Genomic DNA, 144,179 nt, shown 5'->3' on the forward strand with positions numbered 1-144,179 from the left:
CCACAGTGGACTGTGACTTCTACCCAGGGAACCAACCTCTTGGACAACTGCTTTTTTTTTTTTTTGTCTCAGGAAATTAGGTTGTGGTGTTAAAAAATTCCTGAGACCTGGGGTAGATAGAAAGGGCACAGCAGTTGTTTCTTCTGCACCAGAAATTGTCCATACTGCAAACTTCTTACCATGGGAGAAAGGAAAGGAACAAGCCTACTTTAATAACATGCAAATTTAAGTTGTCAAATAGCTCTTTACATTTTTTTTTAGATTTTATTTATTTATTCATGAGAGACACAGAGAGGGGCAGAGGCACAGGCAGAGGGAGAAGCAGGGAAACCGATGCGGGACTCGATCCTGGGACCCCGGGGTCACATCCTGGGCCGAAGGCAGACGCTCAGCCACTGAGCCCCCCCAGGGGCCCCAGCTCTTTACATTTATCTGGCAGTGTTCATCTGAAAGGACACTTTGTCATTTACTCATTCAAGGGCACGTTTTTACTGAGCGCCGCTGTGCCAGACCCTACGTTCGGTGGAGGGCATTCTCGCGTGGTGCCTGCCCTGCTGTAGCACACGATGTGGTGCAGGGAGCAGACAAGTGACGAGCTGTGAGAGGCGCTGAGAAGGATGAATAAGATGTTAGAGGTGGAGGCGGGGGTGCAGAGGGAGGGGATGGGGAGCAGGTATCTGTTCAGTCTTTAACATTCTAGCAGGCGAGAGTTTGGGAAGTGTATTTGAGCGTGTGTGTTTATTCATATCTGTATATGGCTATTTGTTGGGAGTGAAAATATTTTGATCAGCTGATTCCAATTGGTCCTTAAGTATGTTTTTCAGTTAGGGTATGACACTGCAGTAATTTAATTCTTTAAGGATTATTTTTGTTATTTCAAGTGTGGACCGTAAGTGCCTTTACTGTAGACAGCAGCATCCTTTGTTCTGTCAAGTAAAAAGCAGCTGTAATAAGACTGGCTTCTTTGCTTCTGTCTCTATTTTTAGTAAATCAAGGATATGTCCTAGAAAATATTTCCTCTGATCTTCCCCCCCCCCACCCCGCCTTTCCTTCCAGCGCCCAGTGAAAACTAATCATCTTTAGGAAAATTAAAGTCAACATCGTACAACATGTTGGCTCAAATTCTGTGGATTGTGAGCACAGATCTGACTTTTTTTTTAAGATTTTATTTATTTATTCATGAGAGACACAGAGAGAAAGGGAGCAGAGACACAGGCAGAGGGAGAAGCAGGCTCCATGCAGGGAGTCTGATGCGGGACTCGATCCCGGGACTCCAGGATCACACCCTGGGCCAAAGGCAGGCGCTAAACCACTGAGCCACCCGGGGATCCCCAGATCTGACATTTCTAATAGCAAAAACAATTGCCACCAAGATCGCAGGACAGATAAACATTCTATTAGTGAGGCTGCATCGCACCTACACCTCACTCCTGCAGCGCTTCTGTGTTCAGTCAACGTAGGTGGACTGCGGTGATGCTCAGGGAGAGGTTGTAAACCCAAGGGCTGGAAAAAGTTTCTCTTTCTCGCTCTTCTCATTTTTATTTCGTCCTTGTTTATAACCATCTTGTGGCAAGAATTGCTGCTATTCAAAACATCTGCTCTGAAATGACCGTCTTTGCTTATCGATTGGAAGCAGCTGTTCAACCTGAGGGGCTCAAGCGCGTTTCCAGTTTCCATCGGCATTTAGAGATGCCCACGCCGGATCCCACCTGATCAGGATTGTTTTGCATTCTCGGGATAAAAGCTTGTGGGGCTCCTGGGTTCTCCATGGGCCTCGGCGAAGGCTTTGCAATTCCTGTGTGCACTTTTAAAAATACTCAGATACCAAATGAAAACTGAGCGACGAAGAGAAAGCCGGCGCGAGGCGTGGCCCCGAAATGTTTGCAGTCAGTTAAAGCCCTGCTCAAGGTTAGGCTGGCGCTCCTCCAGCTGTGGCGTTCCATGTAGAATAAAATAGTGCCAGCTGTGGTCAATTACTCGATTTCCCCCTGAAACCCGAGAAACGTGTGATCACTGTTAATATGGTAAAAATTGATCAAGTGTGACGTGCTCTGTAATTCACTGATTGCAATAGCCTTGTAGGTAGCGGCTGGGGGCGTGGTGCCCACGGATGAAGTTCCTGGGCCTCTGGAGCTGAAGCGAGAGTTAGGTGAACCTTTTTTTTTTTTTTTTTTAAGATTTATTTATTTATCATAGGCAGAGAGAGAGAGAGGCAGAGACACAGGCAGAGGGAGAAGCAGGCTCCATGCACCGGGAGCCCGACGTGGGATTCGATCCCGGGTCTCCAGGATCGCGCCCTGGGTCAAAGGCAGGCGCCAAACCGCTGAGTCACCCAGGGATCCCCTTTTTTTAATTTGTTTTTTTTTTAAATCTTTTTTTTTTTTAAACTTATTTTTTATTTATTTATGATAGACATAGAGAGAGAGAGAGAGGCAGAGACACAGGCAGAGGAGAGGGAGAAGCAGGCTCCATGCACCGGGAGCCCGACGTGGGATTCGATCCCGGGTCTCCAGGATCGCGCCCTGGGCCAAAGGCAGGCGCTAAACCGCTGCGCCACCCAGGGATCCCCCTTTTTTAATTTTTAATTTTTAATTTTTATTTTTTTAAATTGTTTCTTTAGGTGAAACTTTGACTTCAAATTTAGCCTTTTTTTGGGGGGTCCATCTCTTTATTATTTTTTTAAAAAAGATTTTATTTATTTATTTATGAGAGACACAGAGAGAGAGGCAGAGACACAGGCAGAGGGAGAAGCAGGCTCCATGTAGGGACTCGATCCCAGGACTCCAGGATCACGCCCTGGGCTGAAGGCAGATGTTCAACCACTGAGCCACCAAAGCGCCCTGGGTCCATGTCTTTATTTAGGATTAATTTCTAGAAGTGGAAGCCCTGGGTCCAAACCCAGAATATTGTGAATTTTAATTGATATTGCTAACTTAAACTCTAAAAAGGTTGTATTAATTTACAAGGCAAAAAAAAATCTATTTGGATACCTAACAATCTACATCTTTGCTAACATGATGGGTAAAATGTGTTTTGATTTTCATTTTTTAATTCAGCGAAGTTTAATTTAGTTTCCATCTTCATAATTTTGGTTTCTAGCATTATCCATTTTCAATTCATTACCTTCTTAATTTCTAATTTTAGCCATGTGCTGTTATTACTCTTTTTTATAAGGAACGGCCTATTCTTCTTACATCATAACATCCCATAGAATCTCACTGAAGATCTAAAACAGTTTTTAGAGGTCTCAGACATTTCTTTTTAACCTTTATTTTATTTTTTTTTAAATTTTTATTTATTTATGATAGTCACACAGAGAGAGAGAGGTAGAGACACAGGCAGAGGGAGAAGCAGGCTCCATGCACCGGGAGCCAGACGTGGGATTCGATCCCGGGTCTCCAGGATCGCGCCCTGGGCCAAAGGCAGGCGCTAAACCGCTGCGCCACCCAGGGATCCCTCTTTTTAACCTTTAAAAAGGTAGTGTCCTACCTGCCTTTTTACTATCCCTATGGAATTATTAGAGTTCTCAACTTATTGATTTCCTGAGTGAACAGAACTTTTTCAGAAGTGTGATATAGATAGAGAAATCAAAGTTCCTATTTTGATCTAATTTTCTTTTAATATTTGAGCCCCAGCTTTTCTGTTTTTAACCCATTTCTGAGTTTTGGACAAATCTGTCTAGTCCTATCTTTGTAAGTCCTGGATTCAACTCATGCTATCAGGGATTGTCTCTCTTTGGCTCTTGGTAGATATGCTACCCCAGGCGGGTGCTGGTCCTTGATGGGCAACACACAGTTATAGCAAGAAATGTTTCACAAATGATGTCTGATATGGTCTAGTTAAGATTAATAAAATCACACTGCTTAGAAAGAATTATCCATTGACTTAGAGTCAACAAAAGTTTTTTTTTCTTTTGAATATTAAAATATAGATAGAATTGTTTGGCGGGCGGGGGGGAAACTAACTTGAAATAAATAAAAAAATATCTTCACGTTAATCGTTCTTCCCATATACTTCAAATTTGTACTTAATGCCTTTCTCCTCCTGGATATCAGAAAGAACACCTGGGTATTCTGGCAGAAGTTTATATTTCTCCAAATCAATTTCTGGGAAAAATGTGTCACTTTCAAATTCATGCATAGTCCTTGTCACAAATAGTCTAAGATGGCCTGGTTTGTTCATGGCTTCCTTATAAACAGAACTGCCTCCCACTATCCAAACCATGTCCGCTTTATTTGCTAATTCTGGTTGCTCAGTAAGTTTTAAAGCATCATCCAGACTTTTGGCAAGAAAATGAGCTCCTTGTGGAGGTTCCTTGAGGTCTCTGCTGAGAACTATATTAATTCTGTCCTTTAAAGGTCGATTCTTCTCAGGAATGGAGAACCATGTCTTCCAACCCATAATCTCCAAATCCTGTTTACCTTCCACGGAGGAGTTCGTGGTCATTCTTTGGAAATACTTGAATTCATTCCTGAGCGGGGTCCAGGGCAGGTCCCCGTTCCTGCCGATGCCCATGTTCTGGGACACGGCGATGATGCAGTTCAGCGTGCGCACCCTGGCACCGGGGGACACCAGGCAGCCGCTGCCCGCGCCGCGCCCCCGCCCGCCCGAAGTCAGCCTTAGGACCTTGATGGAGGAGCGGAGTGGCTCAAGACCCATGAGCCATCCACCTGAGAGAATAGAATCAAGTAGCAAACGTTTCTGTGTGCTCAATGCTTGTGCTATAATTTGAATAAAGCGGGACTCAAGGTTGTATATGTGATGATTACAGTCGCATGAAAGAAAAATCTGAGGTTAAAGAAAATCTAGAACATCAAAACATCTTTTTTTTTGTTCTGGTTTCCCTTTCTACTAAGCTAAACGTATTGCCTCAAAACGTGCAAGTGGCAACGTGCATGTGACCTGGGTCAACAGAGCCATGGCCGGGCCACGGTGCGGCCGGGGTGGCTTTCCCCGTCCACAGCGGGTCCCTACCTGGTGGCAGCCCAGCCGGAGGGTCGGGTCGGGGCGTGGGGAGCACCTGGAGCCCAGCCGACAAGCTCTGCATCCCCCGCAGCGGCCGAGCGCCTCGTCCGCTCCCTCATCCACCGCAGAGGGGCTCTTATTTCCTGGGCCTTTGGCCGGGTCCCCGGGTCCTCTGGGAGGACTGTCCCCTGCCAGCTCGGGAGGGTTTGCACCGCTGTGCACGCATCGTGTCTCCTGCTGGCCCAGCTGCTTCCGGGCTCCGGCCACCAGCAGCCCGTGGGGAGAGGTCCGAGGTGAGCGCCCCAGACATCCAGCCCCACGGGGATTCTGGACACCCTCGAAGGTGGATGTCATGTGGGTGTGACACGAGCCCTCGTTCCAGCCACCTCTGTGGCGCTTCCCTCCACGTTTGCGGTCCTGGAGTTGGTGGATGCCTTCCAGGTTCTGGAACCACCGGGTTTATGGGACACTCAGAGGGTCGCTCCTGCCAGGGGTGCCCGTGCCCAGCCCTGTCCCGCCTGGGGCTCACTCCGGGTAGATGCCACCCGCCGCCTGGGGCTCACTCCATGTAGATGCCACCTGCCGCCTGGGGCTCTCCCCGCCGTGGGCCGCCAGGAGCCGGTTGCTGGCCAGCCGTGAGTGGTGTTCTAACCAGGGCCCCGGGCCACCCGGGTGAAAGTCCCGACACCTGAATCCACCGGTGGCCCCGTACTCCGCCCGACAGGGTCCTCCTTCTTCGGTCACCTGCTGTGCAAGGACCGAGGCTGACAGCCCCCGAGTCACAGGGGCTGGTGGGGACCGAGGCAGATGAAGCCCGGGAGGTGGAGGCTTGTGTGACTCTGTCACCCCTGAACGGAGGCTTTACTGCCCGCCCCCCCCCCCAGCAGTGTGTCATCGCCTGGGAGCCTGCGCTGGTGTCCTCCGGCTGGTGTCCTGGGAAGGAGGCGACACCATGACGGCGGCCTGGGGGCTCTGGCCCAGGGGCTGCAGCGCTCGCTGCTGTTAATAAAAGTGGAATAAAATGCCACCTTTGTCGGAAGAGCCCGGCGGAGCTGCAGTGTGCTCCCGGGTGCGGGAGGCCCGGTGCCACCGCAGGCCCTGTTGCCGGCCCCAGCACCGCAGACCCTGTCGCTGGCCCCACCACGTGTGCCCAGAGTCGAAGGACCACGCAGGTCCCATGGGAGCAGCTGCCACCCGTGGGCCGCTCCTGCCCCCCTCACTTGCTTTGCAGCCGAGGTCGCGAGGCCCCGGGGCACAGGGCCCAGCCCAGGGGACAGCGCGGGCACAGCCCACCTGAGGCTGGTCCTGGGGCACTGGGTCCCCTGCTCCCCGGCGGTCCCAGCCGCGCTCGCCCCCGGAGCCCCTCCATCCAGTGCCCGGCCCGGCCGCTGCCCAGGGGCCACCGTGAGAACCGCCCCCCCAGGCACCCCGACTCGATCTGCCGTCCTGTCGGGGGTCGCCCTAGAAAACATCCAGAAGGGCCATGCTGCTGGGGACGGGGCTCTGGGGCGGGGGGGGGGGGCGTTGGTGCCCAGGGCAAGAGGTGGAGGAGGGAGGCCTTGGAGGCGCGAGGACGGCACAAAAATCCAGACGGAGGCTTGAATTCGCAAAGGGTCCTGGGCAGAGCCGGTATGTCAGCGGTGTCTGAGGGGAGAAAACCAGGGGGAGCAGTAGCGGGTGTAGGGGGACCTAGGGGAGGCCGCCGGGGCTCGGCTGGGTAGGGGCTGGGTAGGGGCCGGTGCGCCCAGGGTCGCGGGGTCGAGGCCCGCCTCAGGCTCCTCGCTCCGTGGGGCGTCTGCTTAGAGCCTCTTTCTCCCTCTCTCTCAAAATAAATCAAGTAAATAGTTTTTAAAAAAGGATTTAAAGGAAATTCTTAATAAGGGTGTTGGGGTCTCCCCTTCCTTCTGAATGTCCCAGAAATGTAAGTGCAGGAGGGTTTGTGCGTGTGCCCCTCTCCTCACTGCTGCCCTCTGGGGTGAGCCGGGGCCCACGTTCTTACGACCTCTGCCTCCTCCCAGGAAGCCCCCACCCGCCAGCCTCAACAGCTCCCTAAGAAATGAGGATTAGAAGGACTCAAAGGACTGGACTCTTGGGGCCTTTTGCTGGAGTGTGGGGAGACCGCGGCCCAGGCCACGATGAGGGTGGCGGGAGACCTTGGAGAATTTGCCCAACGGTTCTCATCACCCTTGGTCGGAAGTAACCCTGGGGTGTGAGGTTGGGGTGGCGGGAGGAGGTGGGCCCTACCGGGGGAGGGGCGCCCCAAGCACAGGCAGGCTTCCCCTGGGGAGGGTGGGGTTGACTCAGGGCCGGGCCACATCAGGGCTGGGGGGCTCGGGGCGGGCATGCAGGAGAGGCCTGGGACTTGGTCCGGGGAGACGGGGCATGGCTGCCTGCGGGGTGGGGGGCCCCCAGCACCCCTACCAACTCTCAGTTGCTCCGACAGGAGTCGCCCCTGAAACACCCGCCAAGGCACCGTTCGTTTGCCAGTTCTGGCTGCACTCACCAACTCTGCAGATCCGGCCCCCCGGGGGGGTCCCCCTCTGCCCATAGTGGCGCATGCTCCCTGTTGCAGGAGGCATTAGTGGGCAATTAGAACATGACCCCCCAAGTCCAACTGGGAATCTGGTTCACGACGAGCAGGTTCACTGACTCCCGAATCCGTGAAACAGTGGGTGCTACTGGGGTGGGAAAGAGGTGGAATTTAAGACGTAGACGGGTCAGATGGGGTTCGCTGTACCTTGGTGTCAACGGTTAATTTTTTCATCCACGAATATTCGCAAAATCTTTCGGCAACCCCGTGCCTAGTAGGAAACAAACTGGTTTAACAGGCGGAAAACCTGAGATCTAGTCCTGATTCTGTCGATTGTGTCTTCTTCCAGAATGACCGTCTCTCAGGGCAGCCCTGACGCTCTGTCCTTCGTCGGGACCCCGGGCTTGAGGCGTGAGCTAGGCCTGTCCTGTCCTCCTCGCCGTCTTCAACTAAGAGTCAAATTGGAGAAAACGCCCGTTTGTTTCCTTGGGGTGGGGGTGAGGCCAGCTCGAGGCTTAAGAGCACCAGGAGCTCAGTAGAGCCTTGTCCTCTCGGTGGGAACATGCGGGACAAATGTTATGACGGTTCGTTTTTGGTAAACAAGAAAGTTGGCCCAGTTAGCAGAGCCCCACAGTAGAGCTTAGTCCCTTCAGGGTCCTCCTCTTCTCTGGAGGTGGAGGGAAGGTTACATTCCTCAAAGGACGTTGTTGACCAAAATAGAGGAGACTGAGACTGGAATCTTTTCTTATAACAAACAGCAAACCTTTCTTGGTTTCTTCCGTCACCATCTATCGGTTCTGATCCAGGCAGCCCAAAACAACAAAGACCTTTTTTGAGATTCGGCCCTTGATTTTATGTGACAGTTGAATAATATTATTCAATTATTATTCCCAGTCCTGTTTCTACCTTCAAAGGTAATGCGTTTCGTAGCTACGGTTGAAAGTTCTTCTAAAGAATTAAAATTCCGATGGAACGAGTGTCAACTCTAGGTGGGTCATCGACGATTTAATCAAGAATTTAAAATCTGATATGAAGGTGACTATTTCGTGTAATTGCATTAAATAAGAAAATGATAATATTAAATAATGAAAATCCTTTACAGATCGTTTGTGGCTTGTCAGTGACATTCTACAGTCCTACTAGAACCTAATTTTCATTCATTCATTCATTCATTCATTCATTCATTCATTCATCTATTTCTTTCTTTTCTTTCATCTATCTATCTATCTATCTATCTATCTATCTATCTATCTATCTATATCTATCAGCAACCCAGAGAGAGAGGCAGAGACACAGGCAGAGGGAGAAGCAGGCTTCCCGCGGAAAATAGTCTGATGTGGGACTCGACCCCAGGACCCCGGGTCACACCCTGAGCCAAAGGCAGATGCTCAACAACTGAGCCCCCCAGGTGCCCCTGAAACATAATTTTCATTGGATTATCAATATAAAACTTATCCTTCCACTAGTTCCTGGTCCCTCCTCTCATCTTCTGGCAGAGTTTTCTCTATTTGTGCCCCCCCCCCCAGATATGCTCAGGAGGTTCCCATCCTGAAAACCATTAGCTCCTGTCCACTGCACTGCCGCGTGTTTCCCTGTCCTGCACTCTGTCCTTTCATCCCTTGCTGCCTCCGTTGGTCTCTCTTTCTCCACAGCCGCCTTCCCCGTCCTCCTCCCTTCTCCTCCCGCAACCTCACTCACCTGGTGGGGGTGCTGGTGATGTGTCTGACACTGTGGTGAAAACAGGAATGTGCTGGAAAGACCGGGCTGTGTCCTCATGGGGCCTAATATTTGGCACAGAAGACAAACACTTGATAAACAAGGGGTGGAGTCGTCTCGTCCTCACTTCCTACCTCCGACTTATCCCCACTGGGCTTGATACTCCATCCCAGGCCAGCAACAACCGCTCGGTTCCAAAAGCAGTGGACCTTTTTTGTTCCACTTTTAATGTCTCATCGGAGTTCATCACATCATTCTTCTGGAAACTTCATTCTCCTTTGCTCTGTGTCCCCATTCTTCACTGGGTGTCTTACCCCCTGGGCCCTTCTGGTAACTCTTCTTCTGCTCCTCAGTGAAATAACTGGGTGGCATTTCACAGTGCTCTGATTAGTCCTTTTGTAATTTTTCTTTTTTTGATTTCCTGGGGCAAACCTACCTGATGCCGTGCGTTCTGCTGCGACCCACGTGTTCGATCACACCCATTCTCTGAAGGATGGGCGCCATCCGCTCACCTGCTTGGCAGCATCCTGTCCCGAGCTCAACAGGCTCTAAGCTGAACTCATTATCTTTAAAAAATACGCTTCCTGGCTCATTTTAGAGAATTCCCATGCACGCCATCACCTAAACTGGGTTGTAAAGAAGAGCAGCAAGGTTTTCAGGAACCGGCTTTTACAGGTGGGAGTCAGTGAGATTTCAAAGAGCAGGAGGAGCAAGTGCATAAGGAGCGGGGGGCCCAGGTCCTCTAGGCAGGGGCCGCACGAGCCAAGGCCCAGAAGCAGAGCGCGATCGCGGGGTGCACAGGCTGGAAGGGAGCGTGGCAGGAGGGAGGTGTGTGCGCCTGGGAGGTTGGCGCATGTCACACCAGAGCTGTCGTAGGTCACCAGGAAGCTTGAGCTTTATTCTGGTGACGTGGGACGCTTGGAGGGATTCTTCAGCAGGGAATGGCCTGGGTTACACTTTGTAAAGATTATTTCTACTCAATCAACAACAAACTGTGAGGGGGTTCGAGTAAAGGCGGCGGGAGGCGGGCGGGTAAGGGAGGCAGGAGAGGCTGAAGGCGGAACCAGGGCGCAGGGGAGGCTTTGGCAGTAGCCTCCGTGAGCCTCGCTGATGAGGGGGATGATGCAAGGTAAGTGGAAAAGGGGCATCAGGGGTGACTCGCAGGTTCTGGGGACGAGCTGCTGCGGAGACCTTTCAGGGAGATGGAAAGAACGCGGGAGGAAGTGGTTCTGGGGAGGGGGGCAGGAGGGCCGACCTGCTCCTGTAAGCTTTGGGGTACCTTTAGGATTGCCACCAGGACGTGCCAGATGGCAAGTTGGGCAAATGCCCATGGGGCCTGGACGTGGGTGGGAGGCCTGGCAGGGGAGTGCAGGGGGCCCCCGGGGTCCGGGGTAGGAGGGGAGCAGGGGGCCCGGGAGCAGCTGGCTTGCCCGGAGTGGGCAGTGCGGCCAGCAGGTGCAGCAGATGGGCCGCAGGAAGGGGGCCCGGGGTCGTCGGTGCCCCACCTGGACAAGAGAAGTTTTGGGTTCGAGGTGGTCCCCCTTTGAAAGTGAGCACCTCAGATCGTCGGGTTGTACTTCACTCGCATGATTCTTTCGGTGTTCGGGGGGGCTGCATGGCTGCTGCCCCGGTCCTTGGGGGCAGCTGATGAGGGTCGCCGCCCGACGTTCGGGGCCCTGGGATTGGTTGCATGTGGCCAGAGCTTACGGGGTGTCGGGGAGAATGAAGGTGGAAGAGGACCAAAAAGAGTGAAAGTGAAGTTGGGACAGTAGACAGGACAGATGAAGAAGAGTAAAGTTTTGTAGTTTTGTAGTTTTCCAGAGTTTTGTCGCTTTCCCCAAATAGATCCTACGTATTTTCTTTTTAGATTTGTACCCGAGTATTTCATTTTTAGGGGTGTTAATGTGACTGATATTGTCCTTTATTTGAAATGCCGCTGTTCATCGCTGCTCTGGAGAAAAGGGACGGACTTGTGAGTACTGACCTTGTGTTCTGCAACCTGGTTATAACTTCTTACGTGAGTTTCCTATAAGGAGGTTTGATTTATTGATTCTTTAGGATTTTTCTATGCAGACGATCATGTCATCTGCAAATGAAAGCGGTTTTCTTTCTCCCTTCCCACACTATGTCCCTTAATTTCCATCTCTTCCTGCGTTATCAAGACTTCATTACAGCGTCGAAGAGCAGTGATGAGAGGGGAAGTCTTTGCCTTATTCCCCATCTCAGTAGGAAAGCCTTGAGTTTCTCACCATTAAGTATAACGTCAGGCCATAAGTTGTTTACTTTTTAAAAATGAAGCTGAGGTTTCCCTCTATTCCTAGTTTATCAAGGGTTTTAGAATGAATGGGTGTTGGGGTTGTTTAAAATGTTTTTTTTTTTTTTCTTGAGTGCCTGGGTGGCTCAGTTGGTTAAGCCTCCTATTGATTTTGGCTCCGGTCATGATCTCATGGTCCTGGGATCAAGCCCTGTGTCGGGCTCTGCTCTGGATGGAGTCTGCTTCCACTCATGTGTTGTTTACAAGTGTGTTGTTCAATTTTCATATATTTCGGGATTTCTCTGTTGTCTTTGTTACTGATTTCTAGTTTAATTCTATTGGGGTATGAGAGCAGACATCGTGTGATTTCTGTTGTTTTGATTTATTAAGGTGTGTTTTATGGCCTACAATATGTTCTATCTTGGTGAATGTTCCATGTCAACTTGAAGAATGTGTATTCTGCTATTATTTGATGAAATAGGCTAAAGTATTTATTATATTCAGTTGGTTGATGGTGTTGAGTTCAGGTATTTTTGATTTTCTTCCTGCTGGATCTGTCCATTTCCAATAGGGACGTATTAAACCCTCCAATTATAATAATAAACTCACCTATTTCACCTTGCGGTTCTATCGGATTTTACCACATGTATTTTGATGCTTGGTTGTTCGGTGCATATGTGTGAAAAATTATTTCATCTTCTTAGAGACTTGATCTCTTTGTCATATGATGCCCATCTTTATCTCTGATAACTTTCCTTGCTCTGAAGTCGGCTCTGTCTGAAATTAATATACTACTCCTGCTGTCTTTTGGTGTTAGCATCGTATATTTTTCTTTATCTCTTTACTTTTACTCTATATGGAGCTTTATCTTTAAAGTGCATTTCTTGGGGGCACCTGAGTGGCTTAGTTGGTTGGGCATCTGCCTTCAGCTTGGGTCACAATCCCAGGTCCGGGATCACGTCCCACATTGGACTCCGTACTCAGCAGGAGCCTGCTTCTCCCTCTTCCTCTGCCTGTCACTCCCCTTGCTTGTGCTCTCTCTCCCGCTCTGTCAGATAAATAAATAAAATATTTAAGAAAAATAAAAATAAAGTACATTTCTTGTGTGCTTGGCTGGCTCAGTAAGTAGAGCATGTGACTCTTGATCTCAAGGTTTTAAGTTTGAGCCCCATATTGGGTATAGAGATTACCTAAAAATAAAACCTTGGAAGTGGGTTTCTTGTAAGCCGAGTCATTATGCTGTGCATATTACATTTCTGCAGAGCAATATGTCAAATATATTCCAATACAATGAAGAACCCCTCCCCCCCAAGATAACAAGTGTTGAGGATGTGGAGAAAAAGCAACTCTTATACAGAGCTGGTCAGAATATAAATTGGTTCACAGGCACCTGGGTGGCTCAGTGGGTTAAGCATCCAAATCTTGATTGGAACTCAAGTCATGATCTTGGGCTTGTGGGATCAAGCCCTGAGTCGGGCTCCGCCCACAGCACATAATCTGCTTGTCCCTCTGTCTGCTCCCCCTCCCATCCCCATCATATACTTATGTCTCTCAAATAAATAAATAGAATGTAAATTGGTACAGCCACTGTGGAAAAGCTGTATGGAGGGTTCTACAAAAATTAAAAATAAAACCACCTTATGACCCAGGAATCCTATATATAGGATAGATAGGGTATAGATCCAAAGAGAAAAAAAAAAATCACTATCTCCAAGAGGTGGGGAGGATAATAATTGAGTTTCTTGTAGACAACCTATAGAATACTTAATTATTGCTAGAACTTCATCTTTTACAAATTTAAGTCTCATTTGACATTAAAGAATGTGGTAGGCCCTGGCTACTACTAAAGAAGCCATGGCTCTTTGGCGGGACATAGTATTTCAAAACTGCAGTATGGGGCGCCTTGTGCCTCAGCCTCTGCCTTTGGCTCAGGTCATGATCTCAGGGTCCTGGGGTCGAGATCCTCCCCCCTGCTTGCTCCTTCATGCTCATTCTCTTTCTCATGCTCATTCCCTTTCTCTCTCATGCTCCTTCTCTTTCTCAAATAATCCATCTGTCTTTAAGAAAAGAAACTGCACTATGGTTGCTGGGGACCCCAACTAGGTCTTAAGGGCAGACAAAGTTAGTGAATACCAATTCTCTTTTTATTAAGTAATTTATTATGAGTTCTTCCTGTTACCTTTGAGAGTGGTATTAACAGGATTTCAACTTAAACCCCATCAATCTGACCATCTGTATCTCTTCTCTTTGCTAAAAAATACCAGTTGCCAATTACACCACCATAATTACTAATTTACTTTATTCTGCAATACATTTTAACAACTGCTTCATGATAATACTATTGCTGCCAATAATAGAATTTTTTAGATGCTCTTTATGAGTCTTTGCAGTTCTTTTGTCCTAAGGCTATATCTCACTGAGGGTGTTTACTCCAAACACTGTGTTTTGATGTTAGTTGGTAACATTAACTATACCTACCACCAACTGGTTACGGTTAGACTCATTTGTTTTATCATTGCTCTTTAGGAATTTTTAAAAATAAGTTTTATGATTGTTAATATTCTTTACAGTGTTCCACAATAAAATTTTATGGACTAAAATACATTCAGGGAAATCTTACTTTATACCCATCTTTTCTATTCTGTTTCCAGTCTTGCTTTATCAGTAATCATTAAAAAAAAAAAAAGCTCCATCTTTCCATTGTTCTTTTATGTAAATTACCTGTCCTATCTACTGGCTGACTGATCTACCAAGAGGTCTATCCATCCATAATCATTTCCTCTTCTTAGATGAATGGTAGCATTTCATATGTATTTTTTTCTAACTTGTTCTTTTGCTCTTAACAATATAGCTTCATAACAGTATGCAAAGATCTGTCTTCACGTTTATAGCTGCAGAGAGCTCCATCGCTTGGTTGTAACCTGATTTACTAAACCAGTCCCCTGTTGGGGACTTAATAAATGTTTGAGTTAATGAGTGATGTTATTTAATTATCATTGACATTTTTGAATATGATTTTGAATGAGTGTCATTACTGAATGAGTATTATTAATGAGTGACAAACGTCACTTTAAAATACTGTTTTTTTGTTGTTGTTAAGTAAAAAAAAACGATATTGTGGTTTTGTTAATAAGAAGGAACCCTTACATGAAATACATGTCAAAATATAGTTGATTCATTATTCGTGGATTCATATTTATGAGTTTGCCCACAGACTAAAAGGTTTTTGTAACCCCAGCATCAATACTTATGATGGCTCCATGGTCATTCCCAGTCGTGAGCAGCGCGGCACGATTTGAGGGGCCCAACGTACACGTTTCCGGCTTGGGTTGCCCAGGTGGCTCTCTGCCTTCTTTCAGTTCTCATGTCATGAAGCAGTGTTCTTAGGGTCTGTTTAGTGTCACGCTTTTCACATGGGAAGCTTTATTATTTTGCTATTTAAAGTGGCCTCCAAACGTAGCGTTAAAGCGCCATCTCATGTTTCTAAGTACAAGGATCCTGGGATGTACCTTACAGAGAAAATACTCATAATAAAATTCAGCTGTATGTTCACCAGTTGTCAGAAATGTGACCAGAGGCTTTGGGAACCTCGTCCTATAATCCCGTAGGAGTGGCTCAGTATTTGCTAATAAAATGTTTGTGATGAATTCATGGAGCAAAACCACACCGAAGAGTGAGAATTGACTGTAGTTTCTGACGAAGTGACTAGGGGTTGCATAAAATAATTCAGGAGGGTCCAGGAGAGTGTGTCAGGGCATAGATGAACCATGGCCAAGGAGTCGGAGATTGGTAAGGCCGTGTGATGGACACCTGAGGGCTCATTAGACTATTTTTCTCTCTTTTGGTATATGCTTGGCATTTCCAATCATAAAAAAAAATTGCCTTTAAATCCCATTATAAATATTTGAATACTTGAATTAGAGATATTTTCATGAACGTTTGATGCTTCCAATCAATGTCAGTATTTGACTCAACGTCTTCATGATTTTTTTTTATTGTCCTGTTTCCTTCAGCTCTACCCCTTTCTTCCGTCCTAAGAGAACGTGAGAGGAGGTTAGAATACAATCTGAGGGCTTTAGAAACAGTGTCCTGAACTTGCACAGACCCAGAAAAATTATGTCTTGTGGGGTTTTGTCCAGCTCTCGAGAACAGTCGGCACAGTAAATGAGTATCGTGCTGCTGGGGCTGCTACTTCCATGGCCCTCTTGCCCTCTCAGGGGCTCCGTGCCATCCTGTGCTCGTCTGCTTTTCTGAGAATAAAGATTCTCTGAGGGGAACCTCCTCGTATGTGCTGGCCCTTCGCACCGGGTTGGGCACTGAGGGGCTGAGAGAGTTGGCCTGCCTCAAGCTACACGACCTTCCCTCCCCAGTTCCCCGTGGACCTAGACCCTACTGGATGGGGGATGACCTCAGGGCCCCATCAGGTCAAGAATGTAGAAACTGACCCGGGAGGTTGGCTCACAGCCTCGGAGGGAGAGGCCACCAGCCCTGTTTGTTTGTCTTAATAATTTAAAAAACAACAACAACAACAACTGAAAGGAACAGGAGAGAAATATAGGGGAAAAAACCATAATTGTACCTTGTGCTCTCCTCATGTGTCTCAGACTGTGGGGCTGAAAATATTCTCTAAACGTTACCTCAAACATGAGTCGCTCCAAGGCACAGACAGGGCAAACATTATTAGCTTCATCTGAGACATGAGGTGAAACAGGGCAGGGATTGACGGAGCCAAGATTTAGGGCCCAAAGCTTGGCTGCTGCTCAGCCCCCGCTAAGTTACCCCCAGGACCCCTTCCCCCCTTTCCTGGAGGGGCTCTTCCTCTCCTTGGTGGTAGTCCCACCCCTCACCACAGGCCTCTTGGGATCCCTGTCCTCCCATCAGTGAGGCTTCCCCAACCACCTTGGGTCATGAGTAGCCCTCCCCCCGCCTGGCCACATCTCTCTCTCTCTCCTTCTCTAGCTTTATGACTTCCTTTTGCTCTCATCATCTGACACACCGTCTATTCCTGGCTTCCCGCCATTTTCGCGTGCCCTGAGGGAGTCCTGCACTGGGGCAACTCCAATGCCTGCTGGGCCCCAAGTGGGTGCTGAGTAAATGTTCACCGACTCACTTCTTTTATTAAAACCCGCTTTTAGTTAAAACCCAATAGTTATCTCCGGGGACTTGAGACACCTTGATAGACGACCCCTTCTGGGGGTTGCTTTCGTTATAGCGGGAGAGACCTTGCTGTGAGGTAGCCAGTGGAACACGCCCTAATTCGTAGCAACTAATAGATTCAAGCAAGTCTTTTTGCACAGCAAGGGATCCTTTTGATGATCTCTGAGCTAGGCCCAAGGCTAGCCTTCCCAAGAGCTCTCAACAGAGAGAGGGAAAAAGTGGATGAGAAACAGACTTTGCAGGAGATGTATCAGTAGTGCTGGCGAATCAGAGGGACGCTCCTTCAGAGCCCAGCCCCCCGGTAGTCAGGGGGAAAGCAGAGAAATCCCTTTCCTACTGGCTTGTCTCTTGATGAAGAGTTTGGTGCAGTTTCCTGGTGCCAGCCTTTGACCAGTTAGGTGGTGCAAAGGGTCAGCCTTTGCTCACAGAAACTCACCAGGACAAATCGGAACAGGATCATCCTTCCAGCAGCTTCTGGAAGGTGCAAGAGCCGGGTTAACATCTACTGAGATGATAATCCCTGTTACGCTTGTTGTGTAAATTTATTATGTGTTTCATTTTAATTTTTAGAGAAGGGCATGTGCACATGTGTGAGTGGCGGGGGGGTGTGGAGGGGGAGGGGGTGGAGGGGGAGGGAGAGAGAGAGCATCTCAAGTAGGCCCCGTACCCAGTGTGGAGGCCCCAACGTGGGGCTGGATCTCAGGACCCTGACATCGCCTGAGCCGAAACCAAGAGTCGGACGCTTAACCAACTGAGCCGCCCAGGCATCTTTTACAAGAATTAATATTTTCCTACTGATGACTTGTAACTGACTGTCAAGAGCTGCATATATTTTTGGCATTTTCTTCGCGCGCATTTCTTTTTTTAGCACCCAGCTCTGTTCGAGGAGGCATTTAAGGCGGCTTACCTACGACAAGACTTAAAAATTGGTGAAAGAGGGAATGGATATGGAGGGAAAGCGAATCGGACAGGTGAGACAGGGATGACACTGCCTCAACCCCAGTCGGCTGGGCGCCGAGTGGGGGGCACCCGTCTGAGCCTTGGCCTCGGTGGGCTCCCTGTCCCCGAGCAGGGCCTGCGGGCTCCTTCTCCCTGGCCCAGCGAGGGGCCTGTGGGTGCTGGGTGCCGGGTGCCGGGCTGGGCCCTAGCTCCCCTCTGCAGGCTGTGGCAGCTGACATTGAGGAGGACACACGGCCGGTGGCCTGCCTCCCAGGGCTCAGGAGGTGAGAGCAGGCCAGGCACTCAGGAGCCGGTGATTATTTCTGGTCGGGACCGGGGCGGGGGAGGGGGGGGCTGTCCTGCAAGTTCCCAGGAGCGGCCACCACATGGCGGCAGGCCCGCCTCCGACGACATCCTTCACTGGGTCATGATGTGCGACTGACACCGAGGCCCAATTCAGAAAAAAAAAAAAAAAAAAAAGCCATTCCACTGGGGCGTGGATTCCAGAAGCCCTGGTCAGGTTCGTGGTCTGCGCTGGGCTGACTTAATTTAGGGGAACAGTTTAGCTGTTTCGGAGGAAGAGTGGACTGTGGACTCCACAGGCCCGGGCCGCAATTATTATTTCTCTCAACTGGGCTTTTGTAAAACTGTGAGGGCTGGGGAGCCCCAGGCCCCCGACCAGGCCCGGGGTGCAGCTCTCGGCTGCGGCCTGCGCATGGGGCCTCAGCCGCCAACCCAATGGGCAAGGGAAGGGGCTTTTTGGTAAAAGCTGAAGAAATGCAAGGATACCGCTTGACTACAGGGCCGCCCAGTCCGCACCAGGCCCCCTGTGTGAGGGAACAGGATCCGGGGCCTTGACCACCCCCCAATACTACATGGAGCCAGAGTGACGTTGTGCAGACCGAGACGTTCCTGCACATTCAGTGTTGAATTAGTGTTTGCATTTTCTTCGGATAAATACTTAGACACAGAAGAGCCGGCTTCTATAGTGTCTGCATTTTTCATTTTTAGGGAAACGCCACGCTGTTTTTGCACAGTGACGGCCTCCTGGCCGACAGGGCACGAGGGCGTCCTGCTGCCCGCGTCCTTGCCCACACTCGTCATTGCCTGTCTTCTTGATACTAGCCGTTCTGACAGCTACGAGGTGGTGGCTCGCTGTGGTTTCGAGTCGCGTTGCCCTGACGATCAGTGATGTTGAACAGCTTTTCCTATGTCTGTGGGCCATCTGTACATCTTTGAAAAAATGTCTATTGAGGTCCTCCGCCATTTTCCGAAATTAACTTTTTTAAAGGTTTATTCATTTATTCATTTGTTCATTTATTCACAGAGAGAGGCAGAGACACAGGCAGAGGGAGGAGCAGGCTCCCTGTGGGGAGCCCCATGCGGGACTCCATCCCAGGACTCCAGGGTCATGACCTGAGCCGAAGGCAGACGCTCAACCACTGAGCCACTCAGGAGCCCCTAAAATTAATTTTTTTTAAATGCTGAGTTTTAGGAATTCTTTTTTTTTTTTTAGGAGTTCTTTATATATGTTGGATGTTAACCCTTCATCAGATCTATCATTTGCAAATATTTTTTCCCATTCAGTAGGTTTCCCTTTGATATTTTTTAAAGATTTATTTATTTATTTGAGAGAAAGAGAGTGTGTGTGTGTGCATGTGAGCTGGGGGTAGAAGCAGAGGTGGAGGGAGAGAAGGGATCCTCAAGCAGACTTCCTTGATGCATATGATGCGAGGCTCAATCCCAGGACCCTGAGATCACGACCTGAGCTGAAATCAGGAGCTGGCCGCCTGCCTCACTGAGCCACCCAGGTGCCTTAGGCTGGCTAAATTTTTTTTTTTAAAGATTTTATTTATCTATTTTTTTTAATAGATAATTTTTTTTTAATTTTTTTAAAGATTTTATTTATCTATTCACGAGAGACACACAGAGAGAGACACAGGCAGAGGGAGAAGCAGGCTCCACACAGGGAACCCGACATGGGACTCGATCCCAGGTCTCCAGGATCAGGCCCTGGGCCGAAGGCGACGTTAAACCACTAAGCCACCCGGGCTGCCCCTGCCCTTTGATTTTGATTGATGATTTCCTTCACTAGGCAAAAAGTTTTTACTCTGGTGTAGTTTTATTTGCTTATTCTTACTTTTTTTTTTTTTTTTTTGGTCTTTGTGTAAGGAGACCTCTAAAAAAATATCGCCAAAACGGATGCTTACTGCCTCCGTTTTCTTCCAGGAATTTTACGGTTGCAGATAGTTAAGTCTTTGACCCATTTTGAGTTTACTTTTGTGGATGGCATAGAACAAGTCCAGTTCCCCCTCTTGCAGCCTGCTGTCCCTGTCCAGCTTTTCCAACGCTGCTCATTAAAGAGACAATGTTTAATGCCATGTTCTGGCCCACTCTGTTGTAGATTAATTGACCATATAAGCATGGGTTTATTTCTGGGTTCTCTGTTCCGTTCCATTGACTTATTGTCTGTTTTTGTGCCAGGACCATACTGTTTTGATTACTGGAGCTTTGTCGTATAGTTTGAAATCTGGGAGCATGATACCTTTAGCTTTGTTCTTTCTCAAGATTGCTTTGGCCCTTCGGGGTCTTTTGGGTTCCATACACATGTTAGAATGACCTGTTCTGGTATTGTGAAATATGCCATTGGTACTTTGGTACGGATTGCAATGAATTTGTAGATTGCCGTGGGTAGGAGAGACAGTTTAACAATATCAATTCTCCCCAGCTATACAAGGTATCCCATGTATGTGTGTCTTTTTATCAATCTCACATAATTTCCTGAGTACAGGTCTTTGACTTTCTTGGTTAAATTTATTTTTAGGTATTTTATTCTTTTTGATGCAATTGTAAATGTGATTAGTTTCAGAATTTCTCTTGATAGTTTGTTATTAGTGTATAGAAATACAACAAATTTCTATATATTGATTTTTATATCCGGCAACTTTACTGAATTGATATATTCTAATAGTTTTGGGTTTCTTATATATAATACATCATCTGTGAATAGTGACACTTTTACTTCTTCTTTTCCAATTTGGATGCCTTTTATTTTGATATTTTGCTTAATTGGTGTATCTAGGACTTACTATGTTCAATAAAATTGGGAAGAATGGGCATCCTTGTCTTGTTTGTGATCTTAGAGGAAAAGCTTTCAGCTTTTCACTGTTGAGTACGTTGCCTGTGGGTTTGTCACTCATGGTCTTTACTATGTTGAGGTACATTCTATACCCACTTTGTTGAGAGTTTGTCATGAATGGATGTTGTAGAAAACGTTTGACAAAGTACATCTGTTGAGATGATCATATAATTTATATCCTTTGTTTTGTTAATGTGGTTTATCATGATGAGTTCCAGATATGAAACCATCCTTGCATCCCTGGAATACATTCTGTTTGATCATGGTTTATGATTTTTTAATGTATTGTTGAATTTGATTTACTAATAATTTTTTGAGGATTTTTAGATCTATGTTAGATCTATGTTAATCAAGGATACTGGACTCTAGTTTTCTTTTTCTGTAGTATTTTTATCTAGTTTAGGTATCAGGGTAATTCTGGCCTCCTAGAATGAATTCCCAAGTATTAATTCTTCATCAATATTGTGAAACACTTTGATACAGATAGGTATTGACTATTCTTTAAAAGTTTGGTAGGACCGGCCTGTGAAGACATCTGGTGCTGGAGCCATCTGGTGCTGGACTTTAGTTTCTTGGAAGTTCTTTGATTACTGATTCAATTTCATTACTAGTGATTGTTCACTTTTTCTATTTCTGCTAGATTCATTCTTGGAAAATTATATGTTTCTAGTAATCCATTTCTTCTAGGTTTTTCAATTTGTTGACATGTAATCATTTGTAGTAGTCTTTTACGATCCTTTGTATTTCTGTGGGTCATTTGTTACTTCTTCAATATCTGAGTTTATGTATTTAGGGCCTTTTATTTCCTTGGTGAATCTTGCCAGAGGTTTATCAATTTTATCTTTTCAAAGAATGAGCTTTTTAGTTTCATTGATCTGTTTCATTTATTTCTACTCTTTATTATTTTTATATTTATTATAAATCTTTATTATTTTCTTATACTAACTTTGTGGTTTGTTTTTCTTTTCCTACTTCAGGTGTAATATAAAATTGTTTATTTGCGGTTTTTCTTTTCTTTTGAAATGGGCCTCTTAGAATCACTTTTACTGCATCCCACAAATTTTGGAGGATTGTTTTTTCTATTCTTTCCTTTTTTTTCTCCTCCCCTTCCCTCTCTTCCCCTCCCCTCTCCTCTCTCTAGATTTTATTCATTTGAGAGAGAGGAGACAGAAAGCACAAGTAGGGAGGAGAAGCAGAGGGAGAGGAAGAAGCAGACTCCACGTTGAGCCAGGAGCCTGATGTTGGGCTCCATCCCAGAACCTGAAGATAATGACCTGAGCTGAAAGCAGACACTTAACCATCTGAGCCATGCAGGGGCCCTGGAGGATTGTGTTTTCATTTTCATTTGTCTCAAGGTACTTTCTTTGTTTCTTCTTTGATTTTGTTCGTTGACCCATTGTTTACTTACATGTTGTTTAGTCTGCATGTGTTCATCTTCTTATTCTCCACCTTTTCCCCTATAAATTGATTTCTAGTTTCACACAGTTGTGGTCAGAAAAGATGCTTGATATGATTTCAATCTTATTAAATTAATTAATACGTTTTTGTCCCCTAACATGTGATTATCCTGGAGAATGTTTTGTGTGCACTTGAGAAGAATGTGTATTCTGCTGTTTTCATATGGAATGTTCTAAATATATCTTTTAAGTCCATCGATCTAAAGTGTCATTAAGGTCAATGCTTTCTTATTCACTCTCTGCCTGAAAAATTTATCCATTGATGTAAATAGGGTGTTAAAGTCCTCTGTTATTATATTACTGTCAATTTCTCCCTTTGCATTTGTTAATATTTGCTTTGTATATTTAGGTCTCCTGTGTTGGGTACATAAACATTTACAAGTTTTATCTTCTTGCCAGACTGATCCCTTTTTCATTATGTAATTCTCTTCTTGGTCTTTTGTTATAGCCTTTGTTTTAAAGTCTATTTTTATAATATGAGTATTACTAGTCCAGCTTTCTTTTTTTTCTATTTTTATGGAATCTCTTTTTCCATCTCTTTACTTTCAGTCTATGTGTGTTTTTAAATATGAAGTGAGTCTCTTGAAGGCAATGTATAGACGGGGCTTTTTTTTAAAAGATTATTAGAGAGAGCAAGAGAGAGCACAAGCCTGTGAGATGGGGGAGGGACTGGGGGAGAGAACCATCAAGCAGACGCCCCACTTAGCATGGAGCCCAATTGTGGCTCAGTCCCATGACCCATGAGACTGCCACCTGAGCCAAAACCAATAGTCAGATGCTCAGCCAACTGAGACACTCAGGGCTCAACTGACTGAGCCATCCAGGCATCCCCCTGTCCCTTTTTAAAATCCATCAGCCACACTTTACCTTTTCTTTGGAGAATTTTGTCCATTTACATTTAAGTAATTATTGATAGGTATGTATTTATTGTCCTCTTGTAATTGTGTCCTAACTTTTATATGGTTTTTCTCTGTTCTTTTGCTGTCTTCCCTTGTGATCTGGTGTGTTTCTGTAGTGTTATGTTGGATTCTTTGCATTTTGTTTTTTATGTATCTGCTACAGGTTTTTGATTGTGGTTACTGTAAAGTTGATATATAACAGCCTATGTATATAGAAGTCTATTTTAAGTTGGTAGCTATCTGGTCCAGATGCATTTTAAAAGCATTGCATTTTTTTTTTAAGAACTGCATTTTTTATCCGCTACACATATTTTGTTTTTGAGGTAATATTTTACATATTTTAACTTTGTTTATCTCTAAACTAATTATTGTAGATACAGTTGATTTTACTTTTTTTGTCTTTTTTAACACTCACACTACTCTTATAAGTGTTGATCCATTACTTTTTCATTCAGTATATTTGCCTTTACTAATGAGATTTTTTTCTTTCATGTATTTTCTTATTTTTAGTTGTGACCTTTTCTTTCCTTTTAAAGTTCTTTTAATTTTTTTATAAAGAAGGCTGGTGATAAACTTGTCTACTTTTGCTTGTCAGAAACCCTTTATCTCTCCTTCAATTCTTAATAATAATAACCTCACCAGCTACTGTACTCTAGTTGTAAGTTTCTCCTTTCAGCACTTTAGCTATGTCATGCCACTCTTCTGGTCTGCGAAATTTCTTCTAAAAGCCAACTGATAGTCATATGGAGAAACCACTTATATGTAACAGACTTTTCTCTTGCAGCTTTCAAAATCCTCTCTTTATCTTTACTTTTTGACATTTAAATTTTAATGTCTTGGTGTGGATCTTTTTGGATACATCTTGTTTGGGACTCGCTTTGATTTCTGGACCTGGAAATGTGTTTTCTTCCCCAAATTAGGGAAGTTTCCAGTTATTATTTTTTTCAAACAAGTTTTGTGCCCCATTCTCTTCTCCTTCTGAGATCCTTATAATATTAATGTTAGTGTGCTTGATGTTTTCCCAGAAGTCCCTTATACTAATGTTATTTTAAAAATCCTTTTTTCTTTTTGCTATTCTGTTTAGATTATTTCCATTACCCTGTCTCCCAGACTGTGAATCCATTCTTCTCTATTATTTAATTTGTTGTATATTCCCTCTAGTGTATTTTTCATTTCTGTTGCTATATTCTTCAGTCTGGCTGTTACTTAGTTTCCATTTTCCATCTCTCTTTTTTTTTTTTTTTTTTATAAATTTATTTTTATTGGTGTTCAATTTACAACATAAGAATAACAACCAGTGTCATCCGTCAAGTGTCCCCTCAGTGCCGTCCACCCATTCACCCCCACCCCCGCCCTCTTCCCTCACCCACCTAGTTCATTTCCCAGACGTTTGAAGTCTTTATGTTCTGTTACATTTCTGATATTTCACACACATTTCTTCTCCTTCCTTATATTCCCTGTCACTATATATATTCCCAATGAATGAGAACATTCACTGTCATTTCCGGTCACTTGTGGCCCATGTTCAAAAAAGGGGTTTGTTTGCCTTGAGTTCTCTCTGGGATTTTGATGGAATCTTGGTCTCCATTTAGAATCTTTCATCTATTTTGAGTTTTCTTTTGTATGGTGCAGAAGAGTGGTTCCAGTTTCAAGTCTTCTGCATGGGATGAGTATGTCAATTTTTCCAGCACATTTATTGAGAGGACTGTCTTTCTTCCAGTGGTGTCTTTCATCCCTTTAACAATTATTGTTGACCATAAAGTTCAGGGTCCATTCTGGGTTATCTATATGTTAGTTGATCTATGTGTTGTTTTTGTTGGCAGTACCACACTGTCTTGATGACACAGCTTTGTAGTAAACCTGAAATCTGGCATGTGATGCCCCTGATACGGTTTGCTATTTTAAAAAATTACCTGCTGTTTGGGGTTTTTTTGATTCCACACAAATCCTTAAATTAATTTGTTTAAGTCCTTGAAGAAAGTCCATGGTTATTATGATGAGGGATTGTTTATACGTGTAATTTGCCTGGGTACAATTGTAATTTTCACAATATTAATTCTGCAAATCCATGAGCATGGATTATGTTTTCCATCTCTTTGTTGTTTCCTCAATTTCTTAGAAGTGTTCTATAGTTTTTGTAGGGAATTTTTTGAGGAAAATTTGACTGGTAAAGGTTCTCTAAACCTTTTATTTGCTGGTTTGTAGTGTCCTTCTGTCTAAAATGAGTATCTTGTAGACTAGCAAATAGATGGGTCCTGCTGTATTTTTATCCAGTCTGAAACCTGCGCCTTTTGATGGGGTTCATTAAGCCCATTCAGTTCAGAGTTACTATTGACAGAAATGGTTTAGTGTCATCTTGTTATTATTTAGTCCTTGTGTTGTGGATTGTTCCATGAACTTTTCTAAGGGCATGAGTTTTAAGAGGTCCCCTTAAAATTTTCTTGCAGCGGCTTGGTTTGGAGGTCTATATTCTTTCAGTCCTGCCTGTCTTGAAGCACTTTATCTTCTTCCATTTTGAATGTGAGCCTTGCTGGATAAAGTACTTCATGGTTGAGGTTCTTCATTTTGGAACCTGAATATATCCTGCCAGCCCTTTATGGCTGCCAGGTCTTGTGGAGAGGTTGCTGTTACCTAATTTTTTATTCTCCCCCTGAAAGTGGACTTCTTGTCTCTTGTGCTTTAAGGATCTTCTCTTTATCTTTGCGAATTTGAAAGCTCACTATAGATGTCGAGGTGTTGAATAGGTTTTTATTGTTTTTAGGGGGGGATCTCTCTATTTCTGGATCTGAATGCCAGTTTCCCTTCCAGATTGGAAAAAGTTTCAGCTTAGGATTTGTCAAATAATATTTGGCCCTCTGTCCTTTCGGCGCTCTAGGGAACCAATTAAAGTGAGGTTTTTCTCCTTAGAGTGTCATTTATTTGACGTAATTTCTGTCTTCTGGTTCTTTAATTGTTTATCTCTTTTTCCTCAGTTCCCTCCTTGCCATCAATTGTCTTCTATGTCATCACTCGTTCTTCCCCACTCGTCTAACCTCGTTGTTAGGACTTCTAGTTTGGATTGCATTCATTCATTGATTTTAATTTCTGCTGATTGGATCTTAATTCTGCAGTCTATGAAAGTCTCGTGAGTCCTTATGATTTTTTCTGAGCCACCAGTAGCTGTAGAATTGTGCTTCTGAATTGGGTTTTGACATTGAAGTGTATCAAGATTGTGTAATTCTCTGGGGAGAGAGGGCTGTTTCTGATTCTTTCTTTAGAGGTGAGGTTTTTCCTTCTAGTAATTTTGTCAGTGCAGAGTGGCCAAAAAAAAACAATCGAGTTGTTTATTGGAACACGGGGGTGTATCACAGGCCGTCCAGCTGGTCTTCTGGGGGAGGGGCTGCTTGTGTGAATTTCAGGTGTTTGCTCTGGGGGGAGTGCTTGCCCCTGATGCTGCAGGGCTCATCGGGGGTTGTTCACCCCGTGGGGCCCGGGAGATCAGCGCAGATGTATGTCAATCTGGACAGCCTGGATTCAGCCTCCGCAGGGATAAAACGGGGTCGGGGCTTCTCGGTTCTCCGTTGCAGGGCCTGGAGGCTCCGGGGCGGTAGGCGCTGATCTGTCAGCTTCGAGGGAAGGAGGTCCTCGTGTCCTAGGGCCCTCGGCCTCTGCTGTCAGGGGGGGCGGGGGGTATCCTGGGCTGTGTCCGGCGCCTGTGCTACGGGGCTGCGCTGTGGGATGCGCTCCACGGCCCGCAGCCCCTCGCGGAGCCTCCGCTCGAGCCCTTCAGCCCATCCGAGGGCTACCGTGTCGGTACGACCGTGCTGCGGGCAGACTTAGGGAGTCGGAGATCCCTGCGGATCGCAGGTGCTGTTAGTGTCCGGGAGCCCGCGGGATCCACGCCCTCTGGGTTGCTCCAACTCCATGCGTGCCTTTCCAGCCGCCCGGGGAAGGTTGGTGCAGATCCTGCTCCTCCGGGACGGGGGACTCTCCATGTCTGGGGAAATCGCCGGCTCAGCCGGTCCTCGCGGGGGCCCTCCCCTCGGAGGATTCCTTTGTTCTTTTATCTCTTTTTCCCTGTCTTCCTACCTTGATAGAAAGAGTGGATCTCTCACTTTAGGTTCAGTCTGGTCTCGCTTTAACTTCTAGGCCGAATTCGTAGATTTCAGGATGATCTTGAAGGTATATTAGGTACATTTGGTGGGGACAGGAGTGATTTTGGGACCTGCTCTTCCGCCATCTTTGACCCTCTCATTTTCCATCTTTGTTAATCATTCTGGTTTCATCTATTCTTCTCCTGAGTTCAGTAAACATCTTTATGACCATTTCTTTGAAGTGTTACCTGTACCCTCCTGATGAGGCTGGGTGTAGGTGCTGTGGGCATGCTGGTCAGTTGGGGTGGCACTAGCCTGGCTGGCTGCAGACCCTGCCAGGACTGTTGTAGCATCCTGGTGGGGGGGATTACTGTCTTGTTTGCTGTGAGGCCCAGCCCAGGCACAGTGTTACATGGAGCTTTTAGCAGAACAGACCCCATAGTGTTAGGAGCCTAGGAGGGGGATTCCAAAATGGCATTCTTCAGTGCTGGGATCAGCATGCCTGAGTGAGAAGCAAAAATGGCAGCGACCAGGGTCTCAGTCCCATGGGGAAGCCCAGCTGCCTCCCCCTCCAGGTACACCAAGGTCAGTGAGTTTCCTTCATCTGTGGCCTATCAGATTTTCAACCTGGTGTTTTTGCACTGGTTTCTGGATTGTGCACTTCCTTGAAGAGTGAATTTTCCTTTTCCTGCAATTCTATAGTTTTCCTGGGATCCTGTTGGTTTTCAAAACCAGGTGTTTTGGGGCTCGTTTCACCGGTAAGGATTTAATGGTTAGGGTGCCCAACATAGAGCTCAAACATCTCGATCCACAAGAAAACTTCCCTTCCTGACTGTAGAATGTTGCAGGTGAGGTGTGATTTTTTTTTTTCCTTGATGAGACTATATCTGTACTTTTCTGTCTTGGTCATGTCCCTTGTAAAGGCTCTGCTCTTTGAGTTTCTAGGTCTCCTTCAAAGGGAATTATTCCATATGTAGTTGTATATTTGTTGTGTCTGTGGGAGAAGGTGAGCTCAGGATCTTCCTATGCCACCATCCTGAATGGGAATCCCTCAATCTGGAATTATTAAAAGCGAATGCAATCAAATATTTGCATTGGTGATTTAAAAAAAATGTTGATAAGAAGATACTCTTGAAAAAATTAAAATGAATAAAACCAACTTTCTTAAGCCATTGTTGAACTCCTTGAAGCTACTCTGCTCATTACCAGGACCTCAGTTATGTGTAGCTAAGCTCCTGGAGAGAAAGCAGGCAAACACCCTCGAGGCATACAGCGTGGAAACAGTGACTGAACAATGTCTGGAATAAACAAGGGAGAGATTTTTTTGGGGGGGCGGATTTTTAAAATTTATTTAAATTCAATTTGTACAATGGGGAGATTATTTGCTCTTCTCAAAGTGCTTCCCTGAGAGCAGCAAACATGGAGGCCCCTGTCCAGAGACAGAGCAGTAACTGGCGCCATTTCCCTCCCTTGCCCCTCAGCATAAACACGCAGCAGCCACATGCAGTAAACAGCACAACCCTGACACTAGCTACCTAACCTGCCTGCACCAGGGCCCAAGCCTTGCTCTCTGCCACTCCTGTCCTTTCTGGTCAAGTTTGTCTCAGCCCCCCCCCCCCCCCCCCCCCCCCCCCCCCGCACAGCAGGCCACGCCCCTAGAAGGTCAGTGGAGGCCCCTGCCCACACCATGCCTCCTGACCAGAGTTCTGCAAGGCTTCAGTTTTAGGGGAAGTAGCATCAGGTCTCATTTAACAGATCAGAGCATGCCTCGTTAAGACTTGCCACACTCTGGCCAAGTACCAAACACTGCTTGCATAGGCAAGGAAAGGCTGTGTAGACAACGCCTGGAGGCTAGAGAGGCCAACTGAGGACAGCACCCACCGGAGACGCTCCATGAAGTCCCAGGCCTTGGACACTACAGGCCCTCTTCGAAAAGCCGGTATCTCAGGAGCAGGAAACCTACCGGGCTTTTCTAACACACAGAAGAAGGTGGAGACTCGGCATTTTGCCTAAGATGGAGGAATTAATCCCAATGAAACAAAAAGATCAATTCACAGTTGGAGATCTAAGCAAAAGACATGTAACTAACACGCTTGGTAGAGAGTTTGAAGAAACAATCATAAGGCTACTCATTGGGCTTGAAAAGAGAATCGAAGACTCCAGGGAGGCCCTTACCACAGAGATAAAAGAGTTAAAGAACAATCAGGCAGAAATGAGAAAACAAGAACAGATTTGAAACAGGCTGGATACAATGAACACAAGGAAGAAGCAGAGGAACAAGTAAATGATATAGGAGATAAAAAAATGGAAAATAATAAGACTGAACAGAAGACAGAATGAAGAATTGTGGAACATGAGAATTGACTTAGGGAACTCAGTGACTCATTCAAATGTAATAATATTCATATTATAGGAGTCCCAAAAGAAGAGAGATGAAAGGGGGCAGAAAACATATTTGATGTAATAATAGCTGAAAACTTCTCTAATCTGGGGAAAGAAGCAGGTATCCAGATCCAGGAGGTACAGAGAACTCCCATCAAAATCAACAAAAGCAGACCAATACCCAGACATGATGGAATTAAATTTATAAAATATAGCAATAAAAAATCCTAAAGGCAGCAAGACAAAAGAAATCCCTAATTTATAAGGGAAGAGCCATCAGGGTAGCTGCAGATCTCTCCCAGGAACTTGGCAAGCTGGGGGGCGGGGGGGGGGGGACGGGGGTACATTCAATGTGCTGAATGGGAAAAATCTTCAGCCAATAATACTCTCTCCAGCAAGGCTGTCGTTTAGAAAAGAAATAGTGATAAAGAGGTGCCCAAACAAAAACTAAAGGCATTCGTGACCACTAAATTAGCTCCTCAAGAACTGTTGAAGAGGACTCTTTGAGTGGAAAGGAAGGACCAAAAGTGACAAAGACAAGAAAGGAACAGAGAAAAATCTCCAGAAACAATAACAAAACAAGTAATAAAATGGCACTAAAGACACATCTATGAATAAAGACTCTGAACGTAAATGGACTAAATTGCTCTAACCGAAGTACCGAAGGTATCAGAATGGATTAAAAAAAAAAAACAACCCATCGATATGGTGCCTACAAGTGACTCATTTTAGACCCAAATACGCCTCCAGATTGAAAGTGAGGGGTTGGACATTAACCATGGAAATGGACTACCAAGGAGAGCTGGAGTAGCAGCACTTACATATCAGACAAACTAGATTACAGACCACGGACTGCAGCGAGAGATGAAGGAGGACTTAGTAGGGGAGTAGGGGACTGTCCAACAGCAAGATGGAACAATTGTAAATATTTATGCCCCTAACGTGGGAGCACCCAAATATACAGAACAGTAACAAACATAAAGGAACTCACTGATAGTAATACAATGATAGTAGGGGGCTTTAACACCCCACTCACATTAATGGGCAGCTCATCTAAGCAGAAAATTCAAAGGAAACAATGGATGGATTTATATGTAAATGGGTAAATAAATATATGTAATGGGTAAATAAAACCCATCTACATATAAATCCATCCTGCTTTGTTGAAGATGAATTGACCATAGAGTTGTGGGTCCGTTTCTGGGTTTTATGTTCTGTTCCATTGATCTGTGTGTCTCTTTTTGTGCCAGGACCGTACCGTCTTGACCACAGCCTTGAAGTACAGCTTGAAGTCCAAAATGCAGATGCCTGCAGGTTTGCTTTTCTTTTTCACCATTGTTTGGATTATTCGAGGTCTCTCATGGTTCCATCCAAATTTTAGGATTGTTCCAGTTCTGTGAAAAATGATGATGGTATTTTGATAGGGATTGCATTAGATGCGTAGACTGCTCTGGGCAGCATAGACATTTTAACACTATTTGTCCTTCTGATCCATGAGCCTGGAATGTTTTTTCATTTCTTTGTGTCATTTCTTTCATTGATGTTTTACAGTTAGCAGAGTACAGATCTTCTACATCTTTGATTGGGTTCATTCCTAGGCATCTCAGCGTTTTAGATACAACTGTACATGGAATCAATTCCTTGATTTTTTTTTCTTTCTGCTGCTTCAATATTGGTGTGTAGAAATGCAACATATTTCTGTACATTGATTTGTATCCTGTGACTTTACTGAATTTGCCTGTCAGTTCTAGCAATTTTTTGGTGGAGTCTTTTGGATTTTCTGTATGGAGTGTCATGTCATCTGCAAATAGTCGAAGTGTTGTTACTTCTTTGCTGATTTGGACACTTTTTATTTCTTTCTGTTGTCTGATTTCTGAGACTAGGACTGCTCCCACTTTCCCTCTGATCTCTCTGGCTCTCTCTCTCAATTAAATTGATGGTTGACTGGATAAAGCAGTAGTGTGTGTGTGTGTGTGAGAGAGAGAGAGAGAGAATATATATATTATATTATATATATCATATATAGGGTATGTTTCAGCATAATTATTTTGAGATTCATATATCAGTATTTCATTTTTGTTGTTAAGAAATGTTTCTTTGTGTGGAGAGACCATAGATTGCTTACCCTTTCACCTGTTGATGGACATTTGGGTTGTTTGCTCTTTTTGACAATTACATAAGAAGCTGTGAACATTTATGTACAAGTTTTGTATGGTCTTAAGGAAATTGTATGTAAGGAAATATGTGGATTACACGATAGGTGTATGTTTGACTTCTTAAGAAACGGCCAAACTTTTCCAAAGTGGTTGTACTGTTTCATATTCCGATAGCACCGTAGAAGCGTTCCAGATCCTGCAGCTTCCAGCCAACACTTAAATGATTAGTCTTTTTAACGTTAGTGATTTTAGCCAATGCGTATCATTGTGGTTTTAAGCATTGCCCTAATGACCGAGGATGTTGAGGTCATTTTGTGTGTTTGTCATATATATGTCTTCTCGGTCAAGTGTCTCTTCAGATATTTTCCTTGATACTGAGGTTTTTGAATGTTTCTCTGTTTGGGTTTGTCTGATGTTTCCTTTTTATTTCATTTAGGTTGTGCATATTCAGCTGGAATACCATAAAAATATTTCCCTCTCAGAGCATCCGATCTGGAGCCACACTCTTTCTCCCTCCTCCACGTTGATAACATAATCACTTCATCAACATGTGGCCCTGTCTTCCCACTCCATAGTTCCTCTTTCCCTCCTTGAAACTATAAGTCATCTATGGAGGGAGACTTTGAGACCATGGTAATTGTCCTGCTCCTCATCACACTCCCCTACACTTAGTATCCCTGGATGATTACTTCCCGAGCAGTCCTTAGTAGTATCATTGCAAAGTTTTGATTTCTATGACTTAGCAGTCCTCCTACATTTATTAGTTCACATTCTACTGTGAGAGAGAGCCTGCTACAGCGACTTCTCCCTCCCTCTCCCTCCCTCTCCCCAACTCCTCCTCCATCTCTTTCTTCCCCAGCTTCCTCCTCATACCCTCCTCCTCCCCTCCCTCTCCCTCCCTCCTCCCCCACCCCTTGCACATGCCATCTCTACCTCCCTCCCTTGCCTTTCTACCTATCATTAGTTTTGACTCCTGGATTTCTAATGTATTCAGGGAGTTACAGATCATTGCTGTCCTTATATTGATGCCCCAGATTTGGACAGAGTGTGATGCTTTTTGCTACCTTGTGTGTCCTCATCATTCATTCAGAGCTCTGAATTTAGTCATTTTTCTAAGTGGGGAATGATATTTAGAAACTAAGATCTGAATATTACATGTGCTTATTTCCACTAGCGTATAATTGCTTCTAGACCTTTTAAACAGATGGAGCCAGGAAGCCTATTTATCTATTATTTATTACTGAACTGGAAAAGTTGAACTACAACCTGGTGGGGAGAGACAGGGAGGAGTGGAAAGCTCTGATTTTTAGCATATGCCAATTTCCAAGGTGTAAGTGTTCCCACCATGGATGGTTTCAAGCTACCATTATGAAATCACTAAATGTCTCTCTGGAAATAAATGTACAATTGGCTCTCATAAGTCAGTAGGAATGAACTCTGCTCCACCACCCTAGCTAACCATACTCATCTATCCATCTGCCTATCTATCCTCCCATCTGCCAGATTCCAATCCACCCCCATAGGGTTTTTTCTTGACTTCACTCATTTCACTTTTTAACTTCCCTTCTTCCATAGTAGAATCCTATCTCTCAACAACATCAACATGTTAACTCATTTGCTCATTCCTACAAAATACAAAGAATTGTTTAAGAATGGCCACATCCCTATCACTACTCAAAACAAACCAGTTAAAGATTTATTTGCATTTGCCTAGACTGTAGGCATACAGGTGAATCAATTTTTTAAAGTTCCTCGAATTTGTCCTCCTTTCCCCTTCAATTTGGTTATGTAGTTTATTCGAAATATAGTTGGCTTCACTTATAATTTTTTCAATTAATTTGGGGGGTTTCTCTTAATCTTTGACGATTCTTTGAATATGTGAAACATTAACATGATCCCAAAACTACAAAAATACGTACCTTCAGTAATTTTTCTCTCTCCTCTATCCCTTCTACCCCATTCTACCATATGGGGTCTCCAATTTCCTTAATTTCTCATTCTTGTGTTTCCTTTTGCAAAAACAAACAAACATGTATACTCATTTCCTTGCCTTTCTTAGGCAAAGGTACCTTTCTACAGTTATTCTTTTGAACTTTTCATTGTTCTCTTTATAACATATCCTAGAAACCCCTTCCATAGCAGTTTATATAGATTTTTCTTTAAAAAAAAAAAAAAAAAACTTAAATCAGGGCAGCCTGGGTGGCTCAAATGGTTTAGCACCACCTTCGGCCCAGGCCTGATCCTGGAGACCCAGGATGGAGTCCCATGTCGGGCTCCCTGCATGGAGCCTGCTTCTCCCTCTGCCTGTGTCTCTGCTTCTCTCTCTCTCTCTCTCTTTCTGTCTGTCTTTCATGAATAAATAAATAAAATCTTAAAAAAAAACTTAAATCATCTTACCAGCTACTTAGTGCTCTACTGAGTATAAACTATAGTTTATAAGATCAGTGTCTGATACGTGAGCAGTTAGGTTGTTTATAGTATTTTGAAATTACAACTAATGCTGCAGTGACCAACTTTGTGCATATGTATTTATTTGCATAGTGTTGACATGGAGCCCTCCTGCCGCAGCTATCCTGGCTAGGGGTATGCTCTACCAGCAGACATCCTGTGGCTAGGTTTCTCAGCCCCACCAGTGTCCTCTTCTCCAGGAGACCTACCCTGCCTACCCTGTTGAATACTGCAACTCTCCTGCTGCTGCCACTGCACTCTTGATTCCTCTTACCTTATTCTGCGTTGTCCTTTATGCTGTAACATATCTCTTTCTAACATACTGTAACATTTACTTATATTAGGAGTTTATTGTCTATCTTTCCCTACTAGAATCAAATCCTCCTGAAGTCAAGAACTCTAATTTACTACCTGAAATGCAAGGAACAAAGCCTAGTAGTACCTTTTAAGTGCCCAGTGGATTTTTGTTGAACAATGGGGGTTTGTGTTGAACTCATGTGGCTGGCTCATAGGATTTTTATTCAGGCAGGCTGAAGGGAAGATGACAAAGAGGATCACAGTGTTCCACTAGTGGAAGAGTTGAACCTGGCATCTACTCACATTGAAATTACAGGCTTGCAGTTCACCAAGAGAGAAACTGGGCTGCCTTTTAAATGGACTGCTTAAGCCAATAGTTCTGTAATTTGTGGGATGCAATGAATTGTTCTTTAAAAAAATGAGATAGGTGAGACAATAAATCCATTGGACGGCACATCTGTATATTTTTTAAAATGTTATTGATTTGATGGGAGAAAGAGAAAAAAAGTGAACAAGCAGGAGAGGGGCAGAGGGAGAGGGAGAAGCAGACTCCCCTCTGAGCAAGGAGCCCGATGTAAGGCTGGATCCCAGGACCCTGGGATCATGACCTGAGCTGAAGGCAGACACTCAACCACTGAGCCACCCAGGCGCCCCTCAAAAACACTTTAAACTTTCACTATTGAAATGCACTTTTGACTTTTAAACATGTATTTTATGCCCATGTTGCAATTAATTAAAATGTGATACTAAAAATCCTAACTAGAAATCTTACTGCATAGTATCATGATTACATTCTTTAAATTATCATATACACATGACACTGGAGTGTCTCCAAACCCTATGTACAGTTTGTATGTCTGGATGCTCATTTATTAAGCAGAAAATAAATGGAAAGAAGAGCAAAGTATAGTTGACCCTTGAACAACTGGGCTTGAACTGCATGGATTTTTTTAAAACATGGATTAAACATGGATTTTTTTTTCAGTGAATAAAGTACAGCACTATAAATACATTGTCCTTCTGATTTTCTTAATAACATTTTCTTTTCTCTAGCTTTATTATCAGAATACAGTATATTAATACATATACAAAATCTGTTAATCGACTGTTTTTCTGGTCAACGGTAGGCTACTAATAGTTAAGTTTTTGGGGAAGTCAAAAGTTTTCATAGATTTTTCTGACTGGTGGGGCGGTGGGTGGTGTCCTGAGGCTCCTTCACTGTTCAAGGGTCAGCTGTAGTCATTATCATGCTAGGTTTCCTTTGTCAAGAAAAATTTTTTCGGGGAGGCCAGTTTGAGGAATGTCTTCAATACAAGACATGGAATTAAAGTAGGTGTGGCCAGTATTCTGTTCACAGGTTTATAATCATCATATAATCAAATTTGTTTTCCTCAGCTTGGTGTCAGGATACAGGTTAGCTTCTAGCTGGGCTGAGCATTTGAGATGTGTGTGTTTTTAAAATTTCACTGGATTGCAACCCATTTGATAGCAACTTGGGCAAAATAGTATTGAAAAAATACTGTGTATAAATGGCACCTGAACACCTTTCTCCTTTAAATCCTAAGTCTGGAGGCTGGGACAGGAGTTTTTATGTTGACTTATTCACACCATGGCATGCCAGGTTTTATTGCCAAAGAGTCATGATTCAGAAGGACTGAAAACTAGGCTCTGGAGTTTCTTTAATTGGAGAATTACTGCTTGGATTCAGTTTTTATGGCTTGATCCCATAATGGATGAATTGGCCTACTTCTGAGAGAACACATTTCATGTAGGGTGGATCTGTGGGTGCGTATTTATCCCCTGGATTTATATAGTGTATATTTTATCCCAAGGAATGCTAAAAATATTTACTTGTTTAAGTAATAGAATAATGAACAAAAGTAGAAAGAGAAAGGAGGAAAGAAATAAATACGGCTACTTGGAAGAAGTAAGATAGAAAATAAAGCAAAGGCAATGTCAAAAAACAAATCCTACTAGCAGTCAGTGTAACCGATATATTAAGAAACTAAGGTTATTTGATATTCGGTGCTGGAAAGTGTGATTATTCCTGTTGTAATTTAAGAAAAGGGACAATCGCTTTGTTAGATAATGGATTTTACTTTTGACATTTTATATAGCAGATTTAAATACATCGAAGTATTGTTCAGTTCTATAAGTCCAAATATTTACTTTGCAAACTTCTCAAATTTCACATCCAGAAAGTCATGCAAACTAAGTGAATAAGCTACCCGAAAGCATTTCAGTGGCTCCTGAAGGTTATTAGTATAAAACAAATTTTTAAAAAAAATTTTTTTCTTTTGCTCTTGAAGTCCTAACAATCTACTTGGGAAGACCACATATGGAATATTTGGAGAATAATACAGGGCTGAATAAAAACTAGTGCTTTCTTATAAACAAATACAAAGTTATGTGGTAGAGAGCGAGATATTTTTAGAAATTTAGAAATTGATATGTAATATAGACATCAGTAAAGGCTTCACAAAGGAAGATTGGATTTAAAGGATGAGGTGAAGGATGAAAAAGGCATCAAAATGGGACAATACTATGAAATGGGTATGAAAATATAAGTTAGTCAACTTCCCATAAAATAAATTGGTATGGAAAAAGTAATTAAAAAGCTGCGAATGTGGGGCACTGGGTGGCTCAGGGGTTGAACAACTGCCTTCGGCTCAGGGTGTGAGGTCCTGGGATCCGGTCCCCACAGGGAGCCTGCTTCTCCCTCTGCCTGTGTCTGCCTCTCTCTCTGTATCTCCCATGAATAAATAAATAAAAATTTAAATAACCCACAAAACTGTAAATGTGCAAATCAAAACCACAGGGTATCCCCTCACATTCATTAGGATGCCTACTATGCAACAGAAAAGAGCAAGGGCCGGTGAAGATTTACAGAAATTGGAACGCTTGTGAGCTGTTGGTAGGGATGTAAAATGGTGTGGCTACTGCGGAAAACATTATGGGATCCCTCTGAAAACTAAAAATAGAATTACCACATGATCCAGCACTTCCAACTCTAGGTATATATCCAAAAGAATTGGAATCAGGGTGTCAGAGCTGTTTGTGCGTCCATGTTTACAGCAGCATTGTTGCTGATCGCCAAAAGGTAGAAGCAATCTGAGCGTCCCCTTCATGGATACAAGGAAAAACAAAGTGAGGTATCTACACAGAATTGAATATTATTTAGTCTTCAGAAGGAAACTGACACATGCTGCCATATGGATGGACCTTGAGGACATGACGCCAAGTAAAATAAGCCAGTCATGGAAACACGGATGCCGTATTACTCCATTTATATGAGATACCTACTGCAGCAAGCTTACAGACGCAGAAAGGGACATGGTGCTTGTCGGGGGCTTGGGGCAAGGGACGATGGGGAGCTGTTGTTTAATGGGTGTAGAGTTTTTGGTTTGCGAGAAGAAAAAGTTCTGGAGACTGTATAACCGTGTGAAATAAACTTGGCACTACTGTCATGTGCACCTAAGAATAATTAAGACGGTAAATTTCCTGTTCTGTGTAGCTAGTCACCATTTTAAAAAACTAAAAGGAATCCAGAGTTCTAAGGAACACACTTTATTAACTTGAAACATCCCTCCCTCCAAAGATAAAACCTAGATACGCTTGATATTCTCACAGAGAATCCATAGATACTTCTCCGAGTCTAAATAGTTGACCGTAGTTCTCATCCCTGTGTACAGGGAGAAGAACAATCACTAACTCTAAGTGATCATAAAGGCCCAGAACTTGACAGCCATTCTAGAAGACTTCTAAATGGTCTACATCCCATTGTCCCAGAAGGGAAGTTACCTGGATTTCCCCTGAGATAAGCCGAAGTCCGTTGGGCTGGGCGCAGCTTGCTGACTTCTGTTCTCCAGAACTAAAGGTCACAGATATGACCAATACTTATGGGAGGATTGATTACCGTTAGCTCTTGCTGACATTTCTCATTCTGGGATAGTAGTTCAGGTCTCCATCCTTTCTAAATATTTTTCAACTTTTAATACTTCTTAGTTATCCCTTCTTATTTTTAGTTTTCTTTTTTCTCAAACAGTTGCTCTTTAAAAAAATTTGTTACACTTATTTCTGAGATTTTATTGGAATTGTTTATCCTAGTTTTCTACAAATCATTACTTCAACTGAGAGGCATCTAATTTCTAAAACATTGTTAGCCTATTAAATATATTATGACTACATCTTTATTCCTATGCCTATTTTGACTAAATTGGGTTTTTTTTTCTAGTTGAAGTTGAAACTGCTCATGACCAAGCATGTAAGCTTCAGTGGTGGTCTTGCATAGAAAGGCCTAGACCTAGTCAATGGCTCTGCTGGCATGTTTTTGTGCTGACTCATGGACTGTTCAGTGTTGTTTATAGGTTTCTCTGAACTTCCTGAACAGCAGAACTTGACTATTCAGAAGTCAGATGCCAGGTAGTTTGCAGATAAAGTTGGCCTACGCTATTTCCTTCTACAATTTCTAGAGCCTTATGAAGCAGAGACCCCAGTGACTAGTGGGTGATGAGTCCCTTGCTCAAAAGTGGTGGTAATACCCATAACTTTGAATTCCCCCTAGTGTTCATGTGACCGGTGGGGATGCGCCTGATTTAGAACTAGGACTTGCAGTTGTAGAAATACTGAGGGGTTAGGCTAAGGCTGGTGCTTAGGTGAATATATTCTCTAGCTGGTCCCAGCCAATATTTTTTTCAATGAATAAGAGGGGTTTGTTTTGTTTTTTAGATAATTCTCTTTTAACTTGAACTTGACCATGTACGTCGGCTATCACCCCAGTTTATATATTGTATTGCAAAAGGAGACAGGTGATCCTTATCAAACTACCACTAATATTAATTCTCCCAAACCACTAGTCCCTTTGTGGAGTGGTTACTCATTCTGACCCTTTCGTTCACACATTGGAGCTCTCATCTGATTTGAGTGGCACTTTCTCTTCATAGTCTCTAAAAATAATTATTCATAGACTGCTGTGAAATATGAAAACAGTATTATAGCAAACATTTAGGTGATTGACTCCTTCTCAATTTTCTCCTCTCAAACCAAAGAAATTTCCTTCTTGATAGCTATTAAACTTATTAGGACTGAATTTGTGCCTCCAGCTTGGGGTTCTGTGGCTGACCTAAGAAGGTTTCTGGGCCCAATGTGTATAGGGGCTCATCTATACCTCACGATGGGGTATGGAAGAAATCCTGAGAGTTGCTGCTAGGATTCCTGGAGGATTGAATTCAGGTAACATCAAGAAGAATGATGGGCTCTACTCAATAACGCAGGGAGGGTAAGGAAGACTGTGCCCTCCAAGGATTATGGAAACACATTCAAAGCCAGAAGAAAGTCTGCCTTAGAACGCAGAAGGAAGGAGTTAGAGGGGTAAGGGGGGGATTTACATTCTAGACTAGAACCCATGTGAGTCCACTTAGCTCATTAATGATATGATTATATACTGTTGTATCCATAGTGTCTTAGATATACCATGTTGGTTAAACGGGCGATATTGTTCAATAATCTTCAGAATCATCTGAGATGATGTGCAATGCACAAAACTCTCTTAAAGAACTATTTCAAGGGAAGTCCAGTTTTTTTTTTTTTTTTAGAAACACAAGTTTTCATACAAGAGTACTATTGCACTAAGGACCCTGAGCCGATGAGCTGTAGAGAGAAAGAGATGGATTGATCCGGGGCAAGAAAGAGTGATTCAGGTCAGGAAAAAGCACCCCTGGGAGGAGCAACCGTTGATGGTTGGCTCTTTGAAGCCTTGGCATCTCCATCAGGGGCAAGTGCTAGGTGCTGTGGGCCAAAGGACCGTCCCTTGGGAACAGGAGGAAAGGTGGCATTAGGAAGATGGTGGACCCTGCGCTTTCTGGCAGATTCAGTTAGACGGCCCTTGCAGAAGATGGTGAACCTGTGTCTAACAAGGCTTTAGCTCTGTTAGTCTGGGTCCACCAGACAATCTCTAGTTAATTCTGTTTGGGAATTCAATCTTATGACCTGAGTAGGGAACGGGATCCTAATTTTCAGGCGTTCTGGTAGCTTGAGCCAATTACATAGGCCCTAAATAGTGAAGTGGCTCTTGGGTTCCAAGCTGGGAGGGAGTAATGAAAGGAAAATGAATCGCACATACTCTCTTCCAAAGTAGTCCTACTTCGTGCCAACCGATTCCATTTTTATCCTGTAATTTTCCTACCTCACCTCACACACTGATTTCTCTGGCAGAGAGATGATTATAAATTTGTCATTTGGAGTTCTGCATGAACTTTCAACAGTATCTTAGTTATAAAGACAACATTTTGCCTTTAAAAAATTAAACAGTTATTAAACTTTATTATGGCAATTTTCAAATAGAAAAAATGGAATTGTATAACCAATCCATATTTATCCATTATTCAGCTCCAGTAAGATACAATCAATCTTGTTTCACTTGACAACCACCTCCCGGATTATTATTTTTTTCTCTCCTCTGCTCCATCTTCCTCCAATATTCTGGTCATGGATGATTTTAAAGCAAATTCCAGACACTGTTATTTTGTAAATATTACTAGCACACCTGAACACCATTATTCCCTCTCCCCAAACAATATTTGGTTAATATCAAATGTCCAGCCAAGTGTTCTAAATAGCCTCAAATATTTCATAAATTTTTTGCAGTTTCTTCAAGTTAAAATCCACATAAAGTCTACACATTGCCTTTGGCTGATAGGACTCAAAAGTGTCTCTTTTAAATTTTTCTTTTAATCTATAAGTTCTCTTCCCCTTTTTTTCTTATCATTTTTTTTTCATTAAGAAATCATGTCATTTGTTCTGCAAAATCCTCACATTCTTGATTTTTGCTGCTTGAGTATGTTTTTCTTACAAAACACATTATCTCATTTTATCTACGTGACAACTAGGCAGAAGAGATATTTTTGCTGTTAGCGTATGAATTGATCAGGATGCAGAAGATGAATTAAGCAGTTTGTCCAAACTTAGTAAGTAGCCGAACCACATCTAGAATCTCCATTCGTTGAAAAAACTGTCCTTTTTCCATTGGATATTCTTTTGAAGATTAGTTGACCAAGGAGTTGAGGGTCCATTTCTGGGTTTTCTACTCTGTTCCATTGGACGCTGTGTTTGTTTTTGTGCCAGGACCATGCTGCCTTGATGACTACAGCTTTGTAATATAGTTTAAAGTCTGGAATTGTGATGCTACCAGCTTTGGTTTTCTTTTTCAGCATTCCTGTGCTATTTGGGGTCTTTTCTCGTTCCATACAAATTTTGAGATTCCAGCTCTGGAAGATGTCAATGGTATTTGGATAGGGATTGCATTGAATATGTAAATTGCTCTGCACAGTGTAGACATTTTAATAATATTTGTTCCTCCAATCCATGAGCATGAAATGTTTTTTCATTTCTTTGTGTCTTCCTCAGTTTCTTTCATAAATATGCCATAGTTTTAAGAGTATAGATCCTTTACCTCTTTGGTTAGGTTTATCCTTAGGTATCTTAGGGTTTTGGGTGCAATTGTAAAGGGATCGAGTCTGTGATTTCTCTTTCTTCTGTCACACAGTTAGTGTATAGAAATGCAACTGACTTCTGTGCATTGATTTTCTATCTTGCTACTTTGCTGAATTCCTATATGAATGAGTCCTAGCCCTTTTGGGTGGAGTCTTTGGATTTTCAACATCTGTGAAGAGTGAAAGTTTGACTTCTTTGATAATTTAGATGCCTGTTATTTCTTTTTGTTGTCTGACTGCTGAGGCCAGGACTTCCAGTACTATGTTGAACAACAGCTGTGAGGGTGGACGTCCCTGTCGTGTTCCTGACCTTAGAGGAAATTCTCTTAGTTTTTCCCCATCACGGATGCTATTCAATGTGGGTTTTTTTTGTATTTTGTATATGGCTTTTGCAATGTTGAGTATGTTCCCTCTATCCTTACACTGAAGAGGGTTTTAATCAAGAAAGGATGCTGTGTTATGTCAATGCTGTTTCTGCATCTATTGAGAGGATCATATGGTTCTTGTCCTTTATTAATGTTGTGTCACATTGATTGATTTGCAGATGTTGAACCACCCTTGCAGCCCAGGAAAGGATCATTTGCTCATTTGGTTGTGGTGAGTAATCCTCTTAATGCACTATTGGATCCTATTGACTAGTATCTTGGTAAGAACCTTTGCATCCATGCTCATCAGGGATATTGGGCTGTAATTCTCCTCTTTGGTGGGGTCTTTGGTTTTGGGAACAAGGTAATGCTGGCCTCATAGAATGAGCTTGGAAGTTTTCCTTTCATTTCTATTTTTTGAAACAGCTTCAGCAGAATAGGCATTAATGTTTGGTTAATAGGTATTAAGCGTTTGGTAGAATTCTGCTGGGAGGCCATCTGGCCCTAGAGTCCTGTTTGGGAGATTTTTGATGACTTCTTCAATTTCTTTGCTGGTTATGGGTCTGTTCAGGTTTTCTAGTTCTTCCTGTTTCAGTTTTGGTAGTTTATATGTTTCTAGAAATGCATCCATTTCTTCCAGATTGCCTAATTTGTTGGCATATAGGTGCCCAAAATATGTTCTTATAATTGTATTTCTTCAGTGTTTACTGTGATCTCTCCTCTTTCCCTTATAATTTTGAGTCCTTTTTCTTTTTGATAAATCTGGGTAGAGGTTTATCTTATTAATTCTTTCAAAGGACCAACTCCTGGTTTCATTTATTTGTTTGACTGTTCTTTTGATTTCTATTTCATTGATTTCTGCTCTAATATTTCCTGTTTCTCTTCTCCTTCTGGATTTAGGCTTTATTTGGTGTTCTTTCTCCAGCTCCTTTAGGTGTAAGGTTAGGTTGTGTAGTTGAGACTTTTCTTATTTCTTGAGAAGGCCTGTATTGCTGTATACTTCCCTCTCAGGACCATCTTTGCTGCATCCCAAAGGTTCTGAATTATTTTTTTCATTTCCATGAATTAAAAAAATATTTAAATTTCCTGTTGACCTATTTGCTAGTAGGATGCTCCTCAACCTTCATGTATTTGTGTTCCTTTCAAATTTTCTCTGTGATCGAGTTCAAGCTTTAAGCTTTGTGGGGTGCCTGGGTGGCTCGGTGGTTGAGCATCTGCTTTCAGCTCAGGGTCCCAGGATGGAGTCCCACGTCGGGCTCCCTGCATGGAACCTGCTTCTCCCTCTGCCTGTGTCTCTGCCTCTCTCTGTGTGTCTGTCATGAGTAAATACATAAAATATTTATAAATAAAAATAAATAAAACATCATGGTCTGAAAATATGCAGTGGAATAATGCCAATCTTTTGGTCCTGGTTGAGACTGATTTGTGTCCCAGTATGTGATCTATTCTGGAGAATGTTCCATGTGCACTAGAGAAGAATGTGTGTTTTATTGCTCTAGGATGGAATGCTCTGAATATGTCTGTGAAGCCCGTCCTGTCCAATGTGTCATTAAAGCCCTTGTTTCCTTGTTGATCTCCTGCTTAGATGATTTGCCCATTGCTGTGAGTAGGATGTTAAAGTGCCCTACTATTATTGTATTATTCTCAATGTGTTTCTTTAATTTTGTTATTAATTAGTTTACATAATTGCTGCTCCTATGTTGGCATAAATATTTACAATTGTTATATCTTCTTGTTGGATTTTTTTGTGACGTAGTGTCCTTCATCTCTTATAGTTTTTGGTTTAAAATCCAGTTTGACCACCATTTGCTTCAATGTGGATGGAACTAGAGGGTATTATGCTGAGTGAAATAAGTCAATCAGAGAAGGACAAACATTATATGTTCTCACTAATTTGGGGAATATAACTAATAGTAAAAGGGAATAGAAGGGAAGGGAGAAGAAATGGGTAGGAAATGTCAGAAAGGGAGACAGAACATAAAGACTCCTAGCTCTGGGAAATGAACTAGGGGTGGTGGAAGGGGAGGAGGGCGGGGGGTGGGGGTGAATGGGTGACAGGCACTGAGGGGGGCACTTGATGGGATGAGCACTGGGTGTTATTCTGTATGTTGGCAAATTGAACACCAATAAAAAATAAATTTATTATTAAAAAAATAAAATCCAGTTTGATACAAGGATGGCTACCCCAGCTTTCTCTTGATGTCCATTAGCATGATAAATGCCTCTCCACCCCTTCACTTTCAATCTGGAGGTGTCTTTGGGTCTAAAATGAGTCTCTTATAGACAGCATATTGATGGGTCTTGTTTTATTTTCTAATCTGATACCCTGTGTCTTTTGATTGGAGCATTTAGTCCATTTACATTCAGAGTAATTATTGACAGATAATGAATTTAGCGCAGTTGTATTACCTGTAAGGCTGTTGTTTCTGTAGATTGTTCCTTTCTGGTCATTGTTACTTTTGGGCTCTCTTCACTCAAAAAATCCCCTTTAATATTCTTGCAGGGCTGAGTTAGTGATCACAAACTCTTAGTATCTGTTTGTCCTGGAAGCTCTTTATCTCCCCTTCTATTTTGAATGACAGCTTGGTGGATAGAGTATTCTTGGCTGCATGCATCTCTCATTTAGCACCTGAATATATCATGCCAGCCCTTTCTGGCCTGCCAGGTCTCTGTGGACAGGTCTGCTGGCAGCCTTGCATTTCTACCCTTGTAGGTTAAGGACCTCTTGTCCTGAGCTGCTTTTATGATTTTCTCTTTATCTCTGAAATTTGCAAGCTTCACTATTATATGTCAGATATTGGCCTGCTTTTGTTGATTTTGATGGGAGTTCTCTGTACCTCCTGGACTTGAATACCTGTTTCCTTCCCCAGATTAGGGAAGTTCTCAGCTAGAATTTGTTCAAATATACCTTCATTTTTCCCCCACCCCCATCTCTCCTGTTCCTCAAGGACCCGTATTATTCTAATATTATTTCACTTTCTGGTATCACTGATTTCTCAAATCCTGCCTTCATAATCCAGTAGTTTTTTTTCTTTCTCAGCTTCCTTATTTTCCATCACTTTGTCTTCTATATCACTGAGTCTCTCTTCTACCTCATTTACACTAACAGGTAGAGCCTCCGTATTTTACTATGTCTATTAATAGCCTTTTAAAATTTCAGCTTGATTTGATTTTAGTTCTTTTATTTCTACAGCAGGGATTCTAGTGACTTCTATGCTTTTTTTCAAGCCCAGCTGGTATCTTTATAATCATTGTTTTGAATTCTAGGCCCAACCTCTTACTTATATCCATATTAATCTGATTAAATCCCTCACAGTGAATGCTGCCTCCTGTTCTTTCTTTTGGGGTGAGTTATTCAGTCTCATCATTATGTCCAGAAAAGAATAGATGAGAGAGAAAATACAAAAATAGTAACAACAGCACCAGAAAGATACAAACAAAACAAATCAGAAGAAAACAAATGCCTCCCCCCCCTCCAAAAATGAGGAAAAAAAAAATCAAACAAGAAGTAAAACAGAGCACAACAATAAGCTAAATGATGAATGCATTTTGGTCTGTTTATTAGAAGAAAGGAAACCAAAAGTAGAATTTATATATATCATAAATGAAAAAAAAAAGCAAAAATACTTAAAAAAAGAATTGATAAAATAAGAAAACAGCTGAAAAGGAAGAAAAATAAAATGGAAACACCAATGACTAAACAACCCCACCCATGCTATGTACTGTTTTCCCCAAGGTCTGAAGCCTTACAGTCGTCTGGGTGGTAAACCTGGTATTACCTGATGTTCTGTGGATCTTCCAAGGGAGGGGACTTTGTGTTGGTTCTCAGGTGTCTTTGCCCCGGGGCAGAAATGTTACCCCCCTTGCCAGGGCCCTGGGCTCAGTGTAAGCGGCTCCGGGTTGTACTAGGTGGCACTGTTTTGCTCCCTGAAGGCTTCCAGCACGTCAGAAGGCCTAGCTTCCCATCTGTGGCCTTGGACTCACCTCTCTGCACCTCCTACCTCGCTAAAGGTGGTCGCTTGTCTATTTGTAGGGTGGCAGCAATTCTTTTCTCGGGTCTCAGGTTGATTCCACAGACCTACGTTGCTTTCATCGCCTACATTTCATCGATGAAATGTACCCCAGCCTGTAGCCCCGGAGCTGGACGTCCATGCCCCCACTCTTCTGTGCACCATCACAGAAAAGCAGTCGGTTACTCGTTTCCCCGGTTTCTGTCCCCACTCTGTGTTCGCCCACCTTGTGGCGGAGCATTTGAGTTCAGAAAGGCGCCCCTGTTTTGAGCCTCCACACTTCACGGCGTCCTATGGTGAGGACCCACACCGTCCCTCCCAGGGGAGGGCGAGGGGTCTTGCCCCGCTTCTGCCTTTTGCTGGCCCAGCTCAGAGAGCAATTGGCCCAACACGCAGCCGTCGGCGCTGGTGGCAGCACTGAGTAGGGAGCCTCGACTGGCCCTTGGAGCCTGCTTCCCTGCTCTGCGGGCTCTGGAACTCGGGCACACTCAGGCCCCCCATTCTCCCTGTGACCCCAGGAACCCTGAGGCCATGCCGCCCCCCTGGGACTCTGACCGGCTCCGCCACCGGAGCACCTCTCAGGCGGGGAGGCCTCACCAGGACAGACTGCTGAAGTCCCAGTTTGGCCCTTCGCAGCTTATGCCACCTCCCGGGAGCCAACCCGAGGCTCCCCACCCCAGGGCCTAGCTCCCCATCTGTGGCCTTGGACTCACCTCTCTGCACCTCCTACCTCGCTAAAGGTGGTCGCCTATTTGTAGGGTGGCAGCAATTCTTTTCTCGGGTCTCAGGTTGATTCCACAGACCTATGTCGCTTTAAAATTTCCTATTAGAACTGCTTTTGCTGCATCCCGAAGGTTCAGAATGATCTGATGACTATCTAGCCGAATCCCAGGGACCAGAGGAAATTAGGGTCGTCTACTCCTCAGCCATCTGAACTCCTCCCCAAGACTTTCTTGAATTTATTCTTCTATGTCACTGCTCATTTGATTATTCCTTGGCCTTATTTGCTGTAGATTATAAACTTGATTATAAACTTAGGGATTCAAAATCCAGTGTTAGTTTATTTGCAGTTTTTCAGTTGAAAGCATGTGACTGATATTCAGGATCTTTATAGTGAAAAACAAAGGCCGGGCAGCCTGGGTGGCTCAGCGGTTTAGTGCTCCCTTCAGCCCAGGGCATGATCCTGGGGTCCTAGGATCGAGTCCCACGTCAGGCTCCCTGCATGGAGCCTGCTTCTCCCTCTGCCTGTGTCTCTGCCTTTCCGTGTCTCTCATAAATAAATAAATAAAGTCTTTAAAAAAAAAAAAGAAAGAAAAACAAAGGCAAACAAGGCTGTGTAAATTCTCATCCACCACTGAGGTAGAAATAGCATTTTCTCGGAGTAATGAAATATCTTCTACATCTCTGCTTATTTTTCACTGCCATCTACTGGTGCCTGATTTTTGGACTAAAAATTTGTAAAGGAAATTTGTCAGAAGGACTTAGAAAAATTATGAAGTCATAAAAATTATTAGAAAAATTTCCTTTTGAAGGAATAATTGCTTTCTTGATAGGTAAAGCTACCTTAAATACAATAAAAAATCACTCACTTCTAAAAAAAAAAAGTTACCATTATATCTACTACAATACCCCCTTAAGCACTGTAAGGGCTGCCAACTTACAGACCATTACCTGCAACTTTTATGGCATAAAATAATTATAGCTTCTGTTAATAATTCTTCTTACAGTTGAATTCGTGGAAAATTAATTTTAAACTTAAAAATATAGTACAATATTTCTGGTTGTTAATTAGAGTATACACTTTACATGTGTGAGGTTCTGAAAACCGAGGAGGACATAAGAGAGCCATGGCTTATCCTTAGAGAAGATCATTGTAAATTAATGGGGGGAGGAGGTGGACAAAATTTCTTATTTAGCTTTTTCTAAGTTTAGACATCATACATCCTTCTGCTGACTTTAGGTTTTATTTTTTGTTCTTTTTTTCCAGCTCCTTTAGGCACTAGAATTAGGTTGAGATTTTTCTTGCTTCTCAAAGTAGACCTATATTGCTTTAAAATTTCCTCTTAGAATTGCTTTTGCTGCATCCCACAGGTTTTGAATCATTGTTTCCATTTTTAGTTGTTTTTGTGTACTTTTAAATTTCTTTTTTTTTTTTCTGGTTGATACATTCATTATTTTGTAGCACATTATTTAACCTCCATTTGTTTGTGGTCTTTCCAGATTTTTTCCTGTGGTAGGGTTGTGGTCAGAAAGATGCATGGCAGGACTTTGATCTTTCAGAATTTGTTGAGGCTTGATTTGTGGCCCAATAGGTAATCTGTTCTGGAGAATGTCCCATGGGTGCTTGAAATTAATGTGTATTCTGCTGTTTTAGTACAGGTTTTTGTTTTTTGTGTGTTTTTTTTTTTCTTTTTAAAGTAGGCTCCACATCCAGCAGGGAGCCCAATGTGGGGCTTGAATTCACAACCCTAAGATCAAGACCTGAGCTGAGATCAAGAGTCAAATGCTTAACGAACTAAGCCACTCAGGTGTCCCTAGGATGGAACATTCTGAATATATCAGTTACATCCATCTGGTCCAGTGTGTCATTCAGAGCCATTGTTTCCTTATTAATTTTCTGTTTAGATGATCTGGCAATTGATTTACGTGGAATGTTAAAGTCTCCTACTAGCGTATTATAATTCCTTTATGTTTGTCATTAACTGTTTTATGTATTTGGGTGTTCCCATGTTGGGTGCATAAATATTTACAATTGTGCCTTCTGGTTGGATTGTCCCTTTTATTATTATACAGTGTCCTTCTTTGTTCTAAAGTCTATTTTAAGTACTGCTACTCAGCTTTCTTTTGACATCCATTTGCATGGTACATGTTTTTCCATCCCCTCACTTTTTAATCTGCAGGTGTCATTAGGTCTACAGTCTCCTATAGGCAGCATACACATGGGTCTTTATTTTTTTAATTCATTTTGTCACCCTATGTATTCTGATTATTGCAATGGACTGAAGTCCATTGATATTCGAAGCAACCATTGATAGATATGTATTTATTTATTTTTTAAGATTTTATTTATTTTTTTCATGAGATACACAGAGAGAGGGAGAGAGAGAGGCAGAGACACAGGCAGAGGGAAAAGCAGGCTCCATGCCAGGACCCCGATGTGGGACTCAATCCCGGGTCCCCAGGATCACGCCCTGGGCCAAAGGCAGGCGCTAAACCACCGAGCCACCCAGGGATCCCAAGAGATATGTATTTATTACCATTTTATTACTTGTTTTGTGGTTTCTGAAGATTTTTTCTAATCCTTTCTTGTCTTTCTTTTATGGTTTGCTGTTTACTCATATGTTTGGATTTCTTTCTCTTTATTCTTTGCATATTTATTAGTGGTTTTTGATATATGGCCACCATAGGTTTGTAGATAACCTCTTCTGTACAGAGCAGTCTGTATTAAGTTGATGGTTGTTTAGGTTTGAACTTCTTCTTTACTCCTTTCTTCTGCATGGTTTAGGTATATGGTGTCATATTTTATATCTTTTGAATTCCCTGATTTTGTTTTACAGAAATATTCATTTTTACTGCTTTTGTGTTTCCTACTTTCATGCTGTGATTTTTGGTCTTTTCTTTCCAAAGAGTCCCCTTTAATATTTCTTCCAGGGCTGGTTTAGTGGTCATGAACTCCTTTAGTTTTTGTTTGCCTGGGAAATTCTCTCTCCTTTTATTCTTAATGATAGCCTTGCTGGATAGAGTATTGCTGGCTGCAGGTTTTCCCCCATTCAGCACTTTGAATATATCATGCCACTCACTTCTGGCTTTGAAAGTTTCTGCTGAAAAATCCAGTGATAGCCTTAATGGGATTTCTTTTGTATGTATTTAACTGTCTTCTGTTGTCTTGCTGATTTTAAATTTTTATCACTAAATTTTGCTGTTTTAATGACTATGTCTTGGTATGGATTTGCTTTTGTTGATTTTGGGGGGATTCTCTGTGCCTCTAGGATCTGGGTATGTTTTCTTTCCCCAGGTTAGGAAAGCTTTCAGCTATTTTTTCTTCAAATAAATTATCTTTAAAAAATATTTTATTTGACACACAGAACACACAAGCGGGGGGGTGGCAGGCAGAGGGACAGGGAGAAGCAGGCTCTTTGCTGAGTAGGGAACTTGATGCAGAGCTCCATCCAGGACCCCGAGATCATGATCTGAGCTGAAGGCAGATGCTTAACTGACTGAGCTACCCAGGCACCCCTCTTCAAATAAATTATTTCCTCCCTTTTCTCTTCTTCTTCTTCTTCTGGAATCCCTACAACATGAATGTTGGTACATTTGATGGAGTTCCTTATGCATATTTTTGTTTTGCATTATTCTTTTTTCTCTCTTTGGTTCAGCTTGATTACTTTCCATTACTTTGTCTTCTAGGTCACTAATTCATTCTTCTGCTTCTTCCTGCCTGTTTTTTTTTCTACCAAACACGTCTCATTTTGGTTTTTGAGCCCTTTATCTGTGCTAAATTACTCCTTATCTCTGTGTTAATGGTCTCACTGATGTTCTCCACTCTTTCCTCAAGTCTGGGTAGTATCTCTATGATGATGGTTTTAAATTTTCCATTAGGCACATTGCTTATATCTATTGCATCTAGATCTCTAGGCATGGCCTTGTCCTGTTCTTTTATTTGGGACAAATCCCTCTGTGTTCTCATTTTGTCTAAGTCTCTGTTCCTATTTATCTGTAATATAAGCCAGCCATATCTCCTGTTCTTGAGGATAATGGCTTTATGAAGAATAGGTCCTATATGCCATACAGTCTAGTATCCCTTGTTCCCCAGGACTTGGAGCTTTTGGGATTGTCTCCAGTGTGGGCTGTGTGCTCTGCTGTTGTGTTCTGGCCACTTTATTCTTTAGGGCAGTCGTCTGCAGAGGCTCTCTTTGCCTGTCATGAGTAGGTCTCATGGCCTGAAGGTGGTGCATTTTAACTAGGTGTGCTCTGGTCTGTATATGAAATGAGACCTGTCACCACTCCCCCTGGAACCAAGACCTCAGAAACCTGTGCCAGGAATTGTGGTGTTGGCAGGGGTTTAGGCCTGTCTTCTGGGGGAGGCCCCACCATCCTGAGACTCAGGCAACCATGACTACGAAGGGCAGTTCCAGTGGAGTGCAGGGGACAGGGCTTGGTAGTGAGTGTGGGTGCTGTGCTGGTTCCCACAGATGGCCCAGTGCTTATACTGAGGGGTGGGTGAAAGAAACGGCTCTGCCAATTCCTTTGTTCCTGGGTGGGGGGTGGGGTCTCTCGGTATTTCCTCTCTGGGATGTGCTCCAAGATGAACAAATAATCTGTGTGCCCCAGGTGCTCTTCAGATCACCATTTCCACATTGTGTGTCCATGGGGTGTTTGTCCTTCCTTTTTTCCAAGAGTAGTCTCAGGGTCCCTAGGCTCTCCCAGAGCCAAATATGCTGACCTTTAATAATCCAGGTGTAAGGGGGATCCCTGGGTGCCTCAGATGTTTATCACCTGCCTTCGGTCTGGGGTGTGATCCTGGAGTCCCGGGATTGAGTCCTGCATCGGGCTCCCTGCATGGAGTCTGCTTCTCCCTCTGCCTGCGTCTCTGCCTCTCTCTCTCTCTCTCTGTGTCTCTCTTGTGAATGAATAAATAACATCTTAAAAAAAAAAAAACAATCTGGGTTTAAGTCCTGCTGTTTGCAAGAAGTCATGAAACTTGGGCCCCTGTGTGTTCCAAGCCAGTTGCTATAGGGATCCCATGTTGCCTGTGTGCTAGTTTGTCTCTTGCCCTTTCCTCCTGCCTGTGGCTCCTTCTCCACTGCAGTGGCCACAATCTTTCTCTCTCAAGCTGCACATGCCTCTGCATTTCCTACCTTCTGTGATGTGGCCCCTCTTCTACCTTTAGTGTGGAGTTTGTTCAGCCAGTCTTCAGATTGACTTCGGGGGTATTTAGGAGGATATGACAGTTATCTAGCTGTATCTGTGGGACATGGTGAGCCTGGGGTCCTCCTATTTGGCTGCCATCTTCCCCTCTCTGAAGATCTTTCGTTTTTCTTAAAGTAGTTTTTTTTTTTTTATCACTATAAACTTTTATTGGAACTGCTTTTGCTGCATCCTATAGGACTTGGTATGTTGTATTTTCATTTTCAGTTTTGAGGCATTTACAAAATTTGACCATTGATAGCTTGGTAGCAGGTTAATTAACGTTCTGTATGATTATTACTAATATCATTTCATAATTGTTCTGTTTTAGAGTTCTCTTGTTCTTCCTCTTTTGTGGTCTTCCTTTGTAAGCTGTTAATGTTTTGTAGTGATCCACTTTAATTCCATTCTCTAACTTCTGTGACTCTATTACAGGTTTTGCTGTGTGGTTACCATGAATTTTGACGTAGAACATCTTTAAAACCTGTCTATTTTATGTTAACAATTTACTCTCCTACAAAAACCTTACCCATTTATTTCCCTTTTGTGAATCTGATGACACAATTTAAACCTTATCTTTAGTATGAACAAACTATCATAGTTATTACTACCTTTGTCTTTCCACTTTTATATTAGATTTATAAATGATGGACCCACCAGCATCACATTATTCTGAATCTAAGTATTACTTTGGCCAGTGAGACTGATACTTTCATATTCTTTGTATTTACTAATTAATGCCCTTTCAAGAAAGAAAGAAATTCCTTTAACATTCCTTGTAAGGCTTGTTTAGTGGTGACTTCCTCCAGCTTTTGCTTCTCTGGAACTCTCACTTTTAATTCTGAAGGACAATTTTGCCAGGTATTCTTGGTTGGAAGTCATGAGTTCCTCCTTGTTGTGACCTAGCACAGGGGGATGGGTTTTATGGGATTGTGTCATAGCTGCTTCTGCCCAGTTCAGTGTGGGTTTTTCTCTCATTAACCTGATGGACAGGAGTCACTTGGCTAGGGTCTGGATTTCTTTTAGAGGGAATTGTTTTGTACACAGCTGTAGATTCAGTGTCCATGGGAGGAGGTGGGCTCAGGAGACTCCTATTACACCATCTTCTACTAGAATCAACTCTTTTTTTTCTCTATTTGAGGAGGTCAAATATTAAAATGTTTGGAATAGCAGTTCTTTATCAGTAGTTGATATAGAACGATTTTTTTGTGGACCTTAGCACAGATCTTTTTGAATAGGTTTTTTTATCTATATCTTTTTTTTTTTTTTAACAGGACAGCAAGTACTAAAAAATGTACTCAAGTGACCAGACAGTGTAAGCAACTGATCAGGATTTTTGTATTGGTTAGTCTGACATTAGCTTGCAGCCATAACTCAGGTTTATGACCCCTCACAAAACAGATCAACCTCTAAGAAGGGGATTGTGTGTCAGTACAAGAATCTAAGTGCAAATCTAGTGTTAAATATAAAAAAGACTCAAGTTGTGAATGACTAACATTTTTGTATATGATCAGTAATACATTTCTATTTAGCCTGGTGGCTGACCTGAATTGTCATTACTTTTACTGAAAACAAGCTATTCACCAGAGGAATTTGGGTGTATTTAAAAGTTTCAGTTTATGTGTAGAGTAGCATGCTACTAGAAAGATCATTTTCTTCTCATCCTCAGAATCAGTAACAGGAATCATTATAGAAAATTGAAAATACATTTTGTTAACTTGACCTTTGTACTATTTAACAATCATGATGGACTGGATATGTCTAATTTAAGACATTTACCTGAGTTTGGTAGACCTAGGGCCTAATTGTACAAAAATCCTGTTTTAAAAAGGGCTGAAAAATACCTCATTAAAGCCTTTCATATTCTAAGCATCCTTGTAAATATGTTCCATAGGAAAAAACATAGCCATTCTGATAACTATACTTAAGAAAATTCCTGCTTTGAATACCATTAGAAAACAAAGCACAAATTTAAAGAAAACTTTTACAATATAAAAATAATTTCATTTTCCTTTATCTTAATCACATACATTAAGTAAAAAAGATATAAAAGATTCTAAATAAAATTTGGGAAATTGGAATAGATAAGCATCATTAATATTAAAACACAAACTCCAAATTGTTTTACATATTTAAACATACCTAATTTTCAAATATAGTTGCCTGACAATAGTCTCTGGTATGCTAGAAATGATGCTTTGTTACCCAAGGCACACAAAAATGGTGTTGCTGAGAGAAATGGCATATTTCACCTGGCACTCTTCAGGGTGCTCTATTGCACTTACAACGTTAAAACCTTAATTTCTGCCAGCTGTTTTTGAGATACTCAATGACTGCAGAAAATAGCCTCCTGATGGATACTGTAGGATATATATTTAACATGACTCCCAGTAGCCCTGGCTTTAGAGCCAATTCCACAAGTACATACTGAGACCAAGTTACAGGATATATAGTGTTCACTTTTTTTTTTTTTTTTTTTTTTTTTGCTGCCTAAGATGTTTTTCAGTAAGTTTGGAATTCTATTTACAGGTAACACTATTGGTACCTATAACCTATTTATGGGTTCAGTGTCAGAACTGTGAATTACAGATGCTTGGGAGACAGGAATCATCCCTTGGATTCCTACATATGCTTCAGGGTCCAGCACAGTGGTATTCACATAATTGGTACATTAATTCAATAAACACTAAGACTTCTTTAGGTCTTCCATTTTAGTATTATTGTAGAAAGCCAATTTTGAGATTTCTAGGCAATGAAAATTTAATACATGAAAGGTACTTTACTTGCCATTACTGATCATATTTCTAAAAAGTGGTATTAAATTTAGGTTAGAAGTGGAGATTGTTCTGTAACTGCCCACATATATGAAGGATTCAACTGAAGCAAATGGGAGAGGATATGAAGAGGATTAGACTTGAAAATAAATTTTCATATAAATTGTAGTGATAATTATGAGGAAATACTGGGGAAGGAAAGTGACATTAAAAAAATAAAACTCTTCCAATATAATAAGGCATAATCCTAATGTTTCTGGGAAAACTTTTTTTTTTTTAATTTGCTGACTTCTTTTGATCAAACAGAATTTTTACCATTCCATATACTTTGAATTGTAACTAAACAACTGCATGTGTTGACATGTTTGTTAAAATGCAAGGAAAAAAAAAAACTCATCCTTAGATTTATATACTTAATTTTCTTACAAAAATAAGTTCAGTTATGCCAATATTTATCTGAAAACAGCAGCATCCAACAGTAAACTAATAAATGGAATAACCACAGTGTCATTATGAGCTACAGTGAAACAAAACTGCAAAGTTACTTTTCCTATTTGAATAATGAAGAAATCAGATCAGTGAAAAAACACAACTATGGACCAGGGGGAGAAGGCAAATGTAAATAAAAGATCTGTATCAAAACTAAGTCCAGAAGGCAAAACCATACATATTAGAATTATGCTTCAAAAGTCATTCAGTATCACAGGGAAAACTTTTAAGAAAGCAATTCAGAAAATAAATGAACACACATGTTTAAAATATAGAACTCTAAATACTTGATATATTTGGGATACTCTACAGTGCCAGTTAATAGCTACAAATATGGTTTTCCTCAGGTATTTGTAGATGCTGTAGAAATCTATTGGGTTTATTTATTGTTACAAAAATTCTTCTCAATTGTGAAAAATTAAAATCAGTTCTTTAACCTTTAGAAAGAAAAGAATCGCTTTACTGTAATACAGCATTGAAAATAGGATATCGGTTTGCTATGTTGTGTTTTTAAAAATGAAACCAGATCATTTTCATCCAATTTTTAGAATAAGTGACTAAATCAAGTTTTCAGGCCAGCCACAAAACTTTAAGGAAGAGAGTCCCGTTTTGTACAACTTAGACAGGTATGTACGTAATAGGGCAGGTTCCTGTCTGAGCCAGCCAGTCTTAACATCATTTCCAGGGGTCAGTAATCAATGACCCATGGACTGAATGTGGCTCGTGGCCAACTGTTTGTGAATGGCTCTGAGCTAAGAATGGTCTTTACATTTTTTAAAGGGTCGTAAACAAAACAAAAACAGAGTATGTGACAACTGTATATGGTCTACAAAGCCAAGGATCTTCACGATCTGGCCTTTTACAGAAAAAGCTTCCAGCCCCTTCATTTATACCAGTGTTGTACAGAATTCAGACAGTGCAATTACAAGTCCAAGATAAAGTTCATTTATTCCCATGAAGACTGTAGGAACATCCTGAAAAGACGTCTTCTGATGTCATTTGTTACAACTCCTTCTCTTTTTTCATCTTCAACATCATTAAAGTTCATCCTACAATAATGTACAAGTCATTGAAAGCAAAAGTATGAATTGAAATTAAATTTTTTTCTACCTTTTAAATGGATGGATTGCTGTATGAAATACACATTGCTTAACTGTAACAATGGAAAAGAAAAGGGTGTCTCTCAGTTCTTTCCTGTCCATGCAGATGCTACAAATTACACTTTTACAGTCATACTGGTATGTTTAACTTAATTTCAATTATGATATTCTGACTTATGACTAATAACATTTCCTATTTCAAATATTTAACAACTTGAGATAAGAGTCAGATTTTCAAACTTCTTGAGGAAGCTAACATAGTCAAAACATGAGAAAAATATTTTTGTAAACCCAAGAAAATAAAGATTTGTTAACTTTCTTTTAGATTTGGATAAAATGTAACTCTCAAAACGGTATGTAAGGCTTCTTTCTATATTGGAGTCTACAGTTCTAATACGGTTCTATAAAGGTTCTATAAAGCCAGACGTCTCCCTGTCTCTAGCCCTCTCCAGAATCTGTGTTCTTTTCTGTCCTTTTTTCACCTTACAGGGAGAGAATCTAAAAAAAATCTCATAGGCCATTTTATTGAATTCCACTCAGAAAGCACTCCAGCATTCATGGACTCGAAGTATGTCCTGGGATGACAATGATTTAAAAAAGGGAGAAATCAACAGTTCTTCCACAGAATAGCAAAGGGGCTTCACTGCCTCTTGACAGGTAAATTTCAAGGAGGGGCCAAGATGAATACGGTTCTGATACATCCTGACTCTACACCAGAAGAAAATCTGCTATGCAAAATATATTATGAGGCTCCAGTATATTTATTCCCAACAAGTCAATGCTTTATTTGTATTTGAACAAAATTTAAATAATTTATGGCCATAGTTCACTATTTTGTGTTAAATGGTTTTACTTGTCCAAATTTCTAAGCTTATCAGTGTATACAGGCTACAGTCTAATGGTCATATTTTCCAATCAAGAAACTTCAACTTTACTATTTTTTTGAAGCTTCCATTATACCTGTTTATTGATGGATATAAGGTACAGTAAGGATAGATATTGTTTGCCAAGTCACCTCTACATTTTAGTCCTTACCTTATCTCTCTTTCCATGATTTTGGAGATTTTTCAATTTTTCATGTATTAAGGTAGCAATTTCTTTTGCATCTCTGGCATCTATCTGCTCTCCCCAAATATTTCTCTGAAATTAGAAACACTCCTCTTATAATCAAAACATGACATTTCCATCTAAGAAACTTGTTAATCCTTTAAAGTTCTAAATATTTGAAACTCCAATTTCTTCAAGGATATAATGCCACAAAAGCAGTTAACTTCTAACTTAATTAAATACAATACCGTAATGGCAACATGTAAAACAATTCCTTTGAAAAAATGCATCTCTAACTCCAATTGCCTTAAAACAGCGGAACTGTGAAGAGAAGACATTCCCCAGAGGACTCCAATCACTCTAATACACGTCACAGGCACAGCTAACACCCTGACCAACAACACTGGAGAGTAATGTCTGTCTCTGGGTTCTCATCTGCTCAGGGCAGAGAGGTGCTCTGAAAAGCGGGGAAGGGGGCAGGTCAATATATCAGGCTTGCTCCTCCTGGATCTGGAGTCATTTATTTCCTCCTTCCTGGTGAGGGCTCCACACTGTGTGTTAGGATCTTGTTTTTGTGTGTTACTGCCCACCGGAGCTGTACTGCCGTTTACCACAGTCATTACTCCGCTGTGGTCTTCACCCAGGCCTGGTCTCCCACCCCGTCTCTTGGTTTACACGGGGCATATTTGCAGTCCTAATGTCCTCAGGGCTCTTCTAGACACAGGATAACATATTTTCAAACAGCTCCTGCTATGGCCTGATTAATTCTGTGACTGCTCATTATACTGATACCTCCCTAACATCATTCTGAGTAGGACCCCTGTCGAGGTCACCCATTTCTCAGCTGTTCTGAGAATCAGAGAGGAGAGCCAGTGATTCCAAAGGAGTGAAGACTCAGGTACTGGTATAAGCTCCTTTACTCTGAGTTCTGCTTACTACAGGCCATTCTTAAGACAGAATTAACCTTTCTGAAAAATCAAAATCCTTCATTGAAAAATCTAGATGACAATACTAGACTTCTGAAATTCATCATCAAATTTCATTAACTCTACTTCAAAATATAATTTTTAATAGCAAGATCTTAAGCTGATGTTCTTTCTCAAAAAGTATAAACATATTTGAAATTACTTATTTCAAATATTTTACCAGAAAACATGAATACATGGCAAATCCTCATATAGTTATAGTTTTGTTGTCAAAAATGTCATGGTTTTACTCAGAAGATAGCAAAAGTCGTACTTTCAGTTAGCAATTATATTGTTTGAAAGATCTATGCATTTATATAAACGGCTGTAGGGGTTATCACCTGAATTTTAAGACCCACTGGTAGATGTCTAGGTTTCTTTATTGGGGGAGAAAACACATTATTGTCAGTGGCACAGAGAAAGGAGTTATAACCAAACCAAGGAACCCTAACTTTTATTTTGTAGTATAAATCACCAATAGATATTTCTCAAGATAAATGTTCAGGTACTAGTCTATTTCAAAAATATCATGATAGTATTCTTTTAATTTTTTTCTTTTCCTGGAAAAAATAATTACAAAGGTAATATGCGTTATTTTTACAAAAGTAGGAAATATAGAACTTCATAGAAAATAATTATCTTGAATTCTCAACTCACAGAAAATTACTAGTATTCTGGTATGTTTCTTTAGTAGTTTCTATAATTCAGGAGTATAAAAATTTTAAGGCAATGGATCATACCAACTTTGAGACAAAAACTTCTTAAAATCATTTGATGCCTATACTGAAGCTTCCTTTTACATATACATAAAAGAAAAAATAACAAAAGGGAAAAAAAGGCTAATACAAACATTCAGACTAGTAACAAACCTTTTCAACTTGGTCTGCTAAAGGAAAGGCACATGTAGGAAAGCCTTGTACGTACCTTTGCTCTTTCGTAGGGATAAAATTTAACAGTTGGATAGGCTCTGATACCAGCTTTCTGGCATGTTTGACCATAAGCCTGACAGTCTACTTTTCCAGCCTTCACTTTTCCTTTAATCATCTAAAAAGAGAGAAATATGGTTTGCATATTTCTGTGGCATAAACTATTTTAGTAATCATAAAGCAACATGATACTAAAATTTTAAATCTTTATAATTTTTAAGGACCTGTTTTAAAAACTTAAGCTTTTATCCTTTCCACCCTAACAAGATCGCTTCCAACTTTTTACTGGCTCCTTAAATGCCTATTTACCCAGAACCACCTCTCCAAGAGTAAATAAACTCTTATCAGGAAAAACTCTTTCTTGGTACCCACACCTTATCTCTCACACCACTAACACCTCAGATTCTGTCCTCACTTGCCTTCCTCCTTTCTCTGGTCTTACATGTGGAGGTAGCACTCTTCATCCTGTGGAAGCCTGACAACTACACCTACGTCCTCTATTTCCTCTCTATCAGGTTTCTTACTTGCTCTACAGGGTATGATCTGCTATATTCAAGACATGGCTGCATTACAAAATAAGCTAAGTTTTTCAGTGAACAAGGGAGTAAAAACTTTTTGATAGAATTACTAGAGAAAAAGGAAGCATAAGATCTAATATAACTAAAATAATCTTTTGTAACTCCTGGGAGATTTGAAATCCCTTTGCTAAAGAAATCCCCAGGCTTGGGATTTTTGCTTTTGTTTTAGGCTGGTGAACAGAGTTTTCTCACTCTAGTGAGTGTTTTACAACCCATGGCAAAGCTCCTTGAAGCAAGGAAGCTAACAATCTGGATTAGCTAATGAGCAGGATGATGGTGACAGAAACCACAAAAACTTTCAGTTTATGCATTCACTTAAATTTTATAAGCATTTACTGAGTTAGACACAGAAAAGACCTGTACACCTTGCCCTCAAGAAGTTCAGTCTTACGGAGGAGACACGTAACTAAATAAATATTTAACATTCATTGTGTAACTACACCAATGGAGTCCAAGATATCAAAGTGAACTGACTGAGGAGCGTGAACGCAGAAGTGCCAGTTGAAGCTGGGTTTTGTAGGATAAGGAGAAAAAGGTCCAGATGACCACGGTAAGGAAAAGGCATTTTAGACAGAGGGAACAGCACATACTTGTTTAACAAACCTGGAGTACTCTGTTGTGCCTGAACTGTAAGGTGTGGGCTGGGGACAGAGATAGAGCTGAAGAGGGAGGAAGGGTCCCATCAGAGACCTGCGATCAAGGATGCAAGCCCAGAAACTTATTGACACGAAGCTGGAGAAGGCAGACTGGCAACAGAAGACTAGCTAAAAGGTATGCATGAGCAGTCTAGATGAGAGGATGAAGGCTTGAGCAGAGAGGGGACGGTGAGGAGACGATAGATTTGAAAGGCATTAAGGAGGCAGTGATGGCCTGGTGGGCAGCAGAGTAATGGTGATAAAGGAAAGAAATAGGAAACAAGCAGAAGTGAGGTGTCTGGCTGTCAGGGGTAGGTAGATGATGTCATGAATCAAGATAGGAGATGCTAAAAGCATTCATAAAGAAGGAAGAAATCTGCAAAGATTAGAGTCATAGAAATGAAATGGAGTTTCAAAAAATCCACAGGAAACTTTTAAGAAAAAAGAATCATATTTAAAATTGTATCTAATTATTTTATCTAATTTTAAAATAAATGTTATTTTATCTAATTACCGAAACATGCATGTGACTACAAGTTATTTAAGTAGATAGACGAGACTTACTCTAGCCAAGAGCTCAAACTCTGGAGCAAAATTTTGGCAAGGTCCACACCAAGGAGCATAGAAATCAACCACCCAGTGATTTTTCCCTTGTAGAACTTTTTCATTGAAAGTCTGAGGTGTTAAGTCTATGGATGCTTGAGGTAAAAATCTGTGGCAAGGGATCAAAATTATTTTTCATTATATGAAGCCAAAGCAAACATCTAAAATATAATTTTGCAAAAAGTTTCTAAAAAGGACTTCAAAGTTATCTTGGTAAATTATAATTCTTTACCAGGTAGTTTAAAATGCTACAGCCTTAAACAACTCTTAATATATGTAACTACAGACATAAAAGGAAGGTCAAAAGCACTAAAGTCAATTTACAATGATGCATATTTTGATTACTCACCCTAGACCCCAAATTCTCAGGGAATAAGCATCTCTATTCCAACCGTTGTAACTACTGAAAGAAGAAAAAAATATGTAAGTTGTAAATACTATTTTCTAATATTGGATATGTTCAGAAAACCATCTCTCTGCAGCAATTTAAAAGTTTAACTTATTGACCACGTAGCGTTTCACCTAGCTATAAACGGTGCTTACATGGCTTCCCAAATACATTTTTCTCTAAGTCTTGATGTTTTTTTTGTGCTCCAGATAGCCCTGAATGTCTGGCTGCCTGCTGGGCATCTACAGACGCATGGGAATGGCAAAACTTCAAATGTCTACGACCTCATCTTCAGAGACTTCACTCTGGTCGTTATGTCCATCAAATTCCTACATACTTAAGGCCCATGTCAAAAGCCGCCTCATCAACGCAGCCTTCCATGATGTCCTCTTATAGTTGTGATCCTCTCCTCCTTTGAAATCCATGGGTCAGTATAATACTCCTTCTACTCTGCCTTGCACTGGACTCTTCTACCTCCAATACCATGTGGTGTTACAGGCACGGAGACAGATGGGCTCATCCCCATTTACACACCTTAGCGGCCATGTGCCGTGGGAAAGTTGTTGAAGGGCTGTCCGTCAGTTTACTCATCTAATAGTAGGAAGGACAAGCATTCTTATTTCTCAGGGTACATGTGAGGACTCGTGGAAATAACGTGAGCAAAGGGTCTAGTATAGTACCTGGTACCAAATACTGATTTCCTAAATATCAGCACTTCCTCTCTATCTTCTGTACCAGCGTGCCAGTTTCATGAACACTGGGATTGTTCAATTCTTTTTTCATCTGCTGAGGTTCTCACCAGCACACGATCCTAAAACATGGTGGGCTCCCCAAAAATACTTGTTGGGTTAACTTTTATTTAGTCAAGATAACTTTTTTTTTTTTTAAAGCTTATTTATTGTATTTAAGTAATCTCTATGCCCAATGTAGGGCTTGAACGCAAGACCCTGAGACCAAGAGTCACATACTTTTCTGACTGAAGTAACCAGGCACCAGTAAGATAACTTTAAAACTTTAACTGTTTAAATAAATGGTTATAATAAATTGTCTTTAAATTTTAGGCAACACTTACTGATACTGATAAGCTTTATTTGATTTTTGGGGGTAAAATCTTATCTCAGGGTATCTCCGAACATTTTCTTGGGCACAAAAAGAATGATACTGTTGGCAGTCTATGCTGCCCACATTGATCAGTCCAGTTAATGTCTATAAAAGAGAAAAGAGGAGATAAATAGATCAAAGTGATTAGAATAAAATTACCTCCATAAGTATTTGTTTACATTAGAGAAATCATCACTGTGAGATGGTTATGTTATTTATCAGTGATTTTCACCAAATAAAAATAGGTAAGGGTTTAAAACATTATAGTAATGAATTGAAAATGTAATGTTGTAGTTAAGACCTTATTGCAGATTAAACAATAGATTTCGTTCATGTTCTATGCAGGGGGAAAATCTGGTATCTCTAAAATTTAATGTAAGAAACCAGGAACTAATGAAGGTCTCTGCAATGGTATTTCCAATGTATTTTTCAAATAAGAGTCTGGCATTGAATCATGCTCAAATTTAAAAATTTTACTGAAAAGAGAACTCTTTTGAACTCTTTGGCTTATGCATTTTTTCTTAGAAATATAGTGATTTCATTTTCCATTATCATATTTAAATAACTTTTTTCCAATCTTTCGTGCTTTATATAACACTCTGTATAGAAAATAGATTTTTGGGTTGACTTTGGCAGAAATTTGGTCATATATGTAACAAACAAGTGACACAGGAAAAAAAAGATTCTATTCACTCAACCAGACAGAAACAGAGTTGAAATCTAACTGGTATAACTGGAACTGTTAAATACTATACCCGGGCCATTCTTTTCCATTCTGGCATTAGGACTTGACATGGATGACACCATGGAGAATAGAAATCAACCATCCAGACTTCGTCATGTTTTCTCTGTTTAACCAATTCATTGAAAGTGGTGGGTGTCAGGGAGATCACTGAAGGATTCATAAGGTCCTACAGAGAATGGAACTTTCATTAAAACAAATACATTCTTGGCAAACTGCTGTCACTTAGAAAGTTCCTTTTCTGAATAATCAAAAGACATGGATATTTAAAAGACAATCTACAGTGAATTATTTTAAAAAGGAAGAAATTAAGTTTGGACTCTGCCCATCAACCTTCTTAAATGAAGGGATATTTTCTTCTTACTTCTATGTATCATTAAAATCATCTCAGGAAGGGAACAAAGGCAATTTTATTTAAGGTGATAGTAGATGGGACAAAAGTTCTAAGAGATGCCCCGATGTCTACACAGGCCATATAGTTCTGTTTCAGAATCAATGATTGGTTTGGAAATGATCCTTTAATTATTAATGGAAAGCCTATTATTCTATTTTCCTGACAGTCTGACTGGAGATACTGCTCGATCTCCTCATGCGGTGTTAACAGAACTTCAGTCTACCACGATGGGGTAATACTAACAAAAAGGTTAACTTTACTAGGGAGATAATAAAAAACAACACAAAACCAAAAGCCATTTAAAGATAATTTACTTCTATAATTTACGATACTGTAAATTAATTTAAAATTACCTCTATGAATTCCAAGATCTGTTCAGCAGAGTGATGGCCTTCGTATTCATGAACGTTGGACTGGTTGAACACCACTGTTGTTGGATAAGCCTGAATGTTATACTGTTAGGAATGAGAATACAAATGAAAGATTTTATGCATCTTACCTATTGGTTTCAAATTTATAACCATCTTGCTTTTAAGTAACAACAACAACAACATTTAAAAAAAACCCACTGCTATACTGCTGGCGATTAAAAATTTTTAGCCTGGCCAAATGCGGCAAAGAAAATGGGTTCAGGGGATCCCTCGGTGGCTCAGTGGTTTAGTGCCTGCCTTTGGCCCGGGGTGTGATCCTGGAGTCCCGGGATCGAGTCCCACATCAGGCTGTCTGCATGGAGCCTGCTTCTCTCTCGCCCTGTGTCTCTGCCTCTCTCTTTCAGGGTCTCTCATGAATAAATAAATAAAATCTTTAAAAAAAAGAAAAAAAAAAAGAAAATGGGTTCACGGTTGCACTGGTAAATGACCCTTTTTTATAGCTACTCCCTTAGCCAGAAAATCCACGGGCAAAGAAACATGGAGAGGTGCACATGGCTAATTATGAGCATGGGACCTTTTGACTCTCCTGAACCATGACGGATAGATACGGCTGTAAAGAGCAGGCTAATCTCTAGCATGAGTCTTTTTGAAACCATAAAAATGCTCCAATTTGTCCAGTAGCAGAAGAAAATAAAGGAAATACAGTAGCAAGGATAAGGAAATAAATTAATAATGTATATACAATCATATTTTAAGTTAAGAATTAGGACTCATGTCCTAAGAATATGGTCACCTTTTATTACTCATTCAAGATAGCTTTTATGGTACAAAATACTGTAACTTCTATCTCAGAATTAATATGAACACTGGCCCAGGAAGAATTTCTTTGAAGTTTTAATTTTTTTTTTTCTAAAAGTATATAAGGATATCTGTGTGAATTTACTGCAGCTGATCCTTGCATCCTTAAAGTTGACAAGCACTCAGCAAGCAAATTGGAATCTTTGACTAGGATTCAAAAATAGTTTTAGAAAAAAACAATGGAAATATCAAACTTTTGTAATCTGAGTGTAAATTCAAATAACTCATTAGGTATGACTGTTGTTCTATTAATCTAAATGATTTGCCTGTGTTGGGCATCTTTTTTAGCACTTAAACATGTAGTTTCTTTTTTTTAAAGATTTACTTATTTGAGAGAGAGAGAGGGAGAGAGAATCTGAAGCAGAATCCATGCTGAGTGCAGAGTATGACACGAAGCTCGATCCCACGACCGTGAGATCATGACCTGAGCCAAAACCCAGAATCTGACGCTTAACTGACTAAGCCACCCAGATGCCCCTGAAAAATGTAGTTTCTAATCTATTTTTCACAAGTCTATTCAGAAGCTAAAATACTAAATCAACTTTACAGATGTGAAAACAGAGGTACTGAGAGGCTATGTGACTTGGTGTAGGTACCGATTAGTGAGTCATGATTCCTGGCCTCTATTCCAGGTAAGATGACACCACAGTTTTAAATCCTTACATTTTACTCAATTATCCAAAGGATATTTAACAGTTTAGATAAAAAGTAGAAAAACTAGAAGACTTCAAATTAAGGTAATTACTGTTATCACATCGTTTGCATCTTGCTCAGCATCTTTTCAACATCACATACAACGCACTCAAAACCAAAGATCTTATTTCATTTTTAAACATAGTTAAATGAAATTTCAAACAGAATCGAGAGGGGAAATCATCTAACAAATATCCACATATCCCTTCTCAATATTTAAGAAAGATTAACTTCTTTGTCACACTGGCAGATGGCTTACATCTTTTTCATGATCCCATTTCCTTTCCTCCCTGAAAGCAGGAGCAATCAATATCCTCAAGTAAGTATGTATCCAATCCACTAATGCTTTATACTTTTGTGACATGCATTATGTATCCTTGGGCAGTATAGTGGAATGTTGTACAGAAAATTTTTCTGTAATTCTATCATACTCTGTAAACTATCCTATAATACACTTTTGTCATCTCACAATGTATTTCTGGGACTCACCCATGCTGGTAAAGATAGATCTAGTTTTAAATGCTCTATGGTATTCCATTATGTGACTGGATAATTCATTCATATACTTGCTATTGTCAGATTTCCAAATTTTTGTTAATTTGATGGATTGTTATAATTTGTACTTTCCTGGGACACCTGGGTGGCAAAGCGGTTGAGCACCTGCCTTTCACTCAGGCCATGATTCCGGGATCAAGGCCTGTATTGGGCTCCCTTCGAGGAGCCTGCTTCTCCCTCTGCCTGTGTCTCTGCCTCTCTCATGAATAAATATAAATCTTAAAAAAAAAAAATTGTACTATCTTAAGGGCTAGTGAAGTGCAAGATTTTTTATATTCATTGTTTTTTTCGAAAAAAAAAAAAGTCTCAACTTTCTCACTTTATCTGTTTAAAACAATTGACTTGTAGTCAATTATTCTGGCACCAAGGCATTCCATCAGTTAAGTGCGCTGTAAATATTTAGCTTGTTTCCTAATTTCATAGTGTCTTATTCTTTGGAAATAGGTTTAACACTTAATGTACTCAAAATCATTCACATTAATTTTTACCTTGTATGTGTGGACTGGGAAATTCTTGCTCACACAGAGCCAAAAAGATCTCCTCCTACATTTACTTCTGTTTTTAAAACCCATCGTTTTCTTTCCTTTCCTTCTCCCCCTTTTTTCTTTTTCTTTTTCATTTTTTTTATTTATGACAGTCACAGAGAGAGAGAGGCAGAGACACAGGCAGAGGGAGAAGCAGGCTCCATGCACCGGGAGCCCGACGTGGGATTCGATCCCGGGTCTCCAGGATCACGCCCTGGGCGAAAGACCAGCGCTAAACCACTGCGTCACCCAGGGATCCCCCCTTTTTTCTTTTTTAAAACGTTTGCTTTTATAAAATATTTAAATTACAAACAAAAGCAGAGAGCAATAAACTCTCGTACTCTCATAGCTACCACAGGCATCCACTCAAGTGCATGCTAACTTCATTTATACTTCCTTCCAACTCTACTACTACACAAAGATTACTTTAAAGCAAATTCCAGATAATTTATCATTTCATCTATATTTCAGTATATTTAAAACATAAACTTTCCCACAAATGTAACTACACTTTCATTTTTTCCCCTAAAAATGAACAATTCCTGATTATCATCAGATACCCTGTCAATGTTCAAATTTCCCCACTTCATGCTTGCTCATTTTTTTTTGCAGTTTTTTTGGTCCAAATGAGACCTAAACACTGCACTTTGAATATGTCTTTTGAGTCTCTTTCATCTCTTTTCCCACGTTTCAGTGTATCTGTCCAATAAATTAGGTGTTTGTCCTGTCAAATCCTCTATATGCTGGGACTTGCAGATTTCATGCCCAGGTGTCAATATATTACTCTATACTGATTTCCTATACACGGATAGATCTCAAAGTGTGATTTGATTTAGGTTTCACACACTTGTTCCAAGAATATTTCATAGGTGCTATTATATACTTTCATGATGAGATATATAATTTGTAGTTATTCCTGGAATTGAAGAGTGAATATCAACCTAAGAAAATATTTTTATGTAAACAAAGGTTCAAAAAGCTTTTTCATTTTAAAAATTTCTATCTCCTAACTTAGAAGACAATTATGAGGAAAACCTGAGAATCAAACTATAAAGTGTCAAAAGGTAATACTGAGTCAAGAATTATAAATAATTGAAAAATCATGTATTTTATCAAGTGAACTAAATATTTTCCCAAGTTTGACAAATACCATATCTACATTGAACTATGTTCATGTTTTTAATCTAATCATAATTTTGTATAATTTTGTTAAAATTGATTAAATAATTTGTTACTACTCTAAATGTAGACATACGTTTAAAATAGAGACCTCTGTCAGTGTAACTTAAAAATCCTTTTACAAAATAAAAATAAAGTATTCTATACTTACCATGTTACAGAGTCCCTCATGAATTGTACAATCTAGTGTACCAAATTTAAGCTGACCATAAAGATGCTTTGATGCTTTTCGTAACTCTGGCAATAAAGCTCGACACGGTGGACACCACTATGAAAGAAAAATTCATACGCATTGAGCTAAATGAAACAACCCAAATTTCTACAATAAGCAATATATATTAAAATAAACTATACTTAGTGGCAAATCTTATGCATGTGTGTATTTAATCCTTGGAGGGGCTATGACAACCCTGCTATTATTTTTAAAGATTTTATTTATTTATTCATGAGAGACACACAGAGAGAGGGAGAGAGACACAGGCAGAGGGAGAAGCAGGCTCCATGCAGGAAGCCAGGTGCAGAACTCCATCCCAGGACCCCGGGATCACCCCTGAGCTGAAGGCAGATGGTCAACTGCTGAGCCACCCAGGCGTCCCCATCCTTGCTAATCTTAGAAGCACCAAAACTGAGTAACATAATTCTAGTACTCATGGTTCAAGACTATTTAGAAAATGCCTTTTTGCTATGACAAGAGAAAATATGACAACACCGAAATTTGACATGTAAAAATAACTTACTGGGGCAAAGAAATCAACAAGCCACGGTTCCTTGTCATTGGCAGGAAAATTTTGAGGTCCAAGTGTGGTAACATGAGAATTAACACTTTCTTTGGCAAAGGCAAGTATATCATATAGAATCTTCTTTCCTTTGAAATTGAGAAGAGAAAAATTAAAATCCACATTCTATCCACAGAAACATTTCAAAGTTTTTATACTTAATAAAGAAATGAAGACAAACTTATTGAACACATTGATTTTGGTGAGGGTCCGAGTGTTCTGTATACTATATGTAAATAGGTTTGCTCTGGCCAGAGTACCTTTCTTACATGCTTTGTTTCTTGGAGGACCTATCTTTCCAATGTTCCTTCATTCTCAGTGGCTGAGTAATCACTATTTGCATTTGTGTTCTTTACGCTCACCTGAACTATTACTGTGGCCTACTAAATTTGTTTCTTCAAACTCAACTTCCCTTATGAATTCAAATCCTGTATCACCAATTGCCCAGTGAAAATATTCATATGGATGTCATACAAACATTTCAAATATAATTGAAGCTGTTTTCCCCCAAATTTGCCCCTTTTCTCAGCTTCCCTATCTTGGCAATGGCATAATCATCCACTAGGTGCCTAGGTAAAATTTTCCAGAGTGATCTTTGTATTCTTTCTTTGTCCTTGTATCATAACTCCATCCATTCCATCTGTTATATCTCTGAAACCAATTTTGTCTACTGCCTAAATTCAGTTGTGCCTATTATGATAACCAAGCTGGTCTTTGTGTAATATCTTCCTTAACTAATCCATTTTTGACACTGCTACCACAGTCAATTTACAAAACCATTTATCTGATTATACTGTCCCTGGCTTAGAGGCCTCTGATGATTTCCTCTTGTCTGAAGAATATACTCCATGGCTTGGCAAATAATTTTTTCAACCAGCACATAGTCCATTTTATTATGTGCCTTTTGACTTATTCACCTGATAGTCAATACTAAGTCAAACACCTATTATGTGTGACACCTATTTTTTTTTTTTTTACGATTTTATTTATTTGACAGAGAGAGAGGCTGCACAAGCAGGAGGAGTAGCAGAGAGGGGAGGAGAAGCAGGCTCCTCCTGAGCAAAGAGCCTGATGCGGAGTTTGATCCCAGGATCCTGGGATCATGACCTAAGCTGAAGGCAGACACTTAACCAACTGAGCCACCCAGGCACCCTGACACCTGATTTAAATGTCATAGGGCAGGCAAAACAAAACAAAAATACAATTCACAGCCCAGCAGAAATATTTTCACAAATATTTCAATATAGTTATAAATGACACTACATTCCCCTGCTTTTTCTCTTACTCTGTAGCTGCTGCTGCTTGAATGCTTTACAAACTCCTCTATCTTTGACCATCCTTTACAAGTGATCCTTGGGTGCTCTTGTCTATTCACTCTTAGATAAGCTCATTCTCATCCAAGCTTCCATTACGATGGATATGATGATTATTTTTATCTACATTTTCAGTTCAAATTCCTCTCCTGAGGCCTAGGCCTATATTCAACTGCGAGCTAGGGGTGTCTACTCCCTGTCAACTCCTCCCCTCAGTGTTTTCTTTCTTACTCACGTGCAGTCATCAACTGCCAACTGAGTGTCAGAAACCTGAGCTTCCTTCTCTTACTTCCCCACATCTAAATCATGTTATACTGACTTTTTTATTTTTTATATTTTTATTTTTTTTATATACTGACTTTTTAAAGATTTATTTGTTAGAGAGAGGGACTATGCACACAGAGGGAGAAGGAGAGGCAGACTTCCTGCATGCTGGAATCATGACCTGAGCCAAAGGTAGATGCTTAACAGACTGACCCACCCTAGAGCCCCTTAACTTTCTATTTAAATACTGACTTTGTATTTAAAAATCAGTTCACTTCCTTTCAACCACACTACCATTTAAACAAGGCAGCCGTTTTCTCTTAGATGGATACATCAGGCTTCCATCTTCCTTCCCTTCCTCTAATCATGCTTCTATCCATTCTAGGCAGCCACCTTCCTAAAATGTACTACTAGTTAAATCATATGTCTCCTTAAATCTATGAGTGCATCTGTTTTCCTTCAGTATGAAGTCCAAATTCCTTTGTCTGACAGATGCCACACAGACTTTAGAACCCTCTAACCTCGTCTCAATCCTTTCCAACACTCAATCCAGTTATCCTGAAATCTTGCTTTCTAAGAATGAATAAGGCTCTCTCTTCAGAGTCCACGAGTACGTGTGCTGGTTCTGGTGCTTGGAACATGCTTGCTAACTCTTCAGTTGGTTAGCCATTACTTACACCTTAGATCTCGACAAAGAGATTGCTTTCTCTAACCTCAGACTGTCCCTCCTAAGTGTTCTTTTTTTTTTTTTTTAATATTTTTTTAAATTTTTATTTATTTATGATAGTCAGAGAGAGAGAGAGAGAGAGAGAGAGAGAGAGAGAGAGAGAGAGGCAGAGACACAGGCAGAGGGAGAAGCAGGCTCCATGCACCGGGAGCCCGACGTGGGATTCGATCCCGGGTCTCCAGGATCGCGCCCTGGGCCAAAGGCAGGCGCCAAACCGCTGCGCCACCCAGGGATCCCCCTCCTAAGTGTTCTTCTTCTTGAGTGCAACCTGTGCTTGTCTCGGTAGTCGTCAGTCTCCAAGATTATCCTCAATGATGGTTACTTCAGGTACTCATACCACTGTTGAACCAGGGTTTGGTGTATGTGACCAATAGAATATGGCGGATGTGATGGCGTGTCCTGACTGACATTAGATTACATAAAAGATGTTGTTGCTTCTGTGTGTCTCTCTCTGGTCATTCATTCTGGGAGAAACCAGATGCCACGCTGTGAGCAGCTCTACAGAGAAATCCATGTGATAAGGAACTGAGGCTTTTGGCTGACAGCCAGTAAGAACTAAGGCCCCCAAACTATCCCATGAATCAGCCTGCTACCAATTCCTCTAGCCATGGTCTAACCTTTAAATGACTATTGCCCCTGCCTATCCCGACTGCAAGCTCATGAGAATACCTGAGCCACAACCACTCAGTTAAGCTGTCCTCAGATTCCTGAATACCAGAAACTGGGACCGTGGACAAATGTTTGTTGCTTTAAGCCACTAAGTTTTAAGATAATTTGTTATTCAAGAACAGATTATTACTCTTCACTTTGGACATTTTAAAATTTACTCATTTACTTGTTGGTTTTCCTTACTAGTCCTGTTCCTTAAGGTAGAGATTTAGTTCACATTTATCCCTATTCCCCAGTACTGCACTTGGTATATGTAAACGCTCATTATCTATTTATTTAAATCCAAGGAAATTAACAGCAGGTATGCTATAAAGTTATTGATGGCACATAAAAGGAAGTACATGGAAATCTGTGGTATATTACCAAGGTGGGGAGGAGTTTTCAGTGGGTGATTTGGGGTTTGCTAAATATTTTTAGAGGCAAGAAGGAATGATAAAATAAGAGGAAGAAAAATCTTGTGTGAAGGCACAGAGGAGTCAAAGAACATGGTATTTTTGAAGGATATACAAATAGCCAGGGCAAAGATTATTTGGAGGGGAAGAAATGGGATAAGACTAGAAACTGGGCAGAGGCAGTACCCTACTAACAACTATTTACCGAGAGCCTACTATGCACCAGTCACCATTCTAAGGAGATAGCCTGGAGGAGACAGACTGGTGAGGGAACCAGACAAAGTCATTGCTCATGTGAGAAGGAATCTGAAAATTACCTTAAAAGAAGTCAGGAGATGGCAGGTGGCTTCAGTTGGGTCTGATGCCCCCAAGGGAGTGGCTCTTACACTGGGGGGGGGGGGTACGGGTGGCCTCTACCAACCAGCATGCCAGCAACAGTCATGGCCAGTCTTGAAGCCAGCTGTGCTGGGAGCTAACCCTGCCCACCAGTGTGACCACAGTAGCCATGGCTGGCCCCTTACCCAACCCAGCAGTGTACCTGCAGCAACTGTGGCTCGGCTCAACAGGAGGGCACATGTCGTCACCAGGGGAGCCCCCACCCCTCAACCACCCCAAGCACTTGGCTCTGGTGACTGGGGTGGGGGAGTGGGCCAAGAAGACACTTTCTACAGAAGGCCACTCCTTCCTGACCACATGTAATTGATCTACCAGATACATGAAACAAACACAGAGTCAGGCAAAAGAGGAGACAGAAAGAATAGGTTCCAAACAAAAGAACAAGACAAAATTTCAGAAAAAAAACCCAACTGAAATGGAGAAAAGCAATCTACCTAATAAATGTTCTAAGTATTGGTTATAAAGATGCTCACTGAAGTCAGGAGAAGAATGGATGAACACAGTGAGAACTTAAAGAAATAAAATATATCAAAAATGAGTCAGAGCCAAAGAATTCAAATAACAGACACTAAAAAGACACTAGAGGGAATCAACAGGAAGTTAAAGGTAGCAGAATTTACCAGGGATCTGGAAGATAGGGTTGAGGAAATCCCCCAGGCTGAACACCAGAAAGAAAGGAGAATAAAAAAGAAATCTAGGTTAGATAAAGGAATCTTTAGGACAACATCAAGCATACTAATATTGACATTATAGGTCTCAAAAGGAGAAGAAAGAGAATAAAAGGCAGGAAACTTATTTGAGGAAATTATAGCTGAAAAAATTCCTTACCAGGGGAAAGCAGAGACTTAGGGGGCACAGAGAAGACCAAAGAAGTAGAACTCAAATAAATCCACACCCAGACACATTTAAAAAATTCTTTTGAAGTTTGAAACTAAAGAGAAAGAAAATCTTAAAAGCTGCAAGAACCATGCAACTAGTTACATATAAGAGTACCCTCATAAGATTATGAGCTGACTCTTCAGCAAAAACATAGCAGGTCAAGAGGGAGTGGCATGATTTATTAAAAGTGCTGAGAGGAAAAGTTCTACAACCAAGAGTACCTGACCCAACAAAGATCTCATTCAGAATTGAATTGTTTATAGAGATATAGGCCTACCTCAGGAAACAAGAAAAATCTCAATCTAATCTTACATCTTAAAGGAACTAGAAAAAGAAATGAAGTTCCAAGTTAACAGAAGGAAAAAATAAAGAGCAGAGCAGAAATAAATGGAGACTAAAAAAACAAAAAAATTTAAGAGATGGTTCTCTGAAAATATAAACAAAATTGATAAACCTTTAGCCAGACACATCGAGGAAAAAAAAAAGAAACAGGCCTAAATAAAATCAGAAATGAAAGAGAAGTTAAAAACAACATCACAGAAATAAAAAGAATTATATAAAGAACTACTAAAAACAATTATATGCCAACAAAGTGGACAATCCAGAAGAAATAGATAAATTCCTAGAAACATATAATCTTCCAAGATTGAATTAGGAAGAAACAGACAATCTAAACAGACCAATTATTAGCTGGGAAATTGAATCAATAATCAAAACATTGCCAACAAAAGTTCGGGACCAGGTGCCTTCAAAAGTGAATTGTATCAAACATTTAAAGAAGAGTTAACTATTTTTCTCAAACTTCCAAAAACACTGACAAGAAAAGAATGCTTCTGAACTCATTTTACAAGGCCATCATTACCTGGGTATCTAAACCAGACAAAGACACTACAAAACAAGAAAATTGGAGGCTAATATCTCTAATGAACACAGATGTAAAAATCCTCAGCAAAATATTAGCATGCTAAATTCAATAACAGATTAAAAGAATCCTTCAAAATGATCAAGTAAAACTTATTCCAGTAATGCAAGGGTGGTTCAATATCTGCAAATAAATCAATGTGATACATCACAATAATGAAGGATAAAAACTGTATGATAATCTGAACAGATGCAGAAAAAAAGCATTTGACAAAATTCAACATCCATGTGTGATAAAAACTCTCAACAAAGTGGGTAGAAGGAAGACACATCAACATAATAAAGGCCATATATGACAAACCCATAGCTAACATACTCAATTATGAAAAGCTGAAAGCTTTTCCTTTAAGATCAGAAATAGGACAAGGATGTCCAATCTCCCTATTTTTATCCAACAGAGTCCTGAAGTCCTAGCCACAGCAATCAGAGAAGAAATAAAAGGCATCCAATTTGCTAAAAAACAAACTTCGCTATGGGCAGATGCCATGATACTAATATGGTAAACCCTAAAGACTCTACTGAAAAACTAATAGAACACATCAACTCAGTAAAGTAACAGGATATAAATTAATACACAGATATCTGTGTTCTCTTTTCTTTTAAGGGTAGAGAGGGGAGAAGGAAGAGGGAGAGAGAGAATCTTATTAAGCAGGCTCCACACCCAGTGTGGAGTGCAACACAGGGCTCAACCTCACAACCCTGAGATCGTAACCTGAGTTGAAATCAAGAGTCAGATACTTAACTGACTGAGCCATGCAGACACTCTTAAGAGTTGGACACTTAATCAACTGAACCACCCTGGTGCCTCAATCTGTGCTATTTCTTTTTTTTAAAGATTTTATTTATTTATTCATGAGAAACACAGAGAGGAGAGAGAAAGAGGCAGAGACACAGGCAGAGGGAGAAGCAGGCTCCATGCAGAGAGCCCGACATGGGACTCGATCTGGGGTCTCCAGGATCACGCTCTGGGCTGAAGGCAGCACTAAACTGCTGATCCACTTGGGCTGCCCAATCTGTGCTATTTCTATACTCTAATAACCACACTATCAGAGAAATTATGAAGACAATCCCATTTGCAATTGCATCAAAAAGGATAAAATACCTAGGAATAAATGTAACCAAGGAGATAAAAGACTTGTACTCTGAAAACTACAAGACATTGTTGAAAAAAATTAAAGAGGACACAAACAAATGGAAATATATACAGTCTTCATGGATTGGAAGGATTATCAAAATGTCTATATGATCTCTGAAAATCTACATATTCAATGCAATTCCTAGCAAAACATCAAAGGCACTTTTTACAGAATTAGAATAATCTTAAAATTTGTATGGAACCATGAAAGACTGAAGAATCAAAGTAATCATGAAAAAAAGAATTAAAAAAAAAGAAAAAGAGAATTTCAGAAAAGATATTTCAAATCTTTGTAATTGCAATTGTATGTACATGAATGCAGAGCTTAAGTCCCAAACAAGCTGAAATGTAAAAATGTTAATTATAAATTCAAGAGAGCTAAAAGTAACCATTGAAATATCTAATAGTCTTAATAGAAGGAAAATCTGGAAAATGCCCATGGTTGAGAGCTACTCAACCATGGGCACATTAGAAATGGAAACCATGGCACATTAGAAATGGAAACTATAGGTATTGCTTACTTTTCTTAAGACCATCCTTAAATTCTGCACTAACCTGTTATGTCACTAGCATTCTTGCTGAAACATTAATCAAAATAGTGAGCAGAAAAAAGTGAATTATTTAAAAGAGAATAAAGTAACTAAATTCAAAATATCCTTCTCCAAAAGAAACCTATTTACTAATAAAAGCAAAATTATTTACAGGAAGTATATATTCATATAAAACAAGATAAAAAAACCCACAAAATACCCCCAAAAGCCAAAGCAATCTTGAAAAAAAAAGAACAAAGCTAGAGGTATCATGCACCCTGATTTCAAGATAAATTACAAAGCTATAGTAAAGACAGTATGGTACTGGCACAAAAACAGACACTAGGTCAATGGAACAGAATACAGAGCCCAGAAATAAACTCATGCTTATATGGCCAATTAATCTTTGACATTAATCAGTGCCTGCCTGGGTGGCTCAGTAGGTTAAGCACCTGCCTTTGGCTCAGCAGGGAGCCCACTTTCCCCCCTCCCTCTGTTGCTCTCCCTGCTTGTGCTTTCTAGCGCTCTCTCTCAAATAAATACATAAATAAAATCCTAAAGAAAATTAATCTTTAACAAAAGAGGCAAGATCATACAATGGGGAAAAGGGAGTCTCCTCAGTGAATGGTGCTGGGAAAACTCGACAGCTACATGCAAAAGAATGAAATTCAACCACTTCCTTACAGGTTTACAAAAACAAACTCAAAATGGATCAAAGACCTAAATGTGAAACCTGAAACCAAAGAAGTACTGTAAGAAAACATAGGCAGTAATCTCTGACATTGGCTTTAGCAATAATTTTTCTAGATTTGTCTAGGGAAGGGAAATAAAAGCAAAAGTAAACTATCAGGACTACACCAAAATAAAATGCTTTTGTACAGTGAAGGAAACAGTCAACAAAAAGAAAAGGCAACCTACTGAAAGGGAGAGGCTATTTTCAAATGATTTTTTTTTTAAACTTTATATATAGGGATAGAGTGTGTGCAAGTGGGGGTGGTGAGAGGCAGAAGGAATCTTTTTTTTAGATTTATTTTATATATATAGAGAGAGAATATCCTGAGCAAGTGGGGGAGGAGTAGAGGGAGAGACTCTTCAAGCAGACTCCCTGTTGAGCACGGAGCCTAATAAGGGATTCGATCTCACAACCCATGAGTTCATGACCCAAGCTAACCAAGAGTTGGGTGCCCAACCAACTGAGATGCCTACACGTCCTGAGAAGAAGAGAGAATCTTAAGTTGCATGGAGTCTGACCCAGGGCTGGATCTCGTGACCCCGAGATCATGATCTGAATCAAAATTAAGACTTGCACACTTAAATGACTGAGTCACCAAGGCACACCTCAAGTAAATCCAGTATCATCAGGGAAAAGCAGATCAAACCCACAATGAGATATCACCTTACACCTGTCGGAACACCTAATACCACAAAGACAAATGGGCAGAGCTGGCATGGATATAGAGAAAAAGAACCCTTGTGTGCTAAGGGAAATATAAATTGGTGCAGCCACTGTGGAAAACAGTAGATAGGTTCCCCCTAAAATAAAAAATGCCATACAATTCAATAATTCCACTATTATTTACCTTCAAAGAAATCAGAAACACTAATTTGAAAAGATATATGCACCCCTATGTTTACTGTAGCATTATTTGTAATAGCCAAGATATGGAAGCAATACAAGTGTCCGATAGATAAAGAAGATGTGTGTATGTATGTACACAGAAATACACACAAATGGAGTATTACTCAGCCATGAAAAAGTTGAAGATCTTGTCATTTGTGACCATATGGATGGACCTAGAATATATGATGCTAACTGAAATAAGTCTGAGAAGATAATTATCATAGGATTTCACTTATATGTGGAATCTCAAAAAACAAAACAAGTAGAAACAGACTCATAGATACAGAGAAGTTGGTGGTTACCGAAGGAGAGAGGGATGAGCAGATGGGCAAAATGGGTGAAATGGCATGGGAGTTATAGGCTTTGAGCTATGGAATGAATAAGTCATGGAGATGAAAGTACAGCATCGGAACAGAGTCACTAGTAATGTTAACAGCACCACGTGGTGACAGATGGTAACCACACCTGTGGTGAGCAAAGCATAATGCACATAATGTACACAATGAATCACTCTTGAACACCTGAAACTAATAAAACAGTGTGTCAACCTCATGCAAATTAAAGAATAATTTAAAAAACCAAAGTAAAATAATTAAAAAAAATTACTATTTGAAAATAAATACAATTTAAAAAAATTTCTTCCCTTCTTACCATGATGAATTTCATATTCTTTGGTCCCTTGCCCTTTAAATACTGCTAGACATGGCTGAAATACATACAGATTACTGCAGACGTCTGGTGCAGAGGAACAGTCAAACCTGCCAATCTAAAGTAGAAAATTTAATTTGATGAAAACAAAATCATATGCACATATTTTTAAAATATTTATAAAGAAATAACATTGCTCTAACCACAGTTTCTAAATAGAAATTAACTGGCCATGAAAATAAAAAATAGAAATAATGTATTTTATTATTTATTTTATTTTTATTTTTTAAAGATTTTATTTATTTATTTATGATAGAGAGAAGCAGAGACACAGGCAGAGGGAGAAGCAGGCTCCATGCCTGGAGCCCGACGCGGGACTCGATCCTGGGACTCCAGGATCATGCCCTGGGCCAAAGGCAGGCGCCAAACCGCTGAGCCACCCAGGGATCCCCAGAAATAATTAATTTAACATTTATTTATTTATTTTTTAATTTTTATTTATTTATTTATGACAGTCACAGAGAGAGAGAGAGAGAGAGGCAGAGACACAGGCAGGGGGAGAAGCAGGCTCCATGCACCGTGAGCCCGACGTGGGATTCGATCCCGGGTCTCCAGGATCGCGCCCTGGGCCAAAGGCAGGCGCTAAACCACTGCGCCACCCAGAGATCCCTTAATTTAACATTTAACAATGAAATTCAATTTAGTTAAGGAAAAAAAAAAAAAGCATCCTACAGTGTTCAAAAACCTTATAGAAAACCTTCTGGAAAATAGTCAGTTGTTTAAGAAATCCACTCTCCTAAATATATGGAGGATATCTGTATAACCTTAGAGTGGGGGAGAGAGAAAACTTTTTCAGACCCCAGAAGCAGAAATAATAAAGCAAAGGCTGACAGTTTCATACGGTGTAAAGGAAAACAGCCTAAAAAATGCTAGGAGGGAAATGATAAACCATGAAAAAATATCTGAAGATTTCAAAGGACCTACTAAGAAATAAAAGATAAACATCCTTTCAGAAGAAAGACTATGGGCCAGAGGCAGAGAGAGAAAATGGAGAAGAATGATTATTTGATAATAATCACAAAAAACTTTTTCAACCCCATTAGGAAGCAAATGAAAATGATAATTATTAACATATCACTTTCAGCCTATCAGAATGGTGATTAAAAAAATAACACTATCATGGTTGGCACAGACGTGGAGAAATGGTTACTGACATTGTAAGAATATATTCTGGAGGACACTGGTAATGAGGACAATTTAAGGAAAAACATAATCTTGGTTAAAAAAATTCTTCATACTGAATTTTTGCAGTATATATTTTTGATATAAAAAATAATGGAGACAATGTTAGTAAAAGAGGATTTACTGAACAACTATGGTGTAACTACCATATAGTGAAATACTACCTAGACTTCAGGGATGATGACATCCCTATGATGATAAATCTCTATATCCTGTGTTTAATAATGTGTTTGATATATTTATATACACGTGTATATGTTTATCATCTCTAAAGACCAGGAAGTACACTTGATATACACATATCTACACATGCACACAGGCCCATACACACACACATATACATGTTCATATTACACATACAAGCGTATACATGTATATATATATATACACACATATATCTACATCATGTAAAAAAACATAGGATACTGTCAAGTGAAAAATTTTACAGAAGAGAATACGGCAATTCCCCCCTCATCAGTGGTCTCGCTTTCCACAGTTTCAGTTCCCAACTGGTCAAACTGTACTCCAGCCAGAGGTATATGATTCTCCTCTCACATTGTCAGGTCGGTAGTAGCTTAACACCATACCACAATGCCTGTATCATTCACCTCACTTCTCAGCATGAAGGCATTTTTACCTGTAACTGCATACGTGAACTTTTTAAATAAAAACGGGCCTTGCTATGGCGGTGCCTGGATGGCGCAGTTAAGCATCTGACTCTCCTATCAATTCTCAAGGGTGAATTACAATATAGTAAGATACTTGGAGAGATACCATACATAACTTTCATGATAGTATACTATTACAGCTGTCCATTTTGTTATTATTGTTAATCTTTTTCTGTGCCTGATTTATGAATTAAACTTTATTATGGATACAGACGCACAGGAAAAAACATAGTATACGTAGGATTTGGTACTATCTGTGGTTTCAGGCATCCACTGGGGGCTTCAGAACATATCCCCTGCAGAAAAGAAAGAACTACTGTATAGTGAATCCATTTTTTGTTTGGGTTTTGTTTTTTAAGATTTATTTTAGGGAGAGAGAGAATGAGCGAGAACAGGGGGAGGGGTGGAGGGAGAGGGCAAGAGAAACTCCAACAGACTTCATGCTATGTGCAGAGCTGGACGTGGGGATTGATCTCACGACCCTGAGGATCACGACCTGGGCTGAAACCAAGAGTCAGATGCTTAACTGCGCCACCCAGGCACCCCTATAGTGAAATCCGTTTTTTTTTTTAAAAAGTTCATATACACAGTTACAGATACATCTAATGTGATGGCCATTACAATATGCATGTGTACACACATACACTTATGTCCACATACTAAAACATATGCAGAAAAAGTGTGAAAAGTTACACAGTAAATTTATAGTAGGGCTATTAACAGTCGTGGGAATATGGGTGATTTTTAAATAATTCATTTTTGTCCTCATTTATATATCCTAATTTTTAAACTATGAGTTCAAATTTATTACATAAAAAATAATTTAAAAAAGGGAACGATATCCTTCTACAGAATGCATTCCAGAAAAATTGTCTGATATAGGTAGATACACCAGCTACTCAAGAGCAATGAAAGCTAATTGCTTTCAGGTATCACTGTGGATTTTTAATAGAAAAACAAAATCACAACAGAAGAACAAAGGCACTTTGTGGTTTCTTAACCTAGTTTCAAATAAACATTTTTATGTTACTTAAAATATGATTTTATGTATTGAATTGGTAAGAAAGCACACCAGCAGAAGGCTTGGGAGAATGCATTTTTCTTACTTGAATATGTTCATTTTTAAGTAGAGTTTTTAGTTTCTTCAGCTCAGGATCATTTGAATTTTCGTGTTTTCCAAAATTAAAAAATAAGAGCCACCGATGATGAGCCAACCGATCCTTAGAAGTGATAAAAAGGGAAGAAGAATAATAAAATAACGTCAGAGTCAAGAAAGTCTAAGGGTTCTATTTTTTATTTCTTTGACTTAAAGTTAATTTTAGCCGTCATACCCATTACTTCGAAATACTGTCTAAAATTCAGACCCATTCATGCTTCTATTTTGTATTTCTTTGGAATGCTGCTATGTAAATCAATCCTAGATTAAAAGATAAAAATCACTAAATTATAAAATCTTAAAGCAGACAACTGTGCCAAAACAATATATGGTTTTAACAATATATAGCTAAAAAGTCGGAAGTAAGGAAGTAAGCCTTTTCAGCTTAGCAGAGTCTGGTAGGCAAACAGACTTAGCTCTGGGATCACGAAGCAGGAAAAAAAAAGATTTTACTACTAACTCAGTCTTTCTAGAGCTGCTTCTATTTAATTCTCAGTGAACAATATAAATAGTTCTGTAAGCAAGAACATAAAATTCTAAATCAGATCCAAAGCTGCTCCGTGACCAAAATCTTGGCTTTTCTGACACTCTCCCTGAGCCCTCCATTCAGGACTGGTTATATCATCCTCAACCGCAGACCGACCCTGAAGTTGCATCTCAGATTAGCTGATATACGCGTACATATACACATACACACATATACATATATACTATCCTTTGAAACTGCTACTTTCGCTCTAGTGATGAATAAATAAATGCTGATTTTAAAATGTTAAGACTTGAGATGTTACCAACATTTACTACCATTTATTATTATTAACGGAAATATTACCTCTAGCGTGTTTGCTGAAAGTAGTTCAAAGTCTGGAAGATTATGCATTATTTCCAAATATATTTCTTTAGCATCCAATGAGTTAAGGAACTAAAATAAGAGAATCATATTGTAATCTTTTAAATTAACATCCATTTATTTTAGTGTCTTTTCTCCATAGAACTCTTAATTAAAAAAATCACAAAAGTTAAAAACGGTTTTTAAGCTATTTATTCTAAAGGTATTTTTTAAAGTATATGGTATTTGGGCAACTAATAAAAACCTGTGTAACTGATCTGTTTCTTAAAAATACTGATGTTGATGTAAAATTCCATTATCTGGAATTTTCTCTTAATTGTGGTGTGCGTTCTATAATAATCCTCACAATAACCTGGAATAACCTCTGAATTATCGAGGAAAAAAACCTGTATTATGTGCAGATTAATTTTATGCTCATCATGTTCTGCAGAATGCCAACACTTTACAAAATTTTTAAAGACTTGGTAATTAAAACACTGGAATATTTGGTGATCCAAGACACTGCACACCCAAACAATAATAGGAATTAAGAATTTATACCTGGAAAGTTGAAGTATTCTTTACTGTAGGGATTTTCTGAAATAAAGTCCAAAAACCTAACCACCTAGGAGTTTTGCAGAGTAAAGCATCCTGATAAAGGCCTTATCTTAAAAGGTTTAAGGGAGACAGAGCATAAAGACTTCTAACTCTGGGAAATGAACTAAGGGTGGTGGAGGGGGAGGAGGGCGAGGGGTGGGGGTGAATGGGTGACGGGCACTGAGGGGGACACTTGACAGGATGAGACTGGGTGTTATTCTGTATGTTGGTAAACTGAACACCAATAAAAATTAATTTATTAAAAAAAAAGGTTTAAAACACAAAACAAGTGCAAAAGGCACACTTCCTTCCTAACAAATTTCCTTTCTTTCTGTCCACATTTTATCCTCCTATTTTTCTCACACTCTCCCCGCTCATGTAAATCTCAAAGAAAGCAGCCGTTACGACAACGATGAAGTAACGGGCACATCAGGAAAATGTATTTGGGAGCTGACCAAAAGCTTACTTATGAACCACCTGTGCCTGAGCTTCCAAGTACTACACCTGGAAGACCTGAAACTCCATTAAAAACTTGTAGTTTTGTCATGACAGTTCATGGTATTCAGAGCTTCCCTGTGCTCAGCATGAGAATAACCATATGGAAAGAACAATGGGTACAACATAAGAATAGAGAATAAAAGAAGTCAACTGACCTACGGGAAGAAGTGTACTGAGCTGAATGGATGGTGCCCACCCCAGATGGCAGGTGGGTCTTCTACTTTGATGACCTTTCTAAGTTTCTTCTCTTAAAACTTGTTTTCCTGTTTTTTTTTTTTTTTTTCTTAAATCTTAGGCCACAGTACTCCAGGTCATTGACATCCGTCACTTTTATTAGAAAGATTTTACTAAAAATACTCATACAGCAGCTTATATGAATATGTGGCTAATACACTAAAACCTCATTATAAACCTGTCACAGAGTAAAACTTGGTAGTTACGCTTACAAGGGATATGGTCTAGCCTCTGAATTTCTTCCTCCCTCCCTCCCTCTTAAAGTTATTTATTCATTATACACAGAACATATCCCCTATAAAATGTACATGCAAATCATTTTTAAAGGTGTAATGTGGTGTACATTTCTCAACTATAGAACATACTAAATCAGTCGGGACAATGTGCCTCAAAATAACCTAATTATAGAACCCAGAATTTTCTTTATTATCTAATGCAAAGTTACATGCTTACTTTTGGGATTATTTCCCAATATGTGTTTGGGGAGACAGAGTTTTCACAATTATAACTCCACTATATTACAATCACTGCACACTAAACCAGTTTATTACAGATTGAATTTTTTTTCATTACTGATGGAATGCAAACAGAAACACTGGGTACTTTTAAATGGCAGATAACCACAAAATTACCTTTGACAGTATATGGGGTTTTAGAATTACACTAGGATATGAGTGGTGTAAAACGCTGTTATAAATAATACATGCCCAAACAAGGAGGCCATGCTGTATGTAATGATTCACTATACTGTGTGGACCATTTATTAAATAAGTGAATTTTATCTGTTTTTCTCCCCAATTACCCAGTACAATTTTGTCCACAGTCAGGGCCTGATAAATAAATGTTTGCTGAATATACGTACTAGGAAAGAGGGAAGAGAAGGGCGTTCTTAGCTGGGTGTCAAGTATTATAATTGGAATTTACCTGGGAAAGACAGTGTTAAGGAAGACATAAACTACCTATGGCATAGAAATAAATGGAACTCACATGCCAACAAAACGAACCATTAAGCAGAAAACACTGCCACTGGAATAAACAAGGCGAGATTTGCCAACAGTGAAAATAGAACTGACTTTGAGGGATAACCAAGATGTTTATATTTGACCATACCTTTGCACACCCAATTCAGTTTGAGGCAACAGATGTTTTACTTTCCTAAAAACTTGAATGTTTTGAGGAGTGACAAGGACTACTTAATTCATCACTCCCTGTTATTACATTTCCGGTATCACTCATTTATGTCTCTCCTAAGTTTTCCTGAGTTTGCAGTTTTATATCAAAAAGCAGAAAGATCTACTAAAATAGGAGACTGTAGCACCGAAGGCAAGAATCTATACTAAGGGAATGAATGGGCATGCTTATGAACTGTGGCACAATATAAAATTTTCTTTAAGTGCAATCTGGCAAAACAAATTGAAATGAAAATTGCCAAGGCTATTTCATCTAAGCAGGTAACTAAAGAAGTGCACAAAGATGAACAACCATTGTTCATTACAACACTTCTTATACTCATGAAAAAGTATGTAACTTAAACATCAAAAGAGGACTGATTAAATTAGGTGATGGAATATGTCACATTTATTCATTTATTTATTATCATTATGTTTTTAAAGATTTTATTTATTTATTCATGAGAGACACACACAGAGAGAGAGAGAGAGAGAGAGGCAGAGACACAGGTAGAGGGAGAAGCAGGCTCCCTGCAAGGAGCCTGACACGGGGCTTGATCCTGGATCCCAGGATCATGCCCTGAGCCGAAGGCAGGCGCTCAACCACTGAGCCACCCAGCTGTCCTCTAAGTATGTCACATTTAGTCAGTGGATTGTAACTTACGGTTGTTGATTTATATATTTATGTGGAAGTATATCTAAATCCCTAGCACATAGTATGTAATATACATTGGCACAATATAGAGTGTCCACTATGTGCCAGATACTCCTCTAGGGATTTGAGGTATTATAATAAAAAGATTCAAACTTAAAAATACACTGTGGGAGAAAAATATAAATACAAATATATTAGTGTATATTACAAGGTGATAAAAGCTCAGGTAGCAGTGGAAGTGGATTTTAGAAAGATTATGACAGAGCCACAGATTCTCTTTGATAACTAGCTTGAATCTCTGTCTCCTCATTCATGAAATCAGGGAGGTGAACCATACAGTAGATATCCAAACTGAGTTTATACCAGAATCTAACTGGGTGGTTTACAGAAAAACAGATACCGAGTCCCAGCCAAACCTACCAATGATCTGTATTTTAATATTAGAAAATACACATATAAATACAGACCACTAAAAATTCACATGACCTAAGAATGTTTCCCATATTTCTGGGTTGTAAAATGTAATGGTCTATATCACTGTAAAAATAATCCTTATAATAGACTTTACTATTAAATTAAATATCTATTCTAAATACTTGTTTATTATAAATGGATTTGTTTCCTTGTTCACTGTTTACAAAATGATATATTATGTCTGAATGTGTGTGTTCACATATACATAAAGAAATTAGTAATTCATACCAAAACACTGCTTTTCTCTTTGTTATTTAAAGTGGCTCCAGGAGGAAAATAGGCAGTAGTACTTGTTGTAATATCCAAACTTTTACACAGGTTGTCCTGGGTGGCACAGTCCATCCATCCTACATTAACAAGACCGTCCTACAATGGAAAGAAATAGGTCACGTGTAAGTAAAAGAGAAAAGAGAAAGTTAAAGAGATTTAGCTTTATTTAAAAAACCCCAACTTTCTACTGTAAATTTAAAACATTTTTTAAAAGTTTACTCAAAAAATAAATGATGCAGATTTGAATTACATGATTAATAAAGTTGGCCTTATGGTATAAAAATTATAGCTAACAGACACAGACAACATATTTCTGAGCACACATAGATTTTTCACAATTTTCATAACTGATAAACTCCCAGGCTGCAAAGGGAAATCCGATAGTGTTAAAGTCAACAACATACAGATTATATTCCCCAACCATAATGTGATGAGAGGTAAATATACAACAAAATAACAACAAAACAGAACAGTAAGAAATAAAGTTTGGAGGTGACACAAACACTAATATATACCTCTTTGATTAAAGAAGAATTCATAATTAAATTACAGGATAGTTAGAAGTGAATAACAATGGAAACATCACATGTCAAATTTCTAATTAGGAAGAAAAGTTTTATAGCTATGAACACATTTATCAAAAAACAAAATTTACAAATAAGTGAGTTGAGTGTTTAAGAACCACAAAGATATACTTAGAATCAATTTTTAAGTATCTTTCTTATCTTTCTTAACGTGGCCATAGAGTTTTACAAAATAATTGCTTACCAACATGCCACTGAGCCTGAGTCGTGTCTGTGAAGTCAAACAGTCTAGAAAGGAAAAAAAAATTATGACATTAATTTTAGCTTTATTAAGTATGTACTTTCTTTTGCCTTCCCCCTCCAAATTACCACGTTAGTTCCAAGGCAACTGACTGGACTTCACTGGTAAACAGTGACACATTTACTAGGTAGATAGATACTGAGGCCCAAGTCTTACTCCACACATGCGCGCGCACATACACACACACACACACACGCACGCACATTTTTCCATTCTCTCCCCTTAGTTTCCCAGGATTTCTAGCTATAGGAAATCTCTTTGGGATCTTCTTCTCAAATCTCTGCTCCTATCAACAATCCCGTTTAACCAGGAGATCTCAAGGTTTTGGCAGAAATAAAATGCAATGGCTCTATTTGATAAAAATGTATAAAGAATCTTTAAATTTAGAATATAACAGTCCCTTTACTTATTTAATTTTAATTCCAGTAGTTAACAGTGTTAGTTTCAGGTGTACAATATAGGAATTCAGCAATTCTATACATTACAGTGCTCATCATGGTAAGTGTACTCTTTAATCTCCATTACTTATTTCACCCATTCCTCACCCACCTCCCCTCTGGTAACTATTAGTTTGTTCTCTGTACTTAAGAGTTCGTTCCTTGATGTCTCTTTTTTCCTGTTTCTTAAATTCCACATGTGAGTGAAATCATGTGGTATTGTCTTTCTCTGATTGAATTCTTTTATTTTTAAATATTTTATTTATTCATGAGAGAGACAAAGAGAGAGAGAGAGAGGCAGAGACACAGGCAGAGGAAGAAGCAGGCTCCATGCAGGGAGCCTGACGTGGGACTCGATCCCGGGTCTCCAGGATCATGCCCTGGGCTGAAGGCGGCGCTAACCCGCTGAGCCACCTGGGCTGCCTTTATTAATTTATTTTTATTTTTTAAAGATTTATTTATTTATTTATTCATGAGAGACCACACACACACACACACACACACACACAGAGAGAGAGAGAGAGAGAGAGAGAGAGAGAGGCAGAGACACAGGCAGAGGGAGAAGCAGGCTCCATGCAGGGAGCCCAACATGGGACTCAACTCCGGGTCTTTAGGACAACACCCTGGGCTGAAGGCAGGTGCTAAACAGCTGAGCCACCAGGGCTGCCCTCTGACTGAATTTCACTTAGGATTTTACTCTCTAGATCCATTTATGTTGTTGCCAATGGCAAGATTTCATTCTTTTTTAAATGGCTGAGTAACATTCCATTATATACATATATGCCACTTCTTTATTCATTCATCTCTTGATGGACACTTGGGCTGCTTCCATAATTTGGATATTATAACTAATGCTGCAATAAACACAGGAGGATATATATCTTTTTAAACTAGTGTTTTCATATTCTTTGGGCATAATTACCCAGTAGAGGAATTACTGGATCATATGGTAATTCTATTTTCAACTTTTGGAGGAACCTCCATATTGTCACAGTGGCTGCACAGGTTTGCATTCCCACCAACAGCACACAAGGGTTCCTTTTTCTCCACATCCTCACCCACACTTGTTTCTTGTGTTTTGATTTTAGCCATCCTGATAGGTGTCAGGTGTGAAATGCTCAACATAACTCATCTTTTTCATGTGTCGGTCACCTGTGTGTCTCCTTTGGTAAAATGTTCATATCTCCTCCCCATTTGTAAATTGGATTAGTTTTCTTTTTTTTTTAATTTTTAAAATTTTTTTGGATTATTTGTTTTTCTTGCGTGTGTGTTAAGTTGTAGAAATTCTTTTTTTTTTTCCTAAAGATTTATTTATCTATTTATCATAGACAGAGAGAGAGAGGCAGAGACACAGGAGGAGGGAGAAGCAGGCTCCACACCGGGAGCCTGATGTGGGAGTGGATCCCAGGACTCCAGGATCGCGCCCTGGGCCAAAGGCAGGCGCTAAACCGCTGAGCCACCCAGGGATCCCAAGTTGTAGAAGTTCTTTATGTGTTTTGGATACTACTTTTTTTTTTTTTTTTTGGATACTAATGCTTTATTGGATATGTCATTTGCAAATATCTTCTCCCATTCCATATGTACGTCTTTTAGTTTTGTTTCCTTTGCTGTGCAGAACACTTTTATTTTGATGTAGTCCCAACAGTTTGCTTTTGCTTTTGTTTCCCTTGCCTCAGAAGACATATCTAGAAAAATGTTACTGTGGCTGATGTCAGAGAAATTACTACCTGGGCTCTCTTTTAGGATTTTTTTATAGTCTCAGGTCTCATTTTTAGGTCCTTACTTCATTTTATTTTTGTGTATGGTGTAAGAAAGTGGTCCAGTTTTCCTAACACTATTTGCAGAAGAAACTGCCTTTTTCCCACTGCATATTCTTGCCTTTGTTGTAGATTAATTGATCATATAAGCATGGCTTTGTTTTTGGGCTCCCCATCATGCTCTATTGATCTGTGTCTATTTTTATGCTAGTACCACACTGTTTTGATTACTACAGCATTATAGACTATCTTGAAATCTGGGATTGTCATACCTCCAGTTTTGTTCTTTTTCAAGACTGCTTTGGCTACTTGGGGTCTTTGTGGTTCCATACAAATTTTAGGATTATTTGTTCTATTTCTTTGAAAAATGCTGTTGGGGGGATCCCTGGGTGGCGCAGCGGTTTGGCGCCTGCCTTTGGCCCAGGGCACGATCCTGGAGACCCGGGATCGAGTCCCACATCGGGCTCCCAGTGCATGGAGCCTGCTTCTCCCTCTGCCTGTGTCTCTGCCTCTCTCTCTCTCTCTGTGACTATCATAAATAAATAAAAAAAAAAAATTAAAAAAAAAAAGAAAAATGCTGTTGGTATTTTGATAGGGATTGCAGTAAATCTGTAGATGGATTTGGATAGAATGGAGATTTTAACAATAGTTGTTCTTCCAATGAGTATGGAATAATGTCTTTCCACTTATAGCATCTTCAGTTTCTTTCAACAATGTTTTATGGTTTTTAGAATACAGGACTCTCACCTCTTTGGCTAAGTTTATTCTTAAGTACTTCATTATTCTTGGTGCAATTCTAAATGGAATTATTTTCTTAATTTCTTTCTGTTGCTTCATTATTAGGGTATAGAAATGCAACAGATTTCTGCATATCGATTTTGTATCCTACAACTTTACTGAATTCATTTATCAGTACTAGTAGTTTTTGATACTGAGTATCATGTCATCTGCAAATAGTGAAAGTTTTACTTCTTTCTTACTGATCTGGATGTCTTTTATTTCTTTTTCTTATCTGACTGCTGTGGCTAGAACTTCCAGTACTATATTGAATAAAAGTGGTGAGAATGGACATTCTTGTCTTGGCCCTGACCTAAGGAAGGAAGCTCTTAATTTGTTACCATTGAGTATGGTGTTAGCTGTAGCTTAGCATATGGCCTTTATTATGCTGAAATATGTTCCTTCCAAACCTACTTTGTTGTAGACTTTTATCATGAATGGATGTCGAACTGTGTCAAAAGCCTGCATCTACTGAAATGATCATACAGTTTTTATCTTCTCTCTTGCTGGTATGATGTATCACACTGACTGATTTGCTCATGTTGAACCACCCTTGCATCCCAGGAATAAATCCCACTTGATCACACTGAATAATTTTTTTTAGTATATTGTTGGACTTGATTGCTAATATTTTGTTGAGGATTTTTCATCTATGTTCATCAGAGATATTGGCCTATAGCTCTCTCTCTCTCTTTTTTTTTTTTTTTTGTAGTGTCTTCTGATGTTGGTATCAGGATAATGCTGGCCTCACAGTACGAATATGTGAGTTTTCCTTCCTAAAATATAATCTTAAAATAACTTCATCATTTTCATGAAAGCTTTTAAATATGAATACTAGGACACAATAAGACAGATTTAGAAGCAAGGAAACTATAATACTGCAGAACTATAAAGACAGGTAAAATCAATCTACCTGGGATGAAAAGTAAAAGAATGCCAGAAAGTTTAAAAAGTTTTCTAAATGTGTGGAATGAATAGAAATCTGTGCATTAGGCCAAAAGGAAGCAAAATCCCTCAATGATAGACTAAATTAAGGGTTTTGATGGCACTTCCTAACATGGGCCTTACAGGATGGGGTGAGTGGTTGATTTTGGCTTCACGGCAATTTATTCTCAATAAGCAGCAGGAAGCTGATGGGGTTCCTTTGGGTTAAAGACCCATTTTTGGGATTAAACATATGATAATGTGTTAATGAACTGGGCATTCTGTAATCCTGGGGCTGATTTTTAACTAATCTCATTGTTTGAATAGAGTTTATAATTTGTGGTTTGGCACACAGAGTATTGAATTTTCAGATTAATTTGCTGATGGAAAGGTTCCTAGAAATGGAACATTGTCATCTTCAAGTATATAATTTTATAAGGCAAATATGTATATATTTGTGATATGTTAAGAATGAGGCAAAGTCTGTAATACCAAAAAATTATTTTGGGAGGGTTACACCTGTCAACACTAATTTTTGCAAACATCTGTGGCTATCTGAAGGTACAATTTATAATAATTAAGCTGAAAAACTTGTCCACCAAAGTCATAAATGAACTTTAACACACTAATAATTTTATAATTTATGTGTAAATTAATAAAAATATAAGTATTCATTAAATAAATTGTCATCGGATATAAACTGTAGCTTGAGGTACTGAGTCAATCATAGTAGCATACTTAATGCTGACAGCTGGTCAAAGGGTATCAGCTTCCTGTTATAAGATTAATATGTTCTGGGAATGTGATGTACAGCATGGTAGATTTTAAATGTTCTTAGCATGAAAGAGAAACAGCACTTATATGACAGGAGGGTGGTGTCAGCAAATGCTATGATGGATCATTTTGCAATATGTAAGTGTACCAACAGGTCGTATACCCTTAAGTTATATAATGTTACATGACAATTATATCTCAATAAAGCTGGTAAAAAGAATAAAAAGACTGTCACCTAAAAAATTAAATACTTGGCTTCTTCATCATTAACAAAATAATGAATAAAATTACCTCCGCCTTTGGAACAAAAAGTGATCAACCAACCGACACCAGCAGCAAAAGCAGTTTGTATGGAGTTAACAAAATTTCCTAAGAAGAAAATAAAGCAAATTTCTGATTATCTATTACTTGAATTCAGGAATTCATAAAAGTCCTCTTGAAGCACACTGAATTCCTACACTGACTTTCCATTGTTTTCATCATATAAAATCTAAATTCATTATTTCATCAAGAAAGAAATCGGTAACTAAGATTCGTATGAAGGCCCATGTGATCTGAGCTTTGTCTACCCATGTAGCTCGCTGTGTTTTTCCCCATATCACAATACCCAACCACCTGTCTTTTCGTTAGACTCGGTGAAGTACCGCCAGTTTACCACATTCACAGGGATCTCTGAAGGCTTCCTCCTCATTTTCATGACAGACTGGTCTGACTTCATTCAAGAAGTATTTTTTAATCCTTCCTCTTTTTCCCATCTGTTTTTTTTTTTTTATGTTCTTCATGTTTCTCTAAGAATTGCCTCTATCATAATTACTACATTGCATTAATGGTTTACTAATGCCTTCCTTGCTAAAATAATGAGGTCCTTGAAGCAGGGATTACATATTATTGCAGCCCCAACATGTAACAGTTTCAGAGACATGAGTTGTACTCACTGAATGATGTGAGTATCTTACTAGATGTGAGTACTATCATTTCATGGGTATCATAGAGTAGTTAACCCACCTAAAGCCACTTGATGAATCAGAAGTCTAAGGTTAGAGGAAAGAGTTTTTCAACTTTAAAATTAAACTGGATAGGGAGGAAGTCACTGCCTGATACAGTACATTTATGAAAGCAATAAAACACCTGGTTAACTAAACATTTAGCTGCACTTTAAAAGCTGCTATCCCACCTAGCATCACATTTTTTATTTCTCACATCTTAACTATTTTAGTTTCTAAACAAACATGATTCATTTGTTAAATACCAACTATTTAGCAGAACAAATGACAAAATTCCCTTCTAAAAAGCATGGAAAAGATACTTTAAAAATTTTAATATTATGACCAACATGTTAAAACTGTTATTTAAAAAAAAAAACACAAACCCCAACAAAACGCCAATTTCAAAGTATCCTGGAAAATCAAACAAATGAAGACAATAAAATTACCTGTCCATAATTCTGTCACTGTGCTTCTAACATGCTGCATGGCGAAACTCACTAAACTTTCCTTGGATCTGTCACCATGGTATTTCACTGCGGCCTATTTTTTTTATAAAATGAAAAACATCTTCTATTATTTCTTTCAAAAACTCATTAAAATAATACCAAATACTTTTAACTGTACATTATTTTGAATACAATGAGATTAATCTCTTAATAGTACAGTGTATTTCCAAATAATATCCTAAGCATCTTGGTTGCACAGATTCTATTAGAGACATTTTAATAACACCAGTTTTCTAGTTTCTGTTTTATCACTTAAAACTGGAAAAAAACTAGAAAAAAGGGGATATTAGAACTTTATATGCAATGAGACAACGTAAAATATTTTGTGACCTATAAAGTACAATATTCACACTGGTTCACTTGTGTTAAGACAGAAACTGATGGTAAACATTTAATTTTGAAATAAAGAAAGGTCAAAGTAATGGCATTTAAAAAGCATTCACAGTATGATTCAAAATATTTATTATGCCTAGACCTAGTTAGATGGCACCTAAAATCAGATTTAAAAATCAAAACATTCTACAAAATCATGTATTGTGTTTTCTCTAGTATTTTCCTTGTCAGAAAGTTCCAAATGAAAAAAACACCGACTTTACCCCTTACCATTCCAGACCTAAAAATGAAGAGGCTGGGATAACTGTTGACTCCTTTCATTCGGCAAAGCATTCTATCATCACCACAGTTAACGGCACCAATTCGAAGTAATCCATCCACTTCTTTAGCAAAGTCTCTCCACTATGAGGAAAAAAAGAACAAGTATTTCCATGATAAGATAATTTTTCGTTAACACTCTTCAAGCTGTACACTCTTTCTTTTTTTTTTTTTTAAAGATTTTTAATTTATTTATTCATGAGAGACACAGAGAGAGAGGCAGAGACAGAGACAGAGACAGAGGGAGAAGTAGGCTCCATGCAGGAAGCCTGATGTGGGTGGGCCTCAATCCCGGGACCCCAGGATCATGCCCCAAGCCCAAAGGCAGATGCTCAACCTCTGAGCCACCCCACTGTCCCAAACTGTACATTCTTAAAAGGAGAGTAATTTTATCAAATAAAACCATACATGTGTCAAAGTATTTGATAATTGATAGTTATCATTACTATTAATAGAAAAAAATCCTAACATATTTAAAGAACACTCAACAGATTAGAATAAAACTTAAAAAATCAGGATGTAAAAAATACATACCGTGGGAGCTAAATCATGGCAGTGTGAACATCCCGGGGAGTAAAAGTTCACAAACCACAGTTCTCCAGAATTAACAGCAGCATCTAAAGTACATAAAACCGAAACAGCTTAGAATTATTTACTAAAGATTCATGCTTATTTTAGTTAAAATTTTGTTGGGATTAGAAGAAGATACTCATATACTACCTTTGTCATTTTCTGTATAAGTTTTTTTTTTTTTAATAAAAAAGAGAACATATTATAGTTGACCCTTGAACAACATGGGCTTGGATTTTTCTTGATATAGTACTGTAAATGTTTTTTGTCTTCCTTATGATTTTAATAAGTTTTCTGTATTGTATAAATACAGTCTATAACATATATACGGAATACGTGTTAAACAACTGTTATGTTACTACAAAGCTTCTAGTCAACAGAAGGGTATTAGTAGTTACGTGTGGGATTTTCAACTGCGTGAGGGGTCAGTATCCCTAAGCCTTGCGTTGTTCAAGGGTCAACTGTGTATCAACTGTCTAACAACATCTTAAAAAAAACTCCTCTGGGCACCTACTTGAATAAGACCAACCCTGACCTGTAAGACACTTGTCACTATGAAGCTGTGAGAAGAAGTGGCATAAGGAATTGGCAGCCAAACCTCAGACAAGAGTTTGTATGGATGAGAGAAATGAAGAAGACATACAGTGAGAGACAGAAATTTAAGTTCATCAACTATCTGCAGCACAGGATAAATACCTGGGTCAATCAGTTCTGACAGCTACCTCAAATTCTGAAAGAATGAAATAAAAGAACTACACAACATAGTAAAGACTGTGGGGATTAAATTTAATCTTTGTCCTTAAATAAGTCATATACCTTGGAAAAATATATTATTAGAAAAGCATTAGATCAAAGTTTTTAACAATTTAAGACACAAATACATATTTGCTAAAATAACAGATCTGAATACCACATGATATCCAGCCAACAATACATTATGCATTATAATCTATAAAATGACTGATGTAAACTCTAAGAAGAGAACATAGGCAGTAATTTCTTTGACACTGGCTGCAGCAACATTGTTCTAGATATACCACCTAAGGCAAGGGAAACAAAAGCAAAAATAAACTACTGGGATTATATCAGAACAAAAAGTTTTGCATAGCAAAGAAAACCATCAACAAAATAAGCAACCTCCTAAATTGGAGGAGATAGTTACAAATGGTATATCTGATAAAGGGTTAATATCCAAAATATATAAAATATTTATACAACCCAACACCGAAAAAATACATAATCTGATTAAAAATGCAGAGGATCTGAATATTTTTCCAAAGAAGACATACAGATAGCCATTAGACATATGAAAATATGGTTCCACATCACCAATCATCAGAGAAAGGCAAATCATAACCACTGTGAGATACCACTTTACATCTGTCAGAACAGCTCGAGTCAAGAAGACAAGAGATAACAATGTTGGCAAGGGTGTGGAGAAAAAGGAACCCTCGTACATGTGGATGAGAATGTAAAGTGTACGGGGCTGTTCCTCAAAAAACTAAAAATAGAAATACCATCTGATCCAACAGTTTCCGAGTATTTACCTAAAAAAACCCAAAAACACTAATTTGAAAGATAACATGCACCTTTTTGGTTATTGCAGCATTATTTATAATAGCCAAGATATGGAAGCAGCCCAAGTGTCCACTGATAGATTAATAGGTTAAAAAAATCTTCCATATACAATGGAAGATTAGCCATAAAAGGGATGAAACTCTGCCATTTGTGACAATACAGATGGACCTAAAGGGTATTATGCTAAGTGAAGTCAGAGAAAAATAAACACCATATGATTTCACTTACATGTGCGATCTAAATAATACAGCAGATGAATCAACAAACAAAAAGTAGAATCAGACACAGGAGTACAAACTGATGGTCCCCAGTGGGGGAGGAAGGTGGGTGGGAAAGGGCAAAATGGGAAGGGACAGGGGAGTTATGGGCTGCCAGTTATGGAATAAGTAAGTCCTGGGAATAAGAGACACAGTTATAGAGACTGCATCTGTGGGGCTGTAACAGCACTGCACGGGGACAGATGGTGGCTACACGTGTGAGGAGCGTGGCATACCTACAGAGCTGTTGGACGCTATGATGTATACCTGAAGTTAACACTGTATGTCAACTATACTCAAAAAAACAACACAATTTTTTTTTTTTAACTCTGTAAGGATGCACTCAACATTTAAGATGAAAAAGTGAAGACAATTTGCTTTTGGTTGAAATGTTTCTGTATAATTCCATATCAAAATCACTTAATAGTAATTTTTAAATAAAAGTTTCATAAATTATATGAGTAACTTATTGTAAGATATCAAAACATACTATTTTAAATATGTATAACCAATTCACATTAAATAGAAACATGCTCAAGACTCAATGTTCACTTTCAATGATAAGACATAGATCTGTGGGAAAAAGTTAATCTGTACATTACTGATAAAGTGTATAATTTAGGATTTTATCAGCTGATCCCTGGCAATGTTTAGAAAATGTGACTAAAGAGATGGTTAAAATGTGACTAAGAGATGGTTGAGATAATTGCCACTAACACTTGCCATTAATATCTACACAACTAAGCTAATAACTCGTTAGCCCAGAAAAATGTAAATATAGGATGAGGTCACAAAGGCATGAGATAACAGAGATCCAAGAGTTAAAAGCATCGATTACTGAGCAAGAGAAAACTAAATGTACAAGTATAGGGTCAATAAGAAAACACTGATGAATAACTCTAATGCTGATAGGTTCATTTCCTTTAAGAAAAAAAAAAGAGCAGCACAAGCATGGGCTTTAAGGGGAACCTGAGTTGAGTGTTACGTCCTGACTCTGGTATGGTGTCAGTCAGGAAGGGTTATGCTATAGGAAACAAATGATTCCAGTCATGTCATGGGCTGACAATGAAGGTTTACTCTACCGTCTATACTGAGTTAGCCGCAACTCGCCTCCGTCTCTTTCACCACTGACCCCAGGCTGGTGGAGCAGGCTCTACCTTGAACACCAATATTTTTCACAACAGAGCAGAATGGTAAACCACACGCTGGCTCTTAAAGCTTCTGCCCAGAAGTGGCTTCTGCTCGCACTTCACAGGCCAACGCAAGTCACATGGTCATGCCTGAGGTCTACATCCTGAGTGGGATGTGTAATTCTCCCTCCTAGAGAGGCACTTCACAAAGAAACAATCAATGTGAATAAATATAGTAAAATATACCACAAACACCTATTAACTGAACCTAGGCATGTAATTTTTCTCCCCCTGAAATGCAGTTTGTAATTTGTGGAAAAAAAACCCTAATATCATTACTGAGGTTTGTTGTCAAGATTAAATATGGTGTTAATTGTGTGGAATAGGAACAGACACTCACAAATTATAGCAATGTTTTATTATTCTCTTCTAGTTACCTACAAAACATTCTTATAGTACGACTACATATTATTTGATAGGACTTCAAGAACTCACACAGAAGCAGCACAGGACCTGCTGGCAGACTGCACGGCTGTGAAATCAACAGCAGCTCCATGAAACTGCACATTAAAAAAAAATTTTGCCACAATTCTTATCCCTCAGGGTGAAGACTTTTAAGAGAGGATTATTCATTCATTGATTCATTTTATTTTTGAGAAATAATTTACTCCTTGATGTATTACGGAAAAAAATGAGAAAATTTAGGGTATTAGTTAAGGAAGTTTGAGTCATTATTCCAAATGGTAGAATTTCATCTTTCTTGGCTCAAGGAGAAGATTCTCAAAAGGAGCCTAAATCAATGAGAAGCAATCCAGTATAGCTGAGATCTCCAAAACCTTACCAAGAATCCAGTTATTGCACACACCCTTGCAAAATGGGCCTCAAATGCCCAGAAGTTCATCTTATGTGGGCTATGCTTTGCATCATTTCCACACTGAACGGGCAGTCTTGTTAGATGCCCTCACATCTTGTATAACTAGAGTAAGTATGTGTGTGTGGTTCATATAAACAAGACCCTAGGGGGATCCCTGGGTGGCGCAGCGGTTTGGCGCCTGCCTTTGGCCCAGGGCGCGATCCTGGAGACCCGGGATGGAATCCCACGTCAGGCTCCCGGTGCATGGAGCCTGCTTCTCCCTCTGCCTGTGTCTCTGCCTCTCTCTCTCTCTCTGTGACTATCATCAATAAATAAATAAAAATTAAAAAAAAAAAAAAAAAAAAAAACCAAGACCCTGCCATTAACACTAACTAACTAACACTAACACTAACTCCCAAGAAGAGTTCTCTGACAAACCCTAACTGAACAAAATCCTAGATTTCACTTTGCTAGGAGAGGATGGGGATTAAAAAAAAAAAAAGAAAGAAAAAGAAAACAAAGAGGGAGAGAGAGGTGCTGTGAGCTCCTCTCTGGAGCTTGTCTAGAAAAGGATGCCTGTGTTGTGTACGTACTATTCAGAATGACAGTGAAAGTCAGAGATGTCCTCTGCATTTGCAGATACTGTCTAGAATTTGCTTATAATGACTGATATCACATTTCTCTGTGACATAGGAAAAGACAATACGCACCATGTTTAATGGGATGAGGACAGTTTTAAAGCTTTCAAAGTGGAATTTATTAATCACATTTTCTTTTTCTGTACTATAAACATTCTAGAGTTCACTCCTGATAAAAGTGAACTATGTAATTTGGACTAATTCTCCCACTACAGCTACAAAATTGGGCAAAACAGAAAAGATTTCTGTTGAAAGCATCAGACCATCACCAATACAGCGAAGGATCAGGGGGCCCAAAGTACGGGAGGAGGTGGAAATCACAGAGCTGGTGTTTGCCACCTGGAGAATAGGTCGTTACTAGGCAAGAAACTGAGCCAGCTTTCAATATATTCATGAGTGCGGGGCACCCCTAAGAAAGGGCCCTGTAAATACAGAGGAACCGGAAAGTGACCAGTCCTCTCCAAGTCCAAACCCCAGCTTTTGAATCCTTTCAGTTTGGATAAAACTGATCTGACTGATCATTAATAATTACTCGGCTTGCAAGTTCAGTTCCTCCAATTGTTCAGTTCCTCCAATTCTATCTGTGATTGCAGTGCCGGCGAGCAGATGAGCGACGATGACGACGGCCATCCAGGAATCCCACAGGTTCACCCGACTGCGTGCAGCACTTCTGTTTCTGTCAGCTCATGACATGGGGCTCAGTTCTGCCTACCAACAATCCAAAACTGAGCAAATTTTTTTTTTTATTCTCTTTGTACAGAAGGTATGTCTTGTATTCACTTTACCCAGAGCTCATTCGAGTGTTCATGTAGGAGACTATTAAAGTGATGCACTGAATATCTACTTCGTAGGTCTGAGCTCACCAACCAGATGTAGAAAATACGAATAAATCCAATTCTAGGTCAGAAGAAACTGATCAAAATCAAATGACTATACTATATCTTTGATAATGACAATACATGAGAAATACTCTGTGTTATTTTTTGCAGCTAGTATGCTATTTTTGTTTTCTAAATTAAATAAGATTTGTAATAGAACAAAATAAAATTGACACTTGAGGTAAAATATATTGATTGGAAATACAAAAGAGTAATTCTATTTTATTATACCTGTACAAACTCTGCAAGTGTAAGAATCTAATCCAATATTTAAGGTTTTCTAAAATGCAATGGAAAGTTACAATAGAACTGTATCTTTATGTCCATTTTCACATAAATCAGAGTCAAAAATAAATCTGCTTCTAAAATAACCACAAAGTTACCCGAAACTCTGAAATCCAAAAACTCCCAAACTGGGAATTTATCTGCAAGTTTGCAGCAAGTTCCCCTAACACCCAAACCTGTCTTGAACTGATCTGGGGCTAAATGTTATTTTTACTTTCTTTTTTTTTCTTTTTTTAGCGTACATACTTATATATTTATCTGCAGAAATATTAATGCTCCCATCTCTCCTGAATCTATTTAAACCTGCCCCCTTAGAGACTTCCGAGGATCCTAATAAGCCCTAAATTTCTTAGGTTCCCTGGACTAAGGCTGAATTGCAAGCCATAGAGTCTCCTAAAGTGAGAAAGGACCCATTAGGTCTGCTGAAGATTTTAGTAGTTACTCAAACTTACCAACCTGGTTTCTCAGATACATGTATCAGTTAGTCTACCTGCTTGTTCACAAAGGCCAGGCCAAACCCTGGATGAAACTAGCCTAATGGGAACATCCTGAAAGGGATTCAGAGAAACAGGCCCCCTAACTTTTGGCAAGACGTGAGAACACTTGGCTGGAAACCTCCACTGTGCCTTTCCTAAGCCTGTTAATTGGAAAAAAATTCAGACTCACACACAAAAGCCTGATGAGCCTGTTCATGACTACTGCAATCAATTTCAAAGTACCTTTTTTTTTTTTCCAAATTATTTTTAAAGAAAATTCTGATCTTGCTGTGCGTGTTGAATCCATATAGATAGCATTTAACTTTATGCTTATTAGCAGGCTGAACTGGGGTTTCTCTTTTAGTTAAAAGAACCAAGAAAAGATGAGAAACTATGTCCACTCCAGGGTTAATTTGGCAAACCAGCTCACTTGCACCCTATATGAGTCACTTCAAAGACTGCTAAAATTCTTAATTTTCAACCCCAGAAAATGAAAGCCTCTCAGCAAAACCAAAAACCTCCTAATTTCTGCTATTACTGCAAAAAGCCAGGAGATTGGGAGAAAGGCTATTATCCTCCTAAGCGCTTCAGATGTCTTCGGCCCTCTAGCTACCTCTCCAGTGTCCTGCTAATTCCCAGCGATGGGGTTCCAAGGAACCACAAGGGGTCTTCCCCACCCTCCCACTTAACCAGCTTGGAGAAACTACTCTCCAGATTGGGAATGAGTTTTTCCCTGTCCTCGACACCACAGCTACTGTGTTGGTGCTCAACCTCACTGCTATAAAGTAAAGCCGCCTCAGAGTTCTACAACAGCTCAAATAGTGGGGGTGTCTAATCAGCCCCAACAGGTTCCTATCTCTGACATCCCACTCATTTACCAGGCCAAGATTTTTTTTTTTAAGATTTTGTTTATTTACTCATGAGAGACAGAGAGAGAGAAGAGAGAGAGAGGGACAGAGACACAGGCAGAGGGAGAAGCAGGCTTCATGCAGGGAGCCTGACGTGGGACTCGATCCCAGGTCTCCAGGATCAGGCCCTGGGCTGAAGGTGGCGCTAAACCTCTGAGCGACCGGGGCTGCCCCAGGCCAAGATTTCTTAGAAAAATATTATGCCAGAATTCCTTTCTTCCAAAAGGGAGAAATAGTTTTACAGTTTGACTGTGGTAATTAAAGCAGCCAACCAGGTGAATTAAATGACCCTTTGACATCTTTTATTTGCTCTGACGGTACATAGAGGAGTCTGGGGACCAGGATCATCTGTCTTTATTGGATCAGCTACTGTCCGCTTTAAGGGCAAGATCTTCGACTAATATGGGCAGAATCCACAGCGCATCCCCCAGTGAGATTCAAATGAGATCCCTCAGAAGATCTCCCCAGGTTAATGAGCACCCTATAAGTAAAGAAGCCCTTCAAGGCATCAAGCCCATAACAGAAGATCACAGGCTCAGGGCCTCATTATTCCCAGAATAACCGAAGATGGAGGTTTGCTCAGGACCTCCACGCAACAAGTACCACTGTAATCACTGGGTACGCAGCTGTCCTTAACCCCCACATACTACTCATGTCCATTCCCACAAAAGCATGGTAGCTGGTCTATGCAGGACACTTTTAGTATTCCAGTCGCTAAGGCCATCTGGAGGAACAGAAATACACCTGGACGGTAATGTCCTAGGGTATCCCGGAGAGGTTCTTCCCGACCTGGAGAGCTGATTTGGACGACACCAAGTTTTCTGCAGGCTTTAATTTGTTATAATAGCAGATTATTTGCTTCTCTGCTGCCTTCTCCAACCTCTTCATAGGAAGACAGCATCTACCCCTCAAAACTTGTGGACTTAAGGGACATAAAGTCTTCAAAAAAAAAAAAAAAAACCTGCCATTTTACTCAAATCTATTCAAGATCTCAGAAGAAGGTCTATATTTGAATTCAGGTAGCAGTTACTACATCCTGCACTTCCCCCAAATCTAAAACTAATCTCTAATTAAAAGGTTTTCCTGGACTCACTGGACACTGTTGAAAGTTGATTCCAACCTTCTCTCTTCAGGCTCAGTATGCCTTACCAAAAAAAAAAAAAAAAGACAAACCTGACCCTGCTACTTGGAAAGACTGGACAGATACAGCTTTTGGGACTTTAAAAAGCCTGTTGCTTTTCGACATCCAACTTCCCTTTTTCCTCTGCATGTGAGAGAGAGGGAAGGTTTTGTCTGCATTTCCCAAGCCTCTGCAATAGGAGGAAACCTCTTCTTTTGGTTATGGCCTTTTGGAAATAGCCTCATAGTGATCCTGTGATCAAATTAACTATTTACCTGTTTTTTTCTAAAGGGTTAGAAGGTTCAGAATTCACAAGTCTGCCTTTTATCTGATGTATTATCTGACTCTGGAACTCTTATCCAATTCATGGTCTCTGAATTTGCAACCTTACAGCTGTATTATTAGATACCACTTGTTTCCAAACAGTTCATTTGTGATAACAAGACTGTTTCAATCTTTGAGGTTTTGCTATTTTTTGCAACAAACTCATTAGCTATTGCTTCATGTTTATACTTGCACTATATCATCCCAAATGCACTTGGTTAATTCAGTGTGCTCTTGCAGTATCCAAAGTTTTGCTTTCATGGCCACTTTAAGCAGGAACTTCCAGAGGGCATCCATAACTCTGGGTTTGTTTCTGTAGGGGGAACTTTTCTCCCCTAAGTTGGAATAAGTGCCAAAAAATATTTTCAGTTAGCTACTTTCTGATCTAGGGTCTCGGCTCTGCCATCATAAAACTTGGAATTACAGGGATGCCTTTGGCTCAGGGCGTGATCCCGGAATCAGGGATCGAGTCCCACATCTGGCTCCCTGCATGGAGCCTGCTTCTCCCTCTGCCTGTGTCTCTCACGAATGTATAGTTAAAATCTTTAAAAAAACAAAAACAAAAACAAAACCTTGGAATTACGTTACTATTCCTGTTTTGCATAATATATTTTAAATTTTATATTTTGTTGCCTGTCAAACTTTTATAAAAAGGGAGACGATCTCCCTTGCTTACAATCTTGATAAATACACGTGAGAAGTGCCTGAGAGTTCTCCTTTCTAACCTTTCTTGTTATGTCAAAGGCCATAAGTAGTTTTTAACGGCAATGTGCTTTTCTCCAGGTAGGATGGGAAGACCAGAAAAGGTCCTTCCTGGCACTGAGGAACAAAATCATTCAATATGGAAAGTCTGAGTCTTGATCAGAGATACTTTCAGAAAAAGATCTTGATCTAAAGGGGGAAATGCTAAAATTAATAAAGGAAAATCTCACTTAGGTAGACTAGGGAAGCTAAAAGCGGGGGAGCTACAGACTTCCTCAAAGTCTAGAGGAAGAACTGTCAACTGAAGGCACTAACAAAAGAACCATCAATAGGACAAGATGATCAATTACAGGCCCCAACAGAAAAAGATGTACATTGACTCTTCTACAAGAAACTGACTATCCCTGAAAATCAGCTAATGAGAAACTGTTGTCACCTTGAATTCTTGCTTTTGTCTAAAGGACTTTCACTTAAAACAACTCCTCCCAACTTCCTTCTTCTCCATGAAATAAGGTTCCTTTTATTTCTTTAACTTGCCTATGATCTGACTGTGGCTTGCATGTCCTGAATTACAATGTTCTGCTATTCCTGAATGAACCCATTTTTGCTGGCAAAATAACTATTTTATTTTAAAAATTAACAAAACCACATTACCATGCTAAAATACAAAACATTTCTAAATTCCAAATACATTGGTCCCCAAGAGTTTTAGGTAAGAGAGTGGTCTTGGAGTAGTTTTAGAAAATCATACGCCCACGAACTTACCAAATTCTCTTCTATCCAATGTTATGATTTCAGGATCATCATCATAAATACCTAATTTAAAAGTTAAAATGATAAATTAGTGTTCATCATAAAAATAAATTACCACATAAAATAGGTTATTTACTCTCATTTTATCATCAAAAATCAGATTACTATATTACATCTCAAAGTTGAAGTATGTGCAACAAACAAAAACCAAGAGTAAATAATACCACTGGTGATGCACCTAAAGAGTGATAAAAAATTCGTTTCCAGATCTGGACATTGCTGTGTATAGGAGTTCCTAATATTCCCATTTCATCTCCACAGAAAACTATTATTATTAACTGTTTATTTTGCAGTAATTATAGACTCACAGAAAGTTGTAAAAATAGCAGACTTCTACGTACCCTTCCTCTCAGCTTCCCCTAATGGTGACTTATGTAGTTTTAATTAAAATATTAAAACTATGAAATTGACACAGGTCTAGCTACTATTAGCTAGACTACACACCTCACTTCCTTCTCAGATTATGTGGTTTTTAAAATAAATGTTATCACTAGAATACTTTGTTTTTTAACAGTCTTGGAATATTTATAGAGATAGAGACCAACTTACTTAGTAAATATAAATTTTGTCACAATTAAAACCAACATAAGAAAGTCTCATTAGTATATATATCAAAATACTACTGGTGATGGATATAGACCAGATGTCAGCAAACTTTTTCTGTAGAGGCCAGTTAAATAGGCCTTGTGGGACATTCGGTTTCTCTCACAACTATTCAACTCTGTCCCTGAAGTGAAAGAAGCCATAAACGATATGTAAGTAAATGGGCATAATTTTATCCTCCTAATTATCATATTCTCATAATTCCATGATTAATAAAACTTTTACAAAAAGAGGTGGCAGGCCAGATTTAGCCTCTGAAATGTAGATTGCTGACACCTGATACATACTATTGAGCTGCAGTGAATATCCTTGAAAATACTATTTTGAAAAGAAACCTCAGTCTTGGGAAACAAATACTCCAAATATGAACTGAAAGTATTTATGTGGTCTATTACAGAAGCATGCCTTAGTTCTTAGCCTGAAGTTAAGGCTAATAATGAAGAGAAATATGGGTAAGTGAATGCTCCCTTTTGCCTTGACACCTGTGTTTATTTTACTCTCTCCTTTAACTTGCTTCCTCCCTCTGCTCTTCCCTCATTTCTTATTTCTGTCAAAACATCAAACCATTATTAAGGATTCCACATGAGAAGGATTGCATTTCTGCTGAATTGACCACTATTAAAGGAAACTTTAGCTTTCCTTGGAAAACATGATGCTTTAAAAATATCCAAAGGCATCAATATTTAAACATCCAATTTAATTATTATTATTTTTAAAAAAGATATGACAGGGGGAGGGAGGGGGGGAGGAGGAGGGAGGGAGGGAGGGGAGGGAGGGAGGGAGGAGGGAGAGGAGAGAGAGAGAGAGAGAGAGAGGGAACACAAGGAGTGAGAGTGGCAGGCCAGGGGACAGGGAGAAGCAGGCTCCCTGCTCAGCAAGGAGAGAGCCCTGAGGGGGGACCTTGACCTGAGCTGAAGGCAGACACTTAACTGACTGAACCACCAAAGCAACCCCCAATGCTTTCAATTATTTTGTAATAGCAGTCCATATTTTAAAAGTACCTAACATGATTATGACCAAAACACCTTCACATCTGTGCAAATGATATTTACATACTGACTTTCCTTTTGAATTTTGCTCCAATGTTATATTTAAAAGAGAGTCAAGGTGACACATATTAACTACAGATGCTTAGTGGTAAAACAAAATTAATTTTCTCAACTCACTCAAATAAAATGCAGTATTTCATATAGAGTATATCATCTTACCAAAATCATAACGATAATAATTCCAGCTTTCATACTGGCCTCCTTCTTGATTATCTGCAAGTCCCTTTTCTCCATATTTGTCATACTTTTTCCGCAGATCTTCATCTTTGAGTACTTCATATGCTCTGTTTATTTTTAAAAAATCACTATGTGCGCTTGGGTTATTCTATTAAAAATATTGGATATAACAGTTTTAGTTACATGATCAAGTCTTTAAAACCTATATGAAGATTTAGTTTAAGATTTCTGGGATAAAGGATACCGAAATAAGGAAGAGGAGTACAATATGAAATGGGATATCGTGAGTTAAAATAAGAAAGTATTTCTAAAGAACTACAATCTTCCAAAAACCCCCAATCAACAAAAGAATAAGGAAAGTAACAGAGATGAGAACTGATGCCTCTAAAGGCTGACAGATATGGTCTTCCAATAGAAGTCTTATTGTGGCCCCAAGGAACAGAGAGCCTTAGAAGGAGAAGTCACTCCTAAGAAATACAACTGAGAAAAACTGACTAATAAAACCTTAGGAACATTTAATCTTGTAAATATTATGTTACCCTTAAAACAATTACAAAGAAATTTGTAGGCTCTTTTTCTATTTGAGGCAAAATCGATATATTAATTTCAAAAAACAAACTGCAAAAATAAAAAACGAAAAGTGTGTCCCCCAATCCATCTGATAATTAAATGCGACTAATATCAGAGTAAAATTCAAACTGGATTAGAAAGGTTCCTCATTTGTTACGGTTTCACAGGACTGACTTTTGAAGAATGCTTTCATCTAAATAATAATTAGTCGTAAAAGGTCAACCGTCTTTCATATGGAAACTTAAAAAATCATACTCTGAAATTTTAAAGAAAAATAATGAGAAATAAAAATTCTAAATCGAGAGATCTCAGGGAAAGATAACCACGGAGTTTTAGAGAATTATTGATTCTATCGCTGAGTGTTACGCAATCAGAATAAAATAACTCTTTTAAAAATTCTACAAGGAAAACAAAATTATAAACCATACCCTTCTCCTTGATAAGCCAAAAAAGTAAGTTATTAAGTCATTAAAAAGTTAAATTATAAAGAAAACTCTAAGTATTAAAACATTTAGTTTTGAAAAATTACATTATTGAATATGTAATCTAAATTTATGCCTGGAATTAACTGGATTTGGCTGCTCCAAAGTTTTAATTTATAATAATTTGGCTGGTCTGGGATTTGTATATGGGTGAAAACAGTCAAAGTTGAAACATGTTATTATTAGCTATTACCACCGTTTTCAGCAAGAACCTTCCAAGTTCTAAAAAAATAATTTTTGTTACAGCTCTGAAATAGTTGATCTTAACTTATTTAAAAAAAACTACTTTAACTACTTCACAGACATTATTTGTCAGCTTTGAAATTAACCCCTGTAATGCAACTGTTGTAAATCAGCTTTCAAATTTGGTATCCGCATTCCTTCACACACTGTTCTCAACTAGAATGTTTTGCTGCTTCTTAGCACAGAACTTGGATTGTGATGTTTTTTTCTTAACCATTTTGAGTACTTATTTGAAATTTAAATATGTATCAAAAGTTTACTAAAATACATTAACTAGATACATTTAAAAAGAAAATTTTACCTACCGGGTTTTTATCAGGATGTAGCTTCAATGCCAATTTCTTGAAAGCTTGTCTTATTTCTCTACTGCTTGCAGTTTTGGATACTCCAAGCAAACTGTAAAAATCCTGATCTGTGCCCACTAAAATGGCCATATACACTATTAGAAAACAGAGAATGACCCTTTTCAAGTCTCTGACATAGTCATTTTTATTTAACCAGACTCCCATTCTTTTTCTTACACAAGTTCTGATTTAAGTGAACATTAAGATACGACGCTGGTTCCAGATGATATGATATGCAAGATCGAGGACTTCTGTTCACTTTACTCCAAGAGTGAATCGAGCATCATGAAATGGTCTCCCAAAATGTCAATCTAAAGAGAAGAAACCAGGTCGTTAAAATGACATTTCAAAAAAAATTGCAAGAACACTACTAAATACACATGATCAGTAATATAATCTCCATTCAGTGGCAAATCAGGGTGACTGCCTCGGCGCTGTTCCTTGGGGGCTCCCTTCCCTGCTTCCAGATCCAATTTGTGAAGCCACCAAGACAGGAGGTGAAAGGGCAGCCCGGGTGGCCCAGCGGGTTTAGCCCAGCGGTTTAGCGTCGCCTACGGCCCAGGGCGTGACCCTGGGGTCCTGGGATTGAGTCCCGTGTGGAGCTCCCTGCGTGGAGCCTGCTTCTCCCCCTGCCTTTGTCTCTGCCTCTCTCTGTCTCTCATGAATAAACAAAATCTTAAGGGGGAAAAAAAAAAAGATAGGAGGTAAAAGGTGGTATGTAGTCGTAGCTAGAAGACTTTTAAAACAAGCAAATTCAATGATTTGCTATAATCAGCACCAGCACACAAAAAAAGCTTGGGGAAAAGGCTGTTTCCTTCCTTCTCCTATCTAGCTTAAGCACTGTCTTTTGTATTATCACTTCCTTTTCAGCTACTTTTTTTTTTTTTAATCACTTAAAGCTACATTGTTTTAATTTTACTCAGATTTCACTGGTAGGAAATATTCTTTGGAGGGGCTGGCAGGAAGCATCAGGGCCTTTCAGTCTTTTTCATGTAGCTCTTCCAAGAACGGCTCGAGTTTTTATGGTCATAGTAGACAACACACTTGGTAGGGCCGTTTTTTTCCGAGTTTTCTCAACTCAGAAGTAGTAGTAGATACTACATCTAAGGAGAGGCTATAATGACAAGTTAACAGTGCAATTTTACTGCAAAGTTGACGTTTGAGATACATATGGGGGGAAAAAACCGTAGAAAAGGAGACGAAATGAGTCACCTTGACATGCTCCGCTGTACAGGGTCTATCACCTCCACTTCATCTGATCACAAAAGATCTCAGACTGCTTTGGAAAAGTGTGACCTCCTTTAGGCATTCTCGGCTTCTCTTTCCTTGTTTATTTACTAGATTTTATGTATTTATTCATGAGAGACACAGAGAGAGGCAGAGAGAGAAGCAGGGTCCTCACAGGCAGCCCACGTGGGACTCGATCCGATCCGGGACCCCGGGGTCACGCCCGGAGTCAAAGGCAGACGCTCAACCACTGAGCCACCCGGGCATCCCTCGGGCATCCCTCTTTCCTTCGTTTCATTCCAAGTGTCTCTGTCCCGATTTTTCTCCTTACCTGAGAATGGTCCTCGGCTCACACCTGACTCCCCCTTTTCACGCAACCAAGACGCACCTTTGTGAAGTACAGTGATGGACGGTGACAAGTGTGCAGGCTAGACTGCAGGGGCTGGGGGGGGGGAGAAGGTGCCTTAGGCGGGGACAGGAGCCCGAGGACAGGTGTGCCGAGGTGGGGGGCGGGGGGACAGGTGCGCTGCCTGCCGGCGGTCGTCCCCCGCGGGGGTGTGGCCGGCGGCTCGCGGGCAGGTGTCCGCGCAGGCTCGCAGCGGCCCGGCTCCAGGCCGGGATGCGGGAGAGGGAGGGACGGGAGGCCTCGCGCCGCGGGGACGGGACGGGGATGGGGACGGGGAAGGGGCGGCCGCGGAACCCTGGGCGCCGGGGCTAGGCGCGTGGAGCCGGGGTCGGCAGCGGACAGGACACGGCACCCGGCGGGGCGGGGCGGACCCCCCGGCGCGGGCCCCCCCTCCGCCGTCCCCCCCCGCCCGCCGCCGGCCCCGCTCCTGCCCACCTCGCCGCGGCCGGGTGGCCTCGTCGTGCGGCTACTCCCCCATCCTCGGGCCCCGCCGGCGGCCCCGCCGACCGAGGCAAGCTGCGCGCGGACCAAGCCGGCCCCACGGCCCCCACGGCCCCCACGGCCCCCACGGCCGCCGGCCGCCGCCTCGGGACGCGGGAGGAGCGGCCGCCGCGGCAGCTAGGAGCGGGGCGGGGCGGGGCCTGGCGCGGGGCACTGTGGGAAGGGCGCGGCGGCCCGGGCGGCGCGGGGTTAGGTTGACGTGGCCGTCCGCGCGGAATCCGGCTCCGGCTCCGGCTCCGGCTCCGGCTCCGGCTCCGGCTCCGGCTCCGGCTCCGGCTCCACGCCGCCGCGGAGAAAGCCGAGAAGCGCGCGCCCCCGCGCCCGAGCGGCCGGCGCCGGCGGCGAGCGACACGCAGGACGACGGGCCCGCCCCTTCCGGCTGCGGTTGCCATGGCGACGGGGAACCCCGGCGGGCGCGTCGCGGCGGGCGGGCCTCGAGAGGCTCGGTTCTTAAAGGGAACGCACCGCCGGGAGCCTTTTCCGGGCTGGTGGGTGGGAAATTTCCGGGAAGAAGGGTAGCTCGCTGAAGTGACGTGGGCTACGGCGGCGTGGGTCTGCAGGGCGGAGGAGGAGCCCGGGGAGACACGAAACCAGCTGCGGTGGGGACGGAGCCTTCCGCTGGACTGACTGCCTGGTTTCCCGGACGTCCAAGCCTGCCTCTCCCTCTCACCTTCACGTGTAAGCGACAGGGGGCAAAAAGCCTGCAGCAACGCACAACAGCTCAAGTAGCTACATTTGCAACCATCAAAAACAAAAATGCATGATGAGGGAGCCTGCTTGAGACATTGACCGTAACATGAAATAAATCCTAATTTCGTGGGTAGGAAATCCAATGTAAGCTTGTAAAGAACCCATCGCTGAACTGATACATCAGAGGAAGAGGAGGAAGGAGATGGACAACGGCAGAAACATTACAAGAGCCTATTTTTTTTTTTTTGAAAAACAAGCATTTCTGTTTATTAACCAAAGAGAGAGGAGTCAGAGCGGTACAGACTCCTACTAGTCCCTCCTGTGGTCTACCCTCCTGGGTCGGCCAGGCCGCCACGGGCCTGCCCCCACCCACTGGGAACCAGGGCCCACTGGGAAAGGAAGAGGGAGTCAGCAAAGGTTAGGGGCCAAGGAAGAAGGAAACAGAACCGCTAGGTCTGCCTAGTAAGGACAGGTACCTATCTCACAGGTTAGTAAGTTCCTTTGGTCCTTCACCGTCAGTGGACAAGGCGGAGTGCCCCGGATCCAAACCCACAAGAAGAACCAGGCAGGGCTCCTGTCAAAACCGCTACATGTGAGGGGTAGAAGGTGGCCCAAGGTCCAGAGGCAACTCTCTCCAGGGTCGGTCCTTGCCAGATGGATGCTGGCCCAGCCTCTGAGTTCTGCCTCCATGCCGGGTTCACACAAGGTAGCAGCCTCTGATCTGCCCCAAGCCGGGGAAATGATACTGAAGAGGTCAAGGGGCCAGTGGGCTCCCTAAGATCTGTCCTGTGGCAAATGCCAAGTCCAGTGGAGGCCTAGCCCTCAGTGGCTGGGGTATCCCGTGCTTGCTGCACCCCGTAACCATGTTACCAGGACCTGGTGTAAGCACATGTGTGTTATGGTCCTCCGAGCAATCTGGTATTACAGTGACTGTTACTTCACCCATTTCACCTTTGAGGAAACTAGGGTGAATATGTGATAGACCTGGGATTCACCTGTAAGCAGCCCAGCTGCAAAGACTGTGATTTTTTTTTTAAGATTTATTTATTTATTTATTTATTTATTTATTTATTTATTTGAGACAGAGAGAGAGAGAGAGAGAGAGAGAGAGAGAGAGGCACAGACACAGGCAGAGGGAAAAGCAGGCTCCATGCGGGGAACCTGATGCGGGACTTGATCCCAGGACCCCGGGGTCACGACCTGGGCTGAAGGCGGTGCTAACCGCTGAGCCACCCGGGCTGCTCCAAAGACTGTGATGTTAATCATTATGCCACAGTGTGTGTGTGTGACCCAACAAAACCTTTAGAGTAAGTTGGAAAGCAAAACAAAACACTGGAGAATCAAGCAAAGACCAGATCACAGCAGGTTTTATGCTATGATGAAAACATAGACTTCATCTTTTTGGTGAAGAAAAAGCTATTTAAAGCTTTTAAATAAGAGACTGAGATTGTATTTGCGATTGTTCTGGTAGCTACTGGAAAGTGAATACAAAGGGAACCAGGTGAGAAAGGAAGAAGGGTTAGAAGAGGGCTAGAGAAAGTCAATTTGGCAGGAGATGGTGATTGATTGGATACGGGAAATAAAAAAGAGGAAGGATCTAAGGTTACTTCTCGTTTTGGTAGCTGAGTACATCCACTGAATGAGAATCTGGGAAAAAATAAAGGGTTCTGGTTCGGGTATATCTATTTCAAAGTTCCTAGATTACGTCCGAATAAATACATCCAGCCTAAGACTCATGGGAAGTGTCTAGATGGAAGGAAAAACATTGGAAATTATCAATTAATTTGTGGTAGTCAAAACCATGAATATAAATAAGATTGCCTGTAGAAAGTATGCAGAATAAAAACTGTGAGTGAAGGATAAAATCTTGGGGAATTCTCATATCAAGATTGTTGCACAGCATAGGAAACCTCAACAAAATGAAAAGATAGCCTATGGAATGGAAGAAAATCTTTGCAGATAATATATCTAATAAAGGGTTAATATTCAAACTATATAAAGAACTTATACAACTCAATAGCAAAAAAATAAAAACCCCAAATAATTTGATTAAAAAATGAGCAGAGGATCTGAATAGATATTTTTTGAGAAGACCTACAGATGGCCAGCAAGCATATGAAAAGGTGCTCAGCATCATTAGTCATCAAGGGAATGCAAATCAAAACCACAATGAGGTGTCACTTCATACCAGCAAGAATGACTACTATAAAAAGACAAAAAAATTACAAGTATTAGCAAGGCTGTGGAGAAAAGCAAACCCTCATACTATAGGTGAGAATGTAAATTGGTGTAGTCACCTTGGAAAACAGTATGGAGGTTCCTCAAAAAATTAAAAATAGAATTAGCATAGGATTCAGCAATTCTACTTCTGAGTATTCATCCTAAGGGCGGGGGGGGGGAACATTAGAAAAGATATATGCACCCTCATATTCATTGCAGCGTTATTCACAATAGCCAAGATATGAAAACAGCCTAAATTTTGATTAACAGATGAACAGATGAAGAGAATGTGGTATATATGTAAAATGGAATATTAGCCATAAAAGAATGAAATCTTGTCATTTGTGGCAACATGGATGGATTTTGAGGACGTTATGCTAAGTAAAAAAGAACACACAGAAAAAGATAAATCCCATGTGATCCTACTTATATGTGGAATCTAAAACACACATACGACACCAAACTTACAGATACAGAGAAAAGATTGTTGGTTGCCAGAGGCTGAGAGTAGGGGGTGGGTGAGATGGATGCAGAAAGCCAACAGGTACAAATTTCCATTTATAAAATATATGAGTCTTAGGGATGTAATAAACAGCATGGTGACTATCGTTAATAACACTAAAATGCATACTTGAGAGGTACGAAGAGAGTAGATGCTAAAAGTTCTCTTCATAAAAAAATTCTCTTACTGTATGGGATAGATGTTAATTGTGGTGATCATTTCACAATATGTATAAATATCAAGTCATTATAGCATTATACTGTCTATCCGAAACAAAATAATGTCAATTATACCTTAATAAAAAATTTACAAATGAAAAAAAAGTAAGCTCTATGAAGATAGGATTTTGAATTATTGTTTTGTTTGTTTGAATTATTGTTGTATCTCCAGGTGCTCCTGGCACATGGTGGGTACTAAATAAATATTTCTTAAATGGAACAGATTAATTTGAGAACAGGGTTGAAAAAGAAGAGCTCATAAAGGAGTCAAAAAAGAGAAGATCAGAGATGTACAAAGAGACCTAAACGTCCAGGAAGTTGTAAGAGTGATTCAGGTAAGACAGTGACTAAACTTGTTAATTCTTCACAAGTATCACGGTCTTGAAAGTGAAGAGAAAACTGAAGAATTGGTCCTGACTGAAGGAGCTAAGGAGTCACGACAGCTGAGGGAAACGGTTGTTACAGGCTGGATCCTGCTAAGACATTATCCGGACAACTGGCAAAGCCTGAAGGGAAATGAGGCTTAGATGGTACTAATGTGTCAGTGTTACTTTTCAGATTTTGATGATTGTGCTGTGGATTATAGAAGGACATTCTTCCTTCTGTAAAAGCACACTACAGTTTTGGGGGAATAATGGGAAAACATGTCCGCGATTTGCTCAAAAGGCTGAGGGTCTTTTTGTTCCTCAAACAATCCTTATGCTTTAGAAGTATAAAGCCTATGTATTTGCTAACACCTCTGCCTAAAACCTCCCCAAATCCCTTGCCCACATTCAATGAATTTTTTTTCATTTTATTTTATATATTTTGGCAATACCTTTTCAAAACCTTTGCACCCAGGACTAGATCAGTTCCCCATTATTCATTCACACAGCACTAAGTAGTTTCCCTTCATAATTATGTTTGTTTTTATAATTGATTGATGTGCCCCCCCTCCCATTATCCTGCTTCTTCAGGATAGAGCTATGTCTTTGCTCATCACAGCATCCCAGGGATCTAGCCCAGGGGACAATAAACAATTTATTGAATAAATGGACTGTTTAACTCATCCGCCTCTGTCCCTGCTTCTGAACCACTCTCCTTTATCTGCAGCCATTCTTTCCTATCCTCCTTCTCTCCTCACCTTGGTTTAGCTCTGACACTGTGCCTGTTCCACCTGATGGCTTTTGGTCTGAATTATTCAGAATGAGAAAGGGCCAGGATTATGTTTAATAATCACTTAGCTATAGTTTGAAGAATGTAGTAGGAGGGTGATAGTAAGTATAGGAACACTGGCGAGAAGACATTGCAGTGGCCTGGGTGATAGATGATGATGGCTTGGACTATGGCGGAGTTAAGCGCAGATGTAGAGGAATGAATAGATTCAAGAAAAAAGTAAGGGGTAATATGTAGGGAGAATTTGGCAATGAGTTGGTCATGGTGGGGAAGAAAAAGATATTTGGAGACCCATTCCTACTTCAGAGAATTGAAATCAGGGATGTCCATCTGCTTCAGGGAAACCAAAGCCTTACTAGCCTCAGTAGAATAAAACAAAACTTGATACAATAGTTCTATCATATATGCATGAGATATGTTATAACAGGGGGACTGTTTTGTTTCTTTTTCCATCTGGGGCATTGGTACTCATCCAAGACCAGTTCATGTTTCTTCTGGAAAACAAATTTCTGTGAGCCATTCAAGCATATTTAAGCATTTCATCCTCTATTATTGCATCTATCACACCATATAGTAATTATGTTTCATTGGTTGTCCTACTATAATGAATTCTTTGAGATCAGGAATCAGGTTTTATTTACTTTTTTTCCTCAATGTCTAGCTAGAACAGTGCTTGGCACCTCTTCAATGCGTGCATTATGATGGAATGAAGAATCAATATTTATCATGTGGAAAGAGGAAAGAATAGCCCTTTGTTCCTAAAGTCATTATTATCTGGCCTTGAGGAAGGAACATGAAGAACACATATTCACATGTAGAAACATAATATAATAAATGTCAAAAGAGTGGTATAAACAATATGTTCCATAAGGAATCAATTTTGGGTTCAAGTACTCAGAACAGAATGAGAGTACAGTGTGGGTGTTTCTGAATTTCAAAAAAAAATGCCTAATAAATTTGAAATTTCAGGACAGGTAAAATCTTTGAGGCCATGGAGTTCTTTCTTTAAATTCATAGAGGAGGAAACTAAGCCCCAGAAAAGTTGATGTGTCACCTGCTGAAAGACACTGAAATATAAATGGATGAAATGAGAATATAAGCTGGGTCTTCTGTTTAAGTACTTGGTGTAAAATGATAATGATAATCATAATAACTAAAACCTACATGTCTCGGGCACTATATCAAGCTCTTGTATCAACACATGTAATTGTCATAACCACTCTATGTGGAAAGCACAATTATTGTATCAATACAATATATCATGATATATTGATCATGAGACATGATCTTTGTCTCATGATCAATACAATTAAAGATGGAGAAACTGAGGCTAAATACGTAACCAATGTTACAGTTAGAAAGTGGTAGAAATTTGGATTACGGGGAGTCTAGATCTGTAGTCCAGAAGGAACACCACAATTAATTAATTGAAATATTTTTGGCAGTATTTATTTAAGTTAAACGAAGTGTTATTTTCATATAATTTTTCATAACAACATAATCACCTGTCACAAGTGCTTGATTTGGGGGGTAAATTGTAATAGCTCATTAGGTCAGATCAAATGTATACAAATGAAGTAGTTGATGTCTTAAAATTACCCACAGCATCTACTAATGGAATTGATATTTAATATATGTGTTGTATTAGTTGTATTTAGTTGAATTTGTGGTGTCTTAAATCTCCGTAATAATTATAATCTCAAATTTTCATCTCCAATAAATAGGTCAACCTTTAGCTATAGCCGACCTTTTATGCTTATTTCCCTACATCCCAATTATTTTGACACTACAGTTTTTAGTGTTAAAAAAAGTCACGTGGTAGGGTGGTGCAGTTGGTTAAGCATACGACTCTTGGCTTCGGCTCAGGTGGTGATCTCACAGTGGTGAGATGGGTTCCGGTTGGGCTGGGCTCCGTGCTCAGTGGGGACAGTCTGCTTTTTGAGTTTCTCTCTCCTTCTCCTTCTGCCTCACGCCACCCCCGGGTGTGTTCTCTCTCTCTCTCTCTCTCTCTCTCCCTAAAATAAATAAATCTTTAAAAGAAAAAAAACGTTATGTGGTAATTAAACCCTTAAAACAAGCCAAAATAAAGCAGACATCGGCATGTACACACACGTATACACATGTACATATAAAAGTATATATATATATATATATATATATATATATATAGTAAACATTGGTTTTTCTTGGCACTATTTCCTCCATAAATACTTGCTAAATATAACTGAATGCAAATAAAAAAAGCAAATATGGACTGACAGGCCTAGTGAAATATTTTCTTTCTATTTTACTCGATAAACAATAGGGGACAAGGAGATCAGAATATAAACTGATAACCCGCCAGCCTAGCTACATCCCAAATCTTTGAAGATGATAGAGAAGTTTTTTTTTTTTTTTTTAAATCAACATCGTTGTTGCAGAACAAGTGCCTTCCTTAATGGACCAGAAACTTTGAGGAATCCCTGAAATGTAGAAGACAGAAGGTGTTGAGTCGACAGAAGAATTCACTGAGCAAAGCACAAAAAATGCTATAAAATGTGAGAATGTAAGGAAAGAAGAAAATGACATGACAGTGGGGGAACTTGTAATGTCTGTTGGTTGAGGCATTGCCTTTAGAGTAGCTATGCAGGCTGGCCCCTACATTGGATGTCCCCAAGACTATCCCTGGGTTTGATGATTTACTAGAATAAGAATATATGGTACTCATGGCTAAGATTTATTATAGCAAAAGGGAACAAAGCAGAATCAGCAAAGAGAGAAGGCACATGGGCAGAGGCTAGAGGAAATCAGGTGGAGGCTCCCAAAGGTCCTCTCGCAGTGGAGTCACCTAGGACACAGGACGCCAGCCATGAGCTGTGGTAACAAGTGCAAAGGGTTGTGTACAGACGAAGCTCAGTAGAGACTAAATAACCCAAGTCTCTACTGGGAGCTGGACCTGTAGGCATCCTTCACTTAGCATGCACCCACATTCCAGCCCCCCAGAAGGAAAAGAGATGTTCAGCATGAACTATATTGTTTCTGGGGTTCCGACACAGTAAGCCATGCTTGTTACTTAAGATTTTTTTTTTTTAAACAGGAAGTTGTTTATTAAGCAAGTTCCCAGACACCAGGCAAGGACCAATCTTCCAAGCAGGACTTTCAAAAAATAGCAGTCTCAGGTTTGCTATGCTGTCTCCTGTGTAGCCTCCTCTGATCACCCGCTCCAACCAATCAAGTAGTACATCCTGGACACAGCGTCCGCCAGACAGGTACAATGAGGTTACAAGCATCTCTGAGGTGTCAAGGAAAGGCCCTGGTTTGCCAAGAGGAAGAAGAAGATGCCACATTCAGAAAATTAATGACTGGCACAAGTCTCCCAGCAACATGTGTTCCCTTCCTTTTCGAACACAAAGGAAACTATAGGGCATAGGATTAGCAAAAGGAGCTAAGGTGTGTGTGTACACAGAGTGGGGTGTGTGCATCCCAGGAGGTGTACATTTGATTGTCTGGGGGTGGGGGCAGGGAGAAAATTCTTTACCTCTTTATTTTTAATAAAAAATGATTTTCAAAATCTAACTTGTACTAACTTGTATCACTTGTACCTTACTAGAATATACAAAATACAACTTGTATTACTTGTATTGCTAGCTACTTGGAGTCAGGGATCTAGAACCCTGATCCTGACAGAGGGACTAGTCTTTTCCCCATTAAAATCCTCACAGCTCCAAGACCAGGATACTTTTTCTGAACCTGATGTCTGGCCTTCTAAATGCCTGGGTCCTTGCCCAGAATGTGATAGGCAATGGAAGGCCCCCATTACTACCACTTCTTTCTTAGACATTTTATCACAAGCCTGGTGCGTTCATTGTCTCGTCACTTGACTTTGTTCCTTCAACAGCTGACACACAAAAAATTAGGGCATCTGGGCCAGCATTCCAAGATCTGCAGGTCAAAGACCTACTCTAGAAATGAGGAAAGCCCAAATAGGGGAGCATGACTAGCTTTGAGGATCGAGAAGGATAATTACTAACATTACAGGAACTAGTCCCTTGAAGTTCCATGTTTCTGAACATAACTTGCTGAAAAAAAATAATAAACTTGCTGGAATGTCAAGACTGGGGAGATGGATTGTCAATATTCCATGGCTGTTATTAAGGCCTCCAAGGGAGTTGCATAAGACGTGAAGCAGAAGGATAAGGGTGAACCGGAACTGCAGGTGAAACTACTAGTTGAATATTTTTGTGGATGGAATGTGCGAAGAATTTCAGATAAAGTAAGACCAAGCAAACGGATCATTTGCCTAATCTGCTGCATTCTATAACTAGAGCAACGCAGGCTGTCATGTAGCCAGGGTGTACACTCTGCAGTATGAGACAGAGCATGCTATCAGGGCACTACATAGAGCAAGAAGAAGGGGAAGTAGAAAACCAGCGGTCCTTATTATCATCCTCTCTGCTCCACAGTTCCATGAATGTGACAACCTTAAATCAGACCAAGCAAACAGATCCTGGGGTCCTGGGATTGAGTCCCACATCGGGCTCCCTGCATGGAGTCTGCCTGGGTCTCTGCCTCTTTCTCTGTGTCTCTCATGAATAAATAAATAAAATCTTTAAAAGAAATAAAGCATTGAGAGGATGATACTGTTTCCTTTGGGGCTCTCTAGGAACTCTCCAGTCAGACATGGATTACCCTTTTGGCCCAGGAAATAATAAGCCAGGCCTTCTAGCATACGATCCTATGACTGGTCCATGCACATATCACCTGCAGAGTGTGTGGCAATAAAGTGCTGGGAAGGTGCCTGAAAGGGACAAATTTCACCAGTCTGCTGCTCAGCATGCCATTGTAGCCTGGCTGGACCTTCTGCTAATGCTTTATCTGCCCTGGGTACATCTCCTCAAAGGTTTATCTGTTTTCAATAATCTTCTAGCAATCCAGAAAACTGGGGACATGAAAGTATCTGGAGTGGAACAAATACAGAGCAGGACCCAAGCCCACAATCCCTCCTCTTCTTTCCTACCCTGACTAGATCAATGAGTTAGGAATACCAGACTGCATTCTGTGCCAGTGGGTGGAGGGACACCAACCTAGATGCAGTGCCATCTCCTGACCCAATGCAGCGGCCACCCATCCGTGAAATATATTACACTTCTAGATGCAGACCTTGCACTTTTGCAGACACTCTATTGCGTGGACACTGCACTTACGCTTATGACACACACACTCATTCTTATCTCTATGAAAGGTAGGAGAATGTGGTGGCAATAGGGGAAGTCCTAGATCCCAGAGAAATTGATTTATAGTTTGGTGGATTAGATAATAGTTTGTGGTTCAGTGTGAATTTCATAATCACGTGGTAGCCCGTGGTCAGGCATTCACTCTCTGCCAGGCTCTGATAGAAAACTGATGATTGTTGATGATGATAATTGCTGCAAAAGGACACCATTGCCACGTAACAAAACTCTAGAGACCTAGGCTGTGATTTTCCTAGTGGGGCATATCGGAAGCACCTTATAGTATTTCAATCTGCCAAAGGCCCTTTTGGTATCATTGGATCTATTGGTGATAAGATCCAAGAGATGGGACCATCACATGACAGCTTAGAGCTACCTACTTCAGACTCTTTCATAGTTCAGGTCCATCTGAACACGCCAGTCTCACGCGTTAGTTGGTAAACAAGTCGGAGTAATACGACTATATATTGTAGATACACTCTCTCCACAACTTAAGAAGCCATCAAATGTTGAACCTCTTCCTTCGTGATAGATACAGCAGCTCGCACCATTATACCATTACGCCATCTATGCTGCTCATACCATGATGACTTAAAGCAACTCATATCATTACACAACTGAAAAAGAAATATTCTAACATGTCCCGGACCACTGGGCCTCTAGAAACTTTACCAGTATGGCAGGGTCCTGAAGTTTATTTCCTGTTCTCTGGCACATGGAGGCCTTAGCAAGCCTTGGTACGTTCTGCTTCTCTGTTCCAAACCATATGGATACAGTATGATCCAATGGATCCAGTTGCAATCCAATGGATCAGTATGACGGTCTTTTCCTAAAGAGGGAACCTGATCCTATCAGAATGATCGAATTCCTTCCAAACTCTATTATGACAGTAAGATCTTTCACATAGTCCTGGCATAAGGTAATAAAGACGTGCTGTGCCTGGTGGTGCCAGGTACATGCAAATTGCTTCGTTTTCTCATATACAAGTAAAAAACCTAGCATTTAACAGGTTAATTACTAACTGCATATGAGGTGCCAGACTGTGCTAGATTTTCCTCAGCTGAGAAAATATATTTGAAAATGTATCTGTCTTTGGCATTCCCGTTTTAGTCTCCCGACGGCCCATGACTTTTGCCTTAGCAAAGGGGGCAAGTTAAACGAGAGAGACTATGTTCGAACCGCCAGCCCTGCAGGTCTCAGGCCTTTAATAGTGGTTTGATGTCTGAAGTTCACCCAGCGATGTAACTTCACTTTTGGTTTACTTGCTCCGCATCTGTGGGCGCAGTTTCAAATGCTTCCGTTTGGCCCTCACTAGCTTGAAAGCCCTGCTCCCCTCCCAGAGGCAATGCTGGGACACTGCCAGTTACTAAGCACGACCAGCGAAAGCATACATTCGAGGACAGCGAAGTAACCGTAGGATGGTGCTCGTCCTCTTGGGGCTACTATTAGACTCAGGCTACCCTCTGTGAGCCCCACTCTGCTTAGCGGATTACGGTGGCATTTTAGGTTTCTAGGGATCCTCAAAAACTCAGAATTACTGTATAAAAATTCCCAGAAGGTCTGGTTGTTTCTCTTTCCTAAGGGCAATGTCAGTCTGGACAAGGGCCCTGGTAGCCTGGGGCAGGCTCATGGGGAACTCTCAGTATATTTCTGCTCTCCTGTTGCAAGTCTCTTCCTCACTTGAAGCCTCGGGGGTTGGTTCTATGTGGGAGCTAAGCAAGAGTGTGAATCTCCACCATAGGTAACTTATTTTTCTGTACAGCATATCCAGAAATTTTCTTTTTTTTGAGACACAGAAAGAGAGGCAGAGACACAGGCAGAGGGAGAAGCAGGCTCCATGCAGGGGAGCCCAATGTGGGACTTGATCCCAGAATCCCGGGATCATGCCCTGAGCCAAAGCCAGACGCTCAACTGCTGAGCCCCCCAAGACCCCCAGAAGTTTTCCTTCTATATATGTCAAACAGTACCCTAATACCAGCCCCGATAGACAATTAGCCACTGTTACAGATCACCGCAGGTCAAAATACCTGATTTTCATCCATCTCTATAGTAATTACACCTTTCTATCCCTGCTAGTTCAATCCTACCGTCTGGCCTCTACAATTTTGGGACCTTATTGTTCTCAACGAGATTAACAACTCATTTCTATCTCAACGTTCTCCACCAGTATTTCCAGCTGTTAGAGCTCTTCAAGGTTGCTGGTGTCCCCCGACCCTCACCCCAGTGTACTTATTAATACTTTGGTGAAGTTAATGTTCTTTTGATCCTTCTGAGGGGGCGGTTTGGGAGTGACAGAGCACGTTGACCATCCTAGATCCCATTTCAACTTCTCTTTTTTTCCTGAGCCTTTAGACGGCTTCCCCTGCAGCATTCCAGGAAAGTTGACATTCTGACTTCATTAACCGAGAGCCATCATTTAACCTAGGCTTCAATTAGCAGGTACTGAAGCCAAAATATTAAACATGATGTCCTTGAGGGGGAGTGCACTTATGTAAGTGAATTTGGCTCTACTGAGTTGCATATTCTAGACCTCTTGGTATAAATATTTATAGAACTTATCCTTCTTTTTTTTTTTTTTACCATTTCCTTTTTTTAAAAAAAATTTTTATTTATTTATGATAGTCACAGAGAGAGAAAGAGAGAGAGGCAGAGACATAGGCAGAGGGAGAAGCAGGCTCCATACACCGGGAGCCCGATGTGGGATTCGATCCCGGGTCTCCAGGATCGCGCCCTGGGCCAAAGGCAGGCGCCAAACTGCTGCGCCACCTAGGGATCCCCAGAACTCATCCTTCTATGTGTTTCCCAGCCTCTGGTCAGTAAAAGTTGGAAGTTCTAGTAGTTTTTAAATTTTTATATATTTTTTTTTATTGAAAAAAATTGGAATGACTTTGATTTATAAAAAAGGCACAAAGATAGTACAGAGAGTTCTTATATATTCTTCATCTAGGTTCTCCAGAGATTTATACCTCACATAATCATGGGCCATTTGTGAAACTCATGTTTTAACTTTGGTACGACACCATTAACTCTACTACAGACTTTATTTGGGTCTTGCCAGTTTTCCCACTAATAATTGACAGTTCTTCTATCTCATTTTGTGTGCACACTATTTCCTGGGGAAACAAGTCTTGTACTGCTCCATCTGGACTACGCTGGGCCTTGAATGAATAAGGCCTAGCATGTTATGGGCCTATAATGAATGAGTAGTAGCATAGGGGAGTTCTGGGAGTACCACTATGAGGAACCCAACACATCCAATATACAAGGGTAGAAAAGGGAAAAGATAGCTTCAATAAAAATTCACATTTGTAAAAAGGTACAATGGGAAACACATGCACGCAAACATATATATCAAAATTTTGAGCACATATCATACCCTTTTGGATGTGAAAAGCAAAGCAGGAAAAGTAAGCCCTGTGAATGGTTAGCCAATGTGACAGCTCTCTAAGACGATCTCCTTTTTACCTTATTCTCCATGGTTCCTCGACTTTCTAGGAAAGGCTCCTTTCCTATTAACCTCTATACCACATCTGAGGGGCCACTGAGAAGGAAAAGTGAAAAGAGTGAACTTATTAAGAATAAAGAGAGAAAAAAATAAATTGAAAACCAGGAAATAGTTAACACAGATGAGAGGATAACTATAAGCCAGGCACATTGCAAGTACTTCTCACACAATAATCCATTTAATTCTTACAAAATCCTCAGAGGTAGATACTATTGTGCAAGTTTTACAGAGGGGAAAGTGAGGCACAGAGAAGTCACTAACTTGCCCAAGGTTGGACAGCTAGTGGGGATAGAACTGGAACTTGAACCTGGGGAGCCTGGTTCTAGAGTCTGCACTTCTGCACGGGGGTAATGCTGGCATCATAGAATGAATTGGGAAGTGTATTCTTTTCCTTTACTTTAAAGACACATTAATTTTATTTTTTCTTTATATAATAGAAATCACTGTGGGGCAGCCCGGGTGGTTCAGTGGTTAGGCGCCGCCTTCAGCCCAGGGCGTGATCCCAGGTCCCAGGGTCAAGTCCCATGTCAGGCTCTCTGCATGGAGCCTGCTTCTCCCTCTGCCTGTGTCTCTGTCTGTCTGTCTCCCTCTCTCATGAATAAATAAATAAAATCTTAAAAAATAATAAATTGCTTTAAAAATTTTTTTTGCTTCTCAAACTTCAGATGGAAGTCTAAATTATTGATTTATTTCTTTTTCTAGAATAAACATTTAAAGCTAGGAGTTTCCTTTTCTTTCAGCTTTCTGAGATATCATAGACAATGTTGTAATATATTTGTTGGTATACGTATACATTATGAAAGGATTCCCACCACTGAATTAATTAACATATCTATCACCTAATATATTTATCAATTTTTTTTGTGTGTGTGAATACATAGGTTCTATTCTGTTAGCAAATTTCAGCTACACAATGCAGTATTATAAATTATCGTCACTATATTATATATTAGATTGTCACTTACCCATCTGATAAATTAAAGTTTGTACCTAACAGCCTCTCTCAATTATCTTCATTCCCCAGTTCTGGCAACTGTCATTCTACTCTCTGTATCTAACAGTTCAAAAAAATTTTTTTTTAATTCTACATAGAGGTGATATAATGCAGTTATTTGTTTTTCTGCGTCTGGCTTATTTCACTTAGCATAATGTTCTCTACGTTCACCCATGTTATTGCAAATGGCAATATTTCCTCCTTTTCAAAGGCTAAATGACTCCATTGTATATGTATGTGTGTGTGTATCATATTTTCTTTATCCATTCATTCACTGACAGACACTCAGGTTGTTTCCATACCTTGACTATTGTGAATAATGCTGAAATGAACATGGGAGTATATCTTTTGAAGAAAATTATTTCCTTTGCATATAAATTCAGAAATGGGATTGCTAAATCATGTTAGTTCTGTTTTTAATTTTTTTCAAGAGCCTCCATACTGTTTTCCAGAGTGACTGCACCAGCGATAGCTGTGGTGAGTGATAGCTGTGGTGAGCACATGCTCATGTACCTTTTAAGAACTGCGGCTTTGTTTCTAGTCTCATGAATTTATGGATGGCATGCCACATTGACCCTCAAGAGCCACATGCCTTGAGCTCCTGTCCCTTGGATGGAAGTCTTAAAGTTGGGATGCTAGATATATGGCCCAAACTCCTCATTTCTCAGGGAGAAGCTGGAAAATGGGCGATCCCCCCCCCCCCCCCCCGATTGCATGGTGCTGTGCCAGGGTAGGGGCCAGGGTAGGGCTTGTGGTGACAATGTGTCTCAGCTTTTCTTGCCCACCTTGATGTTGGTACTACTCTCTCATTTTCCCAATGTGTAGGAGTCCATCAGTAGTTTCTGGATTTCTTTCAGAGGGAATTTTTCCGTATGTAGCTGTATATTTGGTCCATTTGTGGGAGAAGGAAAGTTCAGGAGCCTCATTGTCACCACCTTGGTCTCTCCTCCTCCTTCAATTTCTTTCTAAGTACAGTTTTTATCCTATAAATTTTGATATATTGTGTTTTTATTCTCACTCAGTTCAAAATATTTTCTGATGTTTCTTGTAATTCTTCTTTGACCTATGGATCATTTAGATGTAACAAGGAGAATCAACTAGTGCTTACGTCAAGGAATTGTTGTGAAGAAGTAAATGGCCCATTGTCAAAGTGATGTGTGTAGGAACAGTGCCTGCCACGTAATAATTGTTATGCAGCAGCTTTGTTATGCAGCAGCTTTTGTTGTCACCTCCAAATTTATCTTGGGTTTCCTCATTCTGCTTTAAGGAGAAATCTAAATTGTCTCTTAACTTTTGCTACTATAAACCCTGCTTAGTCTTTCATACTCCTTTGTTACCACCAGTGTGGGATAGGAATACTTTGAGGGCCCAGGCTTTCTTATATTGCTAACAGGTACTTGGTCTCTTTAATTAATCAGGTTCTGTAGATAAGAGGAATAACAATTTGGTTTTTATAACTTTTGTTTGCTTTAGCAGCCATGTGCCCTTTAAAATGCTGTGACTAGAACAGGAGAATGAGAAAAGAGCATGTGTGTGTGTGTGTGTGTGTGTGTGTGTGTGTGTTTTAACCATATTGCTTCTTAGATTGTCTTTTTCAAACAGAAAAAGTTACTTTGGCCGCCTTGGAATATAATACTCATAACTAGTTTCAAGTTAAATGGCTCTCTCCTTCTTAATGAATTTATTTTATACCTAAAAGAGTTTTTTTTTTTTTTACTAAATGCTATTTCCAGAGGTTATTTCATTTTTCTCCTCAACATTTTGAAACATCAACCAGAACTGAATGTGCCTCTTGCCCAAATTAATATATTCAAAGCTAAGATTACATAAAAATGTGAAAACTTCATCTGCACACTAATATGCAAAAAACCAGCCTCCATGTTGAGTAAAGATGCTAAATCAGTAGCACAGAATTCTCTATCCCTAAGTGAGGGAATAGGATTTCAGGGAAGAAAGTGGACGCTGAAAGGCTCTTTCAGATTTTTCAACCTGAATCACTGTTCCTGTTTGTCTAGATACAAATGCCCAACCTGATGATGATATCTTTTGGATTTTTCATACCTAACAGCCAGCCTCTCACATAATGATATAGGTTTCTATTCTGTTCTCCAAGGAAGAGTTCCAACTTTTAGAATAGACTTTCAACAAGAAGTATTAGATTGCACAATTCTGTTGGCATAACTAAGCACACAAACTTGGTATATTCCCTTTCAATAGTAGTGGATACTTTAATGCAGTTTATTCCATTTATAAGAACATTTTGTAGCATAATAATGGAATCAGCAATAATTCTGCAGTTAAATATAACTGTTTAATTCTGTTGTCAGACATTTTGAAGACTTAGTCCTCATCAAGATAAATTTATATCCCAAAGACCTAATCTACTCCTTGTAAAAATATCCTCTTTAATTAGTTGAATAACTTCTTTTTAAAATTTACACAACTAAAGGGCAGATTGTCACCAAATTGGTGGCAACAAACATGCTCTCACTAGGCCTATCCTTCTGTTTCCATTATTACTGTTTTTGTTCAATTTGTAAAAATCAGTGAGCCAGCAAAATGCGCCGCCCACTAATAATTAGGTAAAACAAGTTGCCAAAGTATTCTGGGGGGAAAAAAGGCATCTTTCCAGTGGGCAAGACTTCATAGTATTTTTGTTTGAAAAATTATTATACATGATATTTGGTCCTGAAGATAATTGGAGATTTTGCATTTTTTTCTGTACTCTTCAAGGTAAACACTAAAACTTTTATTTGACTTTATTTTTGCTTCATCAATTTGACAGTTGCAAAAGCAAGAAAACTATCAGGCTGTAGTTTGCCATATTCTCTAGGACATACTTGAAGGAAAAAAAAATCTTTAAATACTTCAATTAATCATCAGAACATGAAGTATGATCTCAGGACTCTTGGGGACCCCAAACTCTTTCCAGATATCTAAGAGGTCAATATATATAATATTATCATATTATTTCCATGATAATAATGACATGTTAATTACTTATAAACTATTTTCCTAATAGGAAGATGTAAATTGTCTAGAAATGATTTTCATAATAGTGAGTTATTAATTATGCTTTGTTTACTCTTATTCTGTTACAAGTATCCAGTGAAGTTTTCCATAAGCTACACAATGTATCATATCTACAGTAGACTAAATATAGAAACAGGTATAAAAATCCAGCCCTCATTTGTAAGGGCCAGACATTAGAGACTTACAGAAATATAAAGTATTGTCATCTTTCCGATTACTTTTCTTTAGGGAAAAGTTTCATAGACATGTTAATATGTAATGGGTTTATTATATTTTAAATGAATTAATAAATATTTTAAGTTTCCTAGTGTAATTTCTAATGTGGTAAATATCAGTAGGCACGATGGACTCACAAAAAGATCTTTGAAGTCCTCAATAATTTTAAGTATGTAAAAGGGTCTTGAGACCAGAGTTTGAGAACCACCAATCAATCCAATTGCCAAGGAAACTTCCTACTCTTATTCTATCCCCAAAATTGTGCACGTGGATTTTTACTTAACGATTTTACTCGTTTTAATGACCTCAACTCCATTTCTAGTTCATGTGGCCCATGCTTCCGTCCTGTCCCCCACCTTCTAGATTCACTGCTAAATCAATTACCTTGGATCCTGAATTTTAGAGTCCTGAATACTTGTAGCAATTTGGTGACCTGAGAGGCAAAATTCCTTGATAAGGTATGAGGAGATAAGAGTACAAAGAGTAAGCTTCAAAGACCTGAAGTTTTGTAACTGGTAACATTTGTCTTGTAACTCCTACATTCATGTAACCAGGACAACAAGAACTGACCAGGGCTAGAACCTTACCATCTATGGGTGATCTATAATACATCAGACATTCTATTAGCTACTTTGTCTTTTGTTTTTAATCCTTACAGTTTAGAGCTATGCATAATTGACTTATTCATGGGTGAGGACCCGTAGGTTTGGAAATGATTTGTTCAAGACAAAGTTTGTAGAGTTGGGATTCCTGGCCCAGCCCCATTAGTGCACAGGCCAGGCCTTTCAATTCTTTTTGTGATGTGTCTCCTTACATTTTACACTGAGGGAGGTCTGGACCATAATAGTCATTTAATAAATACATTTTTGTAGAATGGAGAAATGAATTTGACCCCACCTAAGAGTTAAGTCCTGCTTAGCAGTTTTAGGATTCCTTCTCTTTTCTCTCAGATCGTTTCAGCTCTCTGATCAGAATCAGAAATTCTAAATGTTCCCTCTGCTCATCAAAGCATTGTAATCAGAGATCTTTTAGCAGCACGGAGAGTCACTGACCTTTCAAAGGCTGAAAAAATTAATGAATAAAGATGGGCCTGTTTCTTCCAGAATGTAAATTGGAATTAGTCTGAAAGGAACTTAAAAATAAATTGCCACCAGGGTCTGAAGAGCTATTAGAAATAAAGACCCCTCCCCGCCCAAAAAAAGACTAAATGTCAAGTAGGACTTTTTTTTTACATAACATGTAATATCTATCTTGAAATATTTTCCCACACCCCCTCCTTTAAAGAAATTCTATCTTGTTTTCACTGTCTGTCTAGAACAGTTTGGTTGGTTCAATTCTGCTTTAACAATCGGCTTAAAGTACATGAACAGTTTCATGTCATTAACTTTCATCTCTATTTGCCATTATAACTTGAAATCTTAAAAAGTAATAGTTATGCTTCAAGAAAGTACTTTGTGTGACTTTCCTATATCTGAAAGATCACGAGGGAGAGAGTGAATAGTTCACACAAATCCAAACTATATATTTTAACTGCTATCTACTTACTCACTTTATTTTCAACAGGATAGGACTTCAATTTAAACCAGTTACATCAATAGTAGCAGGTGAGTAACACCAGCCATGCTGCTCTAAAGAGTTTAGGCTGATTCAAAGTAAAAATTATTAAGATGGCATATGAAAATAAGTTAAGAGAAATCTAACTAAGAAAATTACTTTAAAATCAGCTTTTAGGATGCCTGGGCGGCTCAGTCAGTTAAGCATCTGCCTTCGTCTCAGGTCATGATCTCAGGGTCCTGAGATTGAACACCACTTCCAGCAGGGACTCTCCTTCTCCCTCTCCCTCTTCCTGCCATTCTCCCTGCTTATGTGCGCTCTCTCTCTCCATCAGATAAATAAATAAAATCTTAAAAAAAAGGAAAATAGCTTTTAAAATTATTTCTCTGATTTAATACCAATTCCTTATTTATTTCCTTATTCAGAAATATTTTTATAGCTTTTATAATTATGAAAAATAAGACAATGAGTATCTATTTCCTCTGACCTCATCTTTAATTCTTTGCACATATTTATGACGTGACTCATCACACTTAACCTCTTGTGCACATTTCCTCTCCCTCACTACAGTGCAAGCTCGTAAGACCAGAGAACCTACCGTTCATCTTTGCATCTCTCACTAAAAGCAGTATGGTATTTTGCATATTGTATATGCCCAATAAATATTCATCTGAATAAATTATTACCACACGTGCTAATGTATCTCTCACATTAATTCTATATTGGATTCTTTAGAGAAACCTAGACTCTAGAGCCCCAAATTTAATTGAGTTTTGCTTAGATTTTGTTTATTTCTTTGTAGTCTTTAAGTGAGTGTTAACATAAAATGCAAGAATCTCCTAAACAGTAATTGAAATTGGTCTTATTAGAATTGTCTCGGCCAGTTACCCTTGCTGGAATAAAAGTTCTGTTCTTTGATCACACCCTGGAGATTGCATCTCCTTTGTCATATCTTTGACGGTGGCCTAGAATCACAAGACAGTGAAAGTGAATAGGTAATCTCAGACCAGTCTAGTACTGTTTGTCTTTTGGGCACAGGTTTAAAAGATAAGCACGCTTTCACTTTTAGAATGAAATAAGATATAACTAAAACTGGGCCGAGAGTAAACACAGTACTAGTGTCAGGAGAGACGTATTTCCTTTAATGAAAACTAATGAGGGTATGTATTACATGGATAACTTTTTTTTTTTTTTTTTACTGGGAAAATTCCCCAGAACTAATTTGCCACATGTAGTATTTTGGAGACCGCTAAGTCATGAGAGTAAAGGTATCCCCTCAGCGCAGCCAACCTGAGTTAGCCACTAATTTTTGTTCTTGGGAAATGTGACTTCCTATAAAAGAACTTGAGTTGTTAAGAAGAGTGATAGGACGGTGATAAAGAAAAGTAGTTTTCCTCATGAGAAGAGAGAGTTGGAGAATAAAGTCTTGTCCCCCACCCCCCTTTTTAAGGAGAAACACGGAGCCAGCAGGACCAGCAGCCTGAGCACCATGATCGAGAGCAAGATCACAGGAGAAGGAGACAGACTCGGATTTGAATCCCAGCCCTGCCCTTTCAATTAACAAAGCAATTAACCCCTTTCTTCCTCATCTGTGAAATAGTCATAACGATGGTTTCGTAGATTGTTTTGAGAATGATAAAAGGCCATGTTTTCAAAAAGCATGGTACATAATAAACATTTACGGATGTTAACAAATGTTCTTTCTACAGAAACATTCTTACAACAGAGAGTGGTATTTCATCATGCTATTTTAGCTTAGTGGAAATATCTCGTAAGAGCCTATCACTGTCATCAAAAAGCACTCTGAGTAACCTCCTATGTTCTCTTGCTTTTTTGAAGATGAATTAACTCACCAGATAGCAAATATGATGCAATATAAAATCATACATCTGTATTCTTGATTTTAAATCAGTTTCTTGTAAAAAAAAAAAAAGCACTAGGACTTTATTATCCCCTCAGGGGACTGATAAGATCAATGTTCAGAAGCTAAAAAAAAAGTAAGAAAAATTCAGTCCTGAAATTTGGTATATTTACCAAAAGGCAGTACCTTGGCGGTGGTGGTGGTGGGGGCAGTGGTTTGCTGAAACAATCAGCAGATCATACTAATTTCCTTACTGGGAAAAGAAAGTGTGAATTGTCACCTGATGTGGAGAGTGGATAGTACAGAGTTTTGTCTGGTAGTGTTAGTTATCCTGCTGAATCCAATTCCTAGCCTGGTTTCCCTTGTGAAGGTTCAGGGTAAGAGCTGGAGCCTGAATATCACCACTTACCCCTCTGTCCTCGAGTTATAACTAAAAAAGAATAATCGCAGACATTTGACTCAAGCAGGGATCAAGACAGCGACATTATTATTGATAAAGGGCTACTCCAAGGATAGACATACAGCCTTTAATCCTTAAGAATAACTGAAATACCTTCCTGCCTGGTCCTCCTGTTGGTTGGTAAGTATTGCCGAGTGTCTGAAGAGGTTCCTTGGGAAGTAGAGGTCTCAGGGCCAAATACACTGTGTTCTCATGTTCTCCCACATGATATATTTAGAGATGAAATCAGCTTGAAATGAACAGTAAGAACAGCCTTAAAGGGGAGATGAAGTCATAGCCCAGCAGTTTTATCTCTTTGCTTTGGTAATGGGGTAGGTTATGTGCTCACTGTGCGCAAATGTCTCTGGGCTTTAAAAGGACACATATTTTTACAGGATAAGCATAGGCATAAAAAGGAATAGAGAAAGTAAAATTGTTCATCTATCCCCTGCCCCATTATGATGACACTCTTCTGGGTATCATTTAGTTTTTACAAATCTGTAAAAGTTTTGAAAAAAATTTTTATTCTGTTCTTTCTGCTCAAGAATATAAATATAAATATAAATATAAATGTTAGTGTTATAGTATAATCCTTATAAATATATTTAATGATAGTGTAGTGTATAAATATTTCACTAAGTGGATTCAACATAAGTTATTTAACGAGTCACTTTAAGGTTATTTTTAGTTTTTAAACTTGTTTCCAGATTTCCCGTTGCTAATATAAAGAATGCTGGTGTATCACTCTGCATAAAACCTTTGCTGTTCTAGATTTTTTTTTACCTTACAATAGATTCTCAAGAGTTAGATTTTAAGGTCCTGGGTATATTTAAAGTATAGTGCCACAAGACATTTTTAGTAGGGGACAAAGGATCACTTTCTCCTAATAAAAATCCAATTAGATCTCTAAAACTTGGTGCCTGAAGGTTGTTCAGAGAAGCTGTATTTTGGGAATGGCATCAGGACGTACACGACAGGTATATGAGAACTGCATTCTGTCTCAGATGATAACCACTTAGCAGCACTGTTTCTAGGAGGAAAAGCTGCCTTTGCCACTCTTCTGATGCATTAGAGTACTTTAACAGAAAATAAGATATTTTCAACTTGATAAATACTTTAAGCAGAAGAAGAGAAACTCATATTTGTTGAGTGCCTACTTGGCTCCAAGCCCAGTATTTCCATTTTCACATTTATTATTGTTGGAGCTACACAGTAGGGTTTGTTTCCTCAATTGTACCCCTCTTTTTTTCCCTCCACGGTTCTGGTCAACAGAGCATCAAAGACCTGAGTGTAATAGGACTCAAGATTTCAGTCATGTTACTGGTAAAGCTGGATTAAAAGGTGTGAAACACCTCCAAGTTCCTTCCAAACCTGGACTTTGGAATCCATACGTCTGTCATTTATTTACTTGCTGACAGGTGAGAAGCTGGAGTGGAGAAAGCAGGCCCTCTTGGTCTGCCTATTATGTAAAGGTTAAAAGCACAGGTGCCCACTGGGTAAGAGAGCAGGACTCTGGAGGACAAGAGGCAGTCTCCAGTCTGAATGGTGATGTCGTCTTGCCTTTTGGTTATAACTGACCAATGAAGAGCTGCCTTCCTGTAAACCAATCAGATTACCCACTCCTCCCGTCCTGATGAGGGAGGGGTGTAGAAGAGACCTGCTCTGGTGGAAACATGGCTGAAGGAGGGTCTGGATCCCTTACTTTCCCAAATTATCACAAATAGTCTTCAAAAGAATACCATAAAGATTAGAATCCTATTTGTAGGTAAGGAGCCTGACGTTCAGATATGTCAAGCAATTCCTAAGTTCACATAGGTAGCAAGTGAGCCAACATTCAAACCGAGATGTGTCAGACTCCAAGGCCTGCAATCCTTTCATTGGACTGATGAGTACTATTGCCTTCACGACCCTCACCAACCACTGTCCCTCCATTCTTATTTTAATAGAGGCTTTTTAGAGACACAATCACAGTGTAGGAGTGACTCTCATGGTGGGAATTTCAGACATCTCATGGTGGGAATTTCAGACATCTTGGTAGTCCAGAGGGATTGAGGTTTAGGGCAGTTTGACCTTTGACATTCTCAAATGACGAATCTCTCTGTAACTTTTGGAACAGCTATAGCAACACAACTCTATGTAAGACTTCCCCTTGTCTAGAGATGTCTCTCATCGTTTAGACCCAGACTGTAAGACCCTGATTGCTCTTTCACCTGGCACATTTGCCAGGATTGTTTACATCAAATAGGTGAGAGGATGAGATACGCTCTCCTCTGGATGAAGAGCAGACTTGCTCACTGCTTGCTGTAAAAGCTGTGTGTTCCCTGAACTAAGTGTCCTCTGAACACAACACAAACCCACTACATGCACAGCATCCATTTGAGCCCATTGTATCATTAAGATTTTTTTTTTAAAGATTTTATTTATTTATTCATGAGAGACAGAGAGAGAGAGGCAGAGACACAGGCAGAGGGAGAAGCAGGCTCCATGAAGGGAGCCCGACGTGGGACTCAATCCCGGGTCTCCAGGATCACACCCCAGGCTGCAGGCGGCACTTAAACCGCTGAGCCACCAGGGCTGCCTGTATCATTAAGATTGTGTGACTACTGATTTTCAGGGTTGCTAGACAGTTTAACATTTGGAAATCTATTAATATAAATCCTTATTTTAGCAGATTAAAGAAGAAACACCGGGTCATTGTATTAATTGATGTTTTTCTCTTTCGGGTATTGTTGGCATATTTGGAGGGTGTATTTTAGGTCAATTCTCACCTCAGTTTGCAGATACCTTCTGGAGTACTCAGCGAATTTTCCAGTCCATACACATGTATAGAGAAGAGCAAGGAAAGGAAGAGTATGGAGAATCTTTTATAGTTCCTCTAGAAAATCAGATTGCTAAGGCCAGTTAAATCAGGTTCAGATCGGTTCAAATCAAGCTCATTATCTAGTACAGAATCATTATATGATATATGATGATTAAGATTGCTCCAGTGACTAATGGAATAGATTTTGTGTCTCATTAAAATGCAAATTGTCTTGGCAGGGGCAATATATTCAGCTTCATTTGTCAATTACAACAGAGGAGAGGGTTAGGGAAGTGGAGAGGAGGAAAAATAAATTGGATACTTAGGATGGGGAGAAAAGTGTACCATCAAGAAGGCAAAAGTACCTCAGGAGATCAATTTTACTGATTTAATTCTTTGGCTTATGTGAGTCCTGAGAGTGTAGGCCCTAAACACAGAGGCCTCCGTGAGAAAGGGAAGGGTAGATTCAGAGGATGGGCAGACAGGACATGGAGATAAGCATTCAAGAAGCGCCTTCCACAGTCCCGGCTTTTAACAGGCCTTTTAATAATAGCAAGCGCTATGATTGTTAACAATTTATAGATGAGGAGGCTGAAATTTGGGGACGTTATCATGCACAAGGTGACCCAGCTCTTACCATGTTAAGCCAAATTTTAATTCCAAGTTTGTCTCTAAAGTCAGTTTTGTTTCCATTGAAATAATTAAGGAAAGAAGAGTCCATGGAGGAATTGTCTTCAATAATGAGAACAGGAGAGGAGTATTACATAAGCATATTACACAAAGCATGTAAGTATCTCCTTAGCTGATTTACTAAAAACTTCAGTGAAATTCAGAAGCAAAAACTGTCCTTTTTGTCAAACACAAAGCAACAAAATAGTCAGTAGGGATTATTTTATTTCTCTAATATATGTCTCAGCAAACACTGAAACCTCTCTTTTTGATAGCCAAGGTTTTACAAAGTTAGTTTCTGGATATATATTCTCTCTCTCTCTGAGTTTTATGTGTATAGGTGACACAGATATATCCTCTCTGATATGTCATTTAACAAATCATGATTTTAATATTTATATGGCTAATCAAAAATGACATGTTTTGCATTTAAAAAAATTAGAAAGATCCCTACTTCAGGAAACCCATCCTCGAAGTCCTTGACCTGATTACTTACATAAGAGTTTCCAGGTTGGGTTTGTAGTCTACTTTATTTTATTTTTATTTTTTAAAGATTGTATTTCTTTATTCATGAGTGACACAGCAAAAGGCAGAGACACAGACAGAGGGAGAAGCAAGATCCCTGCGGGGAGCCCGACGTGGGACTCAATTCCAGGACCCTGGGATCATGCCCTGAGCCGGAGGCAGACGCTCAACCACTGAGCCACCCAGGTGCCCCTGTAGTCTACTTTAAAGCAGAATAAAAAATAATGAGTCTTTCCTAGTTAGAATTGTTTAGCTTAAATCTCTAGATAGTTTATTTTTCTCATATATTTAATTAGTCTATATTGGTCAGAAAATAAAATATATAATATTTAATATGTAACATATATATTACATATGAGTATATCAAACCATTTGCCTTAATTTTTTGCCAGTTTATCTTTGGAATGCAGTTTTAGAAATAGTTTTGGTTTGTCATATATATATGTGTGTGTGTGTGTGTGTGTGTGTGTGTGTATAAAACTTTAAAAAATATTGTAAATTGATTCTCTGTTGTACCATTTTGCATTGTCATCAGCCATTTGCTCAAAGCCTTGCCAGTAGAAGGTGTTGTTATACTTTGGTCGCCAATCTGAGAGTTAGAGGTGGTGTCTTAATTGCATTTTTCTTGTTATGAATCAGATCCAGCATATTCTTATATATTTAAGGGCCATTTGTGTTTCATTCAGTTCACTTTTTCTATGCTGATTGTGTCTTTTGTCTGTTTTTTTATTTGGTTGTCTCTCTCTCTCTCTCTTTTTTTTTTGTCCTTCAGGTCTTTATCTAGAAAGTAGTTAAGCCCTTGGTCAGTGAAAAGTTGCAAGCCTTTTTCCCTCTTTATTTTTTTTCATTGACTTAATTTTTGAGTCACAATTAAAAATTTGGATAACATAAGGGGTGTCTGGCTGGTTCAGTCTGCAGAGGATGCGACTCGACCTCTGAGCTGTGAGTTCAAGTCCCATGTTGGATGTAGGGCTTATTTTAAAAATTTGAATAATGTCAAACTTGTCAATTTTCTTTTGTTTATTGTTTCTGGATTTTGAGTTAGTGTTATTAGAAAACTTCTCCACTCCTAGGATATATAGAAATTCTTCTGGTTTTTTACTTGTCTTCTTCTCGAAATTGTATAGTTCCATTTTTTTTACAGTAAGATGTTTGATCTATTTGGAGTTTATCTTTGTGGACTCGTTTTTATTTTTCCATATTTAGAAAGTGCAGCCAGTTCTACTGTAGCGCTTGTTTTGAAGACACAAGTTGTTCCAATGTAATTGATATATTAGGGAACACTGTAAACATAACAGTAACTTTTACATTTGCTAATGAACAGTTCTGTGTGCGGGCAATACTAAATGCATCTGGAAAATTACCTAGATGATCTGAACTACACTATTAAGGAATACATAATATGCATGTATACACACATACCCCTCAACTGTCTACCAGCTACCTCAGTTCACCACATTTTACCCTACAAGGTTGTGTTTTGGTACTACTTCACACATTTGCAAACTTTCTGTGTTACAAAAAACCAGAACCATTCATTCTACATCCCAAACATGTCTAAGCATCCCAGTTCCAAAATGTCAAGCAGTGTATAGAAGAGGAAAGCTATAAAACCTGAAATAGTAAAGATTTTCAAAGAAATGAGAAAGCATGTCATTCCTTCCAAGCAAAAGACACGAAGGAATTTACATTGCAGACAATCAGAGACTCTACAAATATAAAAGAAACACCTATGGCCTGAACAATGTCAAGTGCTGTGAGGTCAATAACAATAACATTTTAAAGAAATGGAAACAATGCAAAGACTATGGAATACAGATTGAAGACTAAACTGTGTTGCCGACAACTTTTCTCACAATCAAAGAAAAAAAGCATCATCTACAAATGAGGCCTTATGCAGACATTTCCAAATCCTGAAGAACTGATTTCTTCTTATTTAAGACTGCTAGTTTGGTGATTTGAAACATCACTACAGTTTCAAAGTCTTTTGCTGTCTGGCAAAGCCAAGGGTACAAAAAGGAAAGCCACAAAAGAACTCCCAGCAATGAAGCAGATATTAGCTGAAAGTAGGCTATACGATGCATCACATTGCAGTTTTGATGAAACAGGTACCTATTAAAAATGCATGCCCATCTCAAAGGCAGAAAAAACAGGCTATTTAAGTATTTAAGGCTGTGAAATGGTACTACTATCATTGTCTATCTATTTCATAGTGACTTATAGATGGCACCCCTTCCTACAAGCCAACTCCAGGTCATTTTCAAGGTTGAGTGCCATTTTCATTACAGTATTTATACATTTCTTAACCATTAAGCATGTACAAAATTGTGCTATACTTTTAAAAATTAAATTCCTGTCTTTTTTATGTCACTGATGAAGTTTTTTGAGTGTTGAATTCTGTCATATTTTTTATTGTGTGATTTTGCATAATGGGGAGATTTTTAGGAACATGTACTTTCTGTTACAGCAGAACTGCTTACATATTTTCTGATTATATGAAATGCTGCCTTTTGATTTATTTTTATTTATTATTATTTTTAAAAAAGATTTTATTTTATTCATGAGACACACACACACACACACACACACACACACAGAGAAAGAGAGAGAGAGAAAGGCAGAGACACAGGCAGAAGGAGAAACAGGTTCCATGCGCGGAGCAGGATGTGGGACTCGATCCCGGGTCTCCAGGATCATGCCCTGAGCCAAAGGCAGACGCTCAACTACTGAGCCACCCAGGCATCCCAAAATGCTTTATTTTTTTAAAAAATAAATATTTTATTTATTTATTTGAGAGAGAGAGAGAGAGAGAGAGAGAATGAACGAACAGGGGAAGGGGCAGAGGAAAGGGACAAGCAGACTCCCTGCCAAGGGAGGAGCCCAACGCAGGGTTCAATGTGGGGCTTGATCCCAGGACCCTGAGATGATGACCTGAATGGAAGGCAGATACTTAACTGACCAAGCCATCAAGATGCACCTTGAAATGCTGCTTTTATGTTTAAATTTCTATGTGTACTTTTTCTATTTCTGGACATTCAATTTTGTTTCATGGTCAGTCTGACTATTCATATGCCAATACCATGTTATTTTAATTTTTGAGGCTTGATAATATTTTAAATCTAGTAGAGTTAGCTAGTCTTCATCCTTCTGCCTGCCTGCCCTGCCATAGCACCTATATTTTAGGATTTTCCTGTCCTATTTTTGCTTGCTTATTTTTTCATGTGGACTTTTGAATGAATTTCATGAGCTCTAGGAAGAGAGATGTTGATCATTTAAATGGAATTAAATTCATGAATCAACACAGAAAAAACTGACATCTTTCTGATATGGAGTCTTCCTCTTCATGAAATATCTCCAGAACATGCCTTCCCTTTGTTCAAGTCTGTATTTGTTTATTTTGGAAGTGTTTTGATAATTTTTTCTTTATAGAGGCTTTTATATTTCTTAAGTATATTTCTACTACTTTATATTTTTAGTTGCTATGCTAAATGGGATTTTACTTTCCATTATGTTATTTAAATGGTGGTTGTTTTAATAAAGTCAATTGATTTCTGTGTGTTAATTGTATATTGTGTTACCTTACTAAGTTATCTTACTGTTTGTGCTTGTTTTTCCATTGATTTTCTTGGGATTTTCAGGTATACATCATAAACATTGTGTAATACTTATGTTAGTAAGCAAGAGAAAGCATTGAGAAAATTTTCCAATTCATATGCCATAAGTGCCTTTTTTTTTCTTAATGGAATTAACATTAATACTTCCAATAAGTTGTAAAATAGTAGTGATGGTGTTTATCCTCGTCTCATTAGCAATGGCCCCATATTTTTCTATTGTATGAGGTCCTGGCTTTTGGACTGTGATAGATTGAGCAAGCTTCTACCTACCACCATTTTAATTAGTGTTTCGCTGTTGTTGTTGTTTTGCAAGGAGAAGGAAATTTCTGGGCCTGAGCATCATTTGATAAAATAGGCTGTCAAGAATGCACAGAAGTAACACGGTAAGTAGAAAGTAGGCTTCTTGAGTTTTTTATATATCGTTGTGAAAATAATACTTCTTTGAATATATGCCTTTGAATGTACCACTAAATTTGCTTCATGTTTCACTATGATGTGAAGTGGCAATTCTGAATAGACTATGGACAAGTCTGTATGTGGGACTGGGTGGATGGGATATATATATATATATATAAAACTTGATGATTAATAAATGTGATTAGATCCAGAACTGCATGTCAATTTTTATTTTGCCCTAGGCTCTGCATCCTAAGATTTCACATTAATAGAGATGATACTGGCTTTTTACTTGCCAATTCTACACACAGCTACCAGATTATTATAAATTAAGGTTAAGAGCATAGATTAAAGTAATAAGAATTTCAAAGGGATAATTAGGGGATGATTTATTGGATACTGGTACCCTGTTTCATTGTGTTTGTCTATATTTGTATAAAGAGATGAATCTGGGGGCAAATTTGAAAATAATACAATTGCATTTGTATTTCATAGTGGTTTAGTATACAGAGTAACATACTGTTTTAGTGTATACTGTTTAGTACTGTTTGGTGGCAGACATTGTGGGTTTAATTCCTTGGCTATACCACTTACTAAGTCTGTGATTATGGTCAAATTCTATACATGCTCCATGTCTTAGCTTTCTTATTCGTAAATACAAGATAATAGTGTCTACCTCACAGGTTGTTGGTAGGTTTAAATCAGTTTGTATATAGAGAATTCAAAATATTGCCTAGCACATAATAAGTACTCTGTATTTTTATTGGATGGCAAATTTTAGCATTAGTATGGCTAATCGCTCCAAGTCATGACTACTTTTTTTAGAGTGACAAATCTCGAAAATACAGGTCATTTGTTTTATTAACCAAGAAATTAGGATGTTTTTCTTATAGGATGTGTTTATTATAGTTACGTTTTCTTATTATAATATTCTCAGTTTTTATTATATCAGAAGATGTGTCCTAGGGATTTGGGTTGAATAAGCAGCATATTTAAGGAAGCGAAATCTAAAGAAGCCTGTGATTAATTGTCATATATAAAATGGAGTGTGTAAAACAAAATGAAAAACTAAATCTCAAATAGAATTAAATTTCAACATATTTACAAATTATTTATTTAAAATATTTAATAAAACTATATCAAAATACTTCCCCATTGTGCTATTAAGATGAAATAGATAATTCCTAAAGAAAAAGTATTTTTTTAAGTGACACATTTTTTGACAAACTATTCTTATGATTTTTGTTTAACCTTTCTTTGCATGCTGTAGTCTAGGTCTAGATCTAGAGAAGGTACATCATGGTAAAAAGAAGTGGGGTCATATTATGTCTTTGGGCTTCATTACCTTTTCCTAAAAGTAGAAATTTATATTAGATATCTTTCATATCTTGCCCAATTCTAAAATTTCATGAATTTCTTATTAAGGAAATCTTTACCTTTAAAGTATATGGATATAGAAAAGGACTCTCTCTCTCTGTGACTATCGTAAAATAAAAAAAAAAAAAGGGATCCCTGGGTGGCGCAGCGGTTTGGCGCCTGCTTTTGGCCCAGGGCGCGATCCTGGAGACCCGGGATCGAATCCCATATCGGGCTCCCGGTGCATGGAGCCTGCTTCTCACTCTGCCTGTGTCTCTGCCTCTCTCTCTCTCTCTCTCTGTGACTATCGTAAAATAAAAATTAAAAAAAAAAAAAGAAAAGAAAAGGACTGAAATTTATTGATCGTTTTAAGATTGGCTATTTAGGTAAATAGCATGTGCACACACTGTGTCTCTAAAGTAAATAAATAGATCTTAAAAGAAGTACTTTAAGGAAAAGCCTGCTTTCATTACAATGACATATTTGGTAGCAACTGGTGGTGTGACTCCCGCTCTAGAAAAACGTAAATGATTCATTGTAACCTGGAATCAATATAGCAACCTCAACAGACTATTTCTTATTCTCAAGAAATTTTAAGGATTTGAAATTTCAGAAAATACAGGACTCCTAGATTCAAGATAAAGGACCATTTATTAACCACAGCAATAGTGGTAGCCAGAAGATCGGCATTTTTAAAATAGGTTTCTTGAGCCACTATTCCCACAGTATTATGTGGATAGGACTAGGTAATACCTGTTTACATAGTAGGCTGGTTTATAGGAGAGAAACCCTGAACTTAGGGAAATCACCACCTCTTATAATGGACAATAAGATACTCACCATTTGCAAGTGAGACATTATCTCTATTTACCACAGCTGTTCACTCTCCAAAATCCCTGACCAGATAGTCTGAACAATAGATATTCAGTGCTTCTGCTCACAAGAAGTGCAGAAATATGAGAGACCCTTAGAGAATGCTTAACACCTCTTGATAATAACTTTTACATTTTCTGACTTGTTTTTAGGTAACTCTTAAATGTTCAGATGAAGACATGTCAAAACTTGAAATTTTAAACTCAGTCAAATACATTTTCAATGTCATCAGTTTGGGATAATCAGAATTATAGAAGTTTCCACATTGGGTTAGACATTGATAGTTCTAAACTGGCATGGCTAATTATAAAATGATATATCTTCATTAATATTTGGCAGCAACTGAATTCTGCTAACATTATGTGCATCGTTATAATTCTTTTCTGTCCTATTGTCATTTTTTTCAGTCTGGGGAAATTACTTTGATATATTCTAAAAGTCAATCCTGGAGTGAAGTGAGTAGCAGAATGACAACTCCCCAAGTCAGCTGACTACTGACAACTACTTGATATACACATAAGAAGATGAAATAGATGATGCTTTAGAATGAGGCTCCCAACCTGGGGCAGCAAGACGAGGGGCCATATAGTTATTATTACAAATCAGAATGAAGATCACAAGTTGCTTATAGAATTGAGAAATTTCTGAGGGGGCAAATGGTACAAGTTTAGCTTAAAGTAGGTATGTTTCTTTTTTAAAGATTCTATCTATCTATCATCTATCTATCTATCTATCTATCTATCTATCTATCTATCTATCTATCTATCTATCATCTATCTATTTATTTAGAAAATGTGAGCAGGGGTAAGGTGCAGTGGGAGAAGAAGAGAATCCCAAGCAGACACTGAGCTGAGCACGGAGCCAAGCATAGAGCCTGATGTGGGCTTGATCTCATGATCCTGATTTCAGGACCACAGCTGAAATCAGGAGCTGGAGGCTCAATCGACTGAGCCACCCAGGCACCCCTAAAGTGGTCATGTTAACCGAACTCTGGCAGGCATCACAGAATAGTCTGTCATGAATACTGCTCAGCTAAACTCCTAAGGTCTCTCAAAGAACACAGAAGTCATTAGAATAGGTTTTACTAATGACTAATCAACCATACCCAGGGCAGGCAATTGATACCTGGTTGGGTTCCACCTCCACCACCCCTCAGGTGATCACCATAGCCGGCCTTCAGCAAAAATCCTGTTAAGTGGGTTTAGCCAGAATTCTCCTCTAGTCCTAATGTTTCCTTTCAGAAATCTTCCATCCACTGACCCGCACCCTACTCTTTGACTAAAAATCCCATTTTCCCATGCTGTATATGGAGTTGAGCCCCATCTCTCTCCCCCACTGCCATTTTCCATCTCATGTCCTTATCTGGACTTTGAATAATATCTTCCTTATTGAGCTTTAGGGTGTCCTTGAATATTATTTTTTCTTTAAGATTACTCCAAGGGTGGCGCAGAGACCAGCAGCCTAGCCACTACCTGAGAGTGTATTAAAAATAGAGAATCCCCACATCAGTCCCCGGATTAAACCTGCACTTTTAGAGGATTTCTCAGGTGATTCACGTGCACATTAGAAACAGAGACACGTTCCTCTGTGACTGGTTTGCAATGCTTGTCACTAAACCAGAACCATTTTGGCTAGGTAAGAATGTGAGGAAACCTTTTTAACATAGAAATTCTTAGCACCCTCCACCAGAGATTCTAATTCAGTAGATCTGAAGTCCAGGAACAAGCCCCCACAGCCTGTTTGATTGTGATACACCGTTGCCCTAGGCCTAGGACAGTACCTCCCAACTTTGGCTTGATCTGGTCCCAGATCACTGATTCTCAAACTTGACTGCACAATAGAGTCACTTGGGAAGCTCTTAAAAGAGATTGAAAACTGAGCCCTACTCTGAGAGTCTTGATTTACCTGTGTTATTGTGAGACCGAGGAATGTATATGTTTTTAAAGCTCCTCAGGTGATTTTAATGTGTGAGCCAGAATTTAGAAATACCAGTTCTTATAATTTAGTTAAATTATAAGAGTTAATACGAGAGGGACCTTAGAAAGATTATGTTCATGGTGGTATAAAAAGTGGATTAAAATGAGAGAGAAAGAGTGTGAAAACCACCTGTAATAGTGCAGTTGGGAGCTGTTCTACAGAAGCCTGACAGTAAAAATTGAAAGAGAAATTTTGAAAAAAATATTTAGAATGAAGAATTATCAGGTCTTTGAGATGAACTCTTAATAAGGAGAGTGCTCAACAACATAACACTCTGTAGAGAGGTCAAAGTTGGATTGAATAGTGAGGAAGTTATGGAGATTTTTGAGAGTATTATTCCAGGAAAGAGTGAGGAACACAATTTAAAATGCAAGGGATTGTAGAGAAAATTAATGATGAAAAAATAGGGAATTAATGATGAACAAAATATGG

At 39.8% G+C, this 144,179-nt stretch overlaps 2 protein-coding genes across 4 annotated transcripts; both read right to left on the reverse strand.

Moving 5' to 3' along the window:
• Positions 1-3,993: 3,993 nt before the first annotated feature.
• Positions 3,994-4,562, reverse strand: LOC129498752 (dihydrofolate reductase-like). The gene has a single exon (XM_055308306.1). The coding sequence runs from the start codon at positions 4,513-4,515 to the stop codon at positions 3,994-3,996; it is 522 nt and encodes a 173-aa protein (XP_055164281.1). The 5' UTR covers positions 4,516-4,562.
• A 50,074-nt stretch (positions 4,563-54,636) lies between these two features.
• On the reverse strand, positions 54,637-110,040 carry DNAJC10 (DnaJ heat shock protein family (Hsp40) member C10). Of its 3 annotated transcripts, none has more exons than XM_055307982.1 (24): positions 109,875-110,040; positions 109,422-109,475; positions 107,768-108,117; positions 106,150-106,315; positions 104,291-104,341; positions 94,341-94,423; positions 93,759-93,890; positions 93,096-93,189; positions 91,955-92,032; positions 86,938-86,981; positions 86,128-86,265; positions 82,276-82,365; positions 81,394-81,507; positions 78,381-78,495; positions 68,844-68,971; positions 68,258-68,374; positions 64,280-64,381; positions 63,546-63,701; positions 62,762-62,895; positions 61,651-61,704; positions 61,263-61,410; positions 59,484-59,603; positions 57,583-57,687; positions 54,637-56,496 (listed from the first exon to the last, which is right to left on the reverse strand). In XM_055307982.1, the coding sequence occupies exons 3-24, from the start codon at positions 107,969-107,971 to the stop codon at positions 56,485-56,487; spliced, it is 2,385 nt and encodes a 794-aa protein (XP_055163957.1). In that variant the 5' UTR covers positions 107,972-108,117; positions 109,422-109,475; positions 109,875-110,040; the 3' UTR covers positions 54,637-56,484. The 3 variants fall into 3 exon arrangements, with proteins under 3 accessions (XP_055163957.1, XP_055163955.1, XP_055163956.1); XM_055307980.1 differs by having other exon boundaries at positions 109,365-109,475; XM_055307981.1 differs by lacking the exon at positions 109,422-109,475.
• Between the last annotated feature and the right edge of the window lie 34,139 nt (positions 110,041-144,179).

This window comes from Nyctereutes procyonoides, unplaced genomic scaffold (genome assembly GCF_905146905.1).
Source record: "Nyctereutes procyonoides isolate TBG_1078 unplaced genomic scaffold, NYPRO_anot_genome, whole genome shotgun sequence".
NCBI lineage: Eukaryota > Metazoa > Chordata > Mammalia > Carnivora > Canidae > Nyctereutes > Nyctereutes procyonoides.

What these genes read in the sequence shown, in the direction of transcription:
- DNAJC10 (XM_055307981.1), bottom strand. Translation starts at nt 107,971, where the DNA reads ATGGGAGTCTGGTTAAATAAAAATGACTATGTCAGAGACTTGAAAAGG. An exon ending in TACATCCTGATAAAAACCCG is followed by an intron (nt 106,316 to 107,767) that starts GTAGGTAAAATT and finishes TATTTTTAATAG; the next exon opens with AATAACCCAAGCGCACATAG. An exon ending in ATTGGATAGAAGAGAATTTG is followed by an intron (nt 94,424 to 104,290) that starts GTAAGTTCGTGG and finishes TATGTACTTTAG; the next exon opens with ATGCTGCTGTTAATTCTGGA.
- LOC129498752 (XM_055308306.1), bottom strand. Translation starts at nt 4,515, where the DNA reads ATGGGCATCGGCAGGAACGGGGACCTGCCCTGGACCCCGCTCAGGAAT.